Genomic DNA, 144,179 nt, shown 5'->3' on the forward strand with positions numbered 1-144,179 from the left:
CTGAGGCGGGCTGAGTGCCTCGAGGGTCTTCGCAGGGAGTTGGAGCTGGACACTGCATTATCCCTGCGGCACCTCGGGGCCAGGGAACATGCCCGCCTCCAAGCCATTGAACGGGAGTTCGATGATGCCCTAGCCCATGACAACAACCAGTGAGCCGTCGGACTAGCCCGCTGCCTTTGTATATAGTTATATAGTTAGTGGTAGGTTTCCTTTAAATTATTTTTTTTTTATTTGGTTGCGATTGGACAATGCGCCACTTTTTTGTATATAGTTCAGTTTTTAGTTAGTTGACATAGTTAGGTTTCATTTGGTTGGGCTCATGGACCCGGGATTGTCTTGTAAATAGTTCTTCTATGGATTTTTTGATTTTTTGGATTTTTTTCATGGACATTCATCTTCTTTTTGTTGTTTTGCTTTGTGGTTTTTCTCATTTCATTTCCATTCTAGTTGATTTTCAATACATTTTTATTTTCATCCTTCAATGTGTCGTATCATCTCATTACTTTCATGCATGTCATGTTGGGTGTTTTAACATTCACTTGCAGCCATTGTGTGTGACAGACATGTGTTCATTTGCATTATTTACATTGGGTGTGTAACATGTAATTGCCTTTGATATGTGGGTGGATGTGATAGTTGGTTGGGCCTTTTGGCAGGGGAGGATGGCCATTACGGACATGATTGGGGATTGTTGGGACCCAGGTGCAGGGGGGCATGGATGGGACATGGGCGAGGGCCTGGTGGAGGGTGCCCCGCAATGCTGGGGGTGGGGGTGGTGGGGGACATGAGTTGGACATGGGTGGGGGCCTGCTGGCAGGTGCTCCACAGTGCTGGGGGGTGGGGGTGCAAGGGGACATGAGTTGGACATGGGTGGGGGCCTGCTGGCAGGTGCCCCGCAGTGCTGGGGGGTGGGGGTGCAAGGGGACATGAGTTGGACATGGGTGGGGGCCTGCTGGCAGGTGCCCCGGAGTGCTGGGGGGTGGGGCTGGTGGGGGACATGAGTTGGACATGGGTGGGGGCCTGCTGGCAGGTGCCCCACAGTGCTGGGGGGTGGGGGTGCAAGGGGACATGAGTTGGACATGGGTGGGGGCCTGCTGGCAGGTGCCCCACAGTGCTGGGGGGTGGGGGTGGTGGGGGACATGAGTTGGACATGGGTGGGGGCCTGCTGGCAGGTGCCCCACAGTGCTGGGGGGTGGGGGTGCAAGGGGACATGAGTTGGACATGGGTGGGGGCCTGCTGGCAGGTGCCCCACAGTGCTGGGGGGTGGGGGTGCAAGGGGACATGAGTTGGTGTTCATTAGTTCAAGGAGACATGTGCCTTTGCTGGGGGGCATGCCCATGTTGGGTGGGCTGCCTGCGGGACATGACCAGGGATGCAGGGTAGTCCCCTGTGGTGTGGGCTGCCTGCAGGGGACGTGGAGGGTGTACAGGGAACAACTGGGAGGACCCACACTGTCAAATCACATGTAGGACTCCCCGGCACCCCTGAAATACACGTACCCTGCTGAAATCGCGTGTAAAACTTTCCGCGCACCCCTGAAATACACGCGCCCAGGCCAATCGCGTGTGGAACTTCCCGCGCACCCCTGAAATACACGCGCCCAGGCCAATCGCGTGTGGAACTTCCCGTGCACCCCTGAAATACACGCGCCCAGGCCATTCGCGTGTGGAACTTCCCGCGCACCCCTGAAATACACGCGCCCAGGCCAATCGCGTGTGGAACTTCCCGCGCACCCCTGAAATACACGCGCCCAGGCCAATCGCGTGTGGAACTTCCCGCGCACCCCTGAAATACACGCGCCCAGGCCAATCGCGTGTGGAACTTCCCGCGCACCCCTGAAATACACGCGCCCAGGCCATTCGCGTGTGGAACTTCCCGCGCACCCCTGAAATACACGCGCCCAGGCCATTCGCGTGTGGAACTTCCCGCGCACCCCTGAAATACACGCGCCCAGGCCAATCGTGTGTGGAACTTTCCTGCGCACCCCTGAAATACACGCGCCCAGGCCAATTGCGTGTGGAACTTCCCGCGCACCCCTGAAATACACGCGCCCAGGCCATTCGCGTGTTGAACTTCCCGCGCACCCCTGAAATACACGGGCCCAGGCCAATCGCGTGTGGAATTTCCTGTGCACCCCTGAAATACACGCGCCCAGGCCATTCGCGTGTGGAACTTCCAGAGCACCCCTGAAATACATGCGCCCAGGCCAATCGCGTGTGGAACTTCCCGCGCACCCCTGAAATACACGCGCCCAGGCCAATCGTGTGTGGAACTTCCCGCGCACCCCTGAAATACAAACGCCCAGGCCAATCGCGTGTGGAACTTCCCGCGCACCCCTGAAATACACGCGCCCAGGCCATTCACGTGTGGAACTTCCCGCGCACCCCTGAAATACACGCGCCCAGGCCAATCGCGTGTGGAACTTCCCGCGCACCCCTGAAATACACGCGCCCAGGCCAATCGCGTGTGGAACTTCCCGCACTCCGAAATACACGTACCTGATGGAATCGCGTGAGGTACTTCCCGCGCACCCCAGTGATACACGTAGCCCGCTTGCTGTGCTGGTACAGGGTTAGCGCAGCCCTTTGCGCTGGATTGGGTATATTGATGGCTTTTCCCTGCGCGAGAGGAGTTCTTGGGGGCGTAACTGCCGCTGCTGCAGGGTCGCTGCGCCACTGTGCGCCACGGCTGGTTTTGGTGGCTGGAATCCATGAATACGCTGTGCGCGGAAATGGATTTTAGCGCACGCGGGTGGCGCAGGGATTCGCACGCGCACACTGTGCGCCAGCCGCGTGCGCCACTTGTGCGCTGAATTCTATGAATTACCCCCTTAATGCTTTCTTTAATGTGGTACACAACACAGTCTTTTAGTTGATTGAAGTGTTGTAGTAATAAATCCGTTTTCAATTCCATTCTTTCGAGAGGATCTTCTATTATCTCTTGTGGTATATTAGTTTTATTGGTTGTCTGGTCTGTTAAAAAAATGTGTTTAGTACACATAAAGTAATGTTCTTTTTAATTTTTTTAATTTAATTTAGTTGAAAATTCAACTTTACAAATACATAAAATTTGTCATTAGTAACATGATATAGATAATTTTAAAACATAATAATTAAAACAAGAGAAGACATGATAACACTAAGAACTAAGAAAGAGACTAGATTTTATCATACCGATCTTAACATAACATAGTGGAAAATAATTAAGGATAATTCACAAAACATTAGTTCATTAAGAGCAGCAGTACATTTCCATAATACTAGCTCAGGAAAGATAGGGAAAGGGAATCACAGTTTAATTTTGATTTTGCAATCACAGGGGAATTCATTTCATAAGGAAAAGCAGCATCAAGAACATGCAAGGTTGCAATTCTAACTGAGATTTTACCAGAGCCAAAAATTTCAGCCCATATTTCATTATTGGTTCTCTGAATGTACTTTCATGTCATGCACTTGACAAGTTTCAGATGCTGCGATGTTTAAAGCTTTACATTTTGTGATGATATGACGCAGAGTTTCTGTCTGTGACTTGTCTTTGCAGAATCGGCAATAGGCTAGTTCTTTTTTGACTAGGCTTCGTCTGACCAAGATCTCATTAACAGGCCACAAATGAAGGTGAAATCTTAAAATTTTCTATCTTAGTACAGGTGAAGGACATTTTACGAGATAGTCTGCCATTGTTCGCAATCGTTTGTGACCAAGAGATATCTGTCAAACTCTCTTAATGTTAGACATTTATCTTGTGTAAGTAGCCAATCAGCCTGATAAAGTTTGACCTTAGCTCTGTTCAGATTCGTGGGAAGGAGCTCAATCGAGATATTTGCATTGGCTAACGGATTCAAGGTATGTGTTCTCCAATTTAAGGGGAACGTCTGCTTAGAGGTCAACAAATGACTAGCTAAAATGGCAAGGCTATTTCGATTAGTGATTCCCAGTAGACATTTCCAAAGTAAGGCACACATTTTCCAGGTAACCTGAACATGAACTGATAAAAGACCAAGTTCAAATCTAAGTAACATGGTTGCCGTGCTTTTTGGAAGGTTAAATACATTTTTCCAGAATCTTGCTTCTAGATGGTTCCAAAATTGTTGTGTTCTTGTAGCACAGTTTCCATCCCATAAGTAATAATTGGCAACATTTGTGATGTCATCTTTGATGTTCTGGGTGTTCGTTTTAGCAGTGCACCTTGGTGGCGCGAGTTATGGCTGCTTAGCTTACCATAACGGGTGAATGTCAGGGGTTTTTCGATTTTTGTTGGAACCATAACGTCCCTTTAACAACATTTTTTTACTGAATTTCATAGGTTTTTAGTTGCACAACTTAACCATAACGTCCCTTTAACAAAGTATTTTCCACTGAATATACATATAAATAATCACATTTTGTACTTGGAATACTTATTCAAAGAATGCCAAATATATACACCCTTTGTGGTACCACACACTACCGGGATCCAGTAATAGATGCACTGACTGCAGATAGTTTTAAATAAGCAGGTAGATTCTTAAGTTAGGTGTATCAGCATGCAATAGGAAAGAAGAGCAGGTTAAGTATGAACAGTGGCTGAATGCTTTCTTTAAACTAAACAAGTAATTCTTAGCCCCTGTGGAACATGTAAGGGAAAAGTTAGGGAGTAACTTATGTTGGGCCTCATTACACGGTAGGCGGAGGACCAAGGTGCTATTAGCACCTTGGTCCATGCCGGTAAAATACCGGCACCGCCTTGGTGGAAAGGGGAATTACCGCCCTATTCCAAGGTTGGCAGGGCGGTAATTCCCCCTTCCCCCATTGCCCTTCCCCATTCCCATTTTTGACCCATAGGGCTCTATGGGAATGGGGAAGACGCTAATTACGGTGCTGCAAATTGCGGTACCGTAATTAGCACCCTGGTCCCTTTGCGGGTTGGTTTTTAACACCTTCTAAACAGCAGGCGTTAAAGTACCAACCCGCGAAGGGACCTCATAGTAAGGCGGTAAGGGTTTACCGGTACCGGTGCCCTTATCGGTACCGGTAAACCCTTACCGCGTCCGTGTAATGATGCCTGTTGTCTATTACAGCCCAGTCCAATAATTCAATAACCTTGTGCTTTCTGTTCCACCACCCCTAAGTATATGAGAGGCCACAGGAGAACAGGATCCAAGATGAATTTGGGACCCCTGGTTGACTCCTGAAGCTAGAAGGTGTTCTTCCTCATCACAGTACCTTTGGTGCCTTGGCAGGCGAAGTGGCAGAGTTTCTTGGTTTTACTCAACGATTCCCTCCGATGATGGACCCCCTTTGGAAGAAGGAGCCACTGGGATGCTGAGTCCAAGAATAAAAAGGAACCAAAGTCTTTCCGAATTGCAGCAGTTTGGCTCTTTACAGTGCTCTCCTTTGGTCGATGATTTCTCCGGCTGGAGAAGTCCTGTGAAGATTAAACTTTCTGTGGGCTCCTGAAAGGCTTGGAGATTAAAATAAGAAGCCTAGGATCCTTCAATGACTTCGGTCGGCGGTGGATGCATAGGTAATTTCTGGTGTTGGTTTTTGGAATATTGCGGCTTTCCAACTTTTGGTTCTTCAGTGCTGCAGTCACAGTACAGACTTCTGGACAGCCTCTGGTGACCTGGACTTGACCACTGGTGTGGACCTTGGACTCTCACCAAGTCTGGACCCTTGGGATGTCTTCGTTAACTTCTGGTGGTGGGAAACACCCAGTTGGACCTTCCTCAGCACTCAGTGACTCTGGGCTCTCTCCGGTGGGGAAAATTGGTCAGTGATGATGGCAAGAATGGCCTTTCAAATGTTCTTAGGTAGTTTGGAACTTTTGAAGCTCCGGGTGCCAGCAGCACTATGCCAGGACACCCCCTCTTCTGGGCGGAAGACTGCAGCGGCTTACAGCAGTCATGAAATGCACCTACGGACCCTGTTCGAAACCAATGGACTTCTCTGGCTCGAGATGTCCAGCACTCCTCGTCTGGACTTTGATTAACACTTCGCTGGATGGCAGGCACACCGGAATGGCTTCCAGGATACTTTGATGAAGAGCAACAGCTTTGCATGATGGTCCCTCGTAGCTCGGGGGAGGTCTTCCTTGCAGGTCTTCTCTGGTTCAATCCTTGTGAGACACGACAGCTTTTGGAGTACTTGAAGAAATTCAGCAGCAGACTTCTCCTCCAGCTGAGCTTCAAGGAATAGCTTTTTCTTGCTTCAGCTTTGACTTCAGCTTCTGAACAAATTGGTAAGTAAGTGGTCAGCAGATATACACATCTCTTCCCCATTCACTGTGGCTGAGCCAGGCTCAGCCAACCAATCACGCAGAAGGGTATTCATGCAGGCAGGCAGCCAATCAGCCTCACAGGCATTCAGGCCATTCACTCCACCCAGACACCCATAACACAGAATGTGGATAGGGTCAAGTACGCAGCCTTTCAGCACACTACACTGCATTCATGTCAGTTTCAGTCAGGGCTGTCTCATTCATTGTGTCATACACACAGAAACCAGACACCCACAACAGAGAATGTCGCAACTCTATTCACACGGGACCCACCCCTAGGGTGTACCCACAACACACTGGGAAGGCTCCAGTCAGTCTGACAGGAGTCAGCCCCGGAGCCATATGTGGTATTTCCACCCAAAAGCCAGTCAGGGGGAAAGGGAACAGAGAAATATATTGTGTCTACACCAAACTGCCATTCAGAAGGAAGGGACAGAGCCAGGGCTTCACAGGATTCTGGGAAACAAGGTAAAAGGCAATAGAAACCAAGAAGCCACAGGGGCCATCTTTCTTTCTATTAGGCATCCATTGATTCTTATGGCAGGGCCTGGGTGTCCCAAAACTGGAGGACATTCAAAGCCACTGTCAAGTCAGCATGTAGCTGCCACCAGCCAATAACCTGCTCTGTAGTCAACACACATGTGCCCCTAAACATACACAAGGCTTACAAGGGTGTACCCCCACCCATGGGTGCCATAAGGGTATCCAATGTGTGTTGTTCACTGGAAGATAAAATGAAGAGCTGCACTGCCAGACATCCAGGCTGGACCTCGTTGGCAGAAAACCTAAGGAAAAGACACACCGAGAACATAGAAAAGACTGGAGGCCCTGTCCCTCGATAAGGCATCTCCAGCATTACACCCAGTATTTGCATTTTACATGCAGAATACTGTTGTGAGGTTGAAGAGAAAATATTGCCTATATATGGCTTTCCTTTATCCAGCTGAAAACTAACTTCCAAGAAATGGTGCACTGTACTTATAAATCGAGTGGCTGAAGGCAGACATTTAAAGACATTTTTATTACACCAGTGGTGGAATGGCCAAAGGGATTAGCATGGCCATGGACAATGAATGGCTGGGCAAATAAACAAACAACACCTAGAGGCTGTGATACTCATGGAATATGTTCACTGCCTTCCCAAATCATTAGGTCGATCTATGCAAAATAAAACTACAAGTAACTATAAACCCTGGCTAGGTGAAGCTACTGATTTATGACAGAGAACTCGAGTCCTCCTCATTTGCATGTCCACTTCCCCAGGTTGCCCTCCCTGTGTTCACGTGCCTAGCCTTCCTTCCAAGTATTCAGTCATCTCCATCCCCTGCCATGTGTTGCCTGTAAGTGTCCTTGTTGTGCCATTCAAAAACTGACAGCTCCCCCATACTACCTTGGCAACCAATATCCCCACGTCTCCTACTGTGTATGCTGACAGCACTGACCAAAAAGTTAAAATGGGGCATGAGAGGTGCGGCTGCCCCAGAGTCATTCCTGCCTAATCACCCGCCCTGTTGCTTGAGAGGCAGTTAAGGAGTCCAGTGCTGCCGCCTGTGCTTGCAGCGCTGACCGAAAGTCAATGGGCCTCATTACGAGTTTGGAGGTAGCCATGCCCTTAATAAGTGTATGGCTACCCCGAAACTCGGGTCCGGGTATGGGTCACGCAAAAGGGGACATATCGGGCCATTCTGACCTTGGAGGGCCAAAATGGCCCTCCAAGGTCAATGACCATGACCTTGGGACCGCTGCTACCATCCTGGTCTGCTTGCGGGTGCCGCTCTGCACGCCTGGTCTGACCAGGTGTCCACAGCGGCACATGCAAGCAAACTCGGAATGTTGCGGCGAGGTAACAATGCCGCCGGTAGCACTACTGGTGCCCTTGTTGCCTTACCGCAACACTCCTAATGAGGCCCAATGTCCTCCGCCTGCCTGTCACTGCACAGCTTAAAGCCCCGATTTCAGCCACTGCGTCCGGCATGAAACTGGCTGAAGTTGACTGGGGACGTGGCACTAAGATCTTTTTCCAATCAGGGGATGATGGATATAGCAGCAGAGAAGCACCCAAAGCTTCAAATGACAGCAATTAATTCCCCCTCTATGGTTGTCTGACGCAATGAGATAGTTCCACTTCTGGCTGTAGCGTATGTGTGCTTCCCCGGCATGAACGTAGAAGACTGACAAAAAAAGACAGCTTTTTTTCTTCAATCAAACTTTATAAATCACGCAAGTTATACATTTGCTGCACATGGACTACTAGTACCTAGCCCTGATCTGTGACTGTGAGGCAGATGCACAAATTACACCCGAGTTCTCCTGACTAGCAGGTAGCTGGTAGGCAGTGGTCAAAATTGAGCCTTCACTTCCTCAGAACCTACTTCCTTTGGGAATTTGTGACCAAACAGTGAACTTCCAGGCAGCCTGCACTTTACGTCAGCATGTTGTACAAACAACTAATTGAATGCCCTTATTAAAGCGAGCCTGCAAGCTCAAAGAGTTCCCATGATGAGGAGTTTGGTGAGGGGAGAGGCAGGAATGGATGGGAATGGCTATATGGATTACCATGACTATGGACAAGCAATGGGTGGGCTCATAACCAAACAACACTTGGAACAACAGGAACTGATAACATTACCACACACTGTGCCAAAAGACCACCTGGGTGGTAAACGTTGCACTTTACAAACACTTTCATGAGTAAATATAAAAATGAATAACTTTCAATGCTGCTCTTTCAGCCAAGCACAACTCCCGCCACAGCTAAAGGGCACCAAAATAATTCACACTGAGAAAAGTGACAACAGTCATTAAAGTGCTTAAAATTAAACAGGCTTGCCCTTTAAATAAAAACAAAGCCTGTTCTTTCAAGCCGAGCATGACTGCCAGCAGAGGCAACCAATTGCAATTAAGACACCTGCAGAATGCTTCCTTCCTTCCGTCCAATCACAAATCCAGAAGCATGCGAAAAGAGGAAACAATGACACAACACTAATGTCATACAATAATGTCATACAAACAAAAGCCATCTACTACTATCCATATCCAATATGCATGCTCTACCAACTGTGGCAAATATCATGCCAATATTAAAAAGTGATAGTGATTAACAGGGCTTTGAATGGGCCAGTTAGAGACCAGGCAAATATTAGGAAGACTGTTCCCTGTAAATTCCTAGAATCCTGGCTGCCTGACAACGTCCTTCATTACGGGCATCAAGCAAGAGAAGGGACACCTTTCCAACACAGAACGCGTTTCCTCTTTTAATACAAGAAACAACAAAAGCGCCGACGCATCATTTTCATTTCCCCAGCAATTTCAATCGGACTTTGAAAAGGACTGTGGGGGTAGAAGTGTACTGACCAACAGAGCCGGCCTTGGGGGGGCCAAGCCAGCTCGGAGGAACCTTCAAAGGGCTCCCCTGAGCCGGCCTTGTGGGAGAAGGTGCAGCAGGTGGCCTTTTACTGTAAATTGTGCCCGCGGCAGGGGGGTGCATTTAAATGCGGCCCTCTGCCATGGGCACTTTTCACAAGAAAAGGCACCATTAGCCCCACCAAACCAGCTCCGGGGAGACTTTCATGGCCCCTCCTGGCCCCGCCCCCTTCAGCCCCGCCCCCTGTTAACCAGGGGCGCCAATTCGCCCAGGGCGCTGCTGCCCTTAAGGCCTAAAGGCCTTAAGGCTGGCCCTGCTGACCAACGTCTGTCTACCCACAATTCTTTGCAAACGAAGGTTCACATTCTTGGAGCACTGGAAGTAGTGTGGGGACACAAACTGGTGAAAGTCTGTCTGCAGATTCAGTGTCCCAGCTGCAGTAGCCGCATCGCCTGACCGTAGAAATCTGTGATTTTGACAATGAAATCTGTGATTTTGACAATGAAACGCTCAGAGACTATCATGCGTCTTGTCCCAGCTTCGGGGAAACAGTGTACCCTTTCTAATGGCTTTCTGGAGAGCTTATTTTTTAACTTAAACAAGTATCTAAAGTTAAGCAATGCCCTACCTTCCCACCACTGACATTTTGATAGCGGTATTCAGACTTCTAAAAAATATGTTTCTTTCCATTCGTCCACATCAACTATATGTCACATTTTCTCAGTGGCTGATGAACGTGTTAATAGCCATAGTATTGTGAGTGGATGGCGTGCTATCTTACACTTTTGCTTAAGTACAACAATTCACATTTTTACAACAGAGCGGAAGGACTATATTTGTTGTTTAATAGCAAGAAGAATAGCTTATGATTTTTAGTGCTTATCTTGAAAACGTGTTACAAAGAGGATTTTTCAGTTACTATATTATACAGTATGCTTTGTGCCAAAGTATGTCAGTTCAGGTTTAATGAAGGACTACGGTCCTGCTAGGGCATAAAATCCGCCCAGACACAAATTAAAAAGTGGGCCACAATCACACATTTCAATTCCTTACTATCCAGAACAGACTGTTTGTGGTAAAATACGTCGCAACAAATGCAGTTCAAAACATATTTGCTTTGTAATATTTGTTAAAACGTATGAAACTGGCCTACTCTGGCAACAAAAAGTGGTCCATTCTGTCAAAAAAAGGTACCATCCTAGAAGCATGGGCTGGCACTTCAGGCATTGCCATATAGGCCAGTCTGAGCCTAGAATGACTGCAAGAATATTTACATAATTCGCATAGGATAGATTATGTTGTTTAGGCCAGGCCTCCAGAACCACCACCCAGTGCTTTAAGTGGGCCGGGGCCTGCCGGGGCCGGGCCCCGGCAGTCTCCAGAAAGTGGGGCTGAGCCGGGGCCCAGCCGGGGCCCCCCGTCCCACACAACATTGACGGGATGCATTATCCCGCCACGGCCGCGGGCCGCGACGGGAGATGCGCCCGTCATTATGTCGGCCAAGCTGACAGAAGTGCCAGCCAGCCAGAGCGATGCTGAGGCTGGCGGCACTTCTGTCAGTTAGTGTAACTCCCTCTGATGACCCCTCATCAGGGTCATCAGAGGGAGTTACTGTCCCTTTGTTTTCCCTCCCCAGGTCACTGACCCCCGCGGGCTCCGTGATCTAATATGCAGATTAAATCACGGAGCCCGCGGGTTCGCAGAGGGTGAAAGACGCCTCGGGCTTAGTGATCTATGTGCTCTGAGCAGATAGATCACAGAGCCCGAGGTGCTTTCTCCGTCGGCAAAGCTTTATAAAAGATGCCTTGAACTGTGTACGTTTCAAGCCATCTTTTATAAAGGTAGAAATATTTCTATGTTTATAAAAGACGGCTTGAAACGTGCACAATTCAAGGCATCTTTTATAAAGCTTTGTCGACGGACAAAGCCACCTTGCGGTTTGTTTTATCCGTCATCAACGCTTCATAAAAGATGCCTTGAATTGTTTACGGTCAAGCCATCTTTTAGAAACATAGAAACATGTTACAAATATCTATGTTTATAAAAGGTGGCTTGAAAAGTACACAAACCATAGTAAGGTAAGCACACAAGTGTGCGTAACTTACTATTGTTTGTGCACTTTTCAAGCCACCTTTTATAAACATAGAAATATGTAACATTGCTATGTTTATAAAATATGGCTTGAAAAGTACACACACCATAGTAGTACGCATACAAACATATAAATGCTCACATACATTTATATATTTGTTTGCGCACCTTACTATGATTTGTGCACTTTTAGGCCACGCCCACAATGAAAACCACGCCCCCAAACGAGGGCCCCCCCTCAATTTCTTACCCCACTTAAAGCACTGCCACCACCCTTTTCATTCCATTTAAAGCACTGCCTAGTAGATATGTTATGTTAAGTTGACTTATACCATGCAACGTTATCACCAGCTGGGGCAATCTCCAGGCGCTCACGTGGCTCTACAAGAAAGAGGATGGGGTGGGTTAGTGAGGGTAGAATGATAGGATAGGTCCAGAGCCAGTGTGTGTTTTCTTGCAGCTGGGTTGATTGCGTGAACTGCTTGTTGTATCTGTAGGGGTGAGGCGCAATGCCTGGGTTGTTTGTTTTATGTGAATGTTTGTTATGTTGGTTGTGTATTTGTGTGTTTTATGTGTAGATTGGCTGGTAGTTACAGTTGTGGTTGTGCACACTGGCTTGCTGTATCCGTACGATACGGTCCAGTGCGTGGGATTGTTAGTTGTATGCAAGTGTTACTTATGTTGTTTGTGCATTTGTGTGCAGTTTGGTTAGCCCATACAGTGTGTATAGTACATGGGAGGTGTGTTGGAGGCGAGCAGGAGCAAGGTAGTTAGGACATTGGGTTCTCTCAAAATTTCTTCCAGGTGGCTACTCTATGCAATTCTATCTAATGTGCCGCATGGCTAATCTTCACAATTCTATCTAATTGTGACACATGGCTAATCTTCACAGTTCTATCTAATTGTGACACATGGATAATGCTCACAAATCTATCTAATGTTAGGAATGGCTAATCTTCACAAATCTATCTACATGTGACGCATGACTAATATGCCCAATTGTATCTAAATGTGATGCATGGCTAATCTTCACAAATCTATCCAAGAGTGAAGCATGGCTAATCTTCATAATTCTATCTAATGTGACACATAGCTAATCTTCACAATTCTATCTTATGTGACACATGGCTAATCTTCACAAGTTGTCTATTGTATCACATGTCCAGCTGCCACTATACATCTAATTTCAACACCTTTCCTGCCCCCAAAGTACATCTAGGTGCAACACATTTCCTTTACGGCAAAATGCATTTAAATCCAACACAAAGTCTGCCCCCTAACATACGTCTAGATGTAACACATTTCCTTCCGCAATTCAGTACAATGGCTAACTAAGGAGTGCAGCGCAGATCAACACAATGGCTAACTGAAGACTGCAGTTCAATATGTATGGATATCAACATATTGTTTAGATCTTTGCTGATTTCATGATAAAAAGAATAATAATAGAATTGCTGGCAAGCAATAGCATCATTCATTCACTTTTTTGTTTCAATGAACACACATTGCTTTCTCCTCCAATTCATCAGCTATCATCATTCTCGATTCATCGATCCTTTTTCTGCCTGTCCTTGCATTTTTCAGTATTTTGTCCATGGACAGCATTTGCAAGGCCCTGTCAATGTTAGCGCATCGGCACAGCAGAAAGGTAGCTAGCAGGAGAAGAATCAATCATCCTAAAAGAGAGCGGTCTGCAATCCTCTCGTGGTCAGTGCGATGGATATGTCTTTCACACAGAGATGGCAGGTTTGCAAGCAGATGGACAGCACTGGGCCAGTAATAGAAATACAGTGTCTCACTGGCACACAATCAGCAGAAGCATTGCTGACAATTGTAGCTCTATTTCTTCCAGTAAAAAAGTATCTCCTGATGGAAACTATACAGAACCATGTTTACCCCGTGACAAGTGAGGTGGGCTTGAATGCTGAAAATCACAGTTACTGAATCAAAAGTTAGCATGACTAGATCAATTCAGCAAACCTCAAACCTCTTGAATTTTGTCAGATTCAATCAGGTCAAATATGTGATTTTTTTTCTCCAGATTCTAGTAAACACAAATCGAGTGAGTTTGATTGCACATCTTTTTAAGACAATGCTTCAAAATTTAGAACTTCCCAGCAAGGAGTATCGAAAGACACAAGGACAGGTTAGAGCTCAGTCTAATGTCGTTAAGGGAATTTATTTCATATATGGGTAGAGCAGGAATACAAGTGGAGTATTTTACAGCAAAATTAAATTGAGAGGGGGGTGTAGATAGGGTGAGCGAATTAGGGTAGAGCAGTGATGAACAGCTTGTTCCAGGGGATATCAAATCAACACCAAAATGCAGGATGGCCCACTTTGTATTTTGGGTGATGTGATAGTAAAATTACATAGCTAGGCACAGGATGTTATGGCATGGCTGAACACAAAGCCAAAGAGAGCAAAGGCGATTGTTTTGCCAGAGGAGATCTTCAAATCACAGGGAGGCACATATGATTTTTATGCAGATGAGATCAGAAATTCACAGAGGCATGTGCACATTTTGTCTGAGAAGGACACCAAATAACATTGAAGTGAACATGTTTTTTGGACAGAGAAAATACAAAATCATGACACTTTTTTGTCTCAGAAGAACACAAAAGCACAAATATGCACAAATGATTTCTTCGTTGCATGGGAAGGCAAAATCACAAATAGTCACATGGAATTTTTGTGCAAGAAAAACAACAAATCCAAAATAGTGAAGCCTGTTTTTGGCACAGCAGAAGACAAAATCAAAGAGAAGCTCATGGAATCTGTAAGTTAAGGAGAAAAAAAATCAGATAGGGGCACATGTGATGTATCGACACAAGACACAATAACATCACTGAGAACACAAAATCAAAGAGCTGCATACATGATATTTTGGTAGAGTAGAGAAAATGAACACAGACAGGCGGTTTTGATTCTTCGTGCAGGACAAGATAGACTCACATATAGACAGATGTCATTTGCGGGGATCTGCGTGATTTATCCGCGGCTGATTTTCCCATGACAGTAATGTTCGCATGAGAAATGTACGCATTACAAAATGTTTGTACATTTCCCATGCAAACATTTCCATTACAAATCACGCAGCTTTTCTCACTCACACCCTCACTCACCTCACACCGCCACCACACCCCCACCCCCTACTTACCTTTCCTTCAGACCCGCTGTGTCCCTGCAGCACCGGTTCCCTTTCACTTCTGTGATCGGGAACCGGCACTGCAGGGTCCTTTTTTGTTTATTTTTTATTTTATTTCATTTTTTATTACTTTTGCTCGGGTGAGTTGCGGGGATGTCCCCCGCAACCCTCGGCCACTATACTATATAGTATAGTGAGCGGGGTGTTGCGGGCGACACCCCCGCAGCTCTTTTTTGTTTTTGTTCTGTCAGGTGTTTCGGTGGGGTCGGTATGGGGTTGGGGGTGTCCCCCACAACACTCCGCTCACTGCATTGTTGGCCCATACCAACCGCATCGAAACACCTAAACACATACCACAAAAAGTTCAAACTTTTGGTAATTAGAACTTTTCGTGGTGTGTGTTTTAGGTCGTTTGGTGGGGTCGGTAATTTTAACTCCATTTGCGTGGAAGTACAACTGCAAAACACAGCCAGGCACATATGTTTTTAAAATAAGAACAGCAAATCAGAGAAAGTAACATATTTTTTCTGACACAGGAGAGAACAAAATCACAATGTGATTTATTTTGGCGGAGGAGATGACAAATCCTAGTGAGGCTTAATTTATTGGTGAGCGAGAATACAAAATCACAAAGAGGACACAAAAACTTTGACTGGAGAACAAAATTGCAGAGAGACAGGCATTGTTTTCCGGGAGCAGGGGAACAACACATCATTGTAGAGTACATGATATTTAATGGCACAAGAGATCACACAATCATAAAGAAGCACATGCAATCTGTTGGTGCAGGAGAACACTAAATTACAGAGAGGCACATGTGATTTACTGGTACTGGAGAACATAAAACCACAAAGCATCAGTTGTGATTTTTTGTGCAGGAGAAGACAAAATCACTGATAGGCAAACATGATTTTTTGAGAAAGCAGAACTGAAAATCACATCAAGTGATATATTTTTTGTCAAAGGAGAGCAGCAAATCACAGATAGGCAACTGTTTTTTTGTGGCACAGCAGAACATAAAATGAGAGCTCAACATTTGTGATGTTTTAGATGGAGAGGAATAGAAGATCAAAGTAAGGCTTTGATACCATATTAGTGTTGAGGAATACACAATATCAAAGAGGTAAACAACAATTTTGTGTCGAGAACAAAATTACAGCAAGGCAGGAGACAGCAAAGAACACCAAATCAGTGAGGGGGCACATGATTTATCTTCCAGGAGAACACACAATCATGGAGAGGCACACACAATTTGTGTGTGGCGGAGAACAAAATTATAATGGGGTGAGTGGGATTCTTCTGACAGAGGAGAACATCAAATCAGAGAAAAGTAACTATTGGGGTGGAGACACACACATTTACTGTGATATACACATGACTTATTATTGCAGGAGAACATAGAATCATAGATTTGTCTTTCCTGGTGGAGGGTAACAACAAATCACTGTGAGGCACTCATGGTTTATTAGCAATGGGAAACACAAATTCACACAGAATCATAGTATTTATTTTGGCACATAAGAACAAAACGTCTCAGTGAAATGCATACGATTTATAGCCACATGCGAACATACAATCATAACAATGCACACATGATGTTTTGAACTGGAAGAGAACATGAGTCATAGTGAGGCATGCATGATATATTGTCACAGGAGAATACAGGTCCACATTGACCAATTATGCCTGCAGTAGGTGCTGGGGAAAAGTGCATCTGGCAGTCATTCTCACTAGCAAATGCAGCTGCTTTATGTACTGGAGAGACCCAATTGGGAGTTGGGTCTATGCACCAATGCCTACCTGTAGCTGTAGATGTTCATCTGTGCAAATAATGGGCACGTCTGCTACAAGTCACTCTCGGTTTTGGAACTTGTACAGGTAACACACTTGAATCAGGTTACGAGGAGGTTGAATCTCCATTCTCTAGAGAATAGAGAAAGAGTAGAGACCACATCATGTCAGGTACAGAAAGAAAACGCAACAGACAATATACAGGAATATCTTTGACTATTCCATGCCTCTCAGTGCATTGATTCAGACCACAATGATGAGCAAGACAGAGATTATGCTCTGCCCCCTCGGTCAAGGCTGAGAGACAGCTTTGTGAGTATACGACTAATAACAAGGGTACAATGGCACATATTAAGAAAATGCAGACTTGCTGAGCCACTGCAACAGACAAATGCAAACACTGTGCAGAGGGAGCAATACTCAGTCTTTAGAAATCTGCCCATGCAAAGACTCTCCAAAAATCAGCCTAACACTCTCATTGTGCTGTTGCAAGTTGTTATCGAGTGACATCACAAGAACAAGAAGAGCCCACAACACAAATCTGCTGCATGGATGTTCTTGAACACAGACAACAAATGACCACACATGGCATCCTGCACTCTGTACATAAGAAGCATTTGCTAATGTATGCCTGGGGACAACTCGGGCACCTGATCTCTGTGTGTTCAAATGAGGTGGGGGCATCTAGGAATATGAAAGGAAGAGCCAGGCTTCCAACAGCTTTCTTCCATCATCCACAGTCAGTGGCCACACATCCCTTACCAATAACACATTTGGTCATTGCCAAACCCTATTTGTACAGAATCTATGGAATCAATGGTAATCTGAATACTCAATTACCCACAAAGCACCAGTGCACCACGTTTGAGACATTAATAAATGCATAAACTAACAATAAATGCATGGTGGGGTGCATTTTCTGAATGCAAACTTGGCTGTCAATTTGGATGTGGAGTTTCTGCCATACATTGTTGTTTGAGGTCCTGAGTTTCATCAAACCTTGGTAACTACAGATGCCTGCTGGGAAATTTCAATTCACCATTACTGCTCAAGAATCGCTGTTTCATGCTTGCATGAGCAGGCTCTCATTGCAGTCAGGAGGTCACCAAAACTAGTGTGAGGTGAAAAAAGTCTATTTAACCATGGACATATCGATGAGTGGCCAAATATTTCATCACGTAGTCACCTTTCCTGTGATCAGTTAACAGCAATATTCATGGTAGCAGCCACAGTGTGCCATTTACTAGTAGAATAGTGATCTAGAATAGTGAACTAGCAGTGAGTGATGGATTTCCCCTTTTGGGATGGCACCACATCTGGTTTCAATATGGTATTCCCCGTCTGTAGTTGCGTGGCCAACTGAAAGTGATGGCTTTGGACGCTACACATAACAATATCATTGGATATATTGTATTAGAACCAAGCAAAAGGGTGCCAACCAATCAGTGCCTCGGCGCACAAGAGCAGAACTGCAAATATAAGCATATGTTTCAGGACAGCTGATTGCTGCTCCCTAGTTTCCATTCTCCTTTGTCGTGTACCACCGTCTGCCTCAGTGCCCTCCTGCCCCTGCCTGCCCACCCACCTGGTCCTGCTCCTCCGACCCCTTCATCATCTGCCCACTAATGTTTTCACTTTCCTAGTGGCTGTTGTGTATGCCTTACATCTCGCGATGCAGTGACGTAAGGCGTGTTTAATAAAAGCCCCGCCTTCACCACGAAGAGGCAGTTCCGGGCAAAGCACGAGCCCCTGTGTGCGCCTCTTTCATTTCGTTCCTCAACCAGGCCCACGGGGCCCCACATGCTTTCTCTCTCTCCGGCGCACCGGCAGGAGAAGATATCACACTGGTGACAAAGGAACGAACTATGACACACCACCTGTGTGTGCTTAAACAATAACTATAAGCCCTCGACATGGGCACATTTTTGGAAACACGGTGGGGGGCCAAACCCCCACCGAAAAAAAAAAAAATGTTCTTCTTCTAAAAAAAGATTTTTTTTCTCTCCTATTACTTCCATCTGGCCCACTGCATACATTTTTTTGCATCAAACCCACCTACGGGTTTCTCTCACAAGTACAACACTATTGATGCATGCCTGAGGTCACTGCATGCTTGGAGCCAGCCAACAGACCCCCAGGCAGTCCAGGCAACACTGTACCGCCAAGCTACAATCCCCCTGGAGGAAATTTCGGCGCACGCTCTCTACTACAACCCACACTTCAGCACATCATGGTGACAGGCCTATCCACACCCAGGCCTGGCACACCATTGAGGAATGCGGCCAACCTAACGCCCACAGCACCGTCCGTGTGACGGCAAGGGGGTACCACGATGGCATTCGGACCTTTTGACCCATACACAGACCCCCTCATCTGTGGGCCCCCGATGGCTGTTGTGGGTCCAGAAATTTGAAATGGCCATGGACTGCAAAGACGTCACAACACCCAGGAAAATTAGGTCACACCTCCTACTCAACGTGGGTGACGAAGTCCTACGCATCTTCAACTCTCTCGTCATCGGAGATGGCTTAGACGTCTACAAGCTAGCAAAGGACGCTCTCACAGTCCATTTTATGCCACAATTAAACCCAGACTACGAGACTTTCATCTTCTGAACCACCATCCAGCTAGAAGAGGAAATGCTCAATGCATATCACACGAGACTCAGAAAACTTGCGCTCTCATGTGAGTTTGACAACATCAAAAAAGAGATCAGATGCCAAGTCATCAATGGCATGCACTCGGAAAAGCTACGCAGGATGGTGTTGAGCGAAAAGGGCATCTCACTGGCCAGAATCCTTCAATACGGACGTCAGAGGGAACTATCACATGCGAGGGCGGCATACATGAGCACCAACCTGCAGAAGCTCCAGATAACACTGACGACAGCGACGATAGCGCAAATTGCCAGCCGCCAACAGTCAAGAGAAGACCCCAACGATGCAAACACTCCACCTCGGTGGCAATCAAGGATTCCAGAGCCTGCTGAATGTGGGTGGTGCGGAGGCTCACATCATGGAAGGCGAAATTGCCCAGCACAAGGAACCATGTGTGGAGCATGTGGCCGGAAGGATCACTACGCGAGAGTCTGCAGATCGTCAGGGCCTGCACAACGCCCCCAGCTGCAACAAGAGAAATGGGCCCAGAGGAAAAAGAAACAGGCCAATGCCCACCGCATCGAGACAGCCAACTCATCCACCGACGAAGAAGGTGATGGCGATGGCAACACTACAAAAGTGTCAGAAATCGGGACAACTGAGAAAAGGAAGGACAGTATACCTAGTCTCTGCACTTGATCACAGAAGCACAGGGTCGACAAAAAGGCAAAGAAGACGGAAATGCATAGTGGCCATACAATGCTAAGAGACACAAATGACAATCGATACGGGGCATCAGTGAATGTTATGCCGGCAACTATGTTCCTAAAACTACACCCCCCCCAGTCCTAAAGAAGACAAATATGCTTCTATTTGCCTACGGGTGCAAAACTCCACTACCAGTGGTAGGGTGCTTTTGGACAACTCTCAGCAGAGGCGACCGAACAATGCAATCCATGGTGTATGTCGTTGACGCAGGCATTGAATGCCTGCTGAGTGGGGGTGCAGCAGAAGATCTAGAATTAACACACTTTGTCTGCAACATAAACAACCCATCAGACATTGCCAGCCTCCTTGACAAGCACCCAGGCCTCCTCAAAGGTGTCGGATGCCTGAAAGGCAAACTCGTCAAACTTGATATCAACGAATCAGTACAGCCCCGAGCGGTGCGTAACAGAAGGACACAGTTTCACATGAGATACCAAGTCGAAAAGGAGCTGCGAGAACTTGAGAAAGCTGGCATCGTAGAGGAAGTAACTGGGCAGACACCGTGGGTTTCACCCATGGTGGTAACCAAGAAGCCAAAACAACCGGGGAAGGTGAGGATCTGTATCGACATACGCCTCCCAATGCAGCCATGAAGCGGAAATGACACATCACCCCCACGCTTGCTGAAATAATCACAGACCTCACAGGATCAAAGGAGTTCTCCAAGGTTGACCTCAATGCGGGATACCATCAGTTGAAACTTCATCAGGACTCGAGATATATCACAACCTTCTCCACACACCTGGGTTTGCGCCGATACAAAAGACTGAGCTTCGGCATATCCTCAGCGGCCGAAGTCTTCCAGCAGGCCATTCAGGAAGTCATACAGGGCATCCCGGGAGTACTCAATGTCAGTGATGATATTCTCATCCACGCCAGCGACAGGCAAGAACACATGCGTCGACTCGAGATGGTACTTAGCAGGCTAGAGATTGCAGGGATAATAATTCACTGGTAGAAGTGCGAGTTCATGAAGGAAGAGATCCCTTTCTTCGGATTTGTGTTCAACGGCACTGGAGTCTCTGCCGACCCACAAAAAGTTGCAGACAATAAAGAAGTCTCACCCCCAACAACACCCACAGAAGTACGCAGTTTCTTGGGGATGGTGATGTACTGCAGGAGATTCATCTCCAATCTGGCAACGATGTCTGAGCCACTCAGGGAACTCACCAAATCTAATAGAAAATGGGTGTGGAGCCCCAAATGCCAGGAGGCTTTCCAACAGATCAAGACGTCCCTGTCAGCCGACACCACAATGGCATACTACGACCCCACACTGTCGACGGAACTATATGTTGATGCCAGCCCCGTTGGCCTTGGAGCGATCCTGGTCCAAGTTGCCAAGAGAGGAGAAATGAAGCCGATTGCCCATGCGCCCTGCACATTAACTCCCACTGAACAACGGTACTCTCATATTGAAAAAGAGGCCATTGTGGTACTGTGGGGCTGCCGCCACTTTCACATATACCTATATGGATGGAAATTCAAGGCATACATGGACCACAAGCCTCTCATCCCCATTTTCACAGTATCCTCTTCACACTCCCTGGCGAGGATAGGGAAGTGGCTGCTATACCTGCAACAATATGAATTTGAACTAACATATCAACCTGGCATCAGCAACCCCACTGACTTCCTATCCAGACACCTGAGAGCAGCCATGTTAAGAGAGGTGAATGTGTCAGAAGAAACCGAGGAACACATCTGCCAGGTTGTGCACACAATGAAACTAAGAGCAATCGGCACTGAGGTCATGGCACAAGCCACACAAGCTGACCCCTGTTGTGACCTCGTCAAGGACTCCATCATCTCTGGCGGATGGAAAATCTTTTTTGCGAAACGTGCACAATCGCACACCCGAAGCCAGAGACTTCCTCACGGGCATATTCCCAGTGCGACAAGACCTGTCTGTCATCAAGGAAGGACTCATACTAAGAGGAGCTCGGATCGTCATACCCGAAAGTCTGCAAGACATAGTCATTCCGCTGGCTCACGAAGGTCACCAAGGCATGGTCAGGACTAAAGCCAGGATCAGGCAAAAGTATGGTTCCCGCACCTCGACACCAAGGTAGAACAACTCATAACAGCATGCCTCCAGTGTCAGATCACAAGCGCACCACCGAACCCCGAACCCATACAAGCGGCAGAGCGGGGGTCCTCAAGATGGGACACAATCAGTGTTGACTTCTGCATGGTCCAAGAAGGCACGTATTTGTTAGTGGCCATTGATGAACACTCAAGATATCCCGAGTTGGAAATCGTGCCATCGACCTCCGCAGACATGGTGATGCCGGCTGTGGAGAAGATCGTTGCCACCCATGGCCTACCTCGGCGCATCTGGAGCGACAACGGACCACCGTTCCAAGGGGCAGAAATCAAAAAATACCTGGATGATCTGAACATCAAATTCCACCACATCACGCCGAGATCGCCTCAAGCCAATAGAGACTCAGAGAGATTCAAGCGTACCCTCAACAAAGTGCTACGCCTATCCCGGGTGCACTCCAGCTCATGGAGGGTAGACCTATACCGATTCCTAAGGAGCTACAGATTGACACCCCACAGCACCACAGGAATACCACCGGCAGACATAATGTACGGGACTGTGATAAACTCATCCATTCCACACCATCCAAGCAGGGGCAAAGATGCCTACGACAGCGAACGCACAAATCAAAGAAGGATCATGGCAAATGAGCGCATGAGCACCAAGAGACACGCAAAGGAATCCAGACACCAAGTCAGCGATCAAGTGCTGGTGAAATGGAACCCCTCGAAAACGAAGTTGGATACCCAGTACGAAGTCGTTCCCTGGACTGTAACTCGACGACGAAGTACCATGATAACGGCCACACGAGGGCAGCGACAGAACACCAGGAACGCATCATGGTTCAAGGGAGTGCCATGACAAATATGGACTGATGGGACCAGCAGCCCCCGGAGGAAGCAGGGTTGCTGCCGGAAGATGATTACCAACAACCAGAGGAGGAGTCGACCGAGGAGCACGAGACAGACGGACTGTTGGAGGAACCGAGGGAGGCGTCTCCAAATAAGGCAGGTGAGCCGCAACAGGAAGCAATCGTGGGGACAGCCCCTAGATGTGGGCGCTATGCTCTCAGAACTGCACGAGAGCCCCAGAAAAGTTAAGAGACTATGAGTGGTAGGACTATAAGGTGTTCTGACTAGAATGCACAGTAGAGTTAAGTTGAATCAGTTTGACATGATTGTATTTAGTATGTTGTGTTTTAAGTTGTTGGAAAAAAGGAGGAATGTTGTGTATGCCTTGTGTCCCGCGATGCAGTGACGTAAGGTGTGTTTAATAAACACCCTGCCCCCGCCACAAGGAGGCAGTTCCGGGCAAAGCACGAGCCCCTGTGTGCGCCTCTTTCATTTTGTTCCGCAGCCAGGCCCGTGGGGCCCCACTTGCTTTCTCCCTCGCCGGCACACTGGCAGGAGAAGATATGACCCTGGCCGGGGGCTCCATCGCTTCACCAGCACGTTCCTCCGCCCAAGACCAGATGCTTCAATTGAAAGTGAGAAGGGATTTGCTCCTGAGCCCCTCTCCTTCATCAATCACCGCCATCTTTAAAGGGTTAATTTGAGCAGCCCGCCGTGCTTGCCCATTCATCAAAGGGAAAAATGAGCCAGGTACCAAAAGTGTTGAGCCCCATGTTCCAAAGAGGGCTTGTGTGGTAATGGACCCAAGCCCTCGCTGATGACATCACTTTGCTCAGGCCTAGCGAGGCTCGGGGTATTGGACTGTTACATGGGCTTCATGCTATACGAAATACTTCCCCATACATCACTCTTCAATTGTGCATTATTTGCCCTATGTGGGATTGGTGTTACCTCAGACGTGCATCTTGTGTCCAGAGTATCACCTCACTGATGACACCCAGAGAGGCAAAGACATTCCACGATTTTGATGTGTGCTCATGCAGATGATTTATTAAAAACCCAATTTTGTAAAAGTCATTTATAATGCCATTTATGTCATATCTACTATGTCATGGCATGTTATGAACTTAAAAGTTTCTGAGCCAACCATTTATTTTGATTAAACCCACCTAACACATGGATACAACAACAGGAGTTGAGGCGTGACAGGGTGCAAGGATAGCTAATGCATGGTCAACTAATAAGCACGAACAGCACGAATAATCCATCAGAGAACTCAGAAAGATCCTGAACCAACTACATGTACCTAGAACTGGCGCAAAGACGACCTCTCTTTGTACATAACATTTTCATATGCTGCCTCTTTAACAATGCACTTAACCAGTCATCCATGTCTAGTTTAGCTCTTGTTTTCCTAAGGTGAGAAATAACTTTTTTTTTTTGCAACCAGAAGAAACTTGCAAATGTATTCCCTCATAACTCTAGGTAAGGTCAATACACCATTATCATAGGTAAAAGGTAAGTCTAATTGGTATCCCCAATCGAGTACCTCTCCTTGTATCTTCTCCGACTGGATGTGAAGTTTAAAGGGACCACTGCACCCTGGCCTACAGCCTTTTGTGATGAATGGAACTATGACACTGATAGCAAATTAGATGCCAAACGTGCAATTACACATGTGTGTGCAACCTGCAGTCACAGGATCAAACATGTTGGTGAAGACTCCAACCATCATCCTCTTAGGAGACATACATTGCTTAACATTGCATTTTATAAAATTAACACCGAGGATTGCAGTACTTGGAATGGGGAGGCATGCTTTATTTAAGTTTGGCGTTTTTTCATCATGAAGCACATAAAATAACACTCCTTTTCGAAGAGTGAGTAAGGGTTGGAAACGAGCAAGTGTTGAGCCAGACTCGGGGTAGAGGGAGGCCACGCTCTCATCTGGACCAACTGTCACATTCCTTCAACCAAGGAATATTAGAATTAGTGTTATTCACAATTTGCATTTACATATCTACACAGTTCATTAAGTCATAGAGATTTGAAGTTAATTTCCTCATAGGGCACATGCTCACTTGATGATCCCAAATACTTTGGGGCATATCAAGCTTGGTATGTGGGCCCTTTGGAATTCACTGAGCACCCTGGTGTTGCTATTAGGGGGGCATCTTATTCGTTGAAAGCATTATGGAACAGTAAAGCGTTGTGTGCTTTTCTAAACCATAGGTAACCCTGATGAAGGCAAAGCTCCTCTTGAAGAGAGTTTCCCAGTTTCAATACGTTATACTCCCTCGTTCTTCCTCCAAATGTATGTTTTATTTTCGGTTTGGCCACACAGAGCTGGCCAGATCTGTAAGTGGCGTACAATAATTTGACATTATAATACCATCATAGTTGCAGATTCACTTGAGTCTGACTCAGAAGCACAACTACCCCAGAAATAATACTAAGTCAAGTCTTGCTTCCAAGAAATAATTCTCCATCTTGCACTACAATGCGTTTCTGTTGAAGTTGAATAAAAGGCCCCTTTAGGTTCCTTAAGACATCTGCCTCATCACAAGTTGGTCCCTAGCCCTTAAATGTGGCAGTAACGCTATTGCTGCCGTATTTAAGGGTTGGCCCAATGAAGAGTTGGCGCTAACTGGGAGTTTAACCAACTTTTTGCTGGAGGTACAAATCTCCATTTAACGCCCGTTTTGGGAGCTATTAGCACTGTACTAATTGCGCCGGTGCTAATAGCACCATGAAATCCCCAGTGGGTCCAATAGACCCAATGGGGAATGGGGCTTAACCACCCAACTGCTACTCATAGCGGCAATGCTATTTGCATTGCCAGTATCTCGGCGCAATTACCTCTGGGATACCGCCAAGGCTGTGATAGAGCTGTGATCTGTGTCTCTAGTTACAGGCTTCCTTATCTCTTATGACTGCGAATGATGCAGATGCCTGGGACCCAACTGGTTGACTCACCACTTTGAGAACTGCAAGCCCAGAACGGACAACTCCCTTCACTAGATGCCATCCTTCAATGGATTCCTATTCACAGCCTCTGATGAAGTCATGGAATAAATCATCGATCCAGTCTAGCATAGGCAGGGTTGATTTTTATCACCTTGAGGTAAGAATCTGTCTTTTGGTCCGACATGTATTGCATAAGGCTTCTGTGATGGATAGCCTCCTATTTGCCGCCACTGACTTGTTCTAAAGACATTAGCAGTGCTTAAGCTTTGGAGATACAAACATTGTGTCTGACCTTTAATAGTGAAGCAATTAAATTGCGACTGGCAACAATATCCAATTATTTTTCTTCTCATACCTTCTGATTGCTTTACCAAGGCATTATTTTCAGAGCACCGTTCGTGCTATTTCGTTGCCTTGGATTAATGACAGTACCCGTATCCATATCCGCTGCAAAGCGAATTTGGCAGTCTTGCCATCAAACTGGAAAATCTTGCCTACTTTGCAGTTTAAGAGGTGGGCTGGTGAACTTTGATAATACTCATGGGACTAGATAATTAGAATTATCTGAACTAGAAACAATTACCAACCCCCAACAATAAAACATTGCCAGTATTGCTAATCAAGCAAAAACAAAGAGGTAATGGCTGGAAGGTTTAGAATGAATCTTAACCACTGGCATTGCTCTGGGCAACCCTCCAGACCACCGTTCTTCGCCTGCCAAGCCATTACAGAAGGGGAAAGACCATATGCAAATCAGTCTTGACCCCACCCCAAAAGGGGCAGTCAAGCCCGAACTGCTAGGCCACATCCCTTCTGCACGAGACCACAAGCATCCCCAAAAATGTTTCGCCCTTGTTGGGGCTCATCAGTGAGGAGTAGCTTGGGTCTCTAGGCCCAGCAGGCACAGGACCCATGTCTAGGCATACCCGTCCCACTCGGGGTGACAAAGCAAAAACAAAGAGGTGATGGCTGGAAGGTTTAGAATGAATCTTAACCACCGGCATTGCTCTTGGCAACCCTCCAGACCACCGTTCTTCGCCTGCCTAGCCATTACAGAAGGGGAAAGACCATATGCAAATCAATCTTGACCCCACCCCAAAAGGGGCAGTCCAGTCTGAACTGCTAGGTCACATCCCTTCTGTACGAGACTACAAGCATCCCCAAACACGTTTCGCCCTTGTTGGGGCTCATCAGTGAGGAGTAGCTTGGGTCTCTAGGCCCAGCAGGCACGGGACCCACGTCTGGGCATTCCCGTCCCACTCGGGGTGACAAAGCAAAAACAAAGAGGTGATGGCTGGAAGGTTTAGAATGAATCTTAACCACTGGCATTGCCCTGGGCAACCCTCCAGACCACTGTTCTTCGCCTGCCAAGCCATTACAGAAGGGGAAAGACCATATGCAAATCAGGCTTGACCCCACCCCAAAAGGGGCAGTCCAGCCCGAACTGCTAGGTCACATCCCTTCTGCACGAGACCACAAGCATCCCCAAACATGTTTCGCCCTTGTTGGGGCTCATCAGTGAGGAGTAGCTTGGGTCTCTAGGCCCAGCAGGCATGGGACCCACATCTGGGCATACCCGTCCCACTCGGGGTGACAAAGCAAAAACAAAGAGGTGATGGCTGGAAGGTTTAGAATGAATCTTAACCACTGGCATTGCTCTGGGCAACCCTCCAGACCACTGTTCTTCGCCTGCCAAGCCATTACAGAAGGGGCAAGACCATATGCCAATCAGGCTTGACCCCACCCCAAAAAGGCCGAAACATGTCTGGGGTTGTTTGGTTTTCTGTGCAGAGGGGACCTGGCCTAGCAGTTCGGGCTGGGCTGCTACCTTCGGTGGCGGCAGCTGCTGACTGATTTGCACATGGCTGGTCCCCTTTTGCAATGGCGCAGAAGGGCTAAAAAACGGTGGTGTGGAAGGTTGCCCAGAGCAATTGCCAGTGGTTTAGATTCATTTGAAACCTTCCACCCATCACTTTTGTGGTCAGTTTGTTTCTCCTTGTGAGAGAGGGTATGCCCAGACGTGAGTCCCTTGCTCGCTGTGCCACAGGGAACCAGGCTGCACCTCACTGAGGAGGTCCAACAAGGCCGAAACATGTCTGGGGTTGCTTGGTTTTCTGTGCAGAGGGGACCTGGCCTAGCAGTTCGGGCTGGGCTGCTACCTTCGGTGGCGGCAGCTGCTGACTGATTTGCACATGGCTGGTCCCATTTTGCAATGGCGCAGACGGGCTAAAAAACGGTGGTGTGGAAAGTTGCCCAGAGCAATTGCCAGTGGTTTAGATTCATTCGAAACCTTCCACCCATCACTTTTGTGGTCAGTATTGCTAATCAAAACATTTTAAAAACATTTATTTTAGTTTATTCTCAGAGGTTTTTTGCAGATAACCTGATCTAAGCCTTGCATATGAAGGTACTACTTTAGCATGCTTTTCTTCCAAGTTGTTTTCCTCTTTCGTGGAAAGGTGTTCTTTCCAACCTTGCTTCTTGTCTTCCGAGGGTCTGCAAGTCTCAGAACTTAGTCTTCTTGTTTCCAATATGTACACAATCTCATTGACTTCATTAATCTTAATGTTAGGTTTTCAAGTACATTTTTATGATGATGACACTCGGATTTTCTTTCCCTTCATTCAGCGATTTCCCTCACCAATGTTTGTCTTCAATGCTTATCTTCTATTGAATCTTGGATGGCCGCTTACTGCTTGAGCCTAAACCCTAAGACAACTGAAATTCTTGTCTTTCCTTCTACTGCAATAGATACTAATCCTTCTTTGGGCTATTTACCTCTTTTGCAAGTAGCCATTTTCACCTTAGCCTAAAATTTAGGTTTTCATTGTAAATCTTCCTTTTCTTTTCAGGATCAAATGTTGTTAGTAAATTGTACCCGCCATTGCCAGTTATATAACTTGAAACAAAACTATTCTTGTACTTCAATTTTCTTTCATTAAATGGGGAGTATTTCCCGATCAAATCACTGTTGCTCTCTGGTGTTGGGTCAACCAAAGTATGCATTACTCTCATTTCAGTCTATATTGCATTCTTCTCTTCACATTCGTTTTGCTTTATGTTTTCATCTCATGTCTCACCATGTCAGGCTCATCTACGCTGGATTCCATTTATTCCTGGATTTGAGTTTCACATAATTTGTATAATTTTGTAATGTTTTCATGCCCTTGCTCTTTTTTAGCATTCTGATTTCATCTGATTGCATCTGCCTCCTTGGCATTTGCAGTCTTCTGCTGAAGTGCTCAATTGCCCTCCATTTTAAGATCGGGTCAACACGACACAGTGAGTAAGTTATAGCAACAGGCGTTATTGAATACAACAGGGGATGACGTAACATAAATTAGGGAATAAGATAAATCTATGGATTGACCCCACTGGACTCCAGCTCTCTCTCCTAGCTCGTCCGCCAACCGTCATCGCTCACTCCCTCATGTCACCGCCTTCTAGACGCGGGCTGATCCGCGCACCAACCTCGCACTGCTCGTGGCCCATTGAGGCAGATACTACATCCATCTGCCTCTATACATTTTTGGTAATTTCAATTGGTATCTCCTAAATTATGGAACATCTTTTCTCTAAATACAAATTGGTGTTACGCTTTAACCTTGTCAAAAAGTGCACAAAAGAACATCAGTTGATTATTGCTTTCCCATGGTCATAAACTCAAAAGATGTATGCAGTGATGACTCTGGAGCCAGGTCTCATGTAGGAGTGTAGTTTATTCTTTACAGAATCCGGTAACATTAGTGACAATCAGGGACATTAGTTAGAAGTAGGTTGGTAATAAGATAGCTACAGGTAACACCAGGAAACACAACTTGGTTAGAAACATGTTTTTGTTGTTGTATGGAAATCAATGCTTTTAAATAGGTACATTAATTTACATAATTTTTAATGCTAATCACAGTAAAACCTGATCATTCCTCTAATGATTTGTGGGTACAAATTCTTATTCATTGTGTGGGAGCGAGGGGCCAATGGGCATCTCTCTGACATCACTTCTCAGTACAAAACTCGGACCAAGTGCCTCCAGTGGCGGGTACGCCCCTCGCCCTTATGCAATGTTAACTTTGGGTTACATTCGCGTAGATGGGACCACTGAGCAGCACACGGGCATCCATTTTTTGTACCCCCTTTCGACTCCATCTTGGTGACCAGGTCTCACTGCGATAGTACAAAATGCCCCTCTCCCTTTCCCCACCGCAGCAGCTCGGAGCACATGGCCCCCACCCTCGTTCCCACTCTGACTGGAAAACTCTGCTGCTCCATTCTCACGCTGAAGCCGGAGATGCTTGCAACAAATAATAAATGTAACACATCTCTTTTCCTCTGAGATCACTGTCCTGCATGTGAACCAACATGAGCCAAGCACGTAGCTCGTCCATCTCCACAAAAGTGTCCTTGCCCTCTTAAACTCGCCAGTTGCAACTTATTGCCATTCTAACCCTGTGTCCCTGCAAGATATTCCTTTCATGTGCCAGACCGCTGACCATGCTATGAAGCCCACCCAACAGACCCCCAACTAACATTAGACCCCTGCTGCAGTATATCGTGCCCAATACTAACAAATGCCACATACCTGAGATTCTTGTGAGACTAACCCCACAGTTCAATGAGAGTATTATGGTGGTCAAGACCCGTAAACCTGTGACCTGAATAACCCAAATGTTATAGATGATATAGATACCTGTGTGATTTGTATAATGACATGATAAACTACTGAGGGTCTTTTGATCAACCATTATTTAGTGCATGCATTATTTAGAATGTATTTTCTTAGCTTAGGTAGTGACCACCATGTTTCACAGCGACCTGACCGTCACCCATCTGGAGCACAGATGTCTGACGTCAATTCTCCCGCCAACCAAGCAACCAACCCGGAGGAAGAGATGATGCCCACACCTAAGACACCACCCTGGCTAACCAATTCGGGTCCAACGTAGCATCATATGTTAGATATGCCAATGTGCTTATATAAATATGTTGTAACCTTGATGTGGTCAGAGCGCTCTCAGAGATCTAGATAAACTTTTCCTTGAACTCTCGCAGCCTGCTCTTTTGTGCCTTATTCCCTGTCCAGGGAGTGTCTGTTTTATTCATTTTTACACGTATAAGTCAGGGAGGGCACAAACAATTGCTTGAGAGTTTCAAAGAACATGCCTCAATCTTCTAAAAAAATATTTTTGTGCAATCTTCCATAGGTCAGTAGTTTGGAATGAGATCCAATGAGTATGTTCCAGCAGCTTAATCACTATTGTTTTTTCTTGCAGCAGTTGTTACAAATTTACACGACTAAAAATATGGTTTTTATCATGAGATCAAGTGTTGTGCCATTTTTGGTTAATGCAAATTGCACTCGAATGTCGGCAGACTGCAAATGATCTGGAATAGCAAGGCTCTTTAGTATGCTTCTTCTGAATGATTCGGTTTTACAATGTACAGCCTGAAAATAGCGCTGCACCGCGCAACAATGGCCAAGTGTCGGAAATTGAGGCTCTTACTATATTAAATATCAACTTTAATACATATATCACTTGTGTATCATACTTTGATGGCAATTTACCAGGAACTCAAATAATTATCAAGGGCTTATTACAATTACATATACAAGTTGAGAACACATGGGCTTGTCAGGGCATATTACCATCCTTTCAGAAACATATATTTCACACATGTGTATAAGACATCGCATCTGCTTTCAGGAAAGTCTAGAAGCTATTTAAACATTGCCATAGTAATCTGTGATTAGGGATAGCAATCGTTGGGCACGCTCTTCCTTTCTTTAATAGTACTATCAAGGCATCCCTCACTCAGCTGCAACACGTCCTTTCTGACTTGTTTTGCAGAGAGGAGCATTCAACATCTGTAATCCATAGCAAAATATGTAAGCATGTTGCAGATGGTTGCCTTCTGAGAATGTTCCTGCAGGTGACCACTCTTGTGTATGATAGGATAGCTCAGGGGCAATGTGCTCGCCTTGGAAGCAAGTCAACCTGGAGCACCACAAGTTTGAACCACGGTCTGCACTTAGAAAACGTTATTAATAACATATCATATCATATGTCTCTGCAAGGAGAAAATTATTGATCTGTGACATGAACAAAAGCAAATTGATTCCACTCTGCTGCAAAGCATATAGAATTAAGCAAATAGCTTTTAGTTGATCTGTATTTGCATACACAGACACACACACACATACACACACTTACACACCTATAGATATTAAAAATACATGGTCGAGCAGACATGGCATTGTTTGTGTACATTCACAGCGCTCTATGTAAGTTAGCACTCATGTTCAGGCAAGCAATCCAATATGTCTGTGAGTGTTTGTGTCATATATGCCACGGACTTGTTAGCCATATGCCACTGTGCGGGACTGACATGGGCAAAACAGTGCCTTCCCCAGACACTGCAATCAGGGTGCTGCAGATCCCTCCATATTTGCATTGAGCCCACCATTGCCCGTTTGCCAAGTGTCATGCAGACTTCCATTCCAGCTGCTTAGCTTTCCTTGCCTTTCTTTTAGTACCTCTACCATTTGCAGAATCTGCTGTCTTTCACCAGCCTCCTCCACTCATCATGTCATTGGCCAAGTGCTTCATTCCTTCCTATTTCCACTCTTTGACCTCTCTTGACCCTCACACACTACCCTTTTGGGTGCTGGAGCCCTCAGTCTTTGTCCACGTTTCTTCTTCCATGTGCTTGACACTGGGATCCGTGTTTGTTTCTCTGTGTGGATGCATAGTCATCTACACAGCTGGCCACCACCAGTACAAATAAATTACAGACCACATGCACACATGCACAGTAGCCACTTGCATTTATGTTTTGTCCCCAATATCATTCTATCTAGGAAAGGATAACAAGAGTATAGGCCACCCCATTTAAATATGTATCTTTGTCTTGTTCAGAGCATTGCATTTATTGTATTTATTGAAGAACATGGTGTTATTTCGAACAGAAATGAAGTACAAATAAGGCATACAGATAAGAGCATTGTTTGATTAACATACATTGGATGATGGAGGGTTAAGAGTGGAAGCACACAAAAGGGACTGGAGGGCCTAAAATTTTAACATTGATATCCTAAGGCCAGTATGTAAATTACAGAGAGTGGGCCTGAGGGAAGAATACAGGAGAAGTGAGTCAGGTTTCTAGTTTGGATATCAGGATAGAAAGGCTCGGGGTACTCCTTGCACAGCTTGAAGGTGTAGTTTGAGCCACGTTTTGAAGAGTTCCATTGAAGAGATGACTTTGATGGGCATAAATAAATCACTGGAGTGAGACAAAGGGGGCAAAGGAGTAAAAAAGTTCGAGGAAGTAATTGTGTGGGGGATTGAAAGGTTGTTAAAAGGTTAGGAGTACAGAGTTTGAGATGGAAAGTATAGTGAGGTTGTCAGTGAGGTAGAGGGGAGCAAGACTGGATGGATTTATAGTTGAGCAGCTGATATTTAAACAGCAAGAGATTTTACATGGAAAGCAATCCATCTCGGTGACAGTAGGTAAAGGTGGTGGAGGATCCAGGTAGGTTGAAAAGTGAACATTTGAGAAATTTGTTGAGGGGAAGAAAGTTGGAAAGGATAATGTGTTTTCTATTGATATTCCCTTTAAGTAGTTTGCTAGGTCATTGGAAGAGGGAGAGGTGGAAACAGAGAGGTCCGTAGGAGGGAAAGCCTGGCCTGGATGATCCCTAACAGTTTGCACGTGTGCGAGTGTACAGGTGAAACAGATTAATGTATTAAAAGGACTTTGCTGTGGCAAGCTTTGTGGCAAGGGTCAGCAGAGAGTCCTTGTGGAAAGTGAGGAGAGTGGGGGATTGGTCTTTGCACAAGCAGCCTAAACTGCAACACTTTTGTGTCCTTAGCAGATTCATGGCTGGGGTGATCCATGGTTGAGGAGAGGGACAGGATAGTTAAAGGAGTGCATAGGTCTATGATAATTAAAGGGCATGGGAAGTGCATAGTTCATGTCAGTAAAGGTGAGATCAAAGGAGTGAGCAAGTGGAGAAGAGAGTGATTGTGGAAAGATGTTGACTTTGTTTGAGTCATTCTTGAATGCACATGTTATTATAGATGAGGGAAGGGAATGGGAGAGTGGGTGAGGAATAGAGATTATTGAAGTGGATGAGAACATGGTCAGCAGGTGAGGGTCAATTGTGGATGCAGGTTAGAGCAGGTTGGAAGGTACGAACATGACGTTGAGATAGTTGCCTTGGTGTGGGTTGAAAGGTTGACCAGTGAGTTGCCAGAGAGAGTGGAGTGAAGTTGGACCTGATCAGCCTTATGCATATTGGGTTTGAGGTCACCAATTACGATTCTGAGCTAGGGGACATCTAGATTATAGAAGAGAAGAAGAGGTTGGGGATACCTGGTATGTGCTTGATGAGGAGGATAGTAAGAGAGAAAGAGAAAGAGAAAGAGAGAGAGAAAGAGCAAGGAGTTTAACTGAGATTTGCTCAAAGGAGGAGGGATTGAAATCAGAGAAGGGAAGGGCTGTAAATCAGAGAGGGGAAGGGCTGCCGGTGATGTGTCTTTACTAATTATGAGACTAAATCAATTTTGTGCAGTGATGAGGGGTGTGAGAGAAAGATGCACAGTTGGTGTGACTGTCTGTCTTGGTGGTGATGTAATCAGGAGAAATCCAGGTTATGATTATAGCCAATGCAAGAGTTTGAGGTGATGGTCATCAGAATGATTAGTGCGAAAGGAGGTTTTTGCAGCAAGATGTGTCATTTTAAGAGAACCAGTGTGAGGCCAGTAGTGGGCAGAGAAGGTAACTCTGGTTTAACTGGTGGGAGGTAAATAGGGCAGATAAGATTGAAGTTGTGGGAGGTTGGAGAGAGGAGTGACATGAGTGGTGTTGAGAAGAGAGTGAAGGATGGGGAGGCGGAGACATGAGTAGGCGAGTCGGGGGAGTGGAGTGAAGAGAGGGGCTGGGCAGGGGCCATCAGAAAGAGAGAGAGAGAGAGGGATATATATAGATATATTACATGGCCTGCGGTAGCGGCCATGTAGTTATGGTTAAGTTGCTAAACCCCTGGGAAGAGCACTTTTTGGGCGTCTTATAACTTAGCTCCCCGTGGATGAATCCTCACCAGACTTTGCAAAAAAAGTATATGGCCCACTCTGAATTTGCAAAGTTTGGTGAGGTTTGGTCCAGGGGGGGGCAAAGTTATAGGAGAGCCCAAAATGTCTTTTTTTCCCATAGACTGAACGAAGAAAAAATGTCTGTCGTGCCTACAGCCCAAACCGCTGGACGGATTTTCACCAAATTTGCAGCAGGAGCGGTGGCTTGGTCCAGAAAGCGTGCTTTTGCAAATTTAGTGAAAATCCGTCCAGTAGTTTTTTTTTTAAATGACCAAAAGTAGTTCTGAAAAACCTACGTGGACAGGACACTGATTGGTTGATTGGCTTACATCATGTCCGCGGACACGCAACATGTTCTCTGACTGGCTGGGATGAGGCGTGAGGTGCATCACATTGTTTCGATGCGCCCGCCACATTGGATCTGCAGACATCCATGGACAGCGCGATGTGGAAGTGAGCATAAATCCAATTTTGGGGAGTCTGTTGGTGTGTAGGGGTGCTTGGAGAGGTTGGGGGAGTAAGAGATGTGTCAAATGCTGTATTTTTTTAGGTGGGAGAAGGCTGTGATGTGTTTGCGGTGTCCATGGACACCATGGCTGTCCGCGGACATACTAAACACTGGGCCCACTACTGTCTATCGATAGTAGAGCATTGGGTGAAGAGTGTATGTATTGAAGAGTCTGTCCGTTGGTTGTAATTTTTTTTTAGAAAGTTAATTGAATAGGATAGGTTTTGAGGTGGATGTATTATGTTTTTGGGTTGTGGTCATTTGGTAGGTGTTTGTTTCTATGGGTGTGTTATGCTGCAGTGGTTGTGGCCAGGGCCTAGAATCGTGGGTGCATGGTCGAAGAGCCGTAGGCCACAACCACCACAGCATAACTCACCTATGCTACCAAGGATTTTGACTGTGGTATGTGGGCTGCTTAGGGGATATGTTTTCAAAAATGTGTTTACTGATTGGTAGTAGTGTAATAGTGTTTATGGGATAGTGAAATGGTGTGTGTTAGTTTGTTTGTTGGATTGTGTTCAGAATGTTGGTATTGAAGACTCTAGGCATTTTGGGTTGTATTTATTGGTGAGGTGTTAGTTTGCATGGCTGTGTTATGTTGCAGTGTTTGTGAGTTTAATTATGATATACTTACTGTTTCCTTTGTTGAGGCTGTATGTAGTTTTGGCCAGGCCATGGTGTCAAGATTGTAGTGTTTGGCAACAAGCGCTGCAGCATAAGATACCCATGGAAGCAAACATTTTGGATTGTGGTCTATGGTCAGGTGATTGCTTGAATGGGTGTGTTATGCTGTGGTGTTTGTGAGTCCAATCATTATATACTTACTGTTTGACTTTTTGTGGTTGTATGCAGTTTTTTCATGACATGGGTAGTTGGAGCAGACATTTTTTCCAATCACTGTGATAAAAGAAAAAAATCACATGTTAGTTTAGGTAGTTTATAATGAGTATTGCATTACATAGTAGACATTTGTGTATTTTGTTGACCCTCATAGTTAGTACTTTAGAAGTACTATAGTTCAAACCAGTGTACTGTGCAATTTGCTCCGTTCCCGTGTTTGTTGATTAAATCATTGGGTCTGCGGGGAAAAACAATCCATGCTGGATTAAAAAAAAAACTTTCTACGTTGTGGTACAACATATTTCTTTCATTGATTTCAATAGGAGGAATTGAATAGGTGTATGGTTTTTGATTTGGAAGTGGTGGTAGTATTGTTGCAATTAGATAGCAGCTGGTGTATTCTATTTGTTTATCTCTTTTTCCATTTTAGTGGTATTCATCTATCTGTTGGCTTGTTGCAGATTTTTGGGGCAGTTAGATTCCTGTTTGCGTACTCTAACTGTTTATTTCTTGTTTCATTTTAATGGTATTCATTTATTTGTTTGCTTGTTGCAGAATCTTGGGGCAGTTAGATACCTGTTGGCGTATTCTAACTGGTCATAGTTTTGAAGTTCAAGTATTGTTTATTTTCATACACAGATTAGTTATAACATTTTAGTTTTAAGAATATTAAGTAAGCGTTTACAAGATTTTCTGGTAATCTCTGTTTTAGAGTAATGTTAGTATCATTACATTCGAACCATCCACAATTCTTTTTTACATATGCAGTGTAGTGACAGTGACCTGCATTGGTTGTGGCTCCTGCATGGTAGATTATACCTATTGTTGTGAAGGTTTTCTTACCAAGTGATATTTGACCATGTGTGAATCCAGTAGCTTGTAGTTGTTTTTGGTACCATCTGCATTATAATGTAAAAGCATTTCTATTATGTATTTACTATGTGTTTGTATTTGTAAGGTGGAACGATTATCGGAATTGCAGGTAGTACATAATCTGCCATGGTTTGTATTTTGTACAAGTTGCTGAAATGGAATGGATTCACAGTTAGGTATGGATACATACACAAAGCGTTCATTAGGAACTTCTTCTTGTACTACATGCCTTCAAAGAGTGCATGTATGTTTCCACATATATGAAATCTGGAAGATTTCATTTATAGGTATGTTTTTGGTTTCTAATACTTGTAGTAAGTACATTAGAACGTTGTGTGGATCTTCTTGTGAGTTTATAGTGAATTTGACCATTCCAGCACAGTAGTCCAATTCCTGCCTTATTCCAGAAACACAGCCTCATTACGAGTATGGAGGCAAACATGGTGCTATTAGCACCCTGGCTGCCTCCATACCGGGCACCAAAACCAGGTTCCTTCAATGAGGAATAACCGGGTCATTCCAACATTGGAGGACCCGGTAATTCCTCCTTGAAGGAACCATTCCCCATTCCCATTTGAGCCCCCATAGGGCTCAATCGGAATTGGGAGGGAGCTAATAACGGAAGTAAATAACGGCCCGTTATTAGCTCCCTGTTCCCCTCACGGGTCCCGGAAAGGAGGTATGGTTTTACCAGACGTCTGTTCCGAGTCCCGCAAAGGGAACCTCGTAATAGGCACTCCCATAATGAAGGGTGCCGGTCCCGTAACGGCAACCTTCATTATGGGAGTGCCAGGGTCGTAATGAGGCCCACTGTAAGTTTTGTCAGGATTTTTGGTTGCATTTCTATGAAGGACTAACATTTGCAAACACAATTGGTCTGTACTATGTAAGTAAATGTTAATAATTGGTGGCAATTGGAATAGAATATTTATTGCTACATTTGCGTAGCAATCTACACCAGTTGTGTTTGAAAATGTAAATGGACCTGACAGTTCTGTGTCCAAGTCATTTGTTAGGAGTGTGTGTTGCTTCTTTGAAGAGGTAGTGGAGTTACTTTGAGCAGTAGATTCTTCGTTGGTTGTTGTCCTTGATGAAGTATTAGCTTCTTAGCTTCTTTTACTTTCTTTGGAGGAATTGCTGTGAGATCCTGCATAGCTTGTAGTTTTTTTTTAACAACATTTTGCTTTTTGCTGAACAGGATAGGTTTTTAGATGGGGTGCAGAGTGAACACAGTCTATTGCATTCTAGAATGCAATAAATATCAGCATTTACTTAACTTGCATCAAAGTTGATTAGAAATAGTCCAGCAAGTGTACGTAAGCGTGATAGTGCTACATGGCTCATGCCTTCTTTAAAGACTGTAATAAGTAAGTGAATTTGGCAAACAAGGACAGCGAGACTCAGCGCAAGGACCTGAATTATAAGAGTGGTGTGAGGAGCGCTGCAGGTGAGTGTGGGTGTGGGGACTTGCCAAGTCTGCCACCAATAAGACAGAACCAAGTTGTTTTTACAGACACACTGCGCGCACACACAGTATAAATTGCAGTTGGTATATGTTTATTTCCCAAGAAGGTAGCCTGACACGTGTTTCGAGCTCTTGCTCTTCTACTGAGGCTACAGGTTAATGCACATGCAGAATAGGCCAGTACAAAGAATTACAGAGTAATGTATTATACATGGAAACAACCTAAGCAACAAAGCAAAAAGAGAGTGGCAAGTTCAACATACAATTGCACATCAAGCATATGAGATCAAAAGCAATCATATTAAACACAAAAAAGTAATCAAGGACATGAGAAAATAATTTGATTACCAAATAGAGTATGCCAGTGCATGTAGGAAAAGAAGAACAGAAAATTATTCAGAAAATGGCAATAAAAATGGCATACAGAAGAAAGAATGAGGAGAAAAAAAACACAAGAATAACATAAATGTTAGCATGTTTCATCTAGGTTGGCCATCGAGTTAGTTGATGTATTTCCAAAAGGTTAAAATAATTTACCTGAGTAGTGGAAAATCTTTAATAATATCACTAAAAGACAGGAAAATTGTGGGGAAGAAATAGCATGTGAAAACTAATGGCTCGGTTGAGGGCATGGTAATTTGAGAAACCAAGAAACAATTGAATTTACCAATAGATGTGGTAAGAAACAAAGAATAGAAGAATCGTGGGCTCCACTGTAAAAATAGTCATAACATACACCATGTTAATGGTGAATTGAATAATTACACAAAGTTAACAAAATTGAAAAGGCACAAGCCTTCATACCTTAATATGCAGTTGCAAGGACAATTGAAAGCGTAATCACATGAAACTGTAACTACGGCAGTGAGTGGAGGTACACACGGAACAGGTTGCAGTCGGGGGGGGAGAAAGCAGGCAGGACAGCATGATTAGTAATTGAGTGAAGGTGCGTATCTGGGCACAAAGTAGATGTGTGCGAAGCCCCTCCATCAGGTTAGGGGTCTACGCGAAGTAGCTGGTCTTACCAGCGTCTCGGCTGCAACAGTGAACAGGAGCCAGGCGTTCGCGGCTCCTCCTGCAGAGTAATTAAGCACATAGTCCGACTGCCGATAGACGGCACGGGTGGCGAGACAAAGACGCCATCTTGAGTGAGGACTGGTTACTGAGAAGTAAAGCAGAGGCGATACAAGGGTCAGAGGCTCAAGTGTAGGAGTCAGCTAAAACACACTGAATGTGGCGAACTCTAATAGTTCCGTATGCTGAATTAATAGAGTTACAATTTGTAAAATTGAATTACGAAAGAGGACGGAAATTAGGGAAGATAAGGAACTAGAAGCAGGAGTGGAATGAACAGGTTTATACACATGATACAGAACCTTAGGAGAATAAGCAATTAGATGATGGTGTAAAAGGTTAGCCAATGTAGAGGATTAGATTCAAAAATCACCTATGGCGGGGGGGGGGCAAATTATGCCCCATACCTCTGGCTATGGGGTTCCCGCCTCGGTTGGGCTGGTGACAGCAACGGATAAGTATATATGTAATAAATACTAAATGGATGGCCACCGATGAGTAAAAAGTTGTACGTCTTGCGACAAGGTTACAATGTTACATTGAGAAAGCAATTACTCATAAAAATACAGATAATTCGTGGTCTGTATTGAGACCTTGTGTGACAGTGCGATATTGACAAATAAGGCGAGCCTCTAATTGTCTCAATTTGAGGACAAGGTTGCCCCCTCGTTGTGGCAGGGTCACTTTCGCCATCCCAGTAAATTTTATTTGTGCCTTATTGTCCATTTGATGGGCTTTTTGCCAGTGTACCGGCAATGGGTACTTTGAATCAACCTGGGAAATGGATGCAAGATGTTCCCTTATCCTGATTTTTAATGGTCGGATAGTGCTGCCAATATAGCATTGTCCACAAAAACAAATAATACAATATACACAAAAGTTAGTGTTGCAATTAATGAAAGATTGGATTCTATGAGTGCCCAGTTGACCAAATTCAATTGTGCTAGTTTCGTGTGCGTAAGCACACATAGAGCATCCTCCACACTTGCAAAAACCTTTATTAATTGGTTGGTGTAGCCAAGTAGTGGTATGTTGTGGGTTCGACATAAAGGAGGGTGAGAGCATGCCCTTGAGATTAGTGGCCTTAGTGTAGATGAAGTTGGGCGAGTCATCTACCCAGGAGTCAATTTCTCTGTCAAGCTGAAGAATATGCCAATGTTTATTGACAATTTTGTACGGACTGGAACTATCTGCATTGTATCTTGTAATAAATTTCAGTTTGTTGCTATGCGTACTTTGAGAGCATACTTTAGGAGTAAGCAAATCCTCTCTCTTCATGGATTTGACCTCACGTTGTGCTTTTTCTAAGAAGCTGCTGCTGTAGCCTCTGGCCAAAAACAGGTTGCGAATTAATGCACATTCCGTGTTAAAATCCTTGTTTAGAGAGCAATTGCGTCTGGCACATACAAATTCCCCTTTAGGGATATTTTGTGAGACCGATTTCTTGTGGCAGCTACTTGCATGTAGTACTGCATTAACTGATGTGAATTTGCGATAAGTCTTGGTAACAAATTTATTGTCAGAGATGCTGATCGAAAGGTCCAAAAAATCAATGTTAGTGAATCTGGAGGTGTGGGTAAATTTAATACCCCATGTGTTGGAATTTAAATATGACACAAAATCATGGAGAGAATCACAAGAGCCTGTCCAAATCAGGAACATGTCATCTATATATCTTTTCCATGTATGAATATATGATAAGAACAAACCATTAGTAAAGGCAAACATTTGCTCATAGTGATGCATGAATATGTTTGCGAGTGCGGGGGCATAGCTGGCTCCCATTGCTATGCCTATCAGTTGTCTGTAGTAAGTATTATTGAACAAGGCACATTGTTAGAGAGTGCACATAATAAAAGTTCTTTGACCAATTCTATATGCTCAAAAAAGGAGGCCGAATGTTCTCAAAAGATAAAATCAACACTGGCGATTGCCCTTTGGTGGTTAATCAAAGTGTATAATGCCTTCACATCAAGTGTCACTAATAGCATGTTAGGTAATACAGAAAGTGAATCTAAGATGTGTAAAATATGCATAGTGTCTCGAATAAAGCTTGGAATGGAGGTTACCAAAGGTGCGAGACATTCATTGATGTAAATAGAGATTGGCTCAAAAATGCCACCACCCCCACTCAAGATAGGTTTCCCTTCTGGTATATTGACAAAGTCTTTGTGTATCTTAGGTAGGAAGTAGGCTGTGGGCATAACTGGGCCATCTACAATGAGAAATTGTTTCTCAACATCTGTTAGCAAGCCTTTGTTGTGCCATCTTGACACAAGAGAGTTAACTGTTACTCGTAGTTGATTTGTGGGATTGGATGCCAAAACCTCATAGCACCCTTGGGAGTTCAAATGTTCTAGGCCCATGGTAATGTAGTCATCCATATTCATAAGCACCACATTGCCACCTTTGTCTGCCTCTTTGATAATTACATTTTCATTCGCTGCTAAATTGCAAAGGGCTGTTTGTTCACGAGATGATAAATTACGTTTACCCTTATGCTTATTTTTGACTTGGTCTTGTAATTTGTGAATGTCATTAGTGACTGCTTGGTGAAAAGTATCTATTAGATTGTCTTAAGGAGATGTAGGCACACATTTGGATTTAGTTGACAACTCTTTTATTTTCAAGTTTTGCCTATAATCTCATATGTGCAATTGTATGTTGAACTTGCCACTCTCTTTTTGCTTTGTTGCTTGGGTTGTTTCCATGTATAATACATTACTCTGTAATTCTATGTACTGGCCTATTCTGCATGTACATTAACCTGTAGCCTCAGTAGAAGAGCAAGAGCTCGAAACACATGTCAGGCTACCTTCTTGGGAAATAAACATATACCAACTGCAATTTATACTGTGTGTGCGCACAGTGTGTCTGTAAAAACAACTTCTTTAAAGACTGTGCTACCAATACCTATCAATGATTTATCTAGGGTAAGACCTTGTGATTTGTGAATAGTGACTGCGTATGCCAGAGTTAGAGAAAACTGTTCTCTGTGTACATACATGTCTTTGAAAAGAAGGAAGCGGGCGGTTGAGCATCCTATCCTTTCAATTTCAGATAGTTTGTCAAAGAGAATATTGACAAATTGAATGTTGTTGTCACGGGGGTATGTTTGAAAGCCAACAACTGTACCAAGTGCTCCATTACCTAGTCCTTGGTCCACGTCAAGGTTACGTTCAAGCATTACTCTACAGTTTAAAGATAACTTTAATATTTTCTCCAAACCAGCTGTGTTAGAGATAGAGTTTTCCAACATGTTTAGCCTTGTTGTGGCCTGTTGACACATGGGTAGTGTCATACCATGTACGTCCAGTTTGTCTATGGAGCAAATTTGAATTGTTGGTTGCATTTCTTTTTTTTAACATTGTTTCATTAAATTTTGAACAGCTTGCAAGAGTTGGCATCAAGGACATACAATTGACATTTTGTGTGCTAATTGTTCCATGACATCAGTAGCACATGAGTTATGGCTATAGAGTGCATGGATGTGCCTGGTTTTTAATATAGATTGTGCTTCTTGAGATAGTACACCAACTCTAATACTTTTTAAAATGTTGGTGTATGTGATGTCTGCAGACTGATGCATATTTTCAGTTAATTCTCTGTATTGGAAATGTTGCCAAAGGTTGACATGTCCTATGCTGCCAAGAGATTTACGGCACAGTTTGTGCTCTAAGGTTTCAAAAATAGGTTCACCTTTCACTGGTGTTAATTGAAGAAGATCTCTGAAAACAATAATGTGTTTTCCTCCAAGAGCTCTTTGTAGTCTGTTTTGAGGACCTCTTGTAATCTGAGGTGAATCAAAGCCAAAATTAAGTTGGAGACCATGCTCATCTCATCTATTAGCAGCATTTTCATTTATTTTTAAAACACTGCGTAGTTCCATTGCAGCTTCTGTGGAAAGTTTGTAATAGTCTCATTTGTTTTGGTGTTCTACTGGAAGGAGTAGTAATCAGTGTAAAGTGACACCGCCTATGTTGTAGGCAGCTAAAACATTGGGGGCAGTTACAACAGCTGACAGTTTGTTGTTTGTCAAGGAACTTGCTGATGATTTTGATTAAGAATATTTTGCCTGAACCAGCTTGACCACTCACGTATAGCAGTATAGGTTTGTAGTCTTGGAAGGTACAGTTTTTATTTTCATGTTGCACAATGTGTTCCATTTGGTTTGTTACTTCTTGGAAAATGCTGCAGTGCTCATTGTTTAGTTGTGATTTCAGTACAGCAAAGTCTTCTATCGATTGCTCATACTGACACATGGGGCCTCATTACGAGTTTGGAGGTAGCCGCTGCCTCCAAACCGGGCTCCTTTTCCGGGTTTCTGCAATGGGGAGTTACCGGGTCATTCCGACATAGGAGGACCTGGTAAGTCCTCCTTGCAGGAACTATTCCCCATTCCCATTTGAGCCTGCATAGGGACATTATAAGTGCACATTATAAGTGTCCCGTTGTTACCACCTTCTTCCCCTCGCGGGACCCGAAAAGGATGCCTGGGTTTACCAGGCGTCCGATCCCGGTCCCGCGATGGGAAGCTCATAATCAGCCCTGACAGAATGAAGAGGGCCGGTCCCGTACCAGCCCCCTTCATTCCGTCAGCATCTGCCTTGTAATGAGGCCCATGGTGTTTTCTACTTCTGTCATGGTAATTCTGCCTCATTTGCTATTAGTGGCTGTCCAAATGGTTCTTGGCTTCCTGTTACAGAAGGTTAACTACTGTCAGGAGTGTCCACATCTAGTTGGGCCTGGAGTTCTTCTTCATGTTGTTGTTCATTGTGCAACATTGTTTGGTACTGTGTAAAGTTTACGTCTGATAAAGTGCTTTCAATATTTTCCACATTTGTGTCTTTGAAATTGTAAAATCTGTGCATGAAGGTCACTATGGGCCTCATTACGACCCAGGCGGTAAGTTACCGCCTGGGTCGTACCTTTACCACCATGGCGTAAACTACATTTACGCCATGGTGGTTGGCGGACTTACCCCCCATTCCGAGGTCGGCGGGGCGGTAAGTCCCCAATCCCCATTTACCCTTCCCCATTCCCATTTTTGCCCCATAGGGCATAATGGGAGTGGGGAAGGCGTTAATTACGCCACCGTAAATTACGGTGGCGTAATTAACATCAAGGTCCCTTAGCGCCATGGATTTTAACACCTGCTAAAAGCAGGTGTTAAAACCTCCATGGCGCTAAGGGACCTCGGAATCAGGCGGTAAGGGTCGGCGCTGTTTACGCCGCCGTAAACCCCTTACCGCCTGAGTCGTAATGAGGCCCTATGTGTTGTTTGTGAAGGGATTTCACAAGTGACATATTTTTGGATGAATGTAAAACAGTGGCATCACTGTCCTGACCAAATGTATTAGCATCTTTAATCCACAAAAGCATGTGGATGTGTGGTGCTCCTCTGGCTTGGTATTCTTTTTTCCAAAAGAAGTGTTGCACTTCTCTGAGGGGTGGAAGAGTTTCATTACAAATGAAGTGTAGCATAGCAATGAAGCGATGATGGAAATATCTTGATACATTTACAGGATCTAGAGAGTTTTCCTGGTGTTTTTATATCTATGTTTGTTTTGTTTTTGTTTGCTATGCGTAGGAAATCGAGTAAATCTTCCCATGTATATTCTGCACAACTTAATGTCACAAACCAAATGGGTGGGCCAAGGTTTCTTATCATACAGCGTACATCTCCGTGACATTGGAACCAGTATTATTTTGTACCAAGCATGTTTGCTAAAAGATTTGTGATGCTTTACTGTAAAATCTCATCTTTTTCTTGCACTTTTTGTAGTAATTCCGTAGCTGACATATTTTGGAAATGGGTACTTGATTTCAATGCGTGTGCAACGCCGTAGCATAGAGTTGCTGATTCACTTTCAAAGAGAAGGTGGAATATGTATTTCACGTTTTTGTCTGAATCCTGGGTCTTCAGAATAAATTCGTAATGAGCGGTATTCTGATGCTGTTATTTGTGTGGGTCTATTATCGTACCTTCTTCCTTTTCCAGTAGGAAAGAGTAGAGGAAAGGCATGTGCTTCTATACTTTTTTCCCATATGCTGATTGGAGATCCTTTGACTTGTCGCCTTTGGTACGTTTCCAGTGCATCATCTATGGTGTCTTTAGAGTGTAATGGATGACTTGTATAATGGTCTAAAATATTGGATTATATAGCAGGATCTAGAAGTTAAAATTGACCAGTTTCTGATGACTCTTGACTTATTATAATGGTTGCCCTCAGGTTTTATTCAATATTAATTTCTTTGTAGTATTCATTGTTGTCTTTTAGATATTGCAGGGCATGTCTAACTTTATGTAAGTCCACGAGTTGTTGCCAAATTGTTTTGCCTTTTGTTGGTACGCCATTTACAGTTTATGGACCAGATTTCTTATAGCTGAATAATGTGTTGATATCATTTTGATATGATGGAAGGTGGTTTTGCAAATAGGTCCAGAAATGCACGCTAATGAATGTTCTTGTAGTTCTGTGTATTTGCGCACTGGACAGGAGTCCATATTTGGTAGAAGTTTCAATAGTTTCATTTTGAATTTGTCTTCGCCTTTCACATACTGATTGAGGAACTGGTGGCGTAAAGATTTGAAAGATATTTTGGCAATGTTACACATTGATGTGCACGGCCATTTGTAGACTGGACATATTGGTTCAGTGGAACGGACAGTTGATACTGATTTTTCTGGGGATATTTTTGTGAGCAGCGTTTTTTGTTCCATAATGGTATTATACATTTTTTCATACCCTCGTCCACTGCTATTTATGGCAATTGGGTTTACTCGCTTTTGTTTGTATGCTTCTTCATTGAAATATGGTTCTGTGCACCTGGTGAGACTCCATTCAACTCCACAGATGTTTGTGAAACTATCTTTGTTGATATTCCATTTATTGCAAAGTTTTTTTTGTAGTTTAGTACTTAGTTTTGTTAGTGGTTTCATTCTGATTAAAACTAAAATAAACAATTTTCTTTTGAGAAGGATTGCACTGTCTATGAGAGATTGTAGAATTAATTTTCTACGGTAAGTTTTAAGGGTTGTGTGTGATTTCTTTCCTGTTTTTATAAGGTTCTGAAGGACTCTATGGCAGAACATTTTTTGCAAAATATTTTTTTTGGTATGCTTACTTACCGCTACATCAAGATTTATAGGTGCAGTGTTAGCACTAGTGGTAGCTGCAGTCTTGTTAATCACTTTCTGTTTTGTTTTATATTTTGAAAGAGGTGGCAAAGTTTCTGTACTGGAAGATTGTCTTGTTTCGCTTAATGACTGTATTAGCTGTTTTGTTTGAACTTTTGTACAAATTCTGCTAGAGGTGGATGCTTATTTTGGAGAGTTTTAGTTTGATTTCGTTTACTTTTGTGTTGCTTTCTATGGAATTGCTTTTTGGTAGGCATTCTTTGGGGTCCGTTGGAGAAAAAAAGAAAGTGTGGGTTGGGATCTTGTGCAGTGTATGTGTGCTTTGTGCATGAGTGTCTGAGTATGACGGTAATGATGCATGCAGAGGTGTGTGATTGTGCAATGGGCTGCTACATCAGGTTGGAAAGGCTTTTCTTGTATTTGTGTGTTACTATACTGGTGTTCAGATGACAATGCAAAGTATGGAGCTGGTGAGTGGAAGCACTAATACTGAATCTAATGTTGCAGGGTTAATACAATTGTTTGTTCTAGAGTACTAGAATTCTACAGTGTTTGAGTAACAGTTAGAACATTATGGCAGCATTGTATTTACTTTTTTGGATGGAAAGGGTAGGTCTCTTCTGATTTCTCTTTCAGACTTCAGACGCTGCTGCTTTTCAGGGGAGTGGTCTTCACTGCAATTGTGAAAGAAAGAAGTTAGTAAACATGTGTTTTAATAGCACTGCTGTTAATGTAGACATGGATTTCTTTGTTTTTGCAGTAGTAGTGCTTTCCGATAACTGTGCATAGCATGCACATGCACTTTCCTTTGCCTATGGGCATTCTGTATATTTTATTTAGAATTTGTTAGTTGAATGTGCTTTAGAAATCAGTACAATAGTAAGTGCACAGAGCACACTTGGCTTCTTAAGGCAGTGTTTTTGGATGTTAGGAGATAGAAGAAATAATCGTATGCTTTGTTTGCTATTTTTACATGGTAAATGGCAGGAAATGTACTGAAAAGTATGCAATTTATGCATTTGTGAAGGTGTGGGAAATAAATCAAAATGATTTGATGGGGTCAGCAGCTTATTACTCAGTAGATGATTACCAAACTACTGGGTGATTCTGTGGTGCTTGGAGATGGGGGAGTCTGAAATAAAGCAAGGGTTACAAGGAAGGATCTGGTGCTTGCCTTGCAGACTGAAGGGAAGTGGGGAGATGTTGTATGTCTTGTTTTTCAACACTGGAAATAGTTGTAGATGAAGTGATAGACGTGACTGCACCTGTGCATAGTCGAATGCTGTTGTAAATTCTAGAACGGAGTGGGCAACCACCTGGAATGAGAGAGCTGTCTAGATTGGAGGAACAGTTGTAGAGGCAGTGGTGTTGTTTCAGCTGGGAGCCTTTCAAATGATATTGGCTATCTGTGTACATAAATAAAGATGCATGTACACATCCTGGCTGCGTGTCATTTTATAACACACTAGAAAGCGTTTTTTCATAATTATACTGTTATTTCTCCCATCTTTTAACATTAAATGACACTTTGTTAGATAGCTGTGTGTGTTGTGTCTGATTACTATTATAATCATTTCTAAAGGAAGTTCAAATGATAGAATGCATGTTAGCTATGCAGAATGTATAGAAAGAAATTGTATGTACATCCTATGTACTATAATGCATTAAATGCTATTATGGTTGAAATGTTGATAAATAGGTGGCTGTGGTTACACAAATGATAGAATTAATGAAGGAAATAACAGTTTGCACATTGCAGTTAGTAATATGGGTAAATACAAATGTGGAGAGCACACAACTTTGCAAGTGACACTTGTTCATAGCACATGGGAGAAATGACAGTAAGCTTGTTTTACAGGTTATACTGGGTAAGTGGCTGTTACTCTGCTTATATGCATTAATACAAGAGTTGTACATGTACTGTGCAGAAGATATGCATACCTGTAGTTTGTGTTCATGCATGTGGATGTGCTTGAATCTGCAAGTAGAAATGTTGGAGAGTTTGCTAGTTGTTGCTGTAGGTGCTTTGCAGTCACAGCCCAATTGTACTCAGAGTGATAACATTACATGTTAAGTGCTGAATTGTAATGATGGAGTTAGATGTAGAGTTCTTGGATGTGATTGGTGGATGGTGGTGTGACTGCTTAACAGTAGCCAATGAGGGAATGGTTCAGAGAGTGAAGTGGAAAGGGTAGAAGGGCTGCCCAGTGTTAAGCACTCTGCAGACACTGCGGCTGTTCGCGGACAGGGTGTGCCACATCCGGGGTTTCTCAGCAAATCCAGCATGGAAAGGGGACTGTAGGCATTAGCCAATGAGGTGTTGAGGTTCTGCTTTGTAGTGAGAGAGGCTATGTGTAGTGAAGATGACAGAGGTGGAGAAAGCCAGGGGTTTGGTGCTTGGAGATATGTTTGTGAATGGTTTGAAGCAGTATACAAAATGTAGGAATGTGGGAAACAATTTAGATGTAAAAGGAGTGGAGGTGGTGTGGAGCCCTGCACCTGGTTTCAATTTGCAGGCAATGGTGGAAGTTTGTCAAGTAAAATAATGAAAGAAAGGGGGAACCAGAAACTGATACAAATAAAGAGGTATTAAGGGTTTGTACATAATGGATGGTAGGGGAGGAAGGGATTGAAGTCCCATCATAACGTTTTTCTTGCTGAGGAGTTTTTGGGATGGTTGGCTGGACATGGAGAAGGGGTACAGGTATTTATTTTGTTTTGGTATATTCCATTATGCTGCATATGCTATGTAATTGCATGGTTGGTCTATGATATAAGTGGTTGTATGTCCCACTTTTTTGTGCAGGGGGTCTATGTCATGAGGGTATGGAACAATACTTTAAACACAGGGACATAGACTACCCCACCTGTCTGGCACTTGCCGGTAGTGTAATATCGCACACAGGAATCGATCATAACATTTGGTCTACCCTTAGATTTAGAGAGCACCCACGATTGAATTCACACATTTAACAGATTCTATTATCTAGAAAATCATTAAAAAGCCTATTCAGGCTGTTTTGTATATATAGCCATTTTTAACCCCATGTTTTATGGGAGATTATACAAAAGCAATCATATTAAATATTCAGACGGATGTTTTGGTTATAATAACCACAATCTTTTTGATTGATTGATAGATTGATATTTTATTTCTATCGCGCTCGTACACAAGTGTTTCAGAGCGCGACAAGGCAAGGGAGGGGAACAGGGGAGAACAAAACAGCGATCATACTAGGCCCAGTGACATTGAGAACGCACAAGTGCATGGGGGAGGGAGGAGGGGAAAAGTGCATGGAAGGGGGGAGACGTGGAAAGTGCAAAGCAGAGGAGAAACAGATAAATAACAATAAATAAATAATAAAGGCAACAAACAGTGGTAATGCAGCCAGCAATTTGCAAGTGCTAGGTTTAAGGCAGCAGACAGGGTAGGTCTGATAAGTGCAGGAAGAAAAAGGGGGAGCTGTATGGGTACAGATACAGACCCCAGTGCAAGAGGTGGCCCGGAGGCAGTGCGGCAGGGTGGTAGGATGAGCAGGTACCTGGGCCCAAAAGTCAGAGGGTGGCCAGGTGCACAGTGCCAAGAGAGAACAGATCAGCAGGGGAGAGGGGGAGCGAAGGCAGAAGAAAAGAGGAAGGTCTTGAGGTGCTTCCGGAACCAGAGATGGTTCTCCTCAAGTTTTAGAGTGGCAGGGAGGCTGTTCCAGAGGGAGACCCCAGCTGAAGACAGAGATCTACCCCCAGCTCGTTTCTTAGAAAAACAACTGATCCTGAGTGAGTTGGAGGCAGAGGAGCGAAGAGCTCGAGAGGGGAGGTATTTGCGGAGGGATAGCTGAAGGTATTTTGGACCCAGGCCCCAGAAAGCCTTGTGGACAATGCAGAGGGTTTTTAATTTAATCCTTGCATCCACTGGGAGCCAGTAGACAGATTTCAGAGCTGGAGAGATACGATCCCAGGGCTTGAGGCCAAGGACAAGTCTCGCAGTCCTGTTCTGGATTAGTTGCAGAGGGCGGAGAGTAGAGGCAGGTAGATTTAGAAAGAGGCTGTTACAATAGTCCAAGCTAGAGAGAACCAGAGCTTGAGATACCATGAGCCTCTGGGGGAAGGAGAGGAAAGGCAGAGTACCTCTGAGGAGGTGCATTCGGAAATTTGACTTTTTAGAGACCTCAGAGATGTGAGCGGAGAAGGAAAGGGTGGAGTCAAAGATGACCCTGAGGTTCTTAGCCTCGCAGGCGGGGATAGGGGAGGGCCAAGGGAGGCCGGCCATAGAGTGAGGGGAAAGGATGGTGAAGGTGTGCCGATGAGGAGGATGTCCGTCTTGCTGGCATTCAGACAAAGATCATTGGCGGCACACCAATCTTGAATGGCAGTTAGGCAATCAGAGATGAGAGAGGGAGAGGAGGTGGCAGAGGGCAGCTTGAGAATGAGTTGAGTGTCGTCAGCGTCGCACTGGAAATTTGAGCAGAAAATGGCAATGCAGTGGGCGAGAGTTGCCAGGTATTGGTTGAAAAGCCAGGGCGAGAGGTTAGACCCCTGGAGAACACCACAGGTAGAGAGGAAGATTGATGAAAGGAAGGACCCAAGTTGGACCTGGGAGGGTCGATCTGAGAGGAAAGAGGTCAGCCAGGCCAGAGCCTGATCAGTGATACCCAGGTTTTCACAGAGACGGTTGAGCAGGATGGTATGGTTGACCGTGTCGAAGGCAGAAGAGAGATCGAGGAGATTCTCAGTCACAACCTGTACTAACCCTCACAAATTAAGTGTGTTACCATTTGTTAGTCATATGAAACATGGGGTTGAAAATGTCTCTATGTACACAACAGCCTGATCGATTCCTGTGTGTGATATTACACTACCGGCAATTGCCAGACAGGTGGGGTACCCTATTGGACGGTTGGTGTCTTACATATACAGTTTCCACTTCTTATTTATTATTGAATGTAATGTATTTATGTGCAGCTTTTTTAACATGTTGAGTGTTTTTATTGCATGATACAACAATGTAAGATACCCCCTGAGTTTTTGGATAGTGTTTATGTTGACCGCGTCCATCCGCGGACATGCGCATGGTCTGCGGACATCAGAACCACTACCGCAGGTAGGGAGTTCAGTATGTTCTATGTTATATATATATAAACTAAGGGAATCCTAATAAACATTTATCAAATTTATATTATCTATATCTATATTCAGTGAAAAAACATTGTTAAAGGAACGTATGGTTAAGTTGCGCTACTAAAAACCTATGAAATTCAGTAAAAAAATGTTGTTAAAGGGACATTATGGTTAATTTGCGCTACTAAAAACCTATGAAAATCAGTGAAAAAAACATTGTTAAAAGGACTTTATGGTTCCAAGTAAAACTGAGAAACCCCATAAATTCACCATTAATTACATTTGCGATGTCATCTTTTATGTAATGGGTGTTAGGCTTAGCAGTGCACGGTGGTGGCCTGAGTTATGGTTGCTTAGCTTACCATAACTGGCGAATTTCAGGGGGTTTTCAGTTTTACTTGGAACCATAACGTCCTTTTAACGGTAGTGGCCATGTAGTTATGGTTAAGTTGGTGTTTCAATAGGAAGAGCACTTTTTGCGCGTCTTATAACTTCACTCCCCCTGGACGAATCCTCACCAAACATTGCAAAAGAAGTATATGGCCCACTCTGAATTTTTTGCAAAGTTTGGTGGGGATTCGTCCAGGGGGGGGGCAAAGTTATAGGGGGGTCCCAAAACTTTTTTTTTCCCATAGACTGAATGGGAAATAAATTTTGCTCGCACCTACAGCCCAAACCGCTGGACGGATTTTCACCAAATTTAGACCAGGAGCAGCGGCTTGGTCCCGAAAGTGTGCTTTTGCAAATTTGGTGAAAATCCGTCCAGTAGTTTTTTTTTAAATGACCAAAAAGTAGGTAAAAAAAAATTAGTGATATCTGTGTTCGGTCCCCGGACACACTTTCCTGTTCGCTCCGCGGACAGTGTCCTAATTGGCTGAGTGGCTTACGTCATGTCCGCGGACATGCAGCGTGTTCGCTGATTGGACGGTGTGAAGCGTGAAGCGTGTCAGATTTTTGGTAGCGCCCGCCATCTTGGATTCGCGGACGTCCGCGGACAGCGCGGTGAAAGTTTGTTCAAAATGTGTATTTAGTAGAGCATGTTGGTGTGTAGGAGTGTTTGGGGAGGATTGGAGGGTATGAGATAGGTTAAATGTTGTGCTTTTTTATGTGGTAGACGTTCTTTTTGTTTTCGATTTGTCTGCAGACATCACGGTGTTCTGAAATGTTCTAAATATACTGAATGGGGGTGTTCTGAGGACTCAATATGTGTCTGTTTTGTTCGCAAGCAAGCTGAAACTGTTCTAAGAACACTCGCGGTGTCCTGAAATGTTCGCAAATAAACAAAATGGGGGTGTTCTGAGGATGCTGTCCGTATTGTTCTGTGGCAAGCTGAATGTGTTGTAAGAACACTCGCGGTGTCCTGAAATGTCACAAATGAACAAAATGGGGGTGTTTTGAGGACACTGTCCGTATTGTTTGTTGTCAAGTTGAAAGTATTCTAAGAACTCTTGCGTTGTCCTGAAATGTTCGTAGGGGGTGTATTGAAGACACTGTCCGTATTGTTCTTTATCAAGTTGATTGTGTTCTAAGAACACTCGTGGTGTCCGAAAATGTTCGTAGGGGGTGTCCTGAAGACGCTGTCCGTATTGTTCGTTGTCAAGTTGAAAATATTCTAAGAACTCTCGCGGTGTCCTGAAATGTTCGTAGGGGGTGTCCTGAAGACGTTGTTCGTATTGTTCGCTGGCAAGTTGAATGTGTTCTCAGAACACTCGCGGTGTCCTGAAATGTTCGCAAACAAACAAAATGGGGGTGTTCTGAGGACGCTGTCCGTATTGTTCGTTGTCAAGTTGAATGTGTTCTAAGAACACTTGCGGTGTCCTAAAATGTTCGCAAATAAACAAAATGGGGGTGTTCTGAGGACGCTGTCCGTATTGTTTGATGGTAAGTTGAATGTGTTCTAAGAACACTTGTGGTGTCCTGAAATGTTCGTAGGGTGTGTCCTGAAGACGCTGTCCGTATTGTTCATTGACAAGTTGAAAGTGTTCTAAGAACTCACGCGTTGTCCTGAAATGTTCGTAGGGGGTGTCCTGAAGACGCTGTCCGTATTGTTCAATGGCAAGTTGAATGTGTTCTAAGAACACTCGTGGTGTCCTGAAATGTTTGCAAATAAACAAAATGGGGGTGTTCTGAGGACGCAGTCCGTATTGTTCTGTGGCAAGCTGAATATGTTCTAAGAACACTCGCGGTGTCCTGAAATGTTTGCAAATAAACAAAATGGGGGTGTTCTGAGGACACTGTCTGTATTGTTCGTTGTCAAGTTGAAAGTGTTCTAAGAACTCTCGCGTTGTCCTGAAATGTTCGTAGGGGGTGTCCTGAAGACGCTGTTCGTATTGTTCGCTGGCAAGTTGAATGTGTTCTCAGAACACTCGCGGTGTCCTGAAAGTTTCGCAAACAAACAAAATGGAGGTGTTCTGAGGATGATGTCCGTATTGTTCTTTGTCAAGTCTGTATTGTTCTTTGTCAAGTTGAATGTGTTCTAAGAACACTTGCGGTGTCCTAAAATGTTCGTAAATAAACAAAATGGGGGTGTTCTGAGGACGCTGTCCGTATTGTTCTTTGTCAAGTTGAATGTGTTCTAAGAACACTCGTGGTGTCTTGAAATGTTCGCAAATAAACAAAACGGGGGTGTTCTGAGGACACTGTCCGTATTGTTCGTTGTTCGTTGTCAAGTTGAATGTGTTCTAAGAACACTCGTGGTGTCCTTAAATGTTTGTAGGGGGTGTCCTGAATACGCTGTCCGTATTGTTCGATGGCAAGTTGAATGTGTTCTAAGAACAGTCGCAGTGTACTGAAATGTTCGCAAATAAACCAAATGGGGATGTTCTGAGGACGGTGTCCATATTGTTCGTTGTCAAGTTGAAAGTGTTCTAAGAACTCTCGCGGTGTCCTGAAATGTTCGTAGGGGGTGTCCTGAAGACGCTGTCCGTATTGTTCGCTGGCAAGTTTAAAGTGTTCTAAGAACACTGGTAATGTCCGCGGACATTAAAAGTTTCCATCGGCCATAGTTGAAATGTTTGATTCTATGGGTGTGATATGCTGCGGTGGTTGTAGCCAGGACATAGAGTGTTGGGTGCATGACCATTTGACCATTTGGTCATGCACCCAACACTCTATGCCCTGGCCACAACCACCGCAGCATATCACACTTATAGTTGCTTATAACTTTGGATCTAAAACAAATTTATAATGAACAAAGTTATAAGATATTATGGGTGTGATATGCTGCGATGGTTGTGGCCATAGTATAGAGTGTACAATACACTTACTGTTTGGTTTAGTACCTGGAGTACATGTATTTCTTGTTAATTTCTGTGATAAAAGAAAATAGCATGTTATTATTAGTATTTTGTAATGACTTATTACATTGTATAATCAACATTTATTTATTTTTTTGGACCCTCATATTTAGTAGATTACAAACCAGAGTACTGTGCAATTTGCTCAGTTTCTGTGTTCATTGCTAAAATCATTGGGTCTGTGGGAGAAAAAAAAATCCATGTTGGAGTAAAAAAAAAACTTTTTCTGTTATGCTACAGTTTATTTGTTTGTTTGTTTTCAGTGTTCACTTGTTGCTTTTGGCTAATGCTTTATACATTGGGTTGTTGCATTTTTTTGGAGCACTAACATATTATTTATTTGTTTGGATATTATGAAATTTTGGAGCAGTTAGATACCAGTAGGCGTATTTTAACTGTCTATTTATTGATATATTTTAGTGGTATTGATTTATCTGTTTGGATATTGTTAAATTGTTGGACAGTTAGATACCAATTGGCGTATTCTAACTGTCTATTTTTTTATATATTTTATTGGTATTGATTTATCTGTTTCCATATTGTTAAATTTTGGGACAGTTATATACCAATTGGCGTATTCTAACTGTCTATTTTTTGCTCTAATTTAGTGGTATTCATTTATCTGATTAGTTGTTGTACAATCTTTGGGCAGTTAGATAGCTTTTGGAATATTCTAACAGTTTATATTTTTTTACTACAAGTTTACTTACAGTTTAAGTACAGTTTAGTTATCAAATTTTGGTTTTAAGGACATTAAATAAGCGTTTGTAAGATTTGCTGGTAATCTCTGCTTTAGAGTAATCGTACTATCATTACATTCAAACCATCCACATTTCTTTTTTATATATGCAGTGTAGTGCCCTGAATTGGTTGTGGCTCCTGCGTGGTAGATTATACCTATTGTTGTGAAGGTTTTCTTACCAAGTGATATTTGACCATGTGTGAATCCAGTCAGCTTGCATTTGCTTTTGGTACCACCTGCATTGTAACGTAGAAGCATTAGCATTATGTATTTACTATGTGTTTGTATTACTAACGTGGAGCGATTATATGAATTGCAGGTAGAACATAATCTACCATGGTTTGCATTTTGTACAAGTTGCTGAAATGGAATGGATTCACAATTAGGTATTGATATATATATGAAGCATTCATTGTGGATTTCTTCTTGTGTCACATTGTTGCAGAGAGTGCATGTATGTTTCCACATGTATGAAATCTGGAAGATTTCATTTATAGGTATGTTTTTGTTTTAAGTAGTAAGTACATTAGAAATTCTTGAGGATCTTCCTGTGAGTTTATAGTGAATTTCACCATTCCAGCACAGTAGTCCAATTGTTGTCTTATTCCATAAACACTATACGTGTTGTCAGGATTGTTTGCTGCATTTCTGTGAAGTACTAACATTTGCATACACAATGGGTGTGTACTGTGTAAGTAAATGTTGTCAACAATTGGTGGTAATTGAAATAGAATATTCATTGCTACAATTGCGTAGCAACTTACACCAACTATATTTGAGAGTTTAAATGGACCAGGTAGTTCTGTATATGACTGCTTTTTTTGGAGTTTGTCTTCCTTCTTTGAAGAAGTACCTGGTTTACTTTCCCTAATTGATTCTTTTTTGCTTGTGGTACTTGATGAAGTATTACTTTCTTTTACTCTCTTTGGAGGATTTGCAGTGACATCCTGTTGCATTTCTGTTTGATTATTTTTCTTTTATAACATTTTACTTTTTGTGGAACAGAATATGTGTTTAGATGGGGGGTGTATAGTGAGCGTTCTAAAATGCAAGGAATATCAGCATTTATTTTACTTGCATCAAAGTTGATTAGAAATAGACCGTCAAGTGTACGTAAGCGTGATAGTGCTACGTAGCTCATGCCTTCTTTAAAGACTGTGTTACCAATATCTATCATTGCTTTGACTAGGGTAAGACCTTGTGATTTATGAATCGTGACTGTGTATGCAAGAGTTAAAGAAAATTGTTCTCTGCGTACATACATGTCTTTGAAGAGAAGGAATCGAGCTGTTGAGCGTCCTATCCTTTTTACTTCTGAAAGTTTGTCAAATAGTATATTGACAAACTGAATTTTGTTGTCACGTGGGTATGTTTGAAAGCCAACAACTGTACCCAGTGCTCCATTAACTAGTCCTTGGTCCACGTCAAGGTTACGTTTAAGCATTACTCTGCAATTTAAGGATAATTGTTATATCTTTTCTAACCCTGCTCTGTTTGAGATTGATTTTTCTAAACTATTTAGGGGTCGATTCATGGAACAAACGTGCGCCGAAAATCTTTGCGCAAGCAGGCGCAAGCGGAAAAAAACAGGCGCACGCGCACACGTGCGATTCATGGAAGTCCCTGCGCGTGTACACCCCGGGATGTGCGCCAATCCCATGCATGGAGCACAAGTCACTGCAACATCCCGAAAGGCGTGCGCGACGCGCACAGTGAAAGTGCACAACCTCGGCGCATACACCAGAAAGTGGGCGGGACACGGGGCGTAACGCGCGGAATGGGGAACAACGCGCGAAAATAAGGGCGTAACTGGGGATGTACTGCAGGGAAGCAGACGGAACGCCCACAAGCACTCGAACCACACGTATTCATGGAATCGAATAGGGCAAAGCCACGCACAGCCAAAGACAAGCACAAGCCGAAACACGTCCGCCACACCAAGGCAGGCGGTAGCATCCCTGCGCATTACAAAAGTGGCAACATACAGCAATTGGGCCTGTGCGAGCGGGCTACGTGTATTTCAGGGGTTCGCGTGAAGTTTTTCACGCGATCGGGCCTGGGGGAGCGGGCTACGTGTATATCAGGAGTTTGCGTGAAGTTTTTCACGCGATCGGGCCTGGGGGAGTGGGCTACGTGTATATCAGGGGTTCGCGTGAAGTTTCTCACGCGATCGGGCCTGGGGGAGCGGGCTACGTGTATTTCAGGGGTTCGCGTGAAGTTAAATACACGTAGCCCGCTCCCCCAGGCCCGATCGCGTGAGAAACTTCACGCGAACCCCTGAAGTTTTTCATGCGATCGGGCCTGGGGGAGCGGGGTACCACTCACCGTCTGCCTTGCGTGTAGAAGAACGCGTAGCCAACACCCGCTGTGAAGTAATAGCGTGTGAACCCCAACGGATGGAAAACACACGCACTGCACGAAAAGCACGTACAGAGCAGTTTAAAGGCACGCGGGATCTCCAAGCCCTGCCAGGGCAACGCCCATGCGCGAAACGTCAAAGACGCGCTTACGCTGTAAGGGCCTTTGGTCCAATGAAATCGCGTACGCGTGCTGACACGCTTACGCGCTAAGGGCCTTTCCTCGAATATCACGCTAACGTGCAGGAATTTCACGTGCCAAATCACTCCATATCAAGCTGGCCACGCGAAAACACACGGAAGACCACGCTCCTGCCCAGAAGGCCGAATTACTGCCCCCCAGTGCCCCGAGCAGCCTCTCACGTGCCATCTGCTGCTGCCTGCCTGCCTGCCTGCCTGCCGCCACCGTGCCTGCCATTTGGTGCCTGCACATCAGCCATCTGCAGGGGTCCAGTTGCTGTGTCCACCCCTCCTGGAACAGAAGACTCCCGACTCGGATAACATCGCTCCACAGCCCAGCCCCAGGACCCAGTTGCCCACCCACTCCTGCCCCTGGGGTTGCCATGTCGGGCACATCAACATCTGGCACCAGTGGCAACCCCCGGCCAGAGGGGCAGAGAGGCACCAGCTTCACTGCCACCGAAGTTGGTGTCCTGGTGGAGCAAGTCCTGGGGCAGTAGCCCTCTTCGGATCGTCCCGCGCCAACAAGGAAGGACGGGAGAGGATCTGGGCTGACTGTGTGGTTGCCATCAACGCGGAGGGGGTGGCAACCCGCACCATCCAGAAGGTCAAGAAGCGCTGGGAGGACTTGAGGTCCAGGACCCTCATAAAGGCCCGGCGCCTCGTGGAGGGGGGCCGGGGCCACATGAGTTCCATCCAGATGAGGGTCCTGGAACACGTACACCCAGCGCTCCACGCCCAGGTCCTTGAGAGGGAGACCCGTCTGGAGTTGAGCGGTAAGTGGCCAAGCATTGCTGTGTGAGACAGGGCATGTTGCAGTGTGCTGGTTGTCTGATACTTGCCTGTATGTGTGACATAGGCCATGTACGCATGTATGTGTGCAGGGACATCATGGTGATGCATGTGCGACCAGTAATGTGTGAACCGCACGGTTGTTGCATGTGTTTAAATGCGACATGGGGAGCCCTATGCAGATTGTACACATGAGAGCATGGCAGTCTCTGTTCCTGGACATGGGTGGGGGTGAGGGTTGGGTGCTGATGCCAGGTACATATATGGTATGCATGTCTGTGTGCCTGACCTGCGTGTCTGTGACTTGTGAATGCCATGGATGCATGACACATGTCTGTGACAATGTACAGATTCACTGATGCAGCCAAGTCATCCTTGTATCCACTGTGATTGGGGTGTACGGGGCCAGATGGATGTGACTGAGGTGAAGTGTGTGCATGTGATAGGCATGACCCATGATGCATGTGAGTTCCATTACATTGTATGTTTCGAGAGTCCATTGGACATGTATGGAAATGTCCATGGCATGCACCATGACTGTCACTGTGTGTGTTTTGCCTGGACTGACAAATGTGTTGTGGAGGGACATGATGGAAGTGTACTTTGACAGTGGCACTCATCTGCTATTGCTTCCTGTCTAGGGGACCATTGTACAGTACCCTGATGCTTGTGTTCTATGTCTCCCTCTACGCAGCGGCTAGTGAAGAAGAGGGCGGAGACGGCGCTGTGGAGCAAGGCGGCGGGGATGCCCCCACGGCTGCAGCGAAAGGGGTGGGTGAGCCCCCACAGGGGCCTGCTACGGCGGAAGACGGTGAGGAGCCATCCAGGTTGGTGGTTTCCACAGAGGAGGAGGAGGCCGCCACTCAGGCGCACATGGGTCCTGGTGGGGGCATCCCTGCTGGTGCAAGTGGTGCAGTCCAGGGGCAGGGGCAGGAGGCAGCACAGGTCACCGTGGAGGGGCCTGTGCATGTCGCTGTCCCTGACCCTGTGGGTGCACCACCATGCACCAGCAGGGATGCCCCGTCCCAAGCCCGTCCGCAGGTAGAGGGGATGTCCATGTCATCTGACTCCCCTCCACCTGCGGACGAGGGGACCCCTGGCCGTATGGAGAAGGTCCTGATTGGGGTCGCGATGCGCACGGCTGTGATTCGTGATGCCGTGCGTGCTTCCCAGGAGGAGCACGCACGTCATCACAAAGAGCACCGTGCCCAATTGGGATCGTCCATGTTCGGGGGTTTCCTGCATGTGTCGGCCAATCTGGCGGCCCTCTCCTCCTCTGTGGAGACTATATGCCAGTCGTTCTCCTTGCCGTCTTCCGGCCCAGATGCCACCAGGGCCCCCTGTGGACCTGCCCTGACCAATGCAGCCAGCTCGGTGGGGATCCCATCCCTGCCACAGTCGGGAGTCGGAGGTCCAGCAGGGGTGGACACCACAGCAACTGTACCCCAGCAGATGGAGGATGTGCCGGCATCATCAGGCAGGGCACGTGCACGACGGCGTCGGTGGATTCCATCAGCCTGGATGCCGTCGTGCTGGCAGAGGCAGTTGCGTCGGAGGCAGCAGCAGAGTCAACGTGGGAGGCATCATGGCTCGGGGCCATCAACATCGGAGGGGCAGGCATCGGCCGGAAGGCAGGAGGACCCAGGACAGGAAGTGTCTTCCGTGTGGCTGCGGTTGGGCCAGCAGATAGTTGCGGAGCGGCGGCGGGCGGAAGAGGCACGGCTCACGATGGTCAGGGTGGAGAACTCCATCCGGAGGGCCCTGGGGCGGTCCGAGTGCCTCGAGGCAATCCGCAGGGGGTTGGAGGAGCAGATGGCGTTGTCCCTGCGGACCCTCGGTGCCATGGAACAGGACCGCCTCCGGGACATAGACGAGGAGTTTGATGATGCCCTGGCCCGGAACACCACGGAGTGAGCCGCTGGACTTGCCCGCCGCCTTTGTACATAGTTCTTTAGTTTTAGGTTTCATTTGTTTCTTCTTATGATTTGGAGTCGACGGACACAGCTCCACTTTTTGTATATAGTTGCATTTTAGTTAGGGTTTTTTGTAGGTTTCCTTTGTTCAGTTGGGCTCATGGACCCTTGAATGTTTTGTACATAGTTCTTCATTGGATTGTTTTATTTTTTTATTTTTGATTTATTCTCCATGGAGCAATGGTCTTTGCATTTATTTTTATCTCTCGGATTGATTTCATTTTTAATGTGACTTTGAACAACATTTTTTTGGATTTGGATTTGTAGTTTTGATTTTTTTGGACGGACATGCAGCTTATCTTTTTTTCATTAACATTGTAGTTTGTTTCATTTCATTTGCATTCAATTTTTTTTAATACAATTTTGTTTTCATACTTCACTGTGTGGTATCATCTTATTGGTTTCATGCATGTCATGTTGGGTGTTTTCCCATTCATTTGCAACCATTGTGTGTGACGGACATGGGTTCATTTGCTTTATGAACATTGGGGGTGTAACATGTAATTTCCATTTCCATGTGGGTGAATGAGTTACTTGGTAGGGCCTTTTGGCTGTGGAGGCTGACCATAACGCACATGATTGGGGATTGTGAGGACCTGGGTGCAGGGGGACATGAGTGGGGGCCTGGTGGAGGCTGCCCCTGCACTGCTGGGGGGTGGCGGTGGTGGGAGACATGAGCGGGGGCCTGGTGGAGGCTGCCCTTGATGGCTGGAGGGGGGGGGTGATGGGAGACATGAGTGGGGGCCTGGTGGAGGCTGCCCCTGCACTGCTGGGGGGTGGGGGTGGTGGGAGACATGGGTGGGTGCCTGGCCTGGTGGAGGGTGCCCCACAGTGCTGAGGGGTTCGGGGGGGTGGGAGACATGAGTGGGGGCCTGGTGGAGGGTGCCCCTCAGTGCTGGGGGGGGTGGGGGGTGGGAGACATGAGTGGGGGCCTGGTGGAGGGTGCCTCTGCACTGCTGGGGGGTGGGGGTGGTGGGAGACATGGGTGGGGGCCTGGTGGTGGGTGCCCCTGCACTGCTGGGGGGTGGGGGTGGTGGGAGACATGGGTGGGGGCCTGGCCTGGTGGAGGGTGCCCCACAGTGCTGGGGGTCGGGGGGGTGGGAGACATGAGTGGGGGCCTGGTGGAGGGTGCCCCTGCACTGATGGGGGGTGGGGGTGGTGGGAGACATGGGTGGGGGCCTGGTGGTGGGTGCCCCTGCACTGCTGGGGGGTGGGGATGGTGGGAGACATGGGTGGGGGCCTGGTGGAGGCTGCCCCTGGTGACTGGGGGGGTGGGGGTGGTGGGAGACATGGGTGGGGGCCTGGTGGCAGGTGCCCCACAGTGCTGGGGGGTAAGGGTTGTGGGGAACATGAGTTGGACATGGGTGGGGGCCTGCTGGCAGGTGCCCCTGCACTGCTGGGGGGTGGGGGTGGTGGGAGACATGGGTGGGGGCCTGGTGGAGGCTTCCCCTGGTGACTGGGGGGGTGGGGGTGGTGGGAGACATGGGTGGGGGCCTGGTGGTGGGTGCCCCTGCACTGCTGGGGGTGGGGGTGGTGGGAGACATGGGTGGGGGCCTGGTGGCAGGTTCCCCACAGTGCTGGAGGGTGGGGGGGTGGGGAACATGAGTTGGACATGGGTGGGGGCCTGCTTGCAGGTGCCCCACAGTACTGGGGGGTGGGGGTGCTGGGAGACATGGGTGGGGGCCTGCTGGCAGGTGCCCCACAGTGCTGGGGGGTGGGGGGGTGGGGAACATGAGTTGGACATGGGTGGGGGCCTGCTGGCAGGTGCCCCACAGTGCTGGGGGGTGGGGGTGCTGGGAGACATGGGTGGGGGCCTGGTGGAGGCTGCCCCTGGTGGCTGGGGGGTGGGGGTGCTGGGAGACATGGGTGGGGGCCTGGTGGAGGCTGCCCCTGGTGGCTGGGGGTGGGGGTGGTGGGAGACATGGGTGGGGGCCTGGTGGTGGGTGGCCCTGCACTGCTGGGGGGTGGGGGTGCTGGGAGACATGGGTGGGGGCCTGTGGAGGGTGCCCCTGGTGGCTGAGGGTGCAGGGGGACATGCGTTGGTGGGCAGTAGTGCAAGTTGACATGTGGGTTGGCTGGGGGGCATGGCCATGGTGGATGGGGTGCCTGCAGGACATGTGCAGGGTAGGCCCCTGTGGTGTGAGCCACCTGCAGGGGCCGTGGAGGGTCTAGAGGGAACACCTGGGAGGACCCACACGTGCAATTCACGTGTGGTGCTCCCCGCGCACCCCTGAAATACGCGTACCCTGCTGATATCGCGTGTGGAACTTCACGCGCACCCCGAAATACACGTACCCTGATGGAATCGCGTGTGGAACTTCCCGCGCACCCCTGGAATACACGTACCCTGCTGATTTCGCATGTGAGACTTCCCCCGCACCCTCAAATACACGTACCCTGATGGAATCTCGTGTGGAACTTCCCGCGCACCCCTGAGATACGCGTACCCTGGCGTACCCTGCTCGCACGGGCCCAATTCCGTCTGGAAATTCCCGCGCACCCCTGAAATACACGTACCCTGATGGAATCGCGTGTGGAACTTCCCACGCACCCCTGGAATACACGTACCCTGCTGTAATCGCGTGTGTAACTTCCCCTGCACCCTGAAATGCACGTACCCTGCTGATATCGCGTGTGGAACTTCACGCGCACCCCGAAATACACGTACCCTGATGGAATCGCGTGTGGAACTTCACGCGCACCCCGAAATACACGTACCCTGATGGAATCGCGTGTGGAACTTCAAGCGCACCCCGAAATACACGTACCCTGATGGAATCGCGTGAGGTACTTCCCACGCACCCCCGTGATACATGTAGCCCGCTTGCTGTGCTGGTACAGGGTTAGCGCAGCCCTTTGCGCTGGATTGGGTATATTGATGGCTTTTCCCTGCGCGAGAGGCGTTCTTGGGGGCGTAACTGGTGCTGCTGCAGGGTCGCTGCGCCACTGTGCGCCACGGCTGGTTTTGGTGGCTGGAATCCATGAATACGCTGTGCGCGGAATTGGATTTTAGTGCACGCGGCTGGCGCAGGGATTCGCACGAGCACACTGTGCGCCAGCCGCGTGCGCCACTTGTGCGCTGGATTCTATGAATTACCCCCTTAGTCTTGTTGTGGCTTGGTCATACATGGGTAGTGTCATACCATGTAGATCTAGTTTGTCTGTGGCGCTAATTTCCATTATTGGTTGCATTTCTTTACTTAACATTATTTCATTGAATTTGAAACAGCTTGCAATAGTTGGCATTAAGGCCATACAATTGACGTTTTTGTGGGCTAATTGTTCCATAACATCTGTAGCACATGCATTATCACCATGAAGTGCATTAAATTGCCGGGTTTTCAATAATGCTTCTGCTTCTTTAAAAAGTATACCAACTCTGATACTTTTTAAGATGTTGGCATAAGTGAGATCTGCAGATTGGCGCATGTTTTCTGTTAATTCTCTGTATTGGAAATGTTGCCAAAGGTTGACATTTCTATTTCAAATTGTGGCATTGGACGTTGCACTTCTAGAGTATGCACATTTTCTTTTAGATCTAATGGTAAATAAACTACTGTTCCACGAATGCCTTTCACCAATTCAGAGGGAGGTAATTTTGCTGTTTTTGGTTGAAGGCGTATTATTGCTTGAAATGGGTGCACTGTTTTAATTATGATGCTCTCATATAAATTAAGTTGTTGTAGGGGTTTTGGTAGTGGGTATAATTCCAAATTATTTGTGATAGCATGTGAAGGAGTTTGGCTGTTGTCAAGTTTGTAGTGCAGTAACTGCAAAGTATTAAGGGGTCAGTTATTTCGTATTTGTTTTCTGCTACAAGGTAGAGAGCTAATTCAAACCATTTAGAATCTTCATTGTCTTCTATTTTGTATGATAGGTCTACAGTTTTTGTGTTACTTTTATAAAAAGTTCTGCGGCAACATACACACACATGGTTTGGTACTTCAGCTGATGTACTTTTAAATTTTATTATTTCTTTTTTGTATGTGTTTAGTAAAAGGATGCCATTTGTAGAATTGTTGCTAATTTGGTTTAAAGCTATTTCATTCTGTAAGTGGCTTTCACTTCCAAAATATTTTTTCTGGATATAGTCAATTTCTTCAAGTAGGTCTTTTGCTGTACCATGTAGAAGAATGCTATTTAAATTTGTTAGTGCTAAAGCAGGACTTTTAGCATAGTACAGTTTATAGACTAGATTTCTTATAGTTGAATGATGTGTTGATATCCTTTTGATATCATGGAAGGTGGTTTTACAAGTAGGTCCTGTAATGCAGGCCAATGAATGTCCTTGTAGTCCTGTGTTTGTACACTTCTTCATTAAAGTATGGTTCTGTGCTCGTAGTGTGATTCCATTCACCTCCGCATATACTTAAGAAGTTCTTTCTGTTGACATTTCATTTATTGAGAAGTCTTTTTTGTAATTTAGTTATTGGTTTTGTTTGTGGTTTCATTTTGTTTAACATTAAAATCTTTTGAGAAGAATTGCACTGTCTATAAACGCTTCTAAGATTAATTTCCTACAATATGTTTTAAGGGTTGAACCTGGTTTCTCTTCTGTTTTTATAAGATTTTGAAGGACTTTGTGACTGAACATTTTGGCTAAAATACTTTTTCTTGGTATGCTTACTTTGAACTTTATCAAGATTTATAGAAGCAGTTTTATCTGTAGTGATAGCTGATTTTTTGTTAATTGTTTTCTGGTTTGATTTCACATTTTGATAGAGGAGGCAAAGTTTTTCCGCTTGAAACTTCTTTTGTTTCACTAAATGACTGTATTAGCTGTTTTGTTTCAACTTCTTTTACAAATTCCGCTAGCTATGGATGCTTATGTTGGACACTTTTATTTTCATTTGCTCTACTTCTGCGTTGCTTTCTACGGACTTCACTTTTGGTAGGCATTCTTTAGGGTCTGTTGAAAAAAATAAAGAAGGTATGGGTTGGGGTGTTCTGCAATGTATGTGTGCTGTGTGCATGAGTGTTTGAGTAAGATGATAAAGATGTGTGTAATGGTGTGTGATTGTGCATTGGGAACTACAACTAGTAGGGATGGGTATTCATGAATTTATATGCTAGTAAACTGGGGTTCAGATGACAGAAAAAAGTAAGATAGTGGTGTGGAGAAGTACAAATAGTAAACCTAATGTATACAATTAAAACAGTTGTTTGTTCTATAATATCCAAATTGTAGCGGTTGATTTGGGTAATTTGTGTGTCCAAAAATAGGAATTTGTGGGCCATTCTGTCTGTAAATCGCTGTTTAAGACATGGGGCCTCATTACGACCCAGGCGGTAAGGGGTTTACGGCAGCGTTAACAGCGCCGACCCTTACCGCCTGAGTACGAGGTCCCTTAGCGCCATGGCGCTTTTAACACCTGCTTTTAGCAGGTGTTAAAATCCATGGCGCTAAGGGACCATGGAGTTAATTACGCCACCGTAATTTACGGTGGCGTAATTAACGCCTTCCCCACTCCCATTATGCCCTATAGGGCAAAAATGGGAATGGGGAAGGGTAAATGGGGATTGGGGATTTACCGCCCCGCCAAGGTCGGAATGGGGCGGTAAGTCCGCCAACCACCATGGCGTAAACGTAGTTTACGCCATGGTGGTAAAGTCACGGCCCAGGCGGTAACTTACCGCCTGGGTCGTAATGAGGCCCATGGGGATTTTTGGACAGAATGGTGCACAATCTCTATTTTTAGGCACAGAAATAGCATGAATTAACTTTACAGTGTGTTTCAGTAATAATACAAATATTATTGTGATATTCTACTTACTTTTTTAAAAAAAATGAACAGGTTAATTCTTAGTTCTTCTTTGTTCTTCAAATTCAGTTGCTTATTTTCACGAGAATGGTCTTCACTGCAATTGTAAAAGAAACAAATTAGTAATGTTGTTTGTATATAACACTGTTTTTAATTTAGACATTGATTTTTTTAATTGAAATCCTCAGCGCCTTCCTCAAGACCATTAAAACTATCTTATTTACATAAGATACGTCACACAAGTTCAATACAAATGATATGTTCTTAATGATCAAATTGTATTGTAATGACTAACTTTAGCAAACAAAATATCTTTACTATGTTTGTGAAATTCATAATGTACCACTGAATACCTCTATTTCTGTAACTAAGGTCTTCCTGGTAATAGTGTCTAAATGTCATGCTTAAATTAAAGTAATTGAATAAATAAAGAAATAAAACAAAAATATTAAGTCAGTTTGAAAATGTGTTCATGTATTGTACAGACAATATGCATACCTGTAGTTTGTGTTCATGCATTTGGATATGCATGGAGCTGCAAGTAGAAATCTTGGAGACTTGTACAGTATTTCTTGTAGATGGTGCTTGCCAATGATATGACACTTGTACTCAGAGAGATTCACAGTACATTTGCAGTGCTGATCTATGATGATGCAGTTAGATGTAGAGGTCTTGAATGTGATTGGTGGATGGTCATGCGACTTCTTAGCTACATCCAATGAGGGAATGGCACAGAAAGTGAAGTGGAAATGGTAGAAGGGATGTTCATGTTACGATATGTCCGCGGACATGGCGGTAATTCACGGACATCGGGTGTTACATCCAGGGATTTTTGGGTTCAGAAGTCATGCACATGAGAATGAGCACTGAATGAGCACTGAAAGGGATTGGTCAGGAAAGTTTAGTGGGTGTGTTGTGCCAGGAGAGAGTTTCTCAGATACTCTTTTTGCTGAGAGAACAACAGATAGCTATGGCTGTGTGTTTCAGAAAACAGATTGTTTGGTTTTTGGGAGATTCATGGATACATTGGTTGAAGGTGCATGCAGAAAGCTGTGGAGTAGCTGTAGATCTTGGATTTCCACATGTGGAAGTACACTGGCATGGAGTACGTGGAATGAAGTGGTGGGACTTGCTACCTCTTTGTGCTATTTTGGAGACAAAGCAACATCCAGACATAATTGTAATTCATTGTGGAGGGAACAGTTTAGGACATGTGTATGGAATTTCTATGAAAGAAGGACTTGGGAAGGTCATGGACCTGTTCCCTAATTCTCAAGTAATATTTTCACGGATTGCACAGAGACAAATGCGGCTTCGTTCTTCTTCATTTGGTCCACAAATGGAAAAAGCAAGGCGCAATGTTAATAAGGCTGTTTGTGCCTTTCTAAGAGATTTTGGCATGTCCACTTTTCACAATGAAAATATTATGTTTCGTAGTACATACATTTTTCGCAGAGATGGAGTCCATCTTACTTATGCTGGCAATCAGATTTTTTTGAGAAATATACAAAATGCATTACAACCTTTTTTAGAATTACAGCATCCATTTTGAAGTAGGTGTTAAGTATTTATAATTTTTGACATACAAACACCTCCCAAAGGCTCTTTTCAGAGCCACCACTTCCTACCAGAGAAAATTGCAATCGTTATGATAGGGTAGCAACCGAATTTTTTAGATGTCCGCGGACTGTCCACGGACTTCTAAAAAATAGAAAGGGCCCTGCTTTATTTATTTTCACTTCTATTTTTCCACTGTGAAAGGGGGCTCTGAAAAGAGCCTTATTTTTAAAAATTTTTGTAATTTTGTATTTATTTTTGTTTTTTATACACGACACACTAGGAGAGGAGGGGAAAGGAGGTCAAAGGGGGGGACACCAACCACAGGGATAAGAAAGGGCGAGCTGAGAGAGGAAGATGTACAGTGGGTTTTATTTGGGTAGTGAGCAGGTCTTCTCATGCTCTGAGACGATAGTCTCAAAAGTACTGAGAAGTCGCTCCCCCCTGCAGAGTACTGTGTCACAGTACATACATACAACTGTGACCCTCGAAAGGTAAGGGTCATCAGAATTCTGTATGGCCTGTGAGGCAGCTTGAGGAAGACGCTGTCCCACAGAGGTGGTCCTTGTGGTGACAGGATCAGAAACAGAGGTGAAGTAGAGGAAATCAACCTATTACGTTCTTCGCAAGGTACAACCTTGCGAATAGCCCCAGAGTGAAATGCCCTCAGGTGTTGCTTCATGATAGTGGACCCAAAGCTGTACGAGCCGTGCCTCCCGCGACTGAGTATTGCAGGTGGCACGGTTCGCACGAGCCTTAGGACCATTCCCATGAAAGGTAAACAACCGCCACACTCAAGACTCACGCCTAGTGCGGGTAGTAGGGATTTCCTCTACCTCATTCTCCTCATCCTCTTCTTCCTCCTCTGCATCCTCACTCCTGTTCCCCTCTTCAGGCCCTTGGGGAGGTGGTGGTGGAGGGGTTAGGGGTGGTGCTGAGGCAGACACAGCACCAGGTGGCAGCTGTGGAGCCACAGAAGCCATCAGGTTGAAGATGGAAATCTGCAGGTTGCAGCAAAAATGTCTGTGCTCTGTAGAATAGCCAGAAACACAATGAGAATAAGCTCTAGGGCGTGGTCTTTTATAGGGGTGCTTGTGCGCGGTCCGTGGACATGCTTGCTGCCCGCGGACAGATCGAACACAAAAAAAGGTTCAAAAAACAAGTATGTATAAACTTATAATTAGTATGTGGGACGTGTGCTATGGTGAGTTTTTATTGGAAAATATTGTGGATTACTTGAAAATGTACTTTTAAATTGTTCGGGGACACAAACAGTGTCCGCATTCAGAACACGTGATCAGCATGGGCGCGGTCACATGGTCGCTTCGGGAACATGTTCGAGAATGAAGCGGCTGTCCGCAGGACACCAAATGCACGTGCATTGATTTGCGCATGCGCGTTGATGTTTTACGGACACTGTTTGGGTCCTGAAGTAATGGACAGGCGTTTGTTCTTAGAACAGTGTCAACTTGCTTGCGAACAATACGGACAGAAATAGCATCCTCAGGACACCTCCATTTTCATTTCTTTACGAACATTTCAGGATACCGTGTGTGTTCTTAGAACAGTTTCAACTTGCTAACAAACAGTACGGACAGGTATAGTGTTCTTCAGGACACCTCCATTTTCGTTTATTTACGAACATTTCAGAACACCAATTGTGTTCTTAGAACAGTTTCAACTTGCTAATGAACAGTACGGACATGTATAGAGTTCTTCAGGACACCTCCATTTTTGTTTATTTACGAACATTTCAGAACACCAATTGTGTTCTTAGAACAGTTTCAACTTGCTAAAGAACAGTACGGACTGGTATAGTGTTCTTCAGGACACCTCCATTTTCGTTTATTTACGAACATTTCCAGACACCGCATGTGTTCTTAGAACAGTTTCAACTTGCTAGCGAACAGTATGGACAGGTATAGTGTTCTTCAGGACAGCTGCATTTTCGTTTATTTACGAACATTTCAGAACACCCGTGCTGTCTGCGGACACCTACATTGTTTTTTTTTTAAACGGAAACTAATTACAACTCAATATAAAAATGTAACTTTATTTAACATATATTAATAATTTATGACAGAGAAAGTGAGGCAGAAACGGAAACAAAAACCGGAGAATTAGGGGTTTCAACATGATTGGTATCAGGTGAAGAAGGGATGGAAGTCTCATCAAAACGTTTTGGGTTATGGAGACGATTTGGGGATAATTGACTGGGATATGGTGAGGTGGGATGTGGTACATGTGGGGCAATGGTATGACGTTTTTGTTTTAAAATGATCTTCAACAAAAGTTTTCAAATTATTAAACTTGGTCAAAAATAAATCAATTTTTTCTTTTATGCTGTCAAGCGTGTTTTCCATAACAGCTTCTTCAGAGGTATTTTCTATTTTGGTATGCTCTGTACAAAAAAAATATATTTATGTTAAATGTATATAAAATAATAATAATGAAATGGTTTAAATTGTAAAGTGTTTACCATTAGTTTCACTATCTTGTGACATTTCCTCATGTGGGAAATGCTGCTCTAGCCATTCCAGAGTACTAGACATTTCTGTGAGAAATAAAAAAGATATTATAGTTTTTTTTATCCAATACAGAAAGTTTATAAATATATGAGTAAAATGAAGTACACTTACTATTTCAGGTAAAATATGTTCTAAGTACTGCGTAGGTCTGGTGTTGTTCTTAGTTCTGTAGTGTCTCTGAGGTAATTATGTTGGAAGCCAATTTATCTTCTTCTGGTATATTCCATTTTAGAACATATTGTATTTAAATGAATGGTTAGTGTGTTACATATATGGGTTACATTTCTTATGTATTACTACATATAATGTGTGTGTGTGTTGCTTTTTGAACTTGTTAAATGTTCCTATGTTATGATATAACAATCAAACATACCCCCCCAGAGTTTTTAGGTAGTGGTACTGTTCTCCGAACATGTCTGCGGACATTAAAAGAGTTTACGGACATCAAGTTCAGTAGAAGAGGTTCAGTATGTTCCATATTACATGTACATAAAGTCAAAGTTATTATTGTTAAGTTGCGCTACTAAAAACCTATGAAATTCAGTGAACAAACTTTGTTAAAGGGACGTTATGGTTAAGTTGCGCTACTAAAAACCTATGAAATTCAGTGAAAAAACTTTGTTAAAGGGACGTTATGGTTAAGTTGCGCTACTAAAAACCTATGAAATTCAGTGAAAAAACTTTGTTAAAGGGATGTTATAGTTAAGTTGTGCTACTAAAAACCTATGAAATTCAGTGAAAAAATGTTGTTAAAGGGACGTTATGGTTAAGTTGCGCTACTAAAAACCTTTGATATTCAGTGAAAAATCTTTGTTAAAGGGACGTTATGGTTCCAAGTAAAACCGAAAAACCCTTGAAATTCGCCAGTTATGGTAAACTAGGCAACCATAACTCGCGCCACCACCGTGTACTGCTAAGACTAACACCCACAACATCAAAGATGACATCACAAATGTCATTGATGACATCACTGATGACATCACATGTGTATGTACTTTTCATGAAATATGTGTACACGGGATTCGGATTATAATGTTGCGAAAAAAGTGTCAAGGATCATTGCAATAAATATCATACCCTAATTAGTGCATTGAACGATGCATTGATATAAATAGCATTCTATTATGGGGTTCTATCTAGTATACTAAGCTACTCATGCGTAACATAACATTGGGCCTCATTACGAGCCCGGCGGTAACCACGGCGGTAAAACCGCCTGGTTACCGCTGGACTCGTATTACCATTCCGCCTCCGTGATTCCCGGAATTACCCCGGCATTACAACCCCGATTTTCCGGGAATCATGGAGGCGGAATGGTGTTAATCCCCATTCCCATTGAGTCCTATAGGACTCAATGGGAATGGGGATCATGGAAACACCGGCAGCATCTTGTAATGCTGCCAGTGTTTCCTCGTCCGCCTGCAGGCGGGCGGTGTTAAACCCGCCCGGTCAGACCTGACGGGAACATCACCTCCCACCTGCAGGAGTTGTGATCGCCCGGCATGGAAACAACGGTGGCGGCGGGTTTACCGCCACCGTTGTTTCCATACCGGGCGATTTGTAATGAGGCCCATTGTGTGCAGCATACAAGATGAAGGTAGACTACTGGACTACTATAAAGACTATACACAGAACCCGCAGATGAGGCAGAGATAGATATACAAGAAGAATTCACGCTTCCCTAGCTTGAAGAAGCGGATAGAGAAAGCTTAGAAACCCCAATAACGGCAGGGGAACTAGCCCTAGTGATCAAGATACTGCCCACTAGCTAATTCCCGGGAGCGGATGGGCTCCCAAGCGAATTTTATAAGACTTATAAAATGAAATACTCCCCCCTATGCTGGCAATGTTCAATGAAGCGCTAGACAAAGGGAAACTACCGGAATCACTACGGGAGGTGATTATTATTCCACTCCTTAAGCCTAATAAACCAGACACGGAATGTGGGTCAGGTAGGCCCTTATCATTACTCAACCAGGATAGCAAGATCCTGACGGCAGTGATGGCTAATAGGCTAAAAGCAATGATACACAAACTGATACACACAGACCAGACAGGCTACATGCCACATAGGAATATAACTGAAAATGTGAGGAGGCTCCATCATGTAATAGACCACACCCGAGAAAGCACACAAGAGGCGGCAATAGTCTTGTTAGACACTGTCAAGGCGTTTGACTCTGTTAAGTGGCCTTGGCTGCTGGCGGTTTTGGAGGAGTATGGGAAAGGTCCACATTTCTGAGATGGGTACGACTACTCTATAGTGAGCCGATAGCACGGGTCAAAACGGGCGCTAGCATCTCAGTGAAATGGCAACTAAGCAAGGGCAACATACAGGGATGCCCATGGTCGCCGATGTTGTTCATCTTGGTGCTAGAACCCCTGGCAGCGTACAGTCACAGGGGAGCAGCACTTGGATACCACCAAATGCGGATGATATATTACTGTACCTGCAATACCCTGAAGAGAATTGGCTATACATTCTAGAAGTGGTAGCAAGATACACAATCTTATTGGGCATAACAATAAACCCACACAAGTCAAGTATATTCCCTCTGGGGAGATATGTAGACATTACGAAACAGGAGCTGCCGGTACTACCGATAGATTGGGAAACAGAGAAATTTCAATACCTGCGCATAGAGGTGTATCATCACGTAGCAGAAGAACACAAACAGAATACGGAAAAGACGGTGTCCAACATAGAAAAAAGTGTGACATTCTGGGCTAAACTACCATTATCCATGATGGGGAGGGTGGCGCTATTAAAAATGGTGGTACTGCATAGGCTACTACATTGTTTTACAAACACCCCATATGAAATACCCAAACGATTTTTTTTATAAACTACAAAGTGTATGCAGGGGATTCAGATGGCACAACACAAGGAACAGGATAGCGTTGTGGAAACCACAAAACGCATATGAACAGGGAGGCATTAGACTACCAAACTTTGAAGTATACTATCTAGCTAGCCAGCTGCAATTTGTAACCAGATGGCTCTCAGAAACACAAACATCTGAGTCTAACTTGTTGAGTGCTGCAAGCTTCCCGTACTTTTTAAATGAGAGAATATGGCTGCCAAAACAATGTAAGGTGGGAGAGGGTCAACTGTTAAGCTTGGGGGGAAGGGTCTGCATAGGGCCTGCCAATTGATGGGTAACCCAGCCTGTGGTCCCCACAGATACCGCTAGTGGTACTGCTGGGAACAGACAAACAAACTAGGAGGTGTATTAGGCAGAAATGGGAACCAGTAGGCATAACGTCAGTCGAAGATGTGTGGTCAGAGGGACAGCCCAAGGAATTTGATTAGACTGATGGAGGAAGTGGGATTACACTGAGGCCAATACATTGTACACTCCAGACTAACACAGAACATCAAGCGCATGTAGCCTGATATGGAGCTAACCCAGCAGACAGATGTGACGATAGAGACTTTGTATGATGGAGACCATGAAGTATTCCGTATTTATGAGCTGTTGATGTCAAAGATAGGAAAAGAGATCCCCACAACTAGACTAGACTGGGAAGAAGAGGTGGGGTCACAAATGGAGGATGGGATGTGGGATAGAGCGCAAGGATACCACTAAAAAGGTGTCCAGGAATGCCAGGTTTCAACAGATCCAGTTATACGTAACCAACAGAGCATACCTGACGCCCCAGAAGATAGCCAAATTCCACCTACCAGGAATACAGACGTGTCTTAAATGCAGGGAGCTGAATGCAGGAATGACACATATGTTCTGGTCATGCCCTGAAATAAAGAGATATTGGGGAGAGGGGGCCCGATATATGGCAGAATGGGAAATTAACCTGGATGTAAGTAACCCTTGGGGGTTGTCTTCTGGGTGGATTTTCGAGGCCGAATAAAGCCAAACATGTAAGCAAACTTAAAGACTTGGCATATATACTGGATACATGTAGAATAGCAATGAGCTGGAAAGTGTGCGTAAGACCGTCAGCACACACGTGGTGGCTTGATCTGCAGAAATGGTCAGGGGGGGAAATGGAAGTATGGCAAGAGGTGGCGGGGAGAGCCGGAGAGGCAGAAACTGAAACACTGGTGGCCTGGAGACACCTAGTGGCCACAATATCAACAACGGATGCAGCAGATGGGGGAGTGAGTCATAATGGGAATGTCACAGTCACCGACTCTCGGAACAGACCGTAATTGTCAAGCGAAGTGAACAGTAGGCTGAAGGGAGGGGAGAGTTGGGGGGAACATGGGAAAAAGTGACATGAAACTGTACACACCAGATATTTTATATGTTGTGAATTGTTTATTATATTGTACGACTAAATGTCACAAAATCATATTAAAAATTGTTAAAAAAAATACAAATAATGGCAGTGAGGGCTTTAAATGGGTCGGGATAGGGTTGGTGTGGCGTTATAAGGGTAAAAAAACTGGGGGTTTGGGGATGGACCCAAATAAATAAAACAGAAAAATTTGAAGTTTTTTGGTACTTTGTCTGCAATTAAATTTACCACTCTGTAATTGTGGTCGGTAAAATCACATATAATCCATTTACCGGCTCATGCAACATGAGACTATAAGAAGGGTGTGCTGCTGTCATGAGGAGCTACGAAAAATGTGCTTATTTATAATTTCATGTCTAAAGGTGCTGCCAATGTTATAGCTTCTCCCTCTGCTCACTCATCCATTGACTTCTCGGGCTTCAAAGTTGGCCTTCCCAACCAACCCTTTGGGACAATACTTTCTATCTCACCAAAGCTTTTGGGAACAACGACTCCTATGTTAAGAGCTTACCTATAGCAAATACTGTGTCTATCACAGTATTAGCTAGAGGAATTCTCTGAGTCCTCCTCTATTATCAAATGTCAATGTTTATTGAGGTCTCAGATTAGCAAACATCCCTGCCACCAATATGTGGTGGAAGAGTGAACATCTCTTACACTCTGACTGTGATGTTTTGAGTCCAAAAAGATGATCAATGTTAATGCTTGCATACCTGCACACTCAATTGCAAAAAAACAATGCCTTAACCAATGAGAACCTCAATGATAATGCTTGCATACCTGCACCCTCAATTGTAAAAAAAAAGTCCATTCGGTCTCTAACCCAACAACTGACATCCAACCCATGATTCCTCACACACATTCTGCTCCCCCTGCAAACTCTGATACACCCACCTCACTACCACCTACTAGCACCTCTGCTATCTTCCGGGCCTTGTTAACTCTAGGAAGATGAGCAGCCCGACACCAATAAAACTTCCCTAAACAGGGCACTCATTAACGCATGCTCCCTCCCAGCGTATACCCTAGATATCAACAACACTCTCACCACACACAAACTGGATGCCTTAGCCATCTCTGAAATCTGGCTGCAAGATAGCTCTGGCCCAGCCCTATCCCTAGCCCTCCCCTTTGGCTACACTATCTTTCATAAAGACTGCCCCTCTGGCCCTGATAGCAAAGGAATCCCTACCCATCAGACAAGTCGACTCCTCACTGGAAGGGAATAGCAATATTGCATCGCTCAAATGGACCACAGCACCCACCTGCACCATCACCATCCACATTGTCTAGCTCCCGCCTGGCCCTTTGGCCAGCTTCCAGAGGAACCTCCTCCATATACTGAGCAACAACATCAAGATCTCCTCCAAAATCATCTTAATGGGGGACATGAACCTAGGACTTAATGATGCTGAGGACGCACATGCGACCTTCCTGTCCAAAGCCCTTGTAACCCTAGGCATCAAGATCCACAAAAACAACCTGACCCATTGCAAAGGGTGTGTATTGGACTGGAGTGCAGATGTCAACTGCCAAACTACTATCCTATCTAACGCCCCTATCCCTGGTCTGATCACCACCTGATAAGCTTCTCCATCCCCACCTTAACAAACCCAAACCTTGGTCAGTGGCATTATCACCAGCTCTAGCACGAAATTCCAGTAAACTAAACAAAGAACACCTTTTACCCCTCTTTGACATCTCCAATCTCAAACCCTGTCTCTCCAAAGACTCCAACTACCTGGCAGACGTCTATGCCTCAACCCTAGCAAGGGCAGTGGACACCATTGTCCCTCTCATGCCTAGGAAAGCTAAACCAGTTAGAAACTCAAACTCTTGGTTCAACCCCAACCTATTCAAACTCTGCAAACAAAAAACAGACAGTCCAATCCACTTGGCAGAGAATCCTCTCTGTCACTACAAAAACTTCCAAAATCTACAAATAGACCGTTATCGCTTCTAAATGTACCTCCTTCGACACTAAAATTACCAATGCAAAGTCAGACACAAGAGAGATCTTCACTATCTTCAGATACTTGAGACCCTTGCCTCTCCCCCTCAGATCATTACTAATGACCAAGTCTGGTGCACCAATATCCAAACAGCCATGCTAAACAAAATCAACATGCTAACTAATTAAATAATTGTCAATCCGAGTACTTTGATAACTCCCCACCCCACTACAGCCACAGCCCCCACGGCCAACCAACAGTCCTCAGAAATCCCCAGGTTCCACTTCAAAGAGATCACAGAATCAGAAGTATTCTCAATCATAAAAATCCTCAAACCCTCTAAATTCAAAGGGGACATCTGCCCTGCTACAATCATTAAGGACTGCTCAGAAGTCTTAGTACCCTTCACCAACTGCATAACGTCTCCTTCACCTCAGGAGTGGCACCATCCACATTCAAGGAAGCATGGGTATGTCCACTCCTAAAAGAAACCTCACTGGACCGCATGGTCCCCAACAAATACAGACCCATAATGACCATGCCTTTCCTACTGAATATATTAGATAGAGCTGCATATTTGCAAGTTCAACACTTCCTAGAAACCACCCACATACTAGGACCATGCCGATCTGGATTCCGACCCGGACATGGTACCGACTCTGCGCTGCTAGACTTAAAAAAACAGATGGATGAGATCAGGAACAAAGGTAAACCAGTCCTGCTCCTCCTCTTGGACCTGTCAGCTGCCTTGAACCTAGCATATCACAAAATCCTTAGGCCATCACCTCACCAACACAGCACACGTGTCACAAGAAGCCACTAACTGGATCGCCTCATTCCATAAAGGAAAAGTCATGAGAGTGTTTGCAGAACAGGCCAGTGTGGCCCCCTCCCCCATACCCTGCAGGGTTCCACAAGGCTCCTGCATCTCCCCCACACTCTATAACATGTTCACCAGACGACTCCTTGACATCCTGGACTCCAGCGACATAGTTTACACCAACTATGCTGATAATACTCAAATCCTCCTCCCACTTTCAGGCAACTACGCAGAAGACTCTAAAACCATAAATGATGTCTATTCCACAATCCAGGCCTGGATGGCAGCCAACTGTCTCTGCCTAAAAGGGGATAAAACAGAACTCCTGCAGGTTGTGCCCTCCCCTAGTACTAAAAAAGCTCTATGACCAATACTCAGCATTCAACACCGACAACATCCTAATACCCATCTCGTCCTCAGATAAGACCCTGGGAGTGCACCTTGACTCCACTCTCTCACCGTCTCACCAGGTCAACCCCCTATGTCCATCGTCTAATACAACCTAAAGTCAGGCAGGCTGAAGTAGGAGGTGCCAGCTTTCCCTTCATTGCCCCCAAACAGTGGAACTCAGTGCGACCCTGCCTGAGAGCTGAACCATCATACTGGGCCTTCCGTAAAGCTCTAAAAACCTGGTTGTTCAACTAAACCGAGAAGCCTCGGTCCACATGCCATCCACCCTGTGATGTCTTTATTACCTATACTGACTCTGCAGTTATATGCACTGTGTATAACTAAACTGTATGAATTGACTACATAATGACACTCTGTAACAACGCTGCGATGCCCTTAGGCTGCTGCGCGCTTTATCAATGAAATAAATCAAATAAATAAATAAATAAATAAATAAATAAATATTGAACTCAGAAACTTGTTCCTAGAAGTCTTCAGAAACTTTTCTGAATAATCCAAGTTCTGAAACCTCATCAACATACTATAAAGCTTTCCAATTCGGAGCAATTCTTCTCAGCACTGAGAAATTCCCAGAGGCTATAATACTGCGAGGTGTATGTGAAGATAATGGGTATCATTATAAGTCGGCTGGTCTGGTATTAAAATGCCGGTTTTAACGTACACCGGCACCTTACCTGACCGGCCGACTACAGGTTTGCCAGTGGGGCACCTGAGTTACCTCCAGCTAAAAGCTGGATGTAAGGCAGGTGCCTTACCGGCAAAAACACTGTTATTACCGTTAATGACGGCAAATCCCCCCATGGAGTCCTATGGGACTCCATGAAGGGGTATTTACACTGTCACTCCAGCACTCGTAATCCAGCAGTGATGCTGCAAGACCCAGTGCCGGAAACGGCAATAGCATTAGCCAGTATCCTGGTGGATTTACCGCCAGGATACCGGCACTCTCGTAATGAGGCCCAGTGTGTGGAGTATGTAATTGCAATCAGTCTTTTTCTAAACATGCAAGTTACCATCTCCCATTGCAGTTTAAAAATCGAGGAAGTCATGGTGATCCTGCTAACATTAGTGAAAATTAGATGCTTGTAATTATTGTTCAGGTATGCAATACATTTCTCCAATTCCACTCCATGGGCCTCATTACACGGTAGGCGGTGAGCCATGGCGCTATTAGCGCCATGGCTCATGCCGGTAAAATACCGGCACCACCTTGGAGGAAAGGGGACTTACCGCCCCATTCCAAGGTTGGAGGGGCGGTAAATCCCCCTTCCACCATTGGCCTTCCCCATTCCCATTTCTGCCGCATAGGGCTCTATGGGAATGGGGAAGGCGCTAATTACGGCACCGCAATTTTGCGGTGCCGTAATTAGCTCTGAGGTCCCTTAGCGGGTTGGATTTTAACGCCTGCAAAAAGCAGGCGTTAAATCCCCCAACCCGCAAAGGGACCTCGTAGTAAGGCGGTAAGAATTTACCGGTACCGGTATTTTACCGGTACCGGTAAATCCCTACCGCCATCCGTGTAATGAGGCCCCATGTCCCTTCCAAATTCTAAGATACATGTCTATGTAGCTCAAGCCTTGAAATCACATCGGGGGTCATTACGACCCTTTAACGGCGCTGTAAAAGGTGTCAGCGCCGTTAAACCCTTAACGCCTGATTACGAGGTCCCTTTGCGGGACCTGACCTTAACGGCTGGTTTTACCAGCCGTTAAAGTAGGGTGCCGCAAAGGGACCTCGGTGCTAATTACGGTACCGCAATTTGCGGTACCGTACTTAGCGCCTTCCCCAGTCCCATTGAGCCCTATGGGACGAAAATGGGAATGGGGAAGGCCCATGGTGAAATGGGGAAATACCGCCCCGCCAACCTTGGAATGGGGCGGTATTTCCCCATTCCACCATGGCGGATTCGTTACAACACCGGCACCAACCATGGTGCTAAAAGCGCCATGGTTTAGCGCCGGGGTTGTAATGAGGGCCATCCTGTTTTACGTATTTGTTTAAATTGTATTTGGTTTTAAAATTAACTTTTTACAAACACAAGTTAATGATAATATGCATTGAATTAAATGCACTTGATATAAAATATCTATTTAACGATATTAACATTATTTCATGAAGAGAAAAATAAAAAAGCGTACCCTTTTAGTTATTCAGGTTTTTCCAGGAATCTAAGTTCCGCTAGCACAATTGATACCTGTTTGCCCAACCTGTTCTGTTTCAAAAGCGAAGTAATTCAGTAAGGGTTTAAAGTACATTATAAGTAAAGGCAATAGTTCAGGGCATTTCATAACAAGTTGCTTAAGATTTTCAATTTCACTGTAATTTTGTAGAAACGGCAAAAGGCGCTGATTACGGATGCAGATCATTTCTTTAGTTTGTAGTAAGTTGAATCTAAATTGCATTAAGTTATTTCAATATTTTGCATTAGGGAACCCAATTAAATATGAGGCTGAAGTGCCAGCACTTTTCTGTTCCATCTCCAGATAAGCATAAAGGGTGTATTTCTGCATTGCTGCACCTGTATCTGTCCAATCTTTGCATGTCACTGCCAGCTTCACCCTACTGTAGTTTTGTATTAAAACTTAATTCCATTGATCTAGAGCCAATATCAATTCCATACGTTTTGTGGTGTAGGTGTTAACTGTATTGACTGAACTTTCTGCAGAAATGTCCACAAGATTATTGAAAAGAGAATGGACTGGGGGATTTAAAAATGTATGGTAAAAAAGCAACTGCTTCCATAATGTTTAGTTATGACTTTTCCCATATAATATTTGATCATGGGAATTATAGAAAATCTAAAAAATGTCCTATTGATTTGATCATTTGTGCTGTTAGCTTTCCTTTTTAGGTAGTCCATTACATACATTTTATTACGGTATGCCATTAATGGAAAGCCCAAATAAATGAGACTTTGATGTACAGTCTGCCTTACTTCTTCCACAAGTGAAGGAAGGCCAGGAAATCCAAGAGGGAAGCAAGATCCCTCCCCTAAACACCTCGCAGTGAAAAAAGAGAGATATTGAATCTAGAGGACCCTCCAAGCAGGTCCAAAACTGATACCCAGCCAGCACAAAGCATGCCCCGTCGAGGCTCTGCACACAAGCTTCCTATGTGGGAAGTGCCTGAGAGTCTCTGAACCAAACCAAGGACAAGGCTGCTGCTTGCAACACTCTCCTCAGCTTTAGGCCGTCCACTTTAAAGGACATCACAAGCCCAGTGAAGGAGCTAGGAGGAGTGAATCAACAAGCATTAACCAGCATCCATCTTAAGGACATTTTTGAGGCAGTTAGGCCCCTCGAGCTGCAAACAATTGCACCACTTACTGTTGTCAAGCAGCAGTCTCTCATGCCGTCCGAGACACCTCGACCAGTGCTTCATACCATCCAACCAGCACTGTGACAATTATTCCTGACTCCAAGCTGCCGTGTAGGCCAGTCTGCAGCCATCCGTCCAGCCTCGTTCGCTGAACTGCCTTCCACCTATTACCCGCAGCTGTCTCTCATCTTAACTCTGTCGCAGAAGCTGCAAAGCACCCTAAAACACACTCAATGCTGTTGAGCACCAAGAACTTACGTTGTGGTTCTGTCCTCCGGTCCTTCTCTGAAGGCCTCTAGTGACATTTTATGACCCATTGCTCCCATTGTGTTGAAATCAATTATCCTTAAGATTAATTTCTGGACTAACTACCCTCCTGTCAGTATCCAGATTGCATTCCCTTTTCTTCTTGTAACTGTATGGCCTCTTCATTCCCTTACAGGGTGGGTTGTATTTTGTAATGTGCTAGAACTGTCTGTTTAATAATAATAAAGTTGATATTTTTATACAACCTTGACTGGACAGTCCCTTTTATCATTGGGTAATAATAGCATTTTCGCCGTATTGCAAAAAATCAATGATCCAAGACCTTCAGAAGCTAAGCCTGCCATTCCGTCCACGTTAACAAAATTGGACACAAAGGTTTATAACTTACTTGTGTTTCCAAACTGTTCTTATCCCTCCTGTTGTACTCGAGGTGTAGGGCTGATTGATGGTTTAGAAACAGATATTCATCCCTTGACCACTGATGCCCCGGAAGTTGATTAGTCACAAGCATATTCAACCGATAACTCAGCACCACTCTGTCTTTTATCCCCATAGAATTCACCAAACAAATCCACCCACGCATGTTTCATAATTGGGTTAATTTGGCTATCAACTTAATTTTTCTCAAGAACATTGATGGTTGACCAGATATTTAATTCTGATTTACGGACAACTGTAGCTAACATGGTTTCTCTGTGGACTAACAAATAACAGCACTGTTGGAACCAATTCTTTCATTTTTGTGTCTCTTTATTGATTGCCATTTTTATATGTAATGGATTTGTGTCCCTGCTCCTGATGGTTTTAATTCCCTGCCTCATATTCTTTTGTGGGCATGTACTTGTTCGTTGAAATCATCGGGATGATTTGTCTGCTCGCAAATTTCTTAAATATCATCATATTCGTACAAAGTATTTTTTGTACAAACAGATTAAATGAGTAAGGAGTGAAAGTATTTAATTTCCACTCTAATGTTGTACTTAAAAATATATTTAATTAAATCTCATCACATTTTTTTAATTACCTTTAAAAAGATTATTCCCACAATTTAGTTCCAATTCAGTAGGGCACTCACTCATATGATTTTTCACATACAGATCAAATATGGTTGAGATCGGTCACTTAAAACAGATTCCATTACATTAAAATGTTGACATTTATGTTATAACTCCAAGGAGACAGACATAAAATCTAGGGTGGAGAATGAATCTCCTCTATTCCATGTGCATTGCATCGGTGTGTCACCAGCTATATTCCTGTATAACATATGCATATCCCAGGTCTCTTAAGTGTATGTCCAAGGATTCCCACAGTGTTCTTTATTAGTTTGTGTTATGGGTTCATTAAAAATATTGATCTTTCTCCAGGCAGTATTGCCCAGAGGGCAGGTGGAATTAAGATCACCCGCCAGGATGATACTCCTGGAATTTCCACTAGAATAACATTCATCAAGATATACAGATATTTTATGCAAAAATAAAAAGGAGCTCACTATGATCTTGGTGCCAATTAATTTTAAGAATAAGTAGATCTCCCTTATGCTGTCAAGTTCAAAAGAAAGAGTGGTAGCTAATGCGCCCCTCCCAATGTTGCAATAACTGATCACCTCTATGCCAACATCATTCTTGATAGCGGTTATCAGTCCCCCGAAAGGGTGCCCTAAAGGGCCTTGTATCTCCAATTGGAAAGCCACATAGTAACCATCTATATATGCGCTTTGTTAGCCAAATTTCCTGTAACAGTATGCTTGAATTTGTTTTCAACAGAACACCTAGGTGCACATTTGTCAATAGTTGTGAGTGCCCATACCCATTCCAGGAAATGCCCTTAAGCTGTTCACATTTGCTAGAGTTGACAATCATATCTCAAATGCTCTGTTCTGGAATGTGTTAGAGTGCCTGCAAGCCATGACTAGTCAATGTCTCCAATCCATTTAACTAGATTTGTTTTGGCAAAGCTGATTGCATGGTTTCCCTTCTGACCACCTTCTATTAAAATTGATAAATCCAACATATGCTGTGGATTAAGAGAAATCAAATTATCGGTTTGCTAGGCGATATTGGAGAACTGGGTTTCATAAGGTACAAGATGGTATCCCAACTGCCGAAATGTGTTGGCCTCCTTAATTAAAGTGTCATAGGCAATCATTGACGGAATGTCCAAAGTTACATTTCTCATGGGGTCAATAAATTCAACTAGATTGATATTGCGTGATGACATGAGTCTGAGACTGGGAATTTCAAAGAGCAAAGCCAATATGTTCAATCTGTTCAAAACAATTCGATTATCCTCTTCAAATATCTACTCAAATAATAGCCTTGGTGCATGCAGTGGAGAGTGGGTACCATTCCCTCTATTAGGTTCAGCTGAAACATTTTGCCCCCTGTCAAAAAAATGCAGTCGAGTCAGAGCCTTGACTGGGCTTCATGGCCACCGTTCAGAAGATGAAAGAGCTGCTGATAAGTCATCCCATTAATTGAGTTAACCCCTTTCCAGTCTGAGATGCTGTCTTCACCACATTGCATGTTAGGTTGTTGATCATCTGTATTCAAGCACTCCACCATGATCTCAGGAGTTGAGACAGCGTTGCTCTTTTCATTAAAGCCAACAACAATTGTAGGTTCCACTGCAAGTGGAAATAAAGGCTCTGTATGGGCAAATTGATCCTCCTCCGTGGATTTTTTTGGACAAGTCTCTCCCACCCCCCTTTTTTTAACTTTTATTTATTTACTAGCATTTCTGCGCAATCCTACGTTATTGCTATGGGGGATGTTTCTTTGCCACTTAATTTACACAGAACGTTTCCAGATGATTTTTAGTTTTCTTTTATTGAATATGTTTGACACATGTACATGATTTTTGAGACAAGCAATTCATTTTACTTGCATCTGCAGTCTCATAATAACTATAAGCCTGTTCTCGGTGGCTGTTCGATCCTTGTTACATTCAAATCATTTATATCCACTGAGATAGTGGTAGCAATTACCCTCACAGCTGTACTACCATGGTCAGCCACTCTATCTTGGTTCTCCAAGGTACTCCTTGTGATCTGCTGTTTTAATTTAAAGCATATGTTATGTTATTGTGCATTTGTATAGTGTCTTATATATCATTGGTATGATCTCAAATTGTTGCTGGTTGAACCCCCTTGCGGACTGTAGTCCAGGTCAGTGGAGAGACTAGGGTATTATATAGTGCTTGGGTGCACTCAGTATGTGTGCAGCCAGTGCAGTTTGCTCAGAGAGTGGCTGCATTCTAATTGTAGGCACAGTGCAGTGGTTGAGAGAGATCAGTGGAATGTGTGCAGCAAGGTAGTAGGTCTCTGAGTCTGCATTCTGGCGACTGTGGAGCCTGTGAATGAGATTATGTGTGCAGCTAGGCTTATTTCTTTTGTGGGTTATAACTGCATTCTAAAGACTGTTGAGGTGTTCATGGAGTAGTGTAGGTATGTGTGCAGCAAGTCCGAATAATTTGAGGGATTTCGCTGCATTCTATTTTTTTGTTGGTGTAAAGGAGAGAGTGAGCATATTGGCATGAGTGAGTGTCTGTGATTAATGGTAAGAGACTCCTGTTCTTGGTTACATTGCATAGCCCGCTGAGCTAACCATGTCTGTCCTGGTGGTTCAGGTTAATGGGTGTCTGAGAAAAATTCCCTGACTAGAGCGGAGTATGTTGTGAATACCCGGTAAGAGGGTCCTCGTTTCTGAAGCTCGGTTGTGGGTGCCAGAGGGCCTTTTTTCCGGGTCCCTGGTCATTGTTTGTAGTGGGTCGATGGGTATTCCTGACACGTTTATGGTTTGAGTTGGGGAACTATATTACATCAATGTTGTCTCTTCTGAGAGCAGTGTGTTTGAGAACTGACTGGTAGGAGAACGTAGTGCATATTTTTAGGAGATAAGATGAACTCGAGATGTGGCTGACTAACACAATATGCCTAAATGTGAGATATGGTTACCATACAACTGTGGTCTATATGCAAGAGACTACAAGCTAATAGGTAATAAGATTGGTGAGACAGTTTAATGGGGTACAGTAATCACTGTGCCCTCTGTCCGAAGCACACTTACCTTGTCAGTTGCTGCTGGTTGACGGCTGCAGGCTTCACAGGCTAACATGGGCCAACACATTCTGGTACTTCTGCAGGAGTTGCCCTTTGCCTTGGGGATCTTTGCCAACATGACTGCACCTGCACAGGGGCTGCCCTGCAGAGTAGTGTAATAATGGGCTATGTGCCATTCAGGGATGGGGTGGGTTGGGAAGTGGGAGCAAGACCATGAAACCAGGAAGAGGCACAGGGATGCAGCATACGGCACTCGGAGTGCAGGGGACCAATCTTTTACCAATATAGATACTTAATCCCAACAAGTACAATTTAGATAGCCCAGATGTACCCTGAATCACTGGCTCACTTCAAGTCATGGGTTGAAAGTGGCGAGATGGACCACTGCAAGATTCCTATAGCCCGTGTTTAGGTTGCACATCAACAGTTAGCCAATCAGTGTGTGAGCAGTATAGCCTGTTGTCAGAGTTGGTTCACTCTGATGTTCCAAGTTTGCGCTTGAGTGTGGCAGGCTTGAGACCTGGGGTGGCAGGTCCAGGTAGAAGGTGCACAGTTTGATTGATGGTCGGGTGATCATAAGGTGTGGTTGCCCACGGTCAGGAAGCTTGTGTACTAGCATGGTAGGAGTAGGACTTAAGGGTGGCAGCTTTGAGTTCAAGGTGCTTCGTTCTTTCCTGTTGTTTGCAAAAGTTGCTCAAGTGATTCAGGTGTGCTGTGGATGTGAGATGCGTATGTTTTGTGCGAAGACCACATTGTGCAGCATTCAGAGACTGTGTGTATGGTGTGTTCCTTTATTGGCATTGTTGAAGGAAGGGTTGTGTGTGGTGCACTGTTCTTCGTGGAAGCCTGAGCACTGAGACTATTTGTATGTGAAAGGGGTTCCGCACCCAGGTAGTTGGAGATGTGAGCCTGGATGATGGGAGCCAGTGGGCTCCAGTCTTGCACCCTCTAAGCCTGTCACACTTCGCCTCGAATCTCACCTGTTTACCCATTGAAGTCTTGTTCAGAGGTTTCTCTTTCTTCCTGATGACTCAGGATTTGTATAAACACGGGCAAGTGTACTCTGTCGCCAGTGTGCAGGTAGTTATCTGGAACTCGTGCCGTACAAACAGGTCGTGTACGAGTGCACAACGGATTCGAGAAAGGACCCCAAAGAGGAGGTGTAAAGAATGGTTCACAAGCGGAAAGCGCGGGTGGAACCAATATTTACCAGGAAGGATTAATAACAGTTAACAAGGAGATAGCACGGAGAAAAGGAAAAGTTAGACACACACTTGCCGAAACTTTGGAAAAGTAGAGTTGAGACGTGCAGAGACGCGGGGGCATGTCTGTTTTCTAGGAAATGGCAAGTCAGTTGGAACACTAGACCGGTAACTGTGCAATGGCATGGGACATTTTGGGAATATGCTTGAAAGTGTGTTGCGGTGTCTGATGGACCACGTAGTCCAGAAGGGGTGGGAACGGCGAGTCATGACAGCATGCCCCCTCTTAAACTGTGATCCACCTTGTTGACCTGGATGGATTAAATGGAACCTCTGTAGCAAACAGGGGGCATTAATGTTGGAAACTGGTTCCCAAGTACGTTTGCTGGGTGGATAACCTTTCAATTCCACTAAATATTGCAGTCAACCTCTTCTATATCTGGAGTCACATATCCTGGAAACTTCAAATTCGATTGGTTAATTATTAAGTTTGGGGGTAGGTCGCAGAATTGTCCTGGTGGTTTTGGAATAAGGTTTAAGCAAGAATGTGTGAAAAACAGGAATCTGGTAATTGTAGTCAAAAGGCTACAGGGTTGATGATCTATTTTATCGCAAAGGATCCATAGAAAGGTGGAGCCAAGTTGTTGGGTCTTAGGTGTCGAGGTAAAAGTCTAGAGGAAAGCCAGACGTTGTCGCCTATGGCATACGTCGGACCAGGTCTCCTCCTGGTTTCAGCATAATGTTTGACATCCATCCTAGCCTTTTCTAAATGTCCTTTCCCATCCTAGGGCCTCATTACGACCCAGGCGGTAAGTTACTGCCTGGGTCGTACCGTTACCACCATGGCGTAAACTACGTTTACGCCATGGTGGTTGGCGGACTTACCGCCCCATTCCGAGGTGAGTGGGGCGGTAAGTCCCCATTAACCCATTTACCCTTCCCCATTCCCATTTTTGCCCCATAGGGCATAATGGGAGTGGGGAAGGCGTTAATTACGCCACCGTAAATTACGGTGGCGTAATTAACAACAAGGTCCCTTAGCGCCACGGATTTTAACACCTGCTAAAAGCAGGTGTTAAAACCTCCATGGCGCTAAGGGACCTCGGAATCAGGCGGTAAGGGTCGGCGCTGTTTACGCCGCCGTAAACCCCTTACCGCCTGGGTCCTAATGAGGCCCCTTGTGTACTGTGACCAAATGTTCTATCCAGGAATTACCAATGGAACCGGGGTGGAGTGAGGCAGGAGTGTTGGCAGAACAGATGGATGGAATCCCTGAGTATAAAAAAAGGACTTGTCTTAATGGCAGAATGGTCAGAGTTGTTATATGCAAATTCCGCCACTGGGATCAAAACAGACCAGTCATCCTGGACTTTGGAGGCAAAGCATTGTAGGTATTGTTCTAGGGTCTGTACTATGGCAGAAAATGTAGGGATGAACTTCCTATAGAGGTTTGCGAGTCCCAGGAAGGATTGTATTTGTTTTACTGTTGTAGGAGTTGGCCATGAAAGGATAGAGTCAACCTTGTCAGGATCCATTTCTATTCCTTGAGGACCTAAGACGAAACCCAGATAATGAACAGTAGGGACATGGAAAATACACTTCTCAGGCTTAGCCGCCAGTTTATTCTCTCCCAAGCGTTGTAAGACCTGAGACACATGTTCTTGGTGTAGTATGGGATCATTGGAATAAATCAAAATGTCGTCCAGATAAAAAATAACAAAAAGGAATAGCATGTCTGAGAATACTCTGTCCATGAAGCGCTGAAAAACTGCTGGAGCATTGGCTACACCGAATGGCATCACTAAATACTCGAAATGTCTGAAGGGTGTCCTGAAGGCAGTCTTCCACTCATCGCCTTCCTTTATCCAGATCAAATGGTACGCGCCCCGTAGATCAAGTTTGGTAAAGGTGACGGCGCCACATACCGCTTCCAGGATATCAGAAATAAGCGGCAGTGGATAACGGTCCTTACGAGTGCACTGATTAAGACCCCGATAGTACAAAAAACAAGGATGCCCCAGCAGGGGACTTAGAAGGACGAATGGTTCCATTGGCGAGGTTGGTGTCCAAGTATTCACGTAGAGCTCTTTTTTCCGGTTCAGAAATTATAAACATCCTTCCAAATGGTATTACTGCAGAATGCTCAGTGTCGATAGCACAGTCTTCAGGCCCATGGGGAGGTAGTGATTGAACAATAGCTGATGAGAATACATCTGAGAATTGTTGGTATTTCTCAGGCACCTGGGTAATGTTGGACATTCTAATGGATGATGTCTTGGAAGCCTGGGTTTCTGTGGAAATGTGTTGTATATTCTGGGACAGACAATGGGCCTCATTCCGAGTATGGCGCTAAGGGATAGCGGCCACCGCTAACGAGAGCGGTGGCGGTAATCCCTTACCGCCATACTCCGAGTTCCCTTAGCGCCATGGTGCTTTTAACACCTGCTTTTAGCAGGCGTTAAATACCATGGCGCTAAGGGACCTTGATGTTAATTACGCCACCGTAATTTACGGTGGCGTAATTGACGCCTTCCCCACTCCCATTATGCCCTATGGGGCAGGAATGGGAATGGGGAAGGGTAAATGGGGATTGGGGAATTACCGCCCCGCCAACCTTGGAATGGGGCGGTAATTCCGCCAACCACCAAGGCGCTGCCGGTCCGGGTACGGCGTCAACCAAGGCGTTAATAGCGCCATTGGTTAGCGCCGTACTCGGAATGAGGCCCAATGTGATAGACAATATTTTGAGCCTAGAAACAAAGAATCTGCTGCCCAGTTGATATATGGGTTGTGTTTTTGGAGCCAAGACATGCCTAAAACCATCAGGTAATGGGCTGCCTTTATTATGTCAAAATTAAGTGTCTGCTGGTGATTGTTTATTGACAGTAGTAGTTCCGTAGTTTGCTGAGTTATGGGCCCCGAAGATAATGGTTACCCATCGATTCCTTCGACTGTCTGTATGATATCCTTGGACTCTCTGGGAATATGGGGTTTCATAGCTCACTCATGGTCCAGCAAAATACCCATTGTTCCACAATCTACCAGGGCCAGGACGGAGTGTTTCTCCTTATTGGTGGTTGACAGGAACACCTAAAGTATCACCAAGCTATTGAAATGTTGGCTGTTTTCGCATGGAGAAGATTCAGAGCATGTGCCTTTCTCCCGAAGCTGGGCTCCGTTCAAGATCGGGAGCTGGCCTTTCCCGAACAGTGAGGTGGGGCTATTGGGCAATTTCTTACAAGGTGTTTGTTAGAAGCACAATACATACAAAGTCCAGTGTTTATCCGATGAGTTCTTTCCTGTGGAGAAATGGGTCCCCGTAAAGAACCAAGTTGCATAGGTTCAGGATCTGGAGAGTGAGGAGGGGCTGTTTCCTTAGGGCTGGGATAATCCAAGGGAGCCTGTGATGGTAATGACTATGGGCCTCATTGCACGGTAGGCGGTAAACCATGGCGCTATTAGCGCCATGGTTCATGCCAGTAATTTACCGGTACCGCCTTGGAGGAAAGGGGAATTACCGCCCTATTACAAGGTTGGGAAGGCGGTAATTCCTCCTTCCTCCATTGCCCTTCCCCATTCCCATTTTTGCCCCATAGGGCATAATGGGAATGGGGAAGGCGCTAATTACGGGACCGCAAATTGTGGTACCGTAATTAGCACCCGGGGTCCCTTTGCGGGTTTGTTTTTTAAGGCCTGCTAAAAGCAGGCATTAATGTACCAACCCGCAAAGGAACCTCGTAGTAAGGCGGTAAGGGTTTACCGGTACCGGTAAAATACCGGTACCGGTAAACCCTTACCACCTACCGTGTAATGAGGCCCTGTGTCTTTCTCTTTTCTGCCTTTCTTTCCTTGATCCGGAAGTCGATTTTTAACGACAAGTCTAACAAAGCCTGGAAGGAACCTGAACGAGCCACTCTGGCCAATTCGTCCTTGATCTCGTCATTCAATTCTCGACGAAATAACGTGAAACAAGCTTCTGGAGCCCATTTTGCCTCCTTGGCCAATTGTTTAAAGCGGGTAACATAAGACAACATATCCTGATTGCCTTGTTGAAATTCCAACAGTTTCCCTTGAGCATTGTATACTTGTTCCGAGCAGACAAACATGGTTTTAAAGGCGTCCACAAACCCATTATAGTTGTCCAGGAGCGGGCCTCCTGAATTCACTAAATGAGTTGCCCAGGCCAAGGCGTTTCCAGAAAGGTGAGAGATGATGAATCCCACTTTAGCCCTGGGTGTAGAGAAATAGTATGGTTTGAAGGTAAAATGCACTAGACAAGAATCAAGGAAGGAGCGTAGTGTCTTAGTGGTTCCATCATATTTGTCCACTATGCCCCCAACCATGGCACTTTCTTGGAATGCCGAATCCCTGGATAGCACAAGCTGTTTCAATGATACATTTTCGGCTTTAAGGTTCAGTAGTGGTTAACTCTTACATACCTCTCATGAGATCCCGAACAGCAACCTCCATCTTTGTATCAATATCAAATCCTTGGCGTCTCAAACTGTCACACTTCGCAATGATCTCACCTGTTTATCCCTTGAAGTCTTGTTTGGAGGTGTCTCTTTCTTCCTGTTGACTCTGGATTTGTATAAACACGGGCGAGCGTCCTCTGTCGCCAGTGTGCAGGTAGTTATCTGTCCCGAAGAGATGCAGGCGTTCTGAATTCCCGGGAGGGTTGGTTAAGGATAAGCGGAGTCCTGGAAGGGTAAGGAAACCAGGAAAGATCTGGAACTCGTACCGTACAAACAGGTAGTGTACGAGTGCACAACAGGTCCAGGAAAGGACCCCGAGGAGGAGGTCGAAAGAACGGTTCACAAGCGGAAAGCGCGGGTGTAACCAATATTTAGCAGGGAGGATTAATAACAGTTAACAAGGAGATAGCACGGAGAAGAGGAAAAGTTAGACACACACTTGCCGGACCTTCGCAAAGGTAGCGTTGAGACGCCCAGAGCCGCGGGAGCATGTCTGTTTTCTAGGAAATGGCAAGTCAGTTGAAATACTAGACCGATAACTGTGCAATGGCGTCGGCCATGTTGGGAATATGCTTGAAAGGGTGTTGCAGTCTCTGGTGGACCACGTAGTCCGGAAGGGCGAGAACGGTGAGATATGACAAAGCCGGATGTGCACCTGTACTGTTCCAGAATTTGTGTAACCAACATCTTAATAAAGGAAACTCTTAAGAACAAATATACTGCCTCCAGCACCTTCTCAGCCCTAAAAGTGATGACCTGATCTTCCTTCTGTTACCCTGCTGTGTGATCCAAATTGGAGGATGGAGGTTGAAGTGGGTCGAACAGCGTTAGTGGGCTCAACCAGTTCACTTCGACTGATGTTGGACCATAACCCTGTGGCACAGCATCCAGGTCGGGAGCATGCTTATATTCTAGTCGGACATTCAGGGATGCAGTCCTGCACCCGGATGGACCTCACTAGCTCATCTGCTCCGAGGGTATGAGCTGCGGAGTCCCCCCTGGCCAAGTAGTTTGTGTGAGGAGCACGATGGAACCCTGCCCCGGGAGGCCACTATAAGTGAATCCTCACTCAAAGTCTCAGGAGCTCCAGGCAGCTCCATGGGCACAGGCCACTCCTCCAATGCTGCTCTGATGTTTACCCACACCATGCTATGTGGATAAGGTTGTGGTGGCCCTTCATCCTGCAAGCGCTGTTCTAACCTCACCCACCTAGTTTCTGGCTCTCCTGACTGTGTCAGTTCCACTCCTGAGGTTCAGCATTACACTATCCAATTCACCCTTCTGGGTGCTGTGTGGGGAGGAGTGGGGTCTTCAATCCATTTCTGAGGACTTCTTGTCCATTTACAGGTCCGCCGGTAACTGTCTAGGGGTTGTTTTCAGCAATTTAGTTTTACGGATGAGGGAGACGAAACTTTAAGTGCCTATGTCGTCTGTGCCCTCTGATGGTCTCCTAAAACTAAGTTTTTGTGCTCAACAGCCAGACCATCCCATAAATGAATGTGTATATAATAGTAGTGGATGTTTTAGTGCGATACTTACTTGTGGTTTTTAATTGCTTAGAGTTGGTCTAAGGCCTACATAAATTATTGTATTTGTATACATTCTGGCTAACTTTTATTATTAAGAATGTTCTGTGTGCACTTAACCCTTCATCACGCTCACACACTCCAAAGTCTAAGCCTCACTGCTCAGTCACACTACCTTGACAAATAGTTGATACATTGATAATTTTAGTGTTCAGCAGAATATGGCCGCCTCAGAATCTGTCCAGAGGACCTTTCCAGCCTCCCACATGTGTAATCTGTCTTTTATTGTATGTGGACGAGTGGTATATAACTTCACCTCTGTACTGATGTTATCATAAAGATTTGACAAACAAGGTTTGGACTAAATGTAGGGCCATCAGTGATGAGGTCATGTGTCTTCGGTCTTGTTAAACTCATGTTCAGGCCTAAAATCCTGTGAATGATTTAATAGAGGAGAAGTCATGGTGAAATTGTCAGACAAGAAAAGTCCAACGTCTGTATAAATAGGGGGGTATTTTAAAAAGACTCCTGCAAATCCTGCCTGTTCAGCTCAATAAAAATGGCTTTTTCTCTGTTCAGCAATTAGCATAGCATTGTGTTAGGCCTCATCCAAGCTGCTCAAACCCATTTGGCCCTCTTCACTTGCAGTATCCTGGCTGGGCACCACCATAACTTTATCAGCAGAAGAAACATGCCCCCTATTCAGATCTTTAGGACCATTGGTCTTGGTGGGGAACACATGTGTTATCTTATTGGCTTTTACCACTGTTGATGAAAGAGGACCAGTCAGACTGGATCAGATCTTGGGTGATAATGGTAGGGGGGTGGCTGTTGTAAGGTCCATCATTGCTGAGGACAGTCGCACCAATGAAGTGTTTGAGATACTCCTTTTACTTTTGCTGCATAGATCATACATTAAGGGGCAGGGCGGATAATCAGGGTTAACCACCCAAGTTCAAGGGGGCTTACCTGCCAAACTCAGCCAGGTAAGAAGGGCCAGTGCTGCAATAAAGCAATTTCAAGTTGCTGAGTAGGGCATCACAATGGGTGCCACTTTGGCCCTAATATCATGAAATCTGACCTGATTGTAAGGAGGGGCGCATCAAAATGACACTTTGTGTAAACTAAATCTTTTCACCTGAAAATTGTTTCACAAAATTGGAGCCATTTCCAATGAGGTGGGCATTTCCAGTGTTGTGGGCAATCCCTTCAGTGGCATAACACCTGGAATGTGCCATCTTTGAAAAGGTGTCCACAGCGTGCAATATAAAGGAACAGCCATTTGAAACAGTCACTTCTGTAATAAAATCACAGAAAAATAGCATGCCACTGCTGAAGTGCAACCTCCAAGGGAATTAACACAGCAGATGACTGAAAAAATAGTGGATGCATCCACCACAACCTCAGCCAACCAACTGTTATATTATGTTAAGAGATTTGTAGAACAGTGGAATACCAAACACAAGTCCTTTTGGCCAAAGATGCTCAGATGAAGGGAGCTAATGATACTTTAATGCTTCCAAAGCATAAAAGGATTACTTTGTTCTCAAACTATCTGATGTGTTCCTCTGTACACAAGCATATGGGAAGCTAAAGTATGTACCCTGAGTTCTTTTCTTTTGAACATGAAGGAGAATTTTGGCAAGATTATATCTAAAATTATTGCTAAGGGGGGCCTAATTCACAGAGCGTTTTATAATAGCACAATCCCATTGGAAAGCGCTCCGTGAATCAGGTCCTTAAAGTCGATCCATGCAGCCACTGGAAGCAAATGCAAAGAGCGTATTGCTGGAGTAATATGGTCACTGCTTCTGAAGTTCAACATTACTCTAATGGCATGTTCTGCAACTGCTGAAAATGGCTGAGAGGTTAGGGCAGAAGGCAAAGTATCAAACTGGTGGCATAGTGAAGCCCTGGCAAAACAAATGCTGTGATTATTTGAGGTAGTTGCAAGAAGGGAACAATATATGTGGATGTGTGAAGATGGTGCAACTGAACTGATTTGTGGAGGAAGTGACAATGTAGTGTTTACAAGTATGTCCCAGTTGCAAACAGTTTGGGCTGCAACAAAGTGTTTGCTTAGTGCCAGAAAAAAAGCTCAAAACCCAAGACAAAATAGGGATCTCTGATTTGGTGGGTTACGTTTTAGCATGTTAATATGCGTGGAATCATTAAGTGTGAAGAGAAAGGACAGAAAAGGTAGTCCTTGTTTGGTTGGATGAAGAAGTTGTATGGGTGAATAGTTGAGTGTAATTTGCATATTTGTAAAATTCCACTCCATAACTCGTTATTATTCATAAGAAGAACATAAATGTTAAACAGTAGCAGCGAAAATGTGCACAGTTGTGGGAAGAACGCAGATTGAAATAGAGTTAGAAAGATCACATATTAGTAGATATTTTTAGAATGGAGATAATCCAGTTTGAAGCCAACACACACCCACATTTCTCTGGGTCTAATGATTAGAACGGTGTGATCTATCAGGTTCAAAGCTTAAATAGGTCCAGTCATGCTATGGCTGCTGATGCAAAGCTGTTCAGAGTCGCTGGGCATCCAGAACAGACAGAAGAACCTATTTGAATCCAGGCACAGGTCTAAATCCAGCTTGCTATGTGTTTATAATGTCATTCGCTGCCATAAAGCCCGCTAATACCACCTGTAAATTTGAGTTTGGTTTTTCTAGTGCTACCTGTGTGGTTAAGATGGAGTTGCAGATAAAGTACCTCATTGTGCCTTACATGATCTTGTTTGCCCTTTTTGCCTCCATCTGTCTTGTTAGTTGGGCAGTGAACCTAGCATATATGAAATAAGTAGTGTTTCTGGAAGCAATAGGTACATATGCATGTGTGTGTATATTTATGATTTACGAATACACAAACACAGACAACTAAATAAAGGTGCTTCAACACTGGACATATATTAAAAGTCCTTATTGTCCCAAGTCTCATAGTCCCAGTTTTTCCCCTCTTTTGTGCTTTTGTGCAAATAAAGGGGCATTAATGCACATTTAAAAGCGCATCTCACATTTTTATTCACATTTTTATGAATGGAATGTGCTTCTAAATACACAGAAATGATGGTCAACCCCTGTGCCTTTTGAGAATGTTTTGATAGTGGTATTTTAACCAAGGTTGTCAGACTGGGATGGAAATGCTTTTTTTTTCTCCATCATTTATGTTATGGGCCTGTCTGTGAAATAACTGTCTCTTCCTTCTCATTAGATATTAGCTCATAGATTTTAGTTGCCTGTTCATTGATCCATTCTAGTGGTTTCTCCCTGACAAATTCACATACCAGCTGAGACATGATATCTCGATGAAGCCCACAGAAGTAAGCAGTGTTAAATTCTATTGAGTGGGGGTCCTAAGTAACATCAAAACATCAGAATGCCATTTTTGAATTGGCAAGAAGATTCATTTGGCTGGGCTGACAAACTAAAAGCAGCATTTTGCACTGTTGAATGGAATGATATTGTGAAAATTGCTGTCTAATCTCTTTTTTAAAATCCTCCCATGACAAGTTCTGCTGCTCATTTAGGCATCAAATAGCACTGGCAGAGGCAGAGTCTAATGTAAAGTAAAACTAGCAGCCATATTGAGCCCTAGGAATTTGGAGCATATGGAAAATCTCGGTCACAACTTTGAGGTGATCTTCAATACAGCTATCTGACCTCTTTTTGAATAGTTTGATCAAAACCTTGATAGACTTCATCTCCCTTAATGCACTGCAAAGTGCATTGTGGCGTGTGTCATTCCCCCCCATGTTCTCTTTTGGGATAGCATGTGAGTGAGCAATTGTGGGTCATTCAGCCTTGAACAATGGACGATAGCCAGGCCTTGTCGAGTGGACAGATGCTGGCAAGTTTCCCTGACTAGAGTTGCAGTTAATATCAGCTTCAGTGAACGTGGGGAATTGTCACTTTCCTTGAGATTCAAAATGTTAGATTTGCCGCTTAATTTCTCTGCACTGAGCATGCAGCTGCATTGTTTCATGATAAAGGGCAGCATTCTCACCCCTCAATTTGTGCCTGATAATGATCAACTGTTTTGTTTTTCTATCATTTTCATCCCACAGCTTAAATATTTCATTTTTATTGCTAGCGATTCCTTAGCGTTCTCACCACAATCCTTTGGAAGTGTCTGAACTTCTGAAATTGCCACATCTCTATCTTTTCGAACACTGTCTAACACAATTGTCAAATGTATTAATTCTTCCACACTCTCTGCAAATTGTTTGTCTTTCTGAATCAACTTTGCACTTAGATAATTACATTTAGTTTGAAGCTGTGTGTCCAGCTATCTAGGTTGCAAATCTGCCTCCATCTGTATCAACCATTCAAGTTCTGCATCTAAACTACACTGTAACTCAGTGATGACATCAGAATCTTTTCCTAACAGCCTAATAAGCTTATGCAAGGAAATACACAACTTGGCAGAAAACAGATAGTCAACCTCCTGTTTGCGTTCTTTTGCCTGAAATAGTCAAAGGAGACATGTTTGTAAAATGCTGCCTTTTTCAAAAATGTCTTCAGGGGTTTCTTTCTCCACTTCAGTGTTAATCCTATCTCGCCAGGTTAACGCATTTTCCGATGACCACTTAGCAAAAGCAAAAAGGTTTAGCCTCAAAATAACTAGACAAAGCAGAAAAACCCAGCTTCTATTTCTGACATGTCGGGACTCATGCAAACAAAACAATAAAGAGAAATTCAGTGTGCAGTCAGCACAATCACTGTCACTTCCCTCACGATGCACCTCGGGTCAGGGAAAGAACATACAATATGACTATGCTATATTATGCACAGTTACGCCCAGTATTTGCTTTACCGCTTCCTGGCCAATGCACCATACATTTGTAGGGGTATTTTGTAAACCCCACAGACACAGGACTACCTGTGTTAGTCTTATTTTGGGATAATGAGCGGTAAGCCAAAAACTGGACTAGGGAACAATTTCTCTAACTTTGTGGTATTTCATAAGTTGTATCTCATTGGTGGTTTGCTATAGAGGCTCAGAATAGACTTACCAGGTCACCTATTCCGATGGAAGACAGGGAAGTAGTGGTGGGGGCAATGACTAATCGCCACCTGGATTACTCTAATAGTTTGCTAGCAGGGATCACTCAAAAACAAATAGGGAGACTCCAAAGAACACAGAATGCAGAAGTAAGAGCAATTAGAAATTTGAAGAAAAGAGATCACGTGTCAACAATGCGGAGATCGCTCCACTGGCTAACGGTGGAAGACAGAATCAAATTTAAGATGGCATGCCTAGTGTTTAAATGCATTAAAGGGCTTGCCCCCACATATTTAGCTGATAAAATTGTATTATATCAACTGAAAAGGAGTTTACACTCCGAGGACAAGCTCTTACTCTTTACCCCACAAACAAAAGAGAGGAGACAGAAGTTTAGGTGCCTATGGCCCAAAAGTCTGGAACCAACTTCCACTTGAAATTAGAAAATGTGAAACTCTGGATCTTTTTAGAAAGAGATTGAAAACATTTCTATTTAAATACATATGAAAATTAACTATGTTAGAATATCAGCTATTGCTTTTTCCTTTAGTAATCATCTGTGCCCGAATACAGTTTATTCTGTCTGGTGCGCGTAATAAATCATTCAAAATCAAAAATCAAATCTAAACCTGAAACTGCAGTATGGGGAATCAGCTCCTTATGATTTGACCCACTTTACGATGTTTTGATGTACCATACTTTTTACTACAAGTAGTAATAAAAATACCTCCTTAGCTTTTTACCTGTCTATGCATTATCCTGTGTAATTAGTGCACACAATAATAGCATAAAAAACCTTGTTGAAATTCTTGATATACTTTATAAGGAATTGATGTTTATGCAATGTAATGAGCACCTTTCACATGGACTGCCTCCCCACGATAAAAAACTCTCTCCCACAATGAACTTCAATTACACTTCTAGCATTGGCTGGCCAAAGCACTGCTATCTGTGGCCTTGAAATATATCATTCATATTGGCAGAGCTTTAAGCATTCAGTTTATACATGTGAAACTGTGCTTCTTGGATGGTGCAGAAACACATGAAAATAGCTATCTACGCTTGTGGGTATAAACGTTTGTCAGCCTGCAACTGCCCTCAAAATGCATTCATACAGACACACAACTCACTTAATACAGGTTCTCATCTAAAGAATGCTTGAAATATTCTCGCCAGTAGATTCAGGGAAGGGTAGGTTATGTCTGTCTCTGTCTGCTGGACCTGGAATGCCCCATCTTCCCCTGCTGCTTAGAGTCTCTCTCATCACAGGCTGCCTGGTTGGTGCTCACACACGGAAACCCTCCTTTTCTGCTTCTCTCCCTTTCAGAAGGAAAAACCCAGAAGCTGCCATCCAGCCGCAGTCAGCAAAGGCAGCCATATCCTCTGAGAGACAGCCCCCACCCACTCTCTCTGCACTTCCCTTTTAAGGCCTCTCCCTCCAACCTGCCCCTTCACATATGTTCCCCTATGTAAAGTGTAAGAACTGCCTGCCCCTGACTGTGATGTCACATGCCAATCAGACACCACCCACAATTGGCCAAACCTCTAGAAAGTTCCAGAGGACACATGTTTTGCCTGTCACCTTTCCACAGAGATTCAGGGCAGCAAAAAAATAAATGCCAAAAATAAATGCCAAAGAGTTACATTTCTTTATGCTGGCTTCCTGCAGCAGAACACATACAATGGAGCTACTTTGAGCAACATGACCTTTCACAATCCTCAACTCAAATCTTCATCATAAAGGCAGTTTTATTTCTCGCATTTTCCAAGCAATGTGGCACAGCCTGTGTTTGCAATCTCAGGCAATGGGTCAATTTGTTTCAGTGATTTGCACCAAAAATGTATCAATGATCTATGGACTGAGCTGCCTTTAACATTAATAATGTGGTAAACTTTTTTAGAGTAGGGTGTTAGTGGTTACTAATGGTTATTCCTACATTTCATTGCATCTCAGTCTATGCCATCCTTTGGTATACTTTGCTGTGGTATAGCTACCATGCAATTCTGAATCCAAACCCCTTTGTCCCTGTTTTGTGTACATTCATGGTACTGACTCACACTAGATTCACACCAGAGTCTCACACCTCTTACTGTCTGAGTCTGAGTTTTTGATTACATTCTGCCCATGCTGAACTTCCGAGCCTCATTTTCCTTACACCCTTGCTATGTCACAAATGTCTTATGCAGAAGGTTAGATGGGAACAGAAAGTTGGAATTGTATGTGTATAAAGTTAGATAAGTCATTTATGTCAGAGTTGGATTCCTAAAAAGGAGATAGTAATGCCTTGTTTCTGGGACAGGGGGACATGAAGAATGGATGATGGCCAGTAGAGTGGAAGGCAACCAACTGATCGAGGGCTAAGAATTGTAAAACGCATTGGTGAGCATGGGTTTAAAATCAACCAAGAGATTTTACTAGACATCATCAAAGATACAAGTGTTATTTGAAAATTTGGAAATAGAAAATAAAGTCACCCAATGACCTGTGACTGGATGAAATTTCACCCTTGTTCCAATGCAAAACTTGCCTTAAACTCTCAATGCGCTAATGTCAACTTGTCATGACATATATATAATACTCATCTCCAATTTCAAAAAGAGTAGCTTCAAACAAGAACATCTAATCTTTCTGAACCAAGTTCACAAAAGACTGAAGCAACAATACCTATTCCTTCAAAGCCACTAATGACTTTCTAAACCTGATCAAAATGGATTCAGCTAAACCAATTACCTGATCCGATGAACACAAAAAAGAAGGCTCTCACTTCATATCTTCCACAACAGGACACTACCTTAACTGGACATTAGCCTCAGGTTTTATCAGCCCAGGCAAAAAGTTATAGTGTAAATATACTAAGTAAAAAAGAACACTCAGCGGGGGGCGCTGATGAGCAGCCGGCAAGATGGCTGCCTAGCTCTTCAGCTCCGTGTCCCGACGGCAAACTATCCGTCGGAATCAGCGGATTCCTCCACCATCCAGCGCTGGCGACGGTTGCATTACACTGCAGACTCCCTGCTCCGTGCACTGATCCGTGTCCGGGCTGAAAACGGAGCTCCTGAACAGAGTGAGACCCCTTCTCCTGTGTGACGTGCCTGGCGCCTGCGGCCTACCGAGCTTGGGACGACTGCCGCGAGCCCCTGCATCCTGTGGCCTGCCAGCCCACCGAGTTGCCAGCCCCTCGGCGAACTTCTACTGGAGGGCCCGGGTGATCGGGCATCGGGCCGAGCTCCTCTCTGCCTTCCCGACTTGCGCCCGCTTCCCGAAGCGGTGTCGGGCCGGCGCCTCTTTTGCCTCCTTCGCCTTCCCTGGCCCCTCACGGCCCAGCGCGCCGCACACTGCTCCTGGTGTGGCCCGTCCTCTTTGCCCACCCCTGGAGGGGTTCCGGCGCGGGGGCCGCACTGCTCACGGCGACCTCGGATCCCCGGACGCTGTACCGCGGGGGCGGTTGGAACACGCCCCCCGCACTGCTGCCATAATCTGGACCCGCAAGTGGAACTACACCTGGGATCACTGCACCCTGTGAGGGACGCCCGTGATCCCTCATCCCCACGGGCTGAGACCGCAACATCTGCCTGCACATCACCGCACCTGAGACCTGCTTGCGGTCTCCACACTCCGGCCCCTAGCTGCCAGCTTGACTGCAACCCCACGGAGGCGGAGTCCTGACATTCTGCCTGCAGGTGAGAGATTTGGGGCCCGGGACTGCCATATACTGTGCCCGTGGGGGGCCCACTCGCCCGCACCCTCTGCGCACACCAGGTCCACGTGCACTTTCCACAAAGAGGGCGGCCGTGGCCTACCAGGCCTACCATCATTCACTCTGACTTGTTTGGGTGGCCCCCCCGGGCTTCATGATTCCGCTGCTCCTCCCGTAGGGGCAACCAATCCTCCCTGCTTGGCGTGGCTCATTTACTGGACATCCCTGCGGAACCCTGATATCTGTGTGCTGAATCACTGGATCCCTTTGACTGTGCCCCTGGATTGCGCCGCCCCACACCAGCTTCACTCTGCCCGCTCTTCCCACGCTGGTGTTACCCTGGGCGCTCCATCACCCCCTCTCTCATACTGCGCAGACACTGAGCTGCCCTTCACTGCTGGTTATCGCTACCTTGCCCTGATCTACCCAGGTGGCGTGTGCTGCCTGTCATTCACCGTCCCTGGTCGGGGTTACTCGAGACATTTAGCCCGCCGCCCCAGGGTGAACCTGCAACCCTTGAACCTACCGGGTCGGAGTACTAGTCACCCAGACCCCTCACATTAAACGTCCCAGAGCAGACCGGGACCTGTAGATCCCTCTGGTCCCCCGGGCCCCACTGGTATACTGCATCATCTGCCCTGCTGCTCTGGGTGGGCCTTCAAATATGTCCGGCAAGGCTCGCGGGGCTAACAAGGCCGGGGCGATGGACAGGTTTGCTAAATCACTTGCCAAGCAGGATCAGGGAGAGGCCGTACCCCCTCCGGATGAACCTGATGTACCCTCATGCCCTCCTCAACCCGACCTCATGACGCTAATGGAATCCATGGCCAAAAACTTTGCAGCATTTCACGAAAAACTAGATGATATAAATGCAAATGTCGCCTCTTTACGTACTAAGCTGGACCAACATGGCACTAGACTGGTCGAGGCCGAGACCAGGATCGGAACCACTGAAGATGAGGTACACGTGCTCCAAGGCGCGGTCTCCGACCTAGTGAGGGACATGAAACAGGTCAAGGCGAAGTGCGATGACCTAGCGTCCAGGTCCCGCAGGAATAACATCCGCATCGTGGGGGTTCCGGAGTCGGCCCTCAAGGGCAAGATGGAAATCGCAGTCGAGACCCTTCTGAGAGACCTGCTGGGGAATCCACAACTCTCACCGCTCGCTGGCCCCGCGCCCCAAGCCGGGCGACTTCCCCAGACCAATCATAGCCAAGGTGCTTAGCTACAGGGATAGAGATCACATCCTACGGCTAGCCCGCGAAAAGGGGGAGTTGAGATTTGAGTCCCAGACTGTTCGTATCTTTCCTGACTTCTCGGTCAATGTTCAAATGGAACGCAGGCAATTTAATGGCGTGAAAAAACTGCTGCGGGAAAAGAAAGTGGAATATTCCATGTTATTCCCTGCAAGGCTGAAACTGACCCACCGTAATAAACTTTACTTCTTTACGGTCCCGGAGGAGGCGGTCAAGTTTATTGAGTCCCATATCCCTGTCCCTGATCCGGCAGACAATCCTGCTGACGAGGGTTGATTTGATTTGCCCCGCACTCATTACTTGAAGTATGTACTGAACTGTTATGATGTTGCTGCTCACATAGCAGCCTGAGCCACCTAGCACAGTGAAGCTGGATGGCATGGAATATTATGCACCTCTGGTTCCGATGAGGTCATACAGGTTGCAATGTATCTCAGTGTTCTAAATTTGTCAGTTAATCTTGTCTGTGTCACTGTAGGGAGCCCTTGTTGTTGTTGGGGGTCTTTTTCCCTCATTAACCCAAATAAACATATGTCATAAGACTTACCAGTGCCCTCTGATGTCTTCGCAACATGAACCAATCCCACGCTTACCGCCTGTAATTTCTTTGTCATATCATGTATTTTTCTCTTGTGCATCCATTGTCTGTCGTAACTTGATTTGAAAGCTTCACGAAACCCATACTGGCCACTAATGTGTGATACACCTGATGCGACAATTTGCTTGGGCTCTTCCATCTCAATGCCCCCCCGTGCAACCAGTGAACATGACAAGCCAAACTCGGCGTTGCAGCTGCAGCGGGGGAGCTGCTGCCGTGAGCCCGATTGGGCCGTTGAACGATGGGCTACTCGAAATACTGTGCAGCGGTGACCATGCTCTTAGCACCATGGTCCATGCCGGAATCCGCCATGGTGAATGGCGGAATTACAGCCCCATTCCAAGGTTGGCGGGGCGGTAATTCCCCATTCACCATGGCCCCTTCCCCATTCCCATTTTTGGCCCATAGGGCTCAATGGGAATGGGGAAGGCGCTAATTACAGCACCGTAAATTACGGTGCCGTAATGAGCTCCTAGGTCCCTTTGCGGGCTGGTTTTTTAACACCTGCTAAAAGCAGGCGTTAAAGTGCAACCCGCAAAGGGACCTCGTAATCAGGCGTTAAGGGTTTAACGGCGCCGACACCTTTTACGGCGCCGTTAACCCCTTAATGCCTGGGTTGTAATGAGGCCCATTGTATACATCCATTATAATACTACTCTCTACCGATTCATCTAAGGGAAAGGGAACATATTATAAAATATTAAAAAGATTGCAAACAAAAAGTCGTAGTTGTAAATATAAATGAAAGTACCATATAAACAAGGTCAACACCCCCAGTCATGTCTTGTCCTCTTGTTTCTAATAAGCTGTGGTATCTCCAGGACTTCAGTACACCAGGGCGGAGCCCTCACATCATAGGTCTGAATTTCTGTAATGCAAAGCGGTATGTTCAAAAAAGGGCATCATGCTAACGTATGCAGATTTGGGACTCCCTCTTTTTTCCATTTACATCCCTCTTTCTCCTAGTGTTACCATTTCAATGAGGCCAATGCCTCAACCAACATTTTCCAAATCCTTTTTTGAGTGTGGGAAAAACAAGTGATTGAAAATTTGGAATTATTGCATTAAAATTGTTGTACAAAATGTTCAGGGTTGTTTCCTTTTACCTACCTTTAAAGAGAGTAAATGTGTCAGAGTTCTCAGGTTTCTATGCCAAAAATGCATGATGTACTGTATCCTTCCAAGGGCAACATTGGAGAGTTTTGCATTTCGAAGGATCAAGTTAGAAGATCACATACCAAGTAGGTCAGTGCTTAGGGTGGTGGATCAGCAATGAAGCTGGTGAGAATACTGTCTGTAAAGCAATGGCAGGTTATTTTTGGCCCATTTAGACCTGTTGGGTGCTAGGGCCTACTTACCACACCATCCAGTCTCACATCCATACAGAAGTACTGCATGAGCTACCGTCCTTCTCCTAGGTGATCACTATTATTAACTGCCTGGTGTATTTGTGGACGCTGAAGGTGTGCTCTGTGCAGCGAACGTGTTTTAAAGAAAAGCCTTTGTTCTCTGAGGCCAGCAGCACTGCGAGCAGGAGCTCTTGCTGCTCCCTGCTTCCTGGAGGTGGCGGGGCTTATCCCGTACACGTGGCAGATCACGTGACCACAGCCGGGTATTAATTGCCGGCCCAACCGCCCGAGTGGCGTGTATTTGTGGACGCTGAAGGTGTGCTCTGTGCAGCGAACATGTTTTAAAGAAAAGCCTTCGTTCTCTGAGGCCAGCAGCACTGCGAGCAGGAGCTCTTGCTGCTCCCTGCTTCCTGGAGGAGGCGGGGCTTATCCCGTACACGTGGCAGATCACGTGACCACAGCCGGGTATTAATTGCTGGCCCAACCACCCTTGCGGCGTAAGCCCTGGTGGCAGAAGGGCTGGTGCTGTTTGGCTGTGCGGCTGCCGGATGCCAGCAAGCTCTCTCATCTTTGTGTGACTATTGGTACCCTGAGAGGAGAAAAGGGCTGAGACGACTCGCTGTTTCCCGCTGCTTGCGCTGATAAGCTACAACGCTCCACACTCTCCCTGGACCCGGACAATATGGTTACACATTTCTATATAAATGCTGGTAAGTGGAAGCGGGAGCCGGTGTGGGTGACTTTGTCGTGGATGTGGTCTAATTCTCTACTGACAATCTATAAATTATTCTTGCAACGGCTAACATTCACTTCTAAGGAACATTACGGTGAAATCTTAAGCGGGCTCGCACAATGCGAGAAACTCGAGCCCAGCGCAAACTAGAATCTATGCCGACCATGGAGCCGGCGCAGTATATAAATGAACAGCAGAAGGCTGCTACTGCAGCAGGGTTACATACGGAGCGGCTTGCTGAATCAATAAGCTCTGTTATTCACCCATCTGACGTACTAGCACAAAACACTATAGTGCCACTGCCTACATTATCTAGAGGATCATTTCCAAGGGAACAAAGAAGTGGTAATTTGCACAGTGCGATGCTGAAACCACCTAATTGCCCTGCTCGAGTCATGGATTGGGAGATTTTCCCCCTGACACTGCCCTCTACCGAGTTATCAGTGGACGTACAGGAACAGGAAATTCGATTGCCTGAGGAGCGGCATTTAATAAATGATATGAGCGGCAGTGGTGGGGTTACCCTTGTTGGGGATGTAAACGGAGAGGGATTCGAACCTGGGTATTGTGTTTCCGGGGTAGCGGGGCCTACCGCCGTGGAAGTGGTGGGCGGAGGCGGAGGGCCACATGTAAGGCTTGTGGAGCAGACGAGATCCCCTGTTGAAGTAAATATGGTGACAACATCAGTTGACCTGATGGACGATGTTGACAAACTGCCATGTGAACTGCCATGCGAACACAGTGTGCTTGCTGGTGGCAAGGCCGAGCATCAGAGATCCATGGATGTAGTGACTTCGTACTTGAATTTGTCTACTAATCAATCGCCCAACTCCACTGGAAATCCGATGTCCCCACGGCCTAGGTTCTAGAGTGCTGTAGATACAGCAGCCTTCATTGGCAACACCAACCACGTGGCAGATGATGCCAGCGATGAGGTATTCATGGGTAAGAATGGCTCAGAGTCAAGTGGGGAAGATGTTGTGTTAATGAAGAGTGTGACACCACTGTGGGTGGGAAGGGTGGCTGGCCAAGACCAAAATAATGAGTCACCTATCCAAGATTGCCCTGCCCCCTTTAATGACCTGAGACCTGGATCGAAAAGAAGGAACTCTTTGGAGGTAGCTAACAAACTTTTAAATGCCCTCACACGCCTTAATGCGGAAAGAGCCTCAAGAAATTTAGTGAATTGTGGAGCGTCCATGTCAGAGTGTGAAAATTCTGCTCCGTGTGTTGATGAAGCACCAACGTTACCACAGCCTATAATTCAAACTCGAGAGGCAAGCTCCCTATTGAAACGTAGGAGGCTAATTGGGAGCATGTCGCCTAGCGTTAGTTGTTCACAGAATAAAAAACTGAAAATGTCAACTATTCCACTGAAACTTTCGTCACCGCTTTCAACAACTAACACAATACGGCTAGAACCCACCAAACCCCTAGCCGCTACTGTTTCTTCAACAGATGAAGATTCCACTGACTCATCTATAATGGAACGCCTCTACCCGAAAAAGATTAGAAGTCCTGTGAATCGTGATAGGGTACATCCACGTGCTACCTTTAACGTGTTAGAAGAGCGGGACACTGTTTACCATGCCAAAGACTTACAAGCAACCATAATCTCATCCATGACATTATCAATCGCTCCATTCATCAAAATGTATGAAAATCTTAATGAGAATGTAAAGGAGCTTTCATCAGTGGTTGCTACAATAAACAATAAGTTGCTTAGCATGGAAAACAAAAACTTCCACTGTAAAGAAGTGCTTCATGAAATTCATCGAAAGACCGATTGGGCATTAGAAACCCTAGTTGACCATGCCAAAAATGCAAATTTGGACAAAAGACTGTTGCTGAAGTTGCAAAAGAGGCACTGGGGATTTTTCAACAACAGAAAAAGAAGCACGACCAACAAATGGATGTGACCCCTTGTCCTAAAACAGCGAAACCTTTAAATGTGGAACGGTTCACTGAACAAGATTGTGCCAATGTTACACGGAATGTTCAAAAGCACCCTAGCAGCCCAGCACAATATGCTACTTTAAGCTCACCCATACAAATGAAAACTGTACTGAACCGTCATAGCCCTGTTGGCAATGAGGCATTCTCATTACAAACACTGAAGAATCCTGGCGGTGTACCACTGCCTGTGGTTGCTGCGAATAGTACACTTGCAGTTGACTGCCAACCTGTGAACGTTCCTCTAAAAGAACTAAACAAGGTCAGTAGTGCTTTTGCCAACATTATTAAGGAGTCCCAAGTGGCCTCGAATTTGGCTCTTTTTAATCCACAAGTGCCATCGACCTCAACAATACCAGCTAATAGGGAAGTAACAAGCACTCAAACGCCAGCTACGCCCCTCAAGGGAGTGGCTGTTGCGACGCCCGAACTATATAACATCTTTAAAGGCCCATTGGACACCCAAAAGACCACTGCAAGTAGTGTACAGCCAAGGAACGGCTTGATTAAAAAAAGTAAAAATCAGCCGCAAAGGAAAGCTAAACGCAATTCTGACTCAAGAAAATTCCTGCGTCCTCTTAAAACATTCAATGTAACGGTTAACGGACCCTTACATGGAGCGGAAAACGCTGGAAGAAAGGAAGGCGTACATGTAGTACCAGCTGGCCCAATAGTTTTAGAAGAATCTATAATCAGCAGCAGCGATGGCACTGAACTCCTAATAAATCTTTCAACATATAATGATGAAGAACTTGTAGAGAAGGAGCCAGCCGTGTTCCACCCTATGAGTTTGCCTGAAGCACCTACTATGGTGCAACCTGTAACTGCTCTAGAAGGACTTATTGTGCCGGCGGTCCAGGCAGACATAAAAGTATGTGACACGGCGACACAGGCTGTAACACAGGATCAAACTACAGCGACGTCCTCGACTTTTCCATCGAGAAAGTGCCAACTAATCCAACCGTTACCCTCGCTACAAAATGCGAAGGTTCGTTTGGAACCTATATTTACGACACTAGAGGCCAAACGAAGATTGAATGCTGCCAAGTCACAAATCAAAGGCCGGTTGTCAAGCCCGCAAGTTGACCAGGAGGGTTTGCTTGATACTGTGAACGTGCAAGCTCAAAACAGAGAGCCCCTCTCTGTGAATAATGGTCATCCGATACCACATAGAAATAGTCAAACTTCAAGCCTTAACACAGGAATTGACCTAAAGACGCAAACAGTGAGGCAGAGTTACAAAAACGTGCATACTCCAAAAGTCAACAATAAAGGGAGGAATTTACAAGCACATTCAACACAAGTGCTACACCGACTCCTCTTGGAACGAATTGAAATATCTGATGAACTAATTCTAAACCGACATAATGTGTTATGGCTGTGCCATTTAATTCCAAGTTTAAGAGCAATTGAATCCGCAGATCTAAAAATCGTTGAATTCTTCAATGAGAAGAAAAATGATGCTGTGATTTTACATTTACAGTTTAAATTCATTGTGGAAGCCCTGTTGGATGCTGGCCCCGTTTTAATATCACTGGGGATTGACATAGCAAAAATTGAAGAAGGCCGACAGTTTGGCTCGTTTGAAGAGAAGATAGACCTGCCAATAGTTGCTGCCACAAGTTATGCTCCGATTGAAGAAATAGAAACAAATCAGGGTGAAATCAAAACTGGCGAGTCGGCGTTGGGTCTGCATCAAGCTTTACTCTCCACCGAGGTATCCGACACAAAGGATCCGATAAGAATAACGATTAATGGAATGACAAACCCTTTGCGCACAGGGGTTGACCCAAAGACTCAAGAATCTTCAGGCAACAGAGATGATGACTGGACATGGTTGGCTGCAACCATAAATAATCAACCGGAGAAGTAATGCCAGGAACCAGAGGGCCCTAAAGGGTGCACCATGGGTTCATGGAATACCTGTGGTTTTTGCACCTCTTTGAATCATCGTGGGCCTGTGGATTGGACATATTATGCTTACAAGTAACTTGGCTTTTGCAAACTCCGTTGTTGGAAGGCTTTGAAGTGGCATTTAATCCAGCCATAAAGCAGGCAAAAGGCAGACCGATGGCTGGCCTGCTTGTGGCTATAAAAAAAGCATCCGGCCTTCGGATTTTGAATACTTTCAATCCATCTTCTTTTATCCAGGTTGTCACTATCATTACCCACCAAAATGGGTGTAAGGCACCTTGCCTGTATATCATTAATGTATATTGGAATCACCTAGCCAAGGATGACTCACTTTTTATTGATAAAATTACAGCATTGATCGATGATCTTTTAACAAAGGAGCTGCCACTGGACCTAATTGTGTGTGGGGATCTAAACATTGTTTGGGCCCAAAACAGAGACAGAACTGAGCTAAAGGATAAGAAGGCGCATAAACATGAAGAAGTAGCAGCTCAGTGGTGCCTAGAAATGGAGCTTCGTGGTCTAACAATGCTCAACGGCCATACTGTTGGGGACATTCCTGCATGTCCTACATGGAGAAGATTTGATCAGGCCTCAGTACTCAACTATATATTCGTTTCTGAAAACATCCACAAACGGACAAAAAAAATTGAAGTTGTCAGAATGAAGCATAGTGACCACGATATGGTTCAATTTATATTTGAACATTCTATTCCGTGTATTAAGGAAGGTTGGCACTTTGCGGTGACTACTGGTTCCAATAGGATTCGTCTAAATTTGTTGGATACAGAAGTTACTGCTATTACACACAATTTCCAATACGGCTCAAAAGCACTTGAATATCGAGACCTTCTGTGCGACTACAAAGAACGAAAACATAACACAAATCACAAGGGGTTTCGAGCAAAACACAAATTCGATATGGCTGTCATGCAACGAAAAAGAGCCATGCGACAAAAATTAAGGGCCTTAAAAAATATAAGCAGTATAACCAGTAAGTCTAGGAAGCATTTGGTCACGCCTTCCTGGGTGTCTTGTAACTGCCCATCCCCACCCTGTATCGCTCTAATGGGCTGCTTTGTGGTCTCGCTTTTACACAGCCAGGTTAGCAGTCTGCCTGGTTTGTCTCCTTCCGCATGCTGCCTCTCCACATATCTCATGTAACTTAAATTGCTTAATCTCTCCCAGTGATCTTTACATTCTTGTTGTAACTTGGTTATGAGCTTAGTGTTCTCATTGTTTCTGGCACCTTCCTGTATTGTCTCTTCTAACTTCTGTTCTGCCTTTTGTCTGTCCCGTGTTATTACGTCCTGGAGCCCCTTAGATTTAGCCATTGCTGCCCCTCTGACCACCACCTTGAAAGCTTCCCATAATGTCCCTGCTGAGTCCACGGTTCCCGTATTAAGTTTAAAGTATTCCTTTATCTCACCCCTCAGGTCCTCTCGGAACCCGGAATCTTTTAGTGATTCCGTTCTCAACCTCCATGTTGGGATTCTGGCCCTCGGTGTTCTAATTTGCCATGTGACCAACAGTGGTGCATGATCCAATAAAACTATCACTTTGTAGTCTATTTGTGTCACCTCTTGCGTTGAATCCGCCCCCATGAATACGTAATCAAGCCTGGTGTATAGATTGTGCGGGGCTGAAAAATGTGAGAAGCCCTTTTCCTGGGGTTGGTGCTCCCTCCATAAATCTGAAAGATTGCATCAAAGAGTTTAGAGCTTTGGCCACTGGGGTTGGATGTGTACGTTTCGTGTCTGACCTGTGCAGTAGTGGATCTAGTGTACAGTTAAAATCTCCTCCCCACACCACTGTGCTATCCATAAAAAGGGCTAATCTTGGTATACAGGGACTTGAAGTAAGCTGTGGAATCTTTATTCGGGGCATACATGTTAATTATACATATATCTCTGTTTTCCACCAACCCCCTGATCCACACAAGTCTCCCATCTTTATCCACTTCTAATCGAAACATCTTAAACGGAACATGTGGCGCTATCCCCATTATAACCCCTCTAGCATACACTCAGTATGTGGCTCCGATAGTTTTCCCTTTCCATTTCCAGGTCACAACCTCATGCTTCTCTTTGGTTAAATGGACTTCTTGCAATAATGCAATTCTATTCTTTGTCCTTTAAGATATGTCATAACTCTGTGACGTTTGATGTAATTATTTATTCCCCTGACATTCCAGGTCACTATCTTCATTTCACCCATTTTACCCAGGTTGCCATCCAACTTGTCCCAGGTCTCTTACGTATCCCACTGTGCTGTTGCGTATAATTGTAGGCCCCCTCTCCCAACTTCCCCACCACCACCCTCTTTCCCCAACCCCCCCAAAACTAACCCCAACAAAAGCCCAGCTCCTAAACTCGATATCAGGCCTCCCTGCGTCTCCCTCTGTTTGTGGTGCATCGTTGGTACTTAGAGCAGTGCAGGTGAATACTATACTACTGGTATCCTTTCTAAACAACCAACGGGGGGTAAGATCGCTCCCTGTTTCGCTGGTACTTGCGCTATGCGCGTCACCCCCGAATTTCACTGTTCGGCATAGGCTACAAAATATGATTCGCTAATAGTCCATGTGTCTCCATCGCCATTACTTTTGTTCCTCCTCCCGCCACCATATTTTACATCTGAAATCCCCATCGAAGTGTCACTTATCACCCTCCTCTCTATCTCAGTCTCGCTGTTCCAACGGCATATTCTGGGTGTCCATCCAATTGTTCACTTCTTCTGGGGTGTCAAAAACAAGGCACAGTCTTTGTCTAGCACTTTCACCTTGGCTGGGTATAAGAGTAGAAACTTGAGTTGGGCCGCACTCAGTCTCCTTTTCACTGTCCCATAATCTATCCTTTTCTTCTGCACCTGCAAGGTATACGCTGTAATGGATGCTGACACTCTATTAATGGTGCCACCCTTGCAAAAGTGATCCAGTATTTTCTCTCTGTCTTTATAGTTCAATATTTTGGCTATGATAGGTCGCAGCCGGGTGCCTGGTTGGGTTATTCTCATCAGAGCTCTGTGTGCCCTTTCGACTGTGAATCCCTGGGTAAGCCTGCCCGCTCCTATTTCTTGTATGAACATGTGTTTGATGTAGTTGGCTGGATTCTTGCCTTCTTCTCCTTCTGGTAGCCCAATGATCTGTACATTGTTGCACCTTTCTCTGCTTCCTCTGCTCCTCTGCTTCCTCTGCTCTGTTTTCCAGGTTCTGGACCTGCTGTTGCAGCGTGTGGACCTCCGTAGTGTTGTCTTTACAGGTACTGGTGTTGGCCTTCACTTCCTTTTCCAGTGCGCCAGTGCGTTCTGCCAATGCTCGGACGTCTTGCCTCAGAAGATTCATATCAATTTGCATTGCATCCATTTTGTGTTCCAGTGATGCTTTGAGGTCCGCTATGGCCCCCAGTATCTGTTCATGCATGGTTGCATTTCTTCTTCGTTCGGGTCTTGTGGTTGTGTGTCGTCGTTCCCTCCATCACTTGCACCGGTCTGGTGAACGGATCTAGGGACGTCTGTTTTGCTTTAGTGTTGTTTGCTTTATTCGACATAGTTTTTGACGCTTCCCTGGTGCTCCTTGTCCTTCCTGTCATTCGTGAGGGCGTTTGCCTCTAGGTTTGTGTCTTGGGGGGGGATTTTTATCCGCTCCTATTTGCTTTGTTGATGTATTTCCCCCTTATCTCTGCTTCTGGTGTCCCACGGGGTATCTTCTCTCTGCTTGGTGGAGTGTGATTGGCGATTCGATGAGTGCTTCACACTTGTCTCATGCCCCCTCAATATTATCTGTTGCGATCACATTGGTCATGTGGTTGTTAATCAGTTTTGGCCCTTGTTGTGACCTTGTTGCATATTGGGGTTATGCCTCTTTGATTGTCACACCATCGGACCTCTTTACTTCTATTTCTTGGGTAGCAGACTTCAACCCCCACCGATCGCTGGCCTTAATTGTCTTCATGTGTGCCACTCCAATTGACTCTTCACCACAATCATCCCCTGTTTACCTCCGTACCTGATGGGGGGCGCCTTGGGAATCTTCTCATCAACGTTGTTGTATTATCGCACTGGTCACTTTTTTAACTTTCTGTCTTCCGTTCTGCCCAGACTCCATGTGTCCTGTGTGGGCTTTGCTGTTGTCCTACGCAGGGCCAATCTCCTTTGGCTTCCTTATGCAGTGACTCACTGCCTAATCTTCACATTGCTGCATGCTTCGAATCATTGATCCTAAGGGGGATGTACCATCCGGCGCTTTTATTTCTGTTTATGCTGTTTGGGGTCCATTTTCCAATATGCTGTCTTTTTTCTGATGGTCCACGCTTACGTGCGGGATGGTGTCACTTTGACCTTTAATGACGCCGTGCTTATGGAGGTGTTCATGTCCTGTGTGGGTGTACGTCCAGTCTGGGAAACGTTCTCACTCTGTCGCTCTCGCTGCTGTCTGGTGTGGCTTCTTGCTTTCTGTGCTTCGAACTTACTGGTGTGTGTGGTGTTTGCCTCTGATCCGCAGAGCTTGCACTGATTGACTCCGAGTGGCACGGCTTCTCAGTGTCTGCCGGCCATCTCACTTTTCGTGTCTCTCATGCAAACGTGTGTCTTGATAGCCTCTCGTTTTCCATAGACTTCACATATCCAGTGTTTGCTTTCGGGTCCTGGGTAGTCTTCCCTTCCCCGTGACTGTCCCCTAGCATAGAGCATTTGTCTCGTAAACTGGTGTGCACGATCTTGAATTTCGATGTGTATCGGGTGTCGGGTGGTTTGTTTATTGGTCCCGTGATTCAACGGCGAGTTTATGTCAGATATCATTCTATTTTCCTTCTTTCCACCTTCTTTGTGCATACCCGTTATTCCATAATGCACGTTCTTTCATCCACCCGCGCACAACACGTTCCTCCCTGGTCTGTGCCTGCAGCGAGCACACTAGTCCTCACAATGTATCTTGGCTAGATACTTGAAATCCTTTGTTCGGCGACCGTCAGTGTCTCTGCTACAATATTGCTAGATACGTTTCCTCCACTTACATTTGCATGCTCTGCTTCTGCCCTCCAGTCCATGCTGTGCTTTCTTCCTCTGCAGCCTTCCGCCGCTCAGAGCCTATGTATTATCACTGAACAGGTGCCATCTTCAGATTTCGGTCACGAGGACGCCAGACTTCACTGATGTCGTGTTGCTCCCAGCAAATTTTATTTTCTTCCGACTATGGTTCGTTGTTTGCTCGTCCTATTCACGTCACCCCGGCTTCAAGATCCCTTGTTGCAGCATGCCTCATAAGCCTATTTTTGGTTGGATCACTGTCGGGTCTCGGGAGCTCACGGGATCTGTAATTTAGCTCATGGCCCTGTAGCCACGCCCACCCCAACCATTTATTTATTTAATTAATGTTTGCAGTGTTTTTATTATTATGGTCCACTCTGAAATGTGCCACTATGTAATGTTTTAGATATATTGACTGCGTACCAGTAAATGCGGCGTAGTCGATCTGTCAACGACTAGACTCACGGCCCCGTCCAATGAATTTGATTATTTTCTATCAGGGGGTAAATGGCATAGGAATCCAGGTGGTAACTGTGCCATTTTCCAACCTACCTGGAAAATACTCTGTGTGGTCATGTGCTCACTGGGGTGACCAGTAATGGAGGTCACTAGGCACAAACATGGCAGTCATGATAAAAAAGAATCCCTATGGATTCTTCTTTTTGAAGATATAAAAAAGTCTGAATTCCAAAGGGATACAAGATCCTTTATGCGCATCAAAATCAGATGCAGCTGGAGACGCTGTTGAGCTCCCTGCATGGTTCGGTGAAACGAGTGTATGTTAATACCTGTTCTGTACCATTCCGTCTACAGAATCCATTTCAGAATGGCATGAATCGATGAAAACATGCCCAGAGCTTGTCTCTGTCTGTATTTAAATTTAAACACTTGCTATTTTGTGCTAGGAGCAAAATAAGGCTGCAAGTGCTGTAATATATGAACGGCACTTATTTTTGCAATTAAATGGTACTCTGTTTATCAACATGGAAAGGATGAAGGCCTGAGTCAGCCCTTCCAGGATCCTAACCTGTGCCCTGCAGTTTGAAAAGAAATGCCTGAGGCAAGAGTATAAATATTTTCTGAGTTGTTTTGCCAGCCAGAAAAGAGGATGGATTCAGTGTTATATTCCACAGCATTAAGAAAACAGCATAACATTCCCAAGCCAGAAAATAGGCAGAAATTATGTTGTTAAATACCACAAGGTACTGAGATTATGACAAGTCTAGAGTGTTAGTGGACTGGGTTGTACCATGCCGGGTCCACCCTCCACATGACGACTATGACGATAAACATTGGCAAAGGCCATACACATTGTTTTCTGATAGGTTTGTGGTCATTGCACTGTTTTTTTATTTTAGCTTTTGTCATGTTATGGAATCTCATGTTTTGTTATGTCATTTCACACTATGTCATGTTGATTTGCGTATACCTTTTATCCCTCAGACTCTGTTGTAGGAAAAGGAGCAAAATCATAAACTTTTCCCCTTAACTGAACTCTCGTTGAGAGCACTTCTAGTTCTACCAAACGTTCCTGCTCATAGAACTTATCAGTTTATGTCGCATGGCTGCTTAGCAAGTACGCACAAACTCTGCAACCTACAATTCATGTGCAGTAACATTCTTAAATTACTTACACACTATCACGCAAACACAGCATCTGTGCAATGCCATCCCTATGACCAACAGGATTTTGCATTGAAATCGCTAGAACACATTCCAATACAGCTTCCCATGTGAATAGCATGGATCCCGTCAACTCTGACATTGTCCTCCATGAACACGTTCAGTGCTCACCATACTGCAATTTTTGATGCAAGTAAGGAAAAGCATTACAGGAAGAGATGCATACATTAAGGGAGTCACAAGGGGACTCGTCTGGAAACTTACAAAGCAGGGAGCTTGCAAATCGAACCCCACTATTACTTTTGCCTTACAAATAAATCTACATGGATTGAGCATTGGAACTTGGGCTAAACTGTCGCTGAACCTCTTCACCGTACACCGCTCACACATTACTATTTTGTATACAGTTACTTGTGACTAAGAACAAAAGAACACAGTGCTTGCGCTGTCCCAAGACCTCAAACTGTATCCTTCTTGTGCCTGCCTTCCCCATCTCCCTCCCAACCTACCCTCTCATCTTCTCACACCAGACCTGGAAAGCCAGGCGTAGGTGGAATATACCAAACCCACTAAGACAAACCTCAGAATCGGAGAACAACAATGCTGGTAGTAGAAACAGTATATTTGACCATTAATGTACAGTTAGGCACGTTACAGGCATTATCACTGGCACGATATTGCCATTATATTCCAAAGTGCTAGGATTATTTGCTCTGGTAGACCCACAATATGATGGGCATTGAAATCATATACCACCCGTTGCCATCAAACATTTAGGTACTCACACCATTGCCAGAGATTTACATCAATGCCTAGATACTCACACCATTGCATGGGATTGCCATTTAACGGTCAGGTACTGCAAGATTGCCAGAAATTAGTATCAAATACCTAGATATTCATACCATTGCCATCAAATGCCAAGATATGTACGTCATTGACATCATAGGCCAGCTTTCACTGTCGATTGACATGGTACTCAAATTATTGGCCAGGTAACTTTGTAGTGTGTAGTACTCACCTGTATGTAGCCTTAATGCACATATTTAACACATCTTTTTTCATTGTGAATTGTGCATAAATTAAGATTGCACACATATTACTGGAATCAGTCTGCTTTACACCTGGGGAAAAAAGCTTTATGTCTTGGCCACGATTGGTAACCATTTCCATATTTTAAACAGAAATTCTAGGCTTAATTAGTATGTGGGACGAGGGAGCCTACCAATTAGGTTGCTCGGAGCGTGGGCTGAATCAAACAATCTCAGCCGCATTCCAACCTGCCTAATGGCTGCTTCCCCCACCTTGCCATCTTCGCCCCACCCTCACCCCCCTTCCCACCACACAGCTCCACTTACCTGATAGGTTCGATGCTGGCCCACTCTGTTTCCCTGCCGAATTTGGAAGAGGGGCCCCACTGGAGCTCCGCCTTCCATCTTCACAGTGAACATCTTCAGTAAATATTTTGTTTCAATGAACAGGACGACATTCAACAAATAATCTGCAAAATATATTCAAACAAAATGCATTGCTATTAGCACCCTGGGTTTCGAGATTGAAAACACGTAGGCCCTCATTACGACCCTGGCGGAGGTCCATGGCGCAATTTGCACCATGGACCATGGCGCAGAGCTGCCAACTCCGCCATGGGGGTTGGTGGACTTACCGCCCCATTCCGACCTTGGCGGGGCGGTAAGTCCCCAATCCCCATTTACCCTTCCCCATTCCCATTTTTGCCCCATAGGGTATAATGGGAGTGGGGAAGGCGTTAATTACGCCACCGTATAATACGGTGGCGTAATTAACGAGGGGACCCGTAGCGCCATGGATTTTTCCGCCCGGAAAATCCGGGCGTAAAAATCACCATGGCGCTGCGGAAAGTCCTAATCTGGCGGAGAGGTACGCCATGCATTACGCTGGCGTAAACCCCTCTCCGCCAGGGTCGTAATGAGGGCCGTAGTGCTAATAGCAATGAGACCCTAGCCTGAAAGACCGAATTGAAAGGCAATAGGCTGGGGCGATTTCTTTGGGCCTGTAACTTGGGTCCTGGGCTGTTACCACCCGATCCAGCACACTGGCTCGGGTCTTATTGCTTAATTACATCAGCAAACCGATGTTCATATCGTGCTTAGATGTTGGGGTCACATTGGTCCTCTTTAGTATGATTCGATCTTCAATTTGAAAATGAAAAATTTTTTGTGTATAGATTTCTGCTTCCCTCAAAAATAGTTTTCACCTTAAGTTTTTCTCTGAGTAATTGCCAACAAATGTGCCTATTATCATCTGGATATTGCACAGATGAAACCCTCTGGGAATGTCTTTATACTAGTAAAAACTCAGCGTGAAATGGGCAAATAGTAACTAAATGTCCCAGAAGATAAAAGCATACTCTGAAAAGTAGGACTTGCTCAGGGTATCACTTGACATGGGGCCACTTGACAGCTATAAAGGGCACTTTGAACAGACCAAACCTTCATAGCCATTAATGTCTCTTCTTTTCTTGAAATCATTTTGGGTGAATTGCGTACATTAACCCTCAGCAAAAGTAGACGTCAAATGTAGCTGCTGAAAGGCAGAGGTTTGAGATGCTGGTTCGGCACAGCTTTCAATAGCAGGAGTCTAAAAACAACAAAAAATGAAACAAGAAGGGTATTTCTTTCTTAAAAATTGCTTCACATGGGACATACTATCTTATGTATTGCAAAGGTAGCGGGCGCCCCTCTCTCGAAAGAACAGACTTGATAACCTGTTCAGTGGTTATTAACCACTTGAGAATTCGCAGCCACTGCTTTTATTCACTGTGCCTTTCACAGATGGGAAATATCCATTTGCATATCAGTCTTTGACTTGCCCAGGGGCAGTTCAGGACCGAAATGCAATGGCAATTCCAACCTGAACGAGAGTACCACCAGCAACCCCATACACGTGTTTCACCCTTGTTGGGGATCATCAGTGAGGTGAAGCTGATGCCTCTCTAAGCACAGTGAGAGGGAGACCTAGGGTTACCAATCCCAGGTTCCTTGAAAAATAGTTTTGCAAAGGTAGCGGGCGCCCCTGTCTCGAAAGAACAGACTTGATAATCTGTTCAGTGGTTATTAACCACTTGAGAGTTCGCAGCCACTGCTTTTACTCACTGTGCCTTTCACAGATGGGCAATATCCATTTGCATATCAGTCTTTGTCCTGCCCAGGGGCAGTCCAGCACCGAAATGCAATGGCAATTCCAACCTGAACGAGAGTACCACCAGCAACCCCATACACGTGTTTCACCCTTGTTGGGGATCATCAGTGAGGTGAAGCTGATGCCTCTCTAAGCACAGTGAGAGGGAGACCACGTCTGGTTGCCCCCAGGAGACCTAGGGTTACCAATCCCAGGTTCCTTGAAAAATAGTTTTGCAAAGGTAGCGGGCGCCCCTGTCTCGAAAGAACAGACTTGATAATCTGTTCAGTGGTTATTAACCACTTGAGAATTCACAGCCACTGCTTTTACTCACTGTGCCTTTCACAGATGGGAAATATCCATTTGCATATCAGTCTTTGTCCTGCCCAGGGGCAGTCCAGCACCGAAATGCAATGGCAATTCCAACCTGAACGAGAGTACCACCAGCAACCCCATACACGTGTTTCACCCTTGTTGGGGATCATCAGTGAGGTGAAGCTGATGCCTCTCTAAGCACAGTGAGAGGGAGACCACGTCTGGTTGCCCCCTGGAGACCTAGGGTTACCAATCCCAGGTTCCTTGAAAAATAGTTTTACAAAGGTAGCGGGCGCCCCTCTCTCAAAAGAACAGACTTGATAACCTGTTCATTCGTTATTAACCACTTGAGAGTTCGCAGCCACTGCTTTTATTCACTGTGCCTTTCACAGATGGGAAATATCCATTTGCATATCAGTCTTTGTCCTGCCCAGGGGCAGCCCAGCACCGAAATGCAATGGCAATTCCAACCTGAACGAGAGTACCACCAGCAACCCCATACACGTGTTTCACCCTTGTTGGGGATCATCAGTGAGGTGAAGCTGATGCCTCTCTAAGCACAGTGAGAGGGAGACCACGTCTGGTTGCCCCCAGGAGACCTAGGGTTACCAATCCCAGGTTCCTTGAAAAATAGTTTTGCAAAGGTAGCGGGGCGCCCCTGTCTCAAAAGAACAGACTTGATAATCTGTTCAGTGGTTATTAACCACTTGAGAGTTCGCAGCCACTGCTTTTACTCACTGTGCCTTTCACAGATGGGAAATATCCATTTGCATATCAGTCTTTGTCCTGCCCAGGGGCAGTCCAGCACCGAAATGCAATGGCAATTCCAACCTGAACGAGAGTACCACCAGCAACCCCATACACGTGTTTCACCCTTGTTGGGGATCATCAGTGAGGTGAAGCTGATGCCTCTCTAAGCACAGTGAGAGGGAGACCACGTCTGGTTGCCCCCAGGAGACCTAGGGTTACCAATCCCAGGTTCCTTGAAAAATAGTTTTGCAAAGGTAGCGGGCGCCCCTGTCTCGAAAGAACAGACTTGATAATCTGTTCAGTGGTTATTAACCACTTGAGAGTTCACAGCCACTGCTTTTACTCACTGTGCCTTTCACAGATGGGAAATATCCATTTGCATATCAGTCTTTGTCCTGCCCAGGGGCAGTCCAGCACCGAAATGCAATGGCAATTCCAACCTGAACAAGAGTACCACCAGCAACCCCATACACGTGTTTCACCCTTGTTGGGGATCATCAGTGAGGTGAAGCTGATGCCTCTCTAAGCACAGTGAGAGGGAGACCACGTCTGGTTGCCCCCTGGAGACCTAGGGTTACCAATCCCAGGTTCCTTGAAAAATAGTTTTGCAAAGGTAGGGGGCGCCCCTCTCTCGAAAGAACAGACTTGATAACCTGTTCAGTGGTTATTAACCACTTGAGAGTTTGCAGCCACTGCTTTTACTCACTGTGCCTTTCACAGATGGGAAATATCCATTTGCATATCAGTCCTTGTCCTGCCCAGGGGCAGTCCAGCACCGAAATGCAATGGCAACTCCAACCTGATTGAGAGTACCACCAGCAACCCCATACACGTGTTTCACCCTTGTTGGGGATCATCAGTGAGGTGAAGCTGATGCCTCTCTAAGCACAGTGAGAGGGAGACCACGTCTGGTTGCCCCCAGGAGACCTAGGGTTACCAATCCCAGTTTCCTTGAAAAATAGTTTTACAAAGGTAGCGGGCGCCCCTCTTTCAAAAGAATAGACTTGATAATCTGTTCAGTGGTTATTAACCACTTGAGAGTTCACAGCCACTGCTTTTACTCACTGTGCCTTTCACAGATGGGAAATATCCATTTGCATATCAGTCTTTGTCCTGCCCAGGGGCAGTCCAGCACCGAAATGCAATGGCAATTCCAACCTGAACGAGAGTACCACCAGCAACCCCATACACGTGTTTCACCCTTGTTGGGGATCATCAGGGAGGTGAAGCTGATGCTTCTCTAAGCACAGTGAGAGAGAGACCACGTCTGGTTGCCCCCAGGAGACCTAGGGTTACCAATCCCAGGTTCCTTGAAAAATAGTTTTGCAAAGGTAGCGGGCGCCCCTCTCTCGAAAGAACAGACTTGATAACCTGTTCAGTGGTTATTAACCACTTGAGAGTTTGCAGCCACTGCTTTTACTCACTGTGCCTTTCACAGATGGGAAATATCCATTTGCATATCAGTCTTTGTCCTGCCCAGGGGCAGTCCAGCACCGAAATGCAATGGCAATTCCAACCTGAACAAGAGTACCACCAGCAACCCCATACACGTGTTTCACCCTTGTTGGGGATCATCAGTGAGGTGAAGCTGATGCCTCTGATACCCTTGAACCTAGGGTTACCAATCCCAGGTTCCTAGAATTGCCATTGCATTTCGGTGCAGGACTGCCCCTGGGCAGGACAAAGACTGATATGCAAATGGATATTTCCCATCTGTGAAAGGCACAGTGAGAAAAAGCAGTGGCTGCGAACTCTCAAGTGGTTAATAACCACTGAACAGGTTATCAAGCCTTGTTCTATCGAGAGAGGGGCGCCCGCTACCTTTGCAAACCTACTATCTTATGTAGTTGTTACATACGGTGAACCTAAGCTGTCAACTCTTGATAACCTAAACTGTAAGCTTCTGTAGAGCTCAGCTTTCTGAAAAAAACAGGCCGTTTATCCATCACTGTGATGTACACAATAACAAGGTTAATGAAACAAGCTGTATGTACTCAGGACAAATTATTGTATGTAAAAGTCAATAAAAATAAGCCAAACTGATTCCAAATTAATTGCTTTCATGGTTCTGTATTTTTACAAGAAGATCAATAAGTTCAGGGTCTGTTGAATCACAAAAGTACATGCTTAATAGCAGAGGCCTGAACCATAATTTGACCTGAGACCACGTATGGAAAGTAATAAGGCCTCAGGTTGAAATGTGTTTCTTGAAAGGTAGCTCCTTAGGTCTTTTGTTCATAAAAGGTGATGGATATTTCTGATAAAAAGAGTAACACACATATTAATTAAATTAAAACTCGAGTGTACAGTTTAATGGGCATCAAATAATGGGTTTATGTGATAAGTATTAAATGCATTACTCACTATATCTATTGAACCAATTTAAAAAAATAGATCTGAATTTAGGGCAACTAGGAGAATCACATAGATATTAAAATGATATCTTAAAATCTATGGATTACTAACTACTTTTAAAATGTTAATAACTCTGTTAGGCTTGCAGTCACAAACACATGAAGGATGTCCCAGTATTCAGAATGTTCTAGCAAATCTGAATATATGTATATAATGTATTGCAGGCACAACTCCATATATAACAGAAATTAATATGTTAGTCCAATTTGGTAGGGCTAATTCAAAGCTAATATATCCCCTTATGGCATGTTAAATACGATGGAAGCAAGGGGAAAGACATGAGTGGTGTGTGTGAGTGAAGGAAACTTATCACAGACTCTGTCCAATTCAAAATTGCAATGATGCAGCGTGGGTGTATATAAGGCCTTCCACATTGGAAGAAGAGAGTCTTTGGGAAAGCAGCAAAGGAAAATAAGCTGCTCAACAGAGGAATGGTGTTTTGGAGTTCCAGCTGGAAGTCAATCATGGTAGAACTGAATGCAGAGGACTTTCCCTAGATTTAATAGATATTTCCAGGTATTTCAATAAGGAAACCTGAGTCACTTCAAACATCCCTTTCTGTAGAGCTGGTAGAAATAAAATAGTTGAAAAGATCACCACACACTTAAAACAAGTCTTCATTTTTACTGAAAATCGCTTGGATTGTTAAGGATTTCAATCAGGCAATCAGTCTCAGCCTAGCATGCAATGCACAAATGAAATACGTGTTTATTGTATCTATATGTTCAATATTCTGAGTGATATACCACTCATCTCACACCCCTTCTCAAAATACCCCCAGGTCACAATGAACCAGGAATCAGGCTGGTTGGTAAAGTTAATATTTATTTATTTATGTAAAATTCAAATCAAACATATGTTTTAATATATGGGGCAGCAATCACCAAGGTGGTGACAATGCAAATAAGAAAGTAGGTAAGGCAATTGAATTCACTTTTTAGCAACACAGAATATAAAACACAGAGAATAGAACAGTTTTGACCTCTTTGAAAAGACAGTGCTTAAGTTAAGATTTCCCCCTCCAAATTTCTCAACTCACAAAGAAACAATTCTACACAGATGTAAGGAAGCAGCAGGCATTTAGGAATAAAGAACCGTGTATAGGGTTGAATGCAATCTTCCCTCCCCAAACAAGAGAGAAAAAACTTTTGGAAATTTTACACTTTTAAAATGCCATTTGAAAATGGCTGAGCAAAACAATGAAAAGTTGCACACATCCTTAAATCAAAAGAAATTCCTATGGGAGCAACACTGAAAAGATCCTAACCAACATAAACTATAATATGAGCAACAGTACACACTTTGAATATTTATGGAAGTGTGGAAATAATTGGAATTTTAAATCACACATGTAAAACATTTGCATAAATGCGAATTCCCGCCTAATTTTCACTAAACGGTTTTTAAGAAAAACGGGTCAAATACTTAAACTAGATTAATGGCTAAGAAAAAGAGAATGCCACCAGTGAATCTCCACAGTTACACGGCCGCTTGTAACCCTTCATGTGGTGGATACCCCGTTTTATTTATGGGAATTACATTATTTAATCAAAATCACTAATGGCTTATGGTGTAGAAAAACAAAAATGAGGAAAAGATTGGTGCTAACACTAAGAATCAGAGACAGGGTTGCAGGAATGTTTCTGAGAATATTATAGGTTCTTAAGTTAAAGATAGGATGGATTATAGATTGGGATATGACAATGTAAGATATGCTATGGTTTACTAAGATTCCTATTGATACTTACAGTCCTCTTTATTTTAAGATTTTGGACCATCAAGGGTTCTGGTTCCCACAGGTTGGGTCTAACAACGACAGGAGGGAACACCTGGTGGGATAGGTCAGCTGGGCGGTTCTGGTCAGCTGTACTGGTACCTTGGGTTGGACTGGACTGGATTGGATTGGCCCTTCTGGTTACTGGACGCTGTAGATTAGTGGGATGGCGAGTTTGGAGCAGACAAGCATTTATGGTAGCCAGCCAGATTGGATCAAAATGCTTCCGTTAAGTTTTAGGATTGCTTCAGAATTTGGACCTAGCTGAAAAAGGAGTTCAGCAATGCAGAGGCCTTGGTTTTTCAAAGAAATCTGGAATCAGGAACAAGATGGAGAATTCAGGAACAGGGCGGCAGGCGGAAATCTGGATGGAGTCAGGAATCAGTGTGTCTGTGTGTTGTGAGGTTCCCTTATTTATCCTGCCAAATGACATCACTCAGTTCATGGTAGGGTCAGATTTATAACCCACTCCCATAAGGCTATGATTGGTCAAAGGCACAGTTCCCGCCTTGTTCTTTGCTGGTTGGATGACAGAAAGGGTTGCCATGTTTTATGATCTAATCTGGAAAGCTCCCATAGTTATTGGGACCAAAATCTAACTTTTCCATGAATACATATTTATGTAAATATGCCCTATAATAAAATTGGATCCATAAATTACATATTTTGTGGGTCACGTTTACAACCAACTACCAAGTCGGTGGTACCTGGTTTTGTCTTTCTGTGGAATTTTGGAAAATGTAACCATAAAGGTTTGGCCTAACATTTCCTAATTCGGTACATATAAGTGCAATCACCCCTAGAACATGGTTAAACAATATTAGATTTGCAGCATTAATAGTTTCTGCACACTTGGTCATTGTTCATAACTTCTGTGCCTCACACAGTAAGAAATCCTTCAAATGGCTAGCATAAGTTCAGATTTATATGTAGGTACTTTTCACTGGTTTACTTATTCTTGCCGCCAAGCTAAATGTCTTGCAGTTCAGTGGAAAAATAATCATTTTAAAACCCAAAATCACATCTCTGTTTTTTTTTGTTCTTTCTCCCCAAGTGTGAGCAAATGGCAAGTCCTTTGAAGTTCAATGAGAAGCTTCTTCCTGGAGAGTGGAGCTTCCTGCCCCTCCCTTGTAAGGATGTGTGTCCAAGCCTGCTATTGTCTTTGCCTGGGGCCCAGACGAATGTCTAATGAGGTTCTTTGTCATGAGTATGCGAGGCCTCCCAACAGCAATTAGCCTTTCCAGCCAGCAGTGAAGAGTCAACCTTTCCCAGGCTAAGTACTGTCAGAGCAGAATTGTTTTTTTTTTCAAAAAGTTAATGAACTCAAGACTGGGTCTAACTTTAAGTTTCACCTAAATCATTCATTTAAACATATAAAATGAACACAGTTTATAGGTGTATTTTCAAGTTAGCAATCCTTTGACATTCTTAAATAATGAAGCCTTTAAACAAAAACATGCTTTCACAACAGGCGATTTTGCACTTCATTTATGAAAAAACACACTAAACTGAGTTCTTCAAGTCTGATTTTCCTCTGCAGCACATACACCTTTTATTCAGCATTAGTTCTTCCCTTGAGTGCTGGGATTGTTTGCAATCTGGATACATGTATCCAGCCTTTGTTTAGAGTTTCTCTCTGCACAGCTGATTCTGTTACTTGGTGCAATTTTAGCCACATTTTTCCTGTGGAAAATGAAAACAAGGGTTCCTGGGTTGCTTTTTCATTATACATACATACATTTTATAGAGCTGTCAGTCAATGACGCCCAGGTCCTCTGAGTCACACTGGATGATCTTGGGCTTTGCAGTACCCTTTTAATCTCAATGATTCAATGGAAATGATTGGATCTAGCACCGAAAACAGCACTTTTTAAGGTTGCAAAGCTAACATTTTAAAAAGCATTTTCAGTTTTAAGCACAATTCTGCTGCTTTGCTCCATGTTGATTGTGGCAGAGCCCACTGGCATGCTCCTACAGTGAGAACTCTGTTTTCACTCCCACCCCCAGACTGTGTGTGGCAAGGTGTGCAGTTTTCTGGTTGTGACCCAAACACAGTTTTGAAGATTTTGGCGCGCACAGGAGTCAGTGCACCCATTTTTGGCTGCTTCTTTTACCATTTGTAAAGTGATGCAGTGGGGCACGTTGGAATGGGTCAAAATATCCCACAGGATATTGCAGTGTGAAATATCAAAAATGTATCTGTTTATCGTTAGACAAAAGAGGTTGCTGATACATTTTGATAAGGGCACAATATAATTATTTTTCCCATACTATTGAACTGTTTCTTCTGAGTTATGTGTGTTTTTAAAACATACAATGGAATATTTAGTTTTGAGCATCTACATATATTGGAAAATACTATGTTGTCTAGATTGGTCATTTACATTTGATTCTATCCTTATATCTGGATGCTGCTGTTATTAAAAAAAAGTTGGATATTGTGACTTGATGCAAATAAAATGAGACAAGAGTACGCCGGATGCATGTTCTCTTCTGCAAACAAGCTGCCAGTTGCCAGTTTCATTATTTATTATTTGAAATAAAACAGAAAATACAGATCAAAAAACATCCTGTTGCTTTTCCCAGAATGTGGGGTGGATTGCTCTGGTTGGGGTATAAAATCAGGGTTATTTCTCTGTAAAAAGGGCCAATTATTGGAAATATGAGCAAATTCCACAAATATAAGTTGTTAGAAAAATAGGAGATTGTCAAAGAATACATAGGTTATGAGGTAACTAAAGTCAATAGATAGATGCATTGTGTAGAGGAGATAGTGACAAAGATAACAGATATGTGTGCTGTTGCATTGTTGTGCTGAATATTAAGCTGCCTTCTGAATAATCTCACAAAGAATACATGTTTATCTTTGGAATGGTACAGAAACAGGTTAATTGAGATTTGTGTTGTATTTTTGTGGATCTGTAGTTTGATGAAAAACTGAGGTTTGTAAGTTAGAAATATAATTCAGGTAGGTTGTTTATTTGACTGTAGATTACTGATCAGTACAGTTGATTGTAAATTGTGATCAACTATACAGTCTAAAAGATATTTTTGCTATGCAATGGGTCGCAGAAAGAAAACATGATAAAAAGAGTTGTGTAAGGAGGAGAACATATTTGGGAAGAAAGGAGCAAACATGACCAGTCATTACAGAAGCTGCACATGACTACCACTAACAAAGAAGAGAAACATTTGCTTGCAAACCTCTAATCTGATCTCTTTTTCCACCTCAAGTTGGTAGAAAATAGGTTAGCTGAAAGGAAAACGTGCATGAACTCAATTTCACAGATTGCTCAAAAGACCTCAGCAAAATAAATGATCATTCAACAAGTTAGTGAACAGCAATAAAACATAATAAAACAATTGAAAGATGCCCTAGATAACAAATATGAGCCAACGCAAAAAACAGCAAGATCTCCTTGAAGCAAAACAAGATGAGTTGAAAGTGTGTAGAGAAGCCAAACAATACTAAGAAAGGGCATATTTTAATAGTAAGTTTGCTCATAGTCAGTGTAGTGGGGCAATTGTTGGCTAGAAAGCAGATGCCCCCTTGCCTCCTCCAGAAAACATGGAATTATAAAATCAGATAGAACACATTTGAAACAGCACTTTTAAATCCTCCTGGAAATGCAGCTGGCACAAAGAATAGCTAGGTTTGCTACACAAGTAGGGACAGAAGAGGCATTAGCTGGCACAATTAGTGTGTCATCTTAAATAGAGTAAACTAGGTGGCAGGAAAGCGCATACCACGAGAGGGTCTCACTACACATGTCGGGGCAGCAGATATAATAGGTAGGGTTATTTTGCAGCGTACCCACATGGAGAACTGAGATGTGCGAGTCATGCACTCGGCCGTTAGCGAGCAAATAAATGCAGAGCTAATGTGTGCTTCAGAAGAAACACAAAATGCCATTTTAATAATTGCACCAGCAGAGAATTCAACCCTGCAACTTTAAAGAAGACCCAGTTGAACACACTTCAGCAAATACAGAAAATTGCTGTAGCCAGCTTGATGATGACTAGCCAAAGGTTTGTCAAAGCCAAGCCATGCAGGAAGCGTACATGGCGGAATACGAAATTATTATGTTCAGTCAAGCTGTCAGATAAATCAAGTTGCAAAGATACAGCAAAACACTTCAAATTTATAGCATCCTAGGAAATAAGAAGGAGGTGACAGATTAATGCATTCTGACCAGCCAGGCGTGATGGGAAGAGCAAGAAGCAGCTTAAGAAAAAACAAATAAAATACAGTGATGAAAACTTAACAGTAAGACTCACAAAATAATCATTCATAAATATGTCACGAGTAGGATGGTGAATACGGATGGTGAACAAGGCCTTGACACTCATGGCATGGGAAGTAAAACATGGGCTATTTGATTTAACTAAAATAAAGTGATATGCTTGTCTCTCCCATTCTGTCACCTGCACAAATGTGTCATCATAAAATGAGATAATTGATAGAGTGACTGCATTGTACCCCATTAGCACATGCCTTTATTCACTACAGAAGTAATCTAGGGTCTACCAATTAATTTTCAGATATGATGAGGTAGCACTTTATTTAGGGGAATGTCCATGGGTGGGGTTTTAGATAACGATTGTCCAATCCCTGGGTGCACATATATAGGTTCCATATGTAGTTTAGCAGAGGGAGCCAATGAGCAGGAGCAATAGGTTTCCACAACTGTGACATCACAATGACTCATTCATGGTATTTAAACTCATGTTGTCTGTTGAAACTTTGGAGAATTCTGGAGTGAGAGCTTGGCTTTTATCTTTATTTTTCCCTGGTCTATTGCAATACACTGGGTTACCTTGCATTTAACAACCACAATCTGAGTTGTCTCTTTTTTGACAAATGCCTGTTGGAGGGCTTTTTGGCTTTTGACCTCTACTTAACATCAGTGTTTTCTGACACATGAACTATTAAACAGTAATTATAGTGATCATACCACCTATACCAAAGGTTTATTCAATGACATTTGGACTATAAAAATGCAATTTAAAGGGCGGGGTTTTGATGTCGACTAGGTATAGGGCCTGCAACCTGTCAAGTTTATAAGGGACCAGGTCACCAGGTTCAGTGGCAGTAGCATGAGTTTATATGGAAGGGGGAGGGGAAAGAGGGAGAGAAAAACAACATTTTGAGAAGTTTCCAGAACTTAAGGAAGTCGGGCTCAAGTCTGGCAGGGAGGCTGTTCCAAACAGAGGCACCAGCCAAACAGAGAGACCTGCATCCAGCTCTCTGTCTGTAGAAGCGTTTCACAAGCAGATATTTCAAGTTAAAAGAGCAGAGGGCTCTGACAGGGGAATGTTTGGGGAGACAAAGTTGAAAATAGCATGGTCCCAGGCCCCAAAAAGCCTTCTGGAAGATGCACAGAATCTTCAATGTCATCCTTGCGGCCACCAGGAGCCAGTGTAGAGATTTTAGGGCTGCAGAGTAATGGTTCCTGGGCTTGAGGCCAAGAATAAGCCTTGCAGCCCTATCCTTGATTAGCTGAAGGTGTCACGACTATCTGCGCTATCCATAACGCGATGCCTGACTCTAACTTGGCGGCTCTCGCAGACACACCTGACTCCAACATGGCGGCTCTCGCAGATCACTGCAGTATGTGCAGCAGCCTAGTCGCCGCGCCCCCGAATGCCTTGCAATGTTTCCGGGTGGACGCGCCGACATCTTATCAGCCTGCTTATCCCAGACAAGGACGCGGTGCTACTCTCCTAGGAGCTGGGGAACGCTACGTGAGTCTGTGTCAGGGAATCCTTTTCTCTTTCTACTCAGGCTTGCCTTTGGGCTTATTATCCTATTGCCACTTTACCATTGAAACTGTATTGGTCATTGTTGTTGTTTGTGTGTGTTTACTTTAGGACGCCTCGTTGCCTTCCCGTTCCGGTGTTCTATCAGAGTTGCCCAAGCAACTCGCTTTGGGAGAATGTGTTTCCTGCATCCACCTTCGACCGGTGTGGTTTACTAGGGTTTCCTTTGGTATGCATTTGTTTCTCCTGAAGCATTTATGGGAATTTTGGTTTCTTATCTTGCAGGCTCATAGTTTGCTCTTCGGTTTTCGTCATCCCTTCTGAAACTCTGTCATCCATCAAGATAGAGAGGGTCTCCGTTTATTCTGGGTAATTATTGTTCTCTATTCTCCACTCAGTGTGTAGATTGCTTCCAATTACTCCTCAGTGTTTGTTCATCATTTTCCTTTGCTTTGCACTATCCAGTGTGCCCAGTCTTTCAGATCATACCAGGTCTTCGGTTATTTTCATTTCTAAATCTTGTTGCCATCAGATCCCTTGGTAAGAGTCCCGCTTCTAGAAGTGTCTTTTCCAGTACTAGGCAGAACCAACTCTAATCACTTTGTTTCGCTATTTCCCTTCAGCCAATCTGACACCTCTCTGGATCCAATCCTTTAAAGACATGCCTATTCATCACCACACTCCTGGGATAGCGGAATCTACTTCTACGGGACGTTTCCAGGAGTCTACGTTCACTAGCAGCACCACAGGGTTTTATTCCCCAAGAGGGTTTCCCTGGGAACCTCCCTTTGCCCTGGCCTTTGTGCCGGGTCACTGGGTGTTTCTCGGGGGGAATTCTAATAGTCATCTGAAGATAGAAACAGAGATCAATCTCCATCTGGGTATCCTTTTCCCTACATATTCAGCTGCTATTCTTGCTCCAACCCCCAGGTGAGAGAACTTTGTTTCTATGTTTTCCTTACACGGGACACCTTTGATTGTTAAACATTGAAGTATTGTACTCATTCCTAACAGAAGGGGGTGCAGGGAACAAAGGGGGATGTTGAGGAAGAGGCTGTTGCAGTAGTCCAGCCTAGAGAGGAACAGGGCTCTGGAGACGTTCAGCTTCTGGGGGATGGTGAGGAAAGGTAGAATGCTGATAAGGAGTTGGAGTTAAAAGTGGGACTTTTTGAAAATATCCAAGATGTGAGCAGTGAAGGAAAGAGAGACTTTGCAAATGACCCCAAGGTTTTTGGCCTCACAGGATGGTGACGGTAGAGGGCCTAAAGAGAGCGGCTATAGAGTAGAAGGTAAACAGGGCGCAAAAAGTGTCCCCATAAGAAGGATCTCCATCTTACTGGCATTGAGACAGATATCATTAGCCTCACACCATGCCTGAATGGGGGTCCCACAATCAGGGATGGCAAAGGGAGATGAAAAACTAGTACAGGGAAGTTTCAAGGAAAGCTGTGTGTCATTGGATTAACACTGCAAATGTTGAGAGAAGGAGGAGATCAGATGAGCCAGAGGGATGAGACAGATATTAAAGAGCCACAGGGATAGGATAGAACCCCGAAAAATGCTACAAGTAGAGAGTGAGGTGGTGGAGGAGAAACGGCCCAGTTGTAGCTGGGAAGGACGGTTAATGATGAAGAGATCAGCCAGTTCAGTGCCCGGTCCATGATGCCAAAGGTATCACAGAGCTGTCTAATAGGCATAGAATGGTTCACTGTGTCAAAAGTCAACAAGACATTGACGTTCACTATCCTCAATTGTACTACAATAATAAATCCCATATACACTTCAATTATATCATTCCAACATATTACAAACACGGTATACTCCACTTATAGTACCTATACAAACTCTACACATATTACTGTAGTGTATGTTGCCAGTGGCCAAAACCACCACAATAAAATTAAATCATATAACAAGCATGTACAACACATCTTTAAGTAATACACCCACCCAATACCAATAACCACGAACAGAATAATTCACAGCACACACGCCAGCACATAGACAACTTTTTTTCACCTATAAAAAAAGCTCTATATCAAGTTTTTTCCACTCCTGCACACTTTGCAGGTCCTCATTCATCCACAAAATGACACAACATATATTTTCCAGACTTCTTTTCCTCATGGCACCCTCCGCAGACAAAGGCAATGATGCGCCAATCAAATATGGCCACTACTTCAAAAATGTGGACGCACTTCAGTTTTTGATATGATAGGTTATTTATAACACGCTTAATACCCAGAGGTTTCTAAGCACTGACCCGGGGATCAAACCTGTGTTGCTCCGTGTCGTTTTGTTTCCAAGGCGAGCATGTTTCTCCTGCGCTATCCTCCCAAGACTGAAACATCCAATCAGCGTGTGCCTCTCCAGAACGTTTGGTGACCATTCGTTGAACGGCGCCAAACTTATAAGCTGCCCAACAAAAAGTTGAGCAACTTAACCAATAATATTATTACAATTCATTATATAAACATCCTTCCATCCGTTCCCAATGATGACTTTATACAAATTCCAAATTAAAAGTAATAGTCCACGGACTGCACAACTATTCGAGGTCTATTTATGAAATAGGGTGTCTGCAGACATGGCTCTGTGTATGCGCATGTCCGCTCTCACATGAATCACCTTTAATTAGTCCATGGACAGTGCACCTGTTTACGGCCATTCATGTGCAGGCATCTGGCATCTGCCGCTAGATGGGTTCTGCAAACACTGCGCTGCTGCAGCACACATCCGGAAGTCATTATGTGACCACGCCTGTGTGGCATGACAGCGCATCCGCAGGTGGTCTCCATCACCGCAGATTGTTTAAACCTGTATTTTCCTGAGCTCCTAGACCCATTCTTTCTTGATCTGTCAAACTTTTACAACTTTCCAAGGCCTATTTCGACTCTGTGGTCTGTGGACAGTCATGCATTCCACAGACAGTTCCTATAAAGAGACCCACCCATTACTTTTAGTCATCCTTAATCAGCCCCCTAAGGTCATGTTGCCTAATAAATGAGCAAACCTTACAAGACAACTTAGAGAAACATGGCCTAAGGGGGCTGTATGTGTTCTCACTTTACACTAAGCAGGGTTGATCCCAGTTACTGCATGGATGGGAGACAGTCTACAGTCCAGAATGCCATATGTTTTCTTAGTTTTAAATATCTTATAACACACGGCATCCGCATTATTTTTTTTAAAACCATGCTGCTGTCATACCTTGAAGGTTTTGCCCACAGAGACATTTTTTTGTGCTTTTTTCTTAATTGCATTCTGGTAGTTGTTGCCTCACAGTCAGGATAGGGGGAATAATGCCACAATTATACACGTTTTGCCTAACATAGTTCTATAAGGATCTGTATATTTGAGTGACATTACGGTTTCTGTACTTTCTAAGTTAGCTTTATAAAGCAGAGCATTGTTGAATGCCAATCATGGGGATGAGGAGGGGAAATGATGAGAGGGCAAGTAAGTTGGGAGCATTTGCCCGCAATGTGGCAAGAGAGTTTGTATCCTGGACACTGGTGCAGTTATTTTCTCTTGATTGTGGCTGTTTTTCAAGGTACCAGGAAAGGACACATGTGGGTGGACAGCATACCTTTTCTTCAGAGGGCGGATGCAACCCCACTGTTTTTTTTTTTTAGGTTGGCAAGCTTGTTCAAGTATTGGCTACCAGGATTTTACTCAGGTTGTCATGTTCCCAGTGGAGACATTTAATTACAAGAGCACAAGCACTTGATTCGTATTGGGATTTAGTTTTCCAGGGAATATTTCACGACAATGTACTGCTCACCTGAACATCCCTGCAACTAACATTTTTCCTTGAATATACATATATATTCAAAGAAACAGCTTTGATGTCATCTTTGATGTCCTGGGTGTTAGTCTTAGCAGTGCACGGTGGTGGCGTGAGTTATGGTTGTTTAGCTTACCATAACTGGCACATTTCTGTGGTTTTTCGATTTTACTTGAAACCATAACTTCCCATTAACAAGGTTTTTTCTTCGAATTTCATAGGTTTTTATTAGTCCAACATAACCATAATGTCCCTGTAACAAAGTTTTTTCAGTGAATTTCAAAGGTTTTTATTAGTGCAAATTAACCATAACGTCCCCTTAACAAACAGTTTACATTTAATTTCATAGGTTTTTACTAGTGCATGCTATTTTCCTACAATTTACTAATATCATACTTACCCAATCTAGCAATGTTTGTATCCAATTTACAAAGTGTCACCTTAAAACTCTGCCATTTCCCACCTTCTGAAATCATTTCTAACACTTCCATACACTTTTTACAACTATTTCAACTACTTTTGCATCCGTAGATGTCTACGAACATCTGACTTCATAACAGACCTTTCGACAGTGACACATGACCATACGCTGACGCACAGCATGATGACATGTCCGAGAACCCGTCCGCACTTCACAATAAGATCTCTGCTGGCAAATTTCTGTTTTTTTTTGTTTTACTTGAAACCATATTGTCCCTTTAACAAAGTTTTTTTCATTTAATTTTACAGGTTTTTATTAGTGCAACTTAACCATGACGTTCCTTTAAGAATGTTTTGTGTTATGCTAATGAGAATATTGTTGCGTTCATCCTCCGTTCCAGGGACTGGAACGGTGGATAAAGGCACAGCAGCCCAAGTTATCAGCCCAAGCGAAGTGAGGGAGGACAACAAGGTCTCTGGACCATTATCCCCCCATTCCAGCCCCTGAAATAATGGGGGATGAAGGCCATTACCACCCTAGGTTCCCAAAGAGGGAACCCGTGGTGCTAAAAAAGAGGATTTTTCTTCCTATACCATTCTTCCTATATGTAGGAAGGAAAATTCTTTTCCAAGATGGCCACCATGGAAAGGGAAGGTGAGGGTTCCATACAGGGCCCCTCTTCACTTTCCATGACAGCCTGTAGAAGGCAAAAAGAGAACCCTATGACCATATTACCACAAGCACATTTTTCTTCCCTTTCAGATCTATCCTAATTTCGAATAACTTTACCACAAAGCCAGTCCCAGGTGGACATGGCCACTTTTACCCTATGTTTTGTCCCTTGTGGTCATGGCCAGTAGCCAGATTGTCCAGATCATGACCTTATTACATGACCCGGACAATCTGGTCACTGGCCATTGCCACAGGCTACCCCTCAGTCACTAAAGGTATAGCGCTATTTTTTGTAGCTACATTATGACACTTGTCAAATAATAAAACACTGGCACATTTGCAAAACCATGCTTGTAGGTCCTTGCCAATGCTCCTTACGCAAGTTTGCTGGAAATCCACCCATGTTTTATTTTTTCAAAAGTGTCAAATGTACGCACATACAATCGTCATATAAAATAGCCCCCACTTGACAAAATCCATTTAGACTTTACGTAAACATCTATATCTAGATCTATAATCTTTCTGCAAACCTTTGTGTAGATTTGTCCAATGGCACCACATTTATAAGCCTTTACAATATTTTGGGACCCCCCCACAAATTTTGCCCCCTCTTCACAAAATCCCACCAAACTTCGGAAAAACACTCATATCTAAATGTATTAACTGTTTCCCAAATTAAGTGTAGATTCGTCAAATGGCACCTCATTTATAAGTCTTTACATTATTTTGGGACCCCCCTCTAATTTTGCCCCCTCATGACAGAATCCAACCAAACTCAGAATCAGCTCAGAAATATACATTCAAATTTTCATGCAGTTCCATTAAGTGGCTCCAAAGTTATAAGCCATCCAAGAACTGCATTTCACCAGCCCTGTAATGCTGAGGTGTACGCAAACTTTACAGGACTGTTCGTGAACATCCAAACTGTTTGTGGAATTTCGCAGCAAAAAACACCTGTTTTTTTTGCATCTTACAGCCATATGCCATCCCACCCCATCACCCCTCACCAATTTGAGAAGTTTGACAAGTGCAATGTTGCGTTATTAAATATGTTTTTACCGTGATGTCCACGGACACTGGCCACTGTCCGCAAACCAAGATGGCGGGCATTTCCAAAAATCTGACGCACTTCACGCTCTTCACCATCCAACTTGGTGAAAATCCGTTCAGTAATTTTTTTTAAAATGACCAAAAAAAAGTCACAAAAAATGTGTGATATCTATGTCCGCTCTGCGGACACACTTCCCTCTCTGCACGCTTTCGGGACCAAGCCGCTGCTCCTGCTGCAAATTTGGTGAAAATCCATCCAGCGGTTTGGGCTGTAGGCGTAAGCAAAGTTTTTTTCCCAGTCTATGGGAAAAAAATACATTTTGGGACCCCCCCTATAACTTTGCCACCCCTAGACTAAACCTCACCACTCACCAAACTTCGCAAAAAATTTCAGAGTGGGCCATATAGTTTTTTTGAAAAGTTTGCTGTGGATTCGCACAGGGGGAGCAAAGTTATAAGCCGCCCAAAAAGTGCTTGTCCTACTGTGGGCCGTGTAATATATATATATATATATAAATATATATATATATATATTATAGTGCAGCGGTAACACCACTATATTTAAGTTGAATATCGAGATACATATGAAACCCAAAAAATGAATTGCTAATAATGCTGCTGCGGTTCAAACATGAAAATTGCAGTTGTAGGACAATAAAATATTTGTTCTTCAATTGTATTTTCATGTAGATTCATAGAAGTATAAGAGCGTTTTGTAGTAGACTGATTAGCCAAACATTAAGAAGCTTTCACATCATTTCTATAGCATAAGTGAATGCAAGTCTACTCACAGATGAAATGGGATTCACATGCAAATACCTCCACTGGTTTGCCTCCTATCACTTGAACAGATACCAAGCATTCCAGATTGGTAAGATAAGATCATGCCATTGCCTGGTCACTCGCCGAGTCTCACAGGGTGAAATGTTCTCTCCAGCAATCCTATGTCTTTATATGGGTCAACTTGTGTCACCCTAATATCTCACTATACCAATGTGGCATATATACTAAGTTATTCCTCAAGGTTAATAGTACTCAAGGCATTTTGCAACTGAGGAAATACCTCACCCTCATTCATGCCTAGACAACACCTAACTGATACTCAATCCCACAAAAATGGCTTTCATCCTACCAGGCTATCCATCTAAACAAGACTCCATCCAAGGGTGACTGAATGACATGGACCTAGATGGATGCGCACCTCATCTGGCCTGTGCCAAATCACTTGTATTTATTATTGACAGCAATCTCTTCTTTTGGCAACATATTAGCAAACTATCCCAAACCACCATCTATCAACAAGCACTCCTCTGGAAGATAAAACTAATATGAAGCATTGCGCTGCACAGGTAAGTGGAAATCTGCCTTTATTTAGTTATTAGACTACAGCATAGCAAGCCCCCCCAATGGACCAACACCTCCAAAGCACTCGGCACACTGACAAATGAAGAATCCAACACTCAGATAACACTCCAACCTTCCACTTACCATTCCAGTGGTGACACCCTTAACATTCCATACCAGGAGCATTACAACAAAAGCCCTTCCTCTCACATGAGGATTTCAGAACCAGAGTCCTGGTCCTGGTAATCCTACACCTTGATGATGGGAGTGCCCTCCTCACCATCATCCAGGCCACACACCTGGCCGCTTAGGGCCATTCAACAAACTGCTGCATGACTCATAACAGGAAGTAGGAAATGTGGGTAGATCTCCCCCATTTTAAGAGAATTACAGCGGCAACCCACCCCAACAAGGATACTCTTCATAAATGTCTGCATCACATGTAAGGTAACTACTGCCCAAACATGAGCCTACCTACCCACCAAACTTGCATATTCAGGTGTGATGCACTCCACTAATAGCCAGACCATTGCAAGGCTCAAGAGTAAACTGGAATGCAAAGAGGAAACCAGGAACCCGCTATTGCTATGCCTCAGTCTACTAGAACACCAATCAGCAATCAAGACCAGACTGACACTCCTGAAAGGAACTCAAAAACCTGTTCTTCAGGGAACTCCAATGTGTCACTTTGGACCTGATAATCATATCTATATACCAGCCATGTAGTATGGGATACATGTAGCCTATCCTTTCACCTATGTTTAAATGTATTTATTTTATTGTTTAAAGCAACCTAGGCCTAGAGCATCGGAACACTGTAGAGAGGGTGGGTAGCCAGCATTTGCACTGGCATCTTTTAACAATAGTGCAGTACTTTTTTTAAAATTTATTTATTGTTTGGCTGTATGAAACACCTTTCAATAATTACAAAAATGAATAAAAACATATCATAAACATATTACAATTCAATTCATCAGTATATAACACTTTTCACCATTTTACGCCTGGCATCCAATGTATATAAATCATAATAGCAGCATTTTTTTTTCATTTTTTTTTTCCCATCACCTTCCCCCATAAAAGCATTCACAATTACTTTGGGTATAATTCATTTAAATAACCTGTTGTTGCTAATCTAATTGACATTCTCTTTGCACCAAAAATCAGTAGCCATAATTCTTCCGTATCAGTTATCATTTGCGCTTTAAAGCAATGGAAGTAATATTTACGACGTATGGCACATAATGCAGGACAGTAGGCGATGACATGTTTTAGCGTTTCTGCGGTATCAAGGTCCTTACAAAATCGACAGATGTTCTCGCTGGCATCTATTAGTTTTCGCCTAAATAAAATATCCTTTGTATGCCACAAATTTAGACGAAAACGAATATAATTGTCTCTAAATTTTGGAGATGGATATTTTAAGATATAAGATTCTACAACTCTAAATTTTTTGTGGCCAAACTGGGCAATGTTCCAGTCTTTAGAGTGGGAACATTTTTCCAAGGTATATATCCAATCTTGCCGATACAGTTTAATTTTAGCTTGTGTCGGATTGTGAATTAAAGTATCTAAAGAGATGTCCGCATCAGAAAGAATGCTTATAGCTGTATTTAACCAGCATTTTGGGTATTGATGTTCTGAATATAGTAAATATTTACCCAAAATACAGGATATATCTACACATTGTAATGACAGAATGCATTTTCTCAACAGAGCTATCAATTTCCATGCAATAGTACTATATAACGATAGCATCCCTAATTCAAAAAGAATCATTGCAATGGGGACACAGGTAGGCAAGTTAAGAATTGAGAGCCAGTATTTACCCTCCAATCGATCCCACACTAAACGGGGCAACATCAATACAGCTTCAGAGCCATACGAGATAATAGGTTTTGCTTTCATGGAATAAAATGATATTATATGATTGCACGTAAACTTTCCAAACTTATATAAAATAAGACAAGATTGGGAGATTAGGGTTTGCAGTTTCAATTCAAGTTCTTTTTGAAACACTTTATCATTGTTACCCTGGCTAATCATAATACCCAAGTATCTATATATTGCAGTTGAGAAAATTTGCTCCTTTTTTATATACCACTTGAATTGAGAGTATTTTGTCATTTTACGATTTTGGCACATCATAATTTAGGTTTTCGTTAAGTTTATAGTCATGGCATTTTCTACGGTATACTCCGATAACCCATTAACCAAGCGTTGCAAACCTGCCAGAGTTTTTGACAATAGAACAAGATCGTCTGCATAAAGGATCCATGGTACCTGTTCTTGGTCTAGTTTAGGAGCATCAGAGTTAACATTCTGACATTTTTCACCCATATCAAGGATAAATAGATTAAATATAGTAGCCGCCAAGATGCATCCCTGCTTCAGTCCTCGATATGTTAAGATGGGAGGAGTTAACATCCCATCGCGAGTAAGACGGATATGAACTGATGTATTTTCATGAAAGATAGAAATTAACTTAACCAGTGAATAAGGGCAGCCCAGTAGCAGCAGTTTATGCAGCATTAGATTGCGGTCTATAGAGTCGAATGCTTCCTTGAAGTCTACAAAGGCAACGAATAACGGTTGCCTTTGCTGACAGCAGAGAGCCTTAATTGCAGTCAAGGAGACAATATTTATAGCCGTTCCCTTACCAGCCACAAATCCTGTCTGAAACCTATCTCTCATGTTCGATGAGTTGATCCATTGTTGAAGATGTCTTAGAATTAATGAAGCAAAGATTTTCCCTGGAACATCTAATAAGGCGATTGGCCTATAATTTGCAGGATTTTGTCTATCGCCTTTTTTATAAATGGGCACGATTTAGGGATCTTTTGGGTAATTACAACTTGAGAGAAGATTTCAAACAGGATGGGAGCCCATAAATCTGGAAATTCTTTTAGCATGGCGTTAGAAAGCCCATCAGGGCCTGGAGCACGGGATCTACTAGCTTTATGAATAAGATAAAGAATATCATCTATTGTAAAAGCTATTGAGAAGGATCCCTCAAGTTTTACAGAAGGTACGCAGTTAGTAGAAGGGAGAAGAGCATACAGTCCAGAAAAATGGGAGATCCACGTGGAAGAAGCAACATCATTAATCTGCATTTGACATTGGGTGGTTCTATATGTGTCTGTCATTAATGACCAACATCCTGCAGAATTTTTTGTCAAAACTTTAACCAACATTGCCTCACCATCTTTTTGATATAATAGCGAACGATAAGTTCTTCTCTAATTCCTATGTTTGGTCTTAATTGCTTTAAGAGCAACCCAACGCTGATCAACTGGTAAAGATTGGACCGCTTTCTTATTTTTTCGAAATAGAGCGTTCGCTTCTGCATATCTTGATTATAAGAATGTGCTGCAACTGAAGATCTTGTTATCTTAGTAGAACCAGCAAATTGATACATTAGTTTTGTGTAATCAATATCAGAATTCCAATCATTTAGCGAGATTTTACATGATATTTTAAGACAATCTGTAAAATGCAATAGTTTGGTACTAGACCATCGTAAACGGTTTCGACCAGGATTTACATCAATAGTACCTTCCATTGTTATAGAAGACACAAGTGGAGCAATTCCTTGATCACCAGAGTTCAATGGCCAGTGGAGATACAGCATATTATGATCACTAGCCGAAGATGGCAAAACCTGAAACCCCTTCAGGAGATGAAACAATGAACGGCTAACATAAATGAAGTCGATGGTAGCCACAGAACTACCCCTTTTCCATGTTGGGTGGGGAGGAGAGTCCTCAGGAAATGATCCATTGACCATGAACATATCTTTTGACTGTATGAACGCATTCCAGCTTCGTAATCGATCGTCGGATAATACTTTGCTATTATTTAAACAATGGAGATTTAAATCTCCCGCTAAAATTATGTGCGATTGTTTCTTGTATTGGTATATTTTTTCCCATAGGCGCTCAAGAGAGCGCAAGTAGGAATCGGTGGAGAAAGCAGCTGGATTCCAATATGTATTAATCAATAGTGCAGTACTGTGAAGTCTGTGCATCGGTATGTGCATCCATTGGAATTAGTCCTTGGTCAGGTGTTGTTGAAAGAGCCATGTTTTGAGAGATTTGCAAAATTGGAGAATTGTGGGGGCATTCCTAGCCGATAGGATCGAGTTCCAGAGGGTGGGTGCATGACAAGAGGATGATTGTTTGTGGGTCCTTTCTTCGGGGACGAGTTGTGATTCAAGCCGGTTCGCCAATGTGCTGTGCGAGGAGCATGTGCCACCATATATGCGGAGCTTAGCCAGAAGGTACGCTGGTGTGCTATTCTTGACTGCTTTGAAGATGATATATGCAGTCTTGAACAGTATCATGGCTTGGAGTGGAAGCCAATGTAGTTCACATAGGATGGGGTAGTTCGGTCAAATTTCCGTACTCCTGTAATGGGATGTACTGCGGCATGGTGGACTGTTTTTAGGGGAGCCAAGTGAACAGCTGGGAGCCCTGTCAAGAGAACATTTCCCCATCCATGTTTAGGACCACAAGGGTCAGCACTACGGTCCGGAAGTGCTGCAGCGGGATGACGGGTTTGATATTTCGAAGAGTAGAGATTCTGAGCCAAAGCATTTGGGCCTTCATGGGTATTAGTTTCTGGAAGGACAGCTTTCTGTCAATGGAAAGCCTAAGGATTTAGCTGCGTCTGAGAGTTGTGGTTCAAATCATTCTAGCTGTATATCATTGAGCCATTGATGGACAAGTTGTTTTTGGCAGGGACACTGATGAGGACAAATTCTGTTTTGGATGGGTTTAGTTTGAGGTAGGCAGTTGACATCCAGGACTGGATAATGGCTGTAATCACTGAGATGATTGATGTTCTGCATGATATTTACTCTCATTTACAACTGAGTATCATCTGCATATTCGTGGATGGCTATATTAGAATCTTTTAGGAGAGTGACCAGACGCTCCATGTAAAGTTTAAAAAGGGTTGGTGAGACTATGGAGCCTTGGGGGACTCTGCAGGAGACCTGGAGTCGGTTAAAATGCAACAAGTTCATCTGGACAGTCTGGTGTCTGACTAAGAGGTAAGGGGTAAACCAATGTAAACCAATGTTGACAGTGCTGGAGAATCCCATCCTGTCAGCCAGGAGGGAGAGAAGGATGCGGTGGTCGACAGTGCCGAATGTGTAGCAACTACTTTTTCCAAGATTTTGCCAATAAACAGGAAGGTCATAATGGGCCTGCAGTTGGCCACGTCATCTTGATCTAGGGTTCGTTTTGTCAAATGAGGTCATATGAGACCAGTCTTGACAGTGTCCGGAAATTATCCCTCTGCGAGGGAGGCATTGATGATGCTGAGGAGGGTCCGCAAATTCTTTAGTGAGGGGGACTGGAATTATGTGATCAGAGTAAGAAGTCGGTTTGAGGGAGGGAATCATTTTTTAGGAGATCCGGGGCAAGGAGAGGTGTGCATTCAGTCCAAACGGGCAGTGTGCGTGCCAGGATGCAGAGAATGCTAATTCAAGCAGAGGTTGATTTGATGGTCTTTCGGATTTTGTCTATTTTGTCCCAAAAAAATATTTTGATTCTGTCACATTTTTCCTGAGTTGCTGGTACCTCGGGGTTGGGTGTGGGTTTCGTACAATGATTTAGTACTTCAAAGCTTTGCTCATGTTAGAGGCTGCCACAATGGTGGTGGAGTAGTAAGTAGCTTTGGCGTCGGTAATCAAAATCCTACAGTTTGCGCGCATAGTTTTATGGTTGGTAAGGTCTCCCAAGTTATGGTTTTTGCACCACCGTTTCTCTAGGGCTCGGACTGAGCATTTGTTTCAGGCTAGCTCCCGGGTGTACCATGGGGCAGATGGTTTTGTCTTACACTGGCTGGAATTCAGGGGGGCATTAGTATCCAGCAGTCTCAGAGCAGAGTTGCAGAAAAATTTCAGGACACCTGAGGTATTCCCTGTAGTGGGGAAGTCTGCAAAGTTTGCTTCTAGTTCAACGACTAGGAAGGTTTTGAAAGAGCAGTGCTGAGTGAGGGAGCATTTAGCCAGACCTTTGTCAGCCGTGGTCAAGTGGGTGACTGATAATGGGATGGCCGCGTGGTCAGACCAGTCAAGTGGGATCTATTAACCCCAAATTAC

The sequence above is a fragment of the Ambystoma mexicanum genome, chromosome 8 (genome assembly GCF_040938575.1).
Source record: "Ambystoma mexicanum isolate Mex_15411 chromosome 8, UKY_AmexF1_1, whole genome shotgun sequence".
In the NCBI taxonomy this organism is placed as follows: Eukaryota; Metazoa; Chordata; class Amphibia; order Caudata; family Ambystomatidae; genus Ambystoma; species Ambystoma mexicanum.